We start from the raw sequence: 144,179 nt of genomic DNA, 5'->3' as shown, positions 1-144,179 counted from the left end.
CTCTTATTTAATCTATTGCAAACTTGGAAATGAGAAGACTTATAATTTTTGGAGACATCATTAGTGTGGAACCTCCTCCTTTAAAGAATTATTTCCTTCTTTATTTCGGTTGTACAACTCGACTTGCCTCAAAGTTAACGATGCAGGGTCTTGGTTCAACGATTATTGGGTGTGGGATATTGGTTTAATGAGGTGGGTTTGAGCGGCGATGATTCTTTGTTGTTAGAGGAGTTGTTATTGCTTTTGTATGGGGTGAAGGCTAAGCCTCATGAAGAAGATTTTTTTGTTTGGTGGGACATAAAGATGGATTTTCGGTTAAAGATTGCTATAAGAGGATTTGTGAATCTTGTTTTTTGGTGCCTAATTTGGATCCTCTTAAAGCATAAGCGTAGATTGTTTATGGAAGTCTAAAGTTTCTAGTAAAATCCTTATTTTTGGTTAGAGATTAAAATCTTAACAAGTTGCCTAAAAGGATGGAATTGGTCAAACGGAGATTTATTGAAGGTGCTCACAATGTGATTTGTCCCTTGTGTTTTTTGAAGAGGGAGATATGGAGCATTGTTTTGTTCTTGTTCTATTTCTAATCTCTTATGGAGTAATTTGTGTGGGTGGATTAAAGTTGATGCTCCGTATCTTGGGGATTCTTTGTTGGTTATACTTCAACATCTAAATTTTACCTCTTCTTTTTGGTTTTTTGCGCTTGCCTTTTATTGGTCTATCTGGTCTTGTAGGAACTCGATTATTTGCAAAGATAGTGTTCTTGTAAAGATGGATGTGTTGAGTTTTATTAAGGTTTTATCTTGGGATTGGTTCAATGCCTTTCATAAAAAAGGGAGAAACATTTCTTGGCTCGATTGGTGTAATAATTGCGGGGTTTGTTGGGAATAGTTTTTGTTGTTCTTGGTGGGTGTTTTGGTTTGTGTTTGAAGGTTAGTGTTTTTCTTTTTCTCTTGGTCCCTTGGTTGTATAAGGGTGAACACCCCTAATACATATTTTTAATGCCAAGTTGCCATTTTGCTTTACAACAATGTTTGTCTTTCTTTCATGTGTAATTTTCTATTTTAGTTGAACTTATTTTTATTAACAATATATGAACTATTTGGTGGGGTTTTGATAGTTTGTAATTATACTAGGAGTAGAAACTTCTATTTGACAAATTGTATGCAATGTAACCAAGAGATTGGTAAGTGTGAATGAAATCAAACATTTGACTGAATTCTTTTAAGCATATGCAAGAATTCTCAAACTCACAACACATACTGGATATAAAACCTTAAAAGTTCACTAAACTATTTTTGCAACTTTTAAAATATATAGCAAACACTAAAATCACAACAAGAGCCTTAGTTCCACCTAATCTACATATCTAAACTAACTATGTCAACAACTCATCTTATCTTGCAATATATATTAATCAATATATGAGGAAAGAGACAACAAACATATGATATATATGCATGCATGAAAGTGTGATTAATTGCTGCTACGTTTGGCATGGCTACGTTTTTGAGCCTTATTGCATCTTTAATAATGCCGCGTCACATGCAACCGTGTGATGTGATGTGGTGATCCTTTTTGATTTCAGTGTACGGCACTTAGTTTTCTACAGAGTGATGGGTAGATAGATTCAGATTGCTATATATCAGTGCAACCATGTGAGCTTTTTCAGTGAAATTTCATAAAGTGGACCCAATGCTTTGTGACACCATGCATATATTAATTTTATGATATGATTTGATATCATCCCTTCTGGAAATGTATGGCTTCCCATTCCGTCTCAATCATTACTACCACTAGTGTACATATATAAATACTACAACAACAACAATTCAGTTCCAAAATCATCTTCTCATGGGTATTCGTAATCTTCCATTTATGGTTCTTCATGCAAACAAGATATTCCAAAGTAGAAATCATTCCAATAATGTTCCAAAAGGACATGTAGCTGTCTATGTTGGAGAATCTCAAAAGAAACGATTTGTAGTTCCAATATCTTACTTATACCATCCTTCATTTCTTGACTTGTTAAATACAGCTCAGGAAGAGTTTGGTTACAATCATTCAATGGGTGGTCTAACTATTCCTTGCAATGAAGAAGCATTTCTCAATCTTACATCTCAACTACGCTCATGCCTCTCGAAACATTCTTTTATTCATAGTTAGAGAAAAGAATATTTCCACAAGTATTTACGTATCATCATCCAACTAGCTAGGTCTTAGATTATGATTTATGACTCCATTTTTGAAAAATAATAGGAGTTATTAGTTTCATTATATGTAATTCTGTTAGTGGGAAGCAAAACAGTTTGTCACCACAAAACGTACGTTGTTTCTTATTCATATATGCTCCTAGTGATTCACAACAACACAGTCAATATGTCCGAGTGGTTAAGGAGACAGACTTGAAATCTGTTGGGCTTCGCCCGCGCAGGTTCGAACCCTGCTGTTGACGATTTTTCTTTTTTTTTTTGGTTCTATTTTCTGTTCTTCACACTTCATTAATGAAGACAATTTCAAAACTTTGTACTAAACTGTTAAAATACTTGACACTATTAAAAGCCACATCACTTTAACGTATGCAATTAATCTTTTATCATTTACTTATTTTTTATCTTACGGGTAGATAATAAACTGGGAATGAGAGTTTTTTATAAAAAAATTAGAAGTAGTAATTTTTTAAAGAAAATATTTGTAACTTTATTTCTCTCTTTTTTGTAAAATGTATATTTAAACAACTTTAATCTTTTTTAATTTTATTCTTGATCAACAAACTATATACGATACCGTCGTATTTTAACTTGCACGATTTTATTTTTGTATATGAAATGTTGTAAGAGTTATTATAATTATAAAACTAATATTCTAACTTTTCTTTTTCTTTTTTTTTTAGCATTACTTTAAAAACAATTGTAAAATGATCATTAATATTGTATTAGTTTGCTATTTTTTTATCCGATTTATTTTGTAAATTAATTTGTGAGCCAATCATTGAAGCACAATAAAGCACATGTGTTAATATATTATTTTATGTAAATTTATATGTTTGATTTTGATATTATAAATATATATTTAAAACAAATATATGTGTTAAAAATATATTTATTCTTCTCCTTCTTTTTATTCTTCTTATATGTGTTAAAAATATATTTAAAATATGTTAGCACAAAAAGATTAACGTATAATTATCCCTTTTATTTTTATTTTTATTCTTCTTCTTTTATTTTAGTTTTTCTAAGATTTGTTAATATTTAGCACGGTTGGACATCGGTCAGCTTGAATTGAATTCGGGTCTAAGATTCATTCTAAACCACAGTTTCATTTGTGAGGCCTAATTTTGATCATAAGAATTTTGATTTTTATCAGCTTTAGTTAAATCGATTTAACGGGTTGATTGGATGAGTTTGGTTGGTTTAAATTTATTGGTCTAAAATAATTGGCCCATTCTTGAACACAAATTTCAAAAAGCAAACTTTTTTAGGGGAGTTTCTTTGTTAACCACTTAACTTTTTTAGGGGTCTCTGACGAAATTTCAGTTTTACCCTTTGAAGTAAACAAAAACAAGGTGGGGATATGTTTGAGTCATCTCTGATTTGTGGTGTGTTTAAGCAATGGTTTGGAGACCCTGTTTATAGAAGACTTGGAGCAATTTAGTCCCAAGGCATGTTTCGGAGATACACTTCCAAATACACCCTTTTTTAACGAAAACAAGGGGTTTTCGAATATAAATATCCGAAATATGCATTGATGATTTTTTTTATAATTTTTTTGAAATTATATTTCCAAATTATGCAGAAAACAGAATTGATTTAGGCAGAATCATTACCATAGAAACACAAACAGAATTGATTTGAGTCGAAATAATCTCTTTCTCCTCCAGCTTAAGTCGACCTACAATTGGATGACCTTGTAGCTTGGGGTCCAACGCATGATTATGTTTATCAAAAATGACTCTAAACCGCCACGTATCATCTGAAGGAGTGAAAAACACTTAGAAAGGGGGGGTTGAATAAGGATTCTTTCTGAAAAATGGTAGATAAAAATAAATAACACAATTATTTTTATCCTGGTTCGTTGTTAACTAAACTACTCCAGTCCACCCCTGACAAGGTGATTTACCTCAATTGAGAATTTAATCCACTAATCAAACTGATTACAATGGTTTTCCAATTAGATACCCTCTAAGTCTTCTAGAGTCTACAAATCACAACTTGATCACCACCCTAGGAAATCCTTTTACAATCAATGTAAAATAAATGTTACAAGAGATTCAAATGCTTCTTAATAAGCTATAATCACAAAGTGATTTTTCTCTTAAGATTAAGATCTAACTCTCACTAAGATATCACAAAGTTGTGAGGTTGAAGATGAAGTTCTTCTTTGCTTTTGTTTGAATTCAGTTTGACAGTGTTTTGGTTCTTTTGCGCGAGTGTTCTCAAGATGCTTCTGAATCAGAACTTCTATATATAGGTGCTGAGGAAATGTGGTCGTTGGGAGCATTTAATGCTTTGCGTGAATAGTACACTGCTGCATTTAATGTTTCACACTTTTGTCAACTACCTCGAGCCATGCTTTCACTGCTTTTACTGACTTTGCCTTTTGTAGCTTCTAACGTTCCTTTTGTCAGTCAGAGATTTGACGTTATAGCCTTTTCATCTTGTACTTTCTTCTGGACTCAGAATATGTAGAATAAACGTTTGAATACCAGAGTCATCAACTTTGGTGCAGATGTAACTTCTGTCTTCAGACTTTAGAAGTGCTTTGAGCGTGATACCATCAGATCTTCAGAGCTTTACTTCTGAATGCCATCTTCTGATGCTTTCTAGATCATGTTCTGAATCTGCAGGACCATCTTCTGATGTCTGCCAGTCCATGTTCTGATGAAGCACTCCAGAACTTCTGGGTCAGAGCCTCTGAGCGCTGATTTTGTGCATACTCTTTTATACTTTTCCTGAAATGGAAAACGTGAATAATTAGAGTACCACATTCTCTTATACAAAATTCATATATAATGTTATCATCAAAACTAAGAATATTGATCAGAACATTTCTTGTTCTAGCAATCTCCCCCTTTTTGATGATGACAAAAACATACAGAATTGATATGAATTTGTATCCAGAATATCAGATGAAAAAGACAATACACAGATATAGCATAAAGCATATTAATCAGAGTGTGTGAATATGTCTCCTCCTGAGATTAACAATCTCTCCCTAAAATTAATACTAGAAGATTTTATAAATAAAAGACTTCCCTGAGTATTTTTCCATTTCAGTTGAGACTTTCACGTTGAACTTTAAACTTCAGTTCAGAGCTTCACTTAAGAGCTTCCATTGGACAGCTTCAAAGCTTTGAATTTCTCCTTGAGATCACTTTGCTTTATCAGAGCATCAAGAAGACTTGCTTACATCAGAGCTTCATAGCTTCCTGTATCAGAGCATAAAAATGGACATAACTATTAGAGGCGTTATAAATAGAGGTCATACTAGGCAACATACCTGCGATTCATATCTAAAAACTAGTCGTCAGCAGCCTACGGACGTACTATTCAAACTTTTTAAGTCCAAATCAATTTTTTTCCAGATTCAAACTCTTTGAATTATCAAATTTCAGACTAGGTTGAGAACAGACACAACCGTCACAAACTAGTTACACTAGACAACATTCTTATAATTAAGTCTGATACCAACTGTAACACCTCATACATATATTGCCTAGGATATACGTATATGGTATTAAAAATGGTACTCGAATCATAAACATATGCTGCGGAATAAATAATATCATTAGTACAATACAATGCCCAAATAGTTATGGCCAAAATACATGGTTTCATCAAGTACTAATACATATCCATAATACAAGGAAAGGATAGCACAAAAGATCAAGAACTACAAAAGAGTAGATCGCCAAGAAACACCGACTCGAAGCTACGCCATCTTACCCTTCCCACGATCCTGCCTCGAACCACCTGTAAAATAAATAATATGAATGGGATGAGATTATTAAATCTCAGTGAGCCTCCATATCTTAGGAGTTTGCTCGGTTCTACAGGGAACATACAATACAGCGGATTCACCAAGAATCCAGGTTAACTCACGGTTGGGTACAAATACAAATAGGGTACACCATCATTGAAAGTCCCACGACTAACCAATGAGGCTATCAAAACAAACAAAACACTATATGCAGAATCGTACCCATGTACGAAGAATCCAGGAGTAAGTTACAGCCTGCTCAATAGACTACGCAATCCACACCCTCGGTGAGTTACACCGGTACATCCCATCAAGAGACTTGCACATGCACACCGCAAGACTAATCAAATTCTCTTCCTAAGTGGAGTTAATCCGAGATGAGTTACAGCCATGACATTGCCTAAGTGGCGTCCGACCCCATCATTGTCCATACGCCGATGTGTTAACGGCTAGTGCAAATACGCCATCTTGACAGTACGAGCCCACCGGGCGAAAGCCTAGTGATTCGTCTATGTGACTTCACTAGAGGTGAATCGAAGGTAATGTTACCTACGTGGTATTACCTCTCCACCATACCAAGCACGCAGATGTGTTAACAGCTAGTGGAGAAACGCCCTTTAAGACCTCCACATGCACATCGCAATGATAGCTCAGGTGCGTAGAACTTACCGAGAACGCCAATGTGTTAACAGCTAGTGGAGAAACGCCCTTTAAGACCTCCACGTGCACATTGCAACGTAATAAGTGTTCTATGCGGTTTACCCTCTAATAGCCTAGGCCTACTCCGATTCTAGCATATATCACAAGCCATTCTCAAAGAGCCATATCAACAAAACAGAATCCGTATGTTCAACCGGAACAACGGAAAGTAAGCATCAACATTACAACATGTTCATAAAAGTATATTCATATAATCATATACAATTTATTATGCTATTTCATACCATTCAATATAATCGGATCAAGTATAAACATGTGATTAACACTCCATAATATGTCCTATTTTATGCCAATGGATATACCATAACAGTAAGATAAGTAACTGGTTCCTAGCTATAAAACAGCTCTGCTGTCAAGGAAGAAAGATGAAATTCTGCCCAGCAGTCTTCGCTTAGCGGACTCGATCCGCTTAGCGGGTCTGCGATAATTAAAATTTTACAAACAGCATCCGCTAAGCGACCGTGGTCCGCTTAGCGGACTCACGAATTCTGGGAATCCACTAACAGCGTCTGCTAAGCGACCTGAGTCCGCTTAGCGGAACGGCAATTTTCTGCAAAAACACAGCAGTCTAACAGACTTGCGTTTTGGGATCTTTCCACCCCAAATCCCACCTACATGAACCACAACACGGTACAGATGCATAGAGATTATTGCATTAAGCTATTAACACCAAAATCATACATCCAACAAGAATCAAAGGTTATTCAATCAAACTCCCAAAATCCCCAAAGTTTCACAAAACCCTCATTCCCAATGGTCTCTATCTAAAGACTCACCTGATAGTGAAGGATTGCTCCGAATTTTAGAGGCAGAGACGAAGATTGTTGAGGTAGAAGTGCATGCAAGATTGAAAGCTTGAGTGGTCTTCTTTTCCCTCCTCCTCCTTTCACGTTTCTTCCTCCAAACTCACAAAATCTGTTTTGGTTTACAAAGAGTGAGGTAGCCTTAACCAAACATCCCCTTAGGTCTTAAGACCAATTGAAAAGTCCAAAATAACCCCCAACTAAACTCAAAGTGCAATAATGTCATTTAGTTCCAATCCAACCATATAGTTATTAAAAGGAAATAAAAGTAGGATATTACAAACTATAAAGTGAACCTTTTTAATATTTTAAATTAATACATATTAAGTTAATATTCTTAATATTTTATATTAATTATTAAAAATTATAGAAAAGAAAAGATAAATTCAAACATACTAAATTTTTTCAACGATTTAAAATTGTATATTGATTTCAATATTATTTTGGCCCACCGACTTTATGTCATCTAAAGAATTATTATCTCTATTTTACATTTTAAATAGTTTTAGTCTTTTTTCTTACTTTTTCCACTTAAAGTTCATAATTTATCCATTTTTATAATGAAGCATAATTTATACAAATTTAGACCCAACTATCATCTTTCGGGAAAAAAAATCCTTAATTGCCACCCTTTGTAAATATATATTCATTCGATAAGTCATTTTTAATACTTTTTTAAAAATAAAAAATATACCCCTTTAAGATGCCGCCATCCAATATCGAGGCCCTATTTTTATTTTTACTTATTGTCATTTTTAATTTTTTTTAAATTGAAAAATAACAAATCTTAATCAATTACCAATTAATTAAATAATAGATTAAAAACATATAAAAAACTAATTAAAAATTTTGAAAAAGTTTTAATATTAATTGGCAAAGAAAATAAAATTAAAAATTGACATATATTAATTTAATAATCTTTATAGAACATGGATAAAAAGTCGATTTCGAAAAGTAAAAGTCGATCACGGACATAAGCTTAATGAGAAGGTGCAAGAATATCGAAAAGTAAAAGTTGATGCGTGTCGTTGAGGCGAGTGAAAAAATCAGTAAAACGGTTCGGTTTAGGTTAAAATTGCAATTAATAATATGTGGATAAAAAAGCTCTGACTGATCAAAATGTGATCGTGTGCAAAGTTGAAAAAAATAAATGAACATACCAAAATGACCTACACGCACCGTTGTTCAGTGAATTTTTTTTCTGATCTCATGTAAAATGTGCGAACAAAATTTTTAAGTCTTGGATATTACTTGTCTGTTTTGCAAATTTTATACACTGAGCTACGGTGCGCGTAGGTCATATTGGTATGGTCATTTAGTTTTTTCAACTTTGTGCAAGATCGCATTTTGATCAGTCAGAGCTTTTTTATGTTGCTATTTTTAATTGTAATTTTAATCTAAACCGAATAGTTTTACGGAACTTTTCAATCGCCTCAATGACACGCACCAACTTTTACTTTTCGATATTCTTGCAAGAGGAATTAATAATAAATCAGGGAAATTTAATTCTAAGTAAAAACATTTGTTTTTTTTTATTAATTTATATATTTCATAAAAGAGTGATACTTCATTTAGTAAAGAAGAAGTTATATCATCTTGAGAAGAAATTACAGCCCAAAAAAAACCTGTGAATAATAAAAAAAAAATAGAAAAGAAAATAACATGGATAAGCTTTTATAATTATTTATTTTTTATTAGTATGATATATTGTGTTGATTTATTATTCAGTATTACTTTTTTAAATACTATTTATTAGTTTAATTTATTTAGTATATATATTTTTATCATTTCATTTGCATCATTCTTAACTGATCATTCTCATTTTTTTATATTATTCTTTAATATACTATATGTTATATATTATTTATTACCATTTTATATTTTTAGTAAAAAAATTATAATTTGTAATTTGGATGATAAAAAGCTGATTGATAAGTGCCAAAATGTAGATATTTTGAGTATATAATTGTGGCACTTATCGATTCTATTCATTCCATTTTTTTAATAAATTCCCCACTTTTATGTAAATATTAGCATAATTGAGTTTTGATTCATTTTATGTATCATTTAATAGTTTTCCCTTTGTTTTTATAGGTATTCATGCTTATTGGAGCCTTGAGGAATAAAGTGTCAAAGGCACGGCTTCAATTTCGCAATTTTGGTGAAAGCCCGCTTAGCCACCGTCAAGCGGACTTCCAAAGACTCAAAATAAGGATGACCAAAATCATCATTTTGGTTTCCATTCATTCATTATTGGATAGAGCATTGAATAAGCTTTCCAACGCTTCGAACCGGGCGCAATTCGAAGTTACGGTTCTCGAGTTATGGCGAAAACAAAATCTGATTTTTAGCAGACTCCGCTAAGCGGAGGGGGTCCGCTGAGCGGAGCTCCAGCGGAGCAAATCAGCGTCTGGATGCAATTTTGAGTCCGCTGAGCGGAGGGGGTCCGCTAAGCGGACCTGCTAAGACAGCAGCTCGTTAAAAGGGGCCAAAATCACATTTTTAGGTAATGGTTTGGGTATTTTTGAGTCCCAACACCATCAACTTCATTCTTAGAGTAGAATTGGCTTAGAAAACAACTTCGGAGGTTGCATAAGGATGATCGGGGGTGGATTGAGCGTCGAACGGAGCTGACAAACTGGGAGATCTTCGGTTCATTTCTCTTCTTCTTTGTGTATTTCTCTTTGGTTGGGTTTTGTTTGTATATTTACTTGAATCTTATGTATATTTACCGATTATAATGTTATATTTAACTTGCTTTACAAATCTGTGTTGATGTTATCTTGGATTTTTGCTCTATGCTGGGGATTTGGGGTGCTTTAGAGATAAACTTCTTGAATCCTTATCTAGGATGATTATCTGTTGGTTCTGAACTCTAGAGATAGATTTAGAGCTAGCATTCACCGATTGTATCTGTACTTAATGCTTTCGTGTTTGAGCGGCGCGCGAGAGATCGCCGACGCGAGAATACGGATGTTCTCGTGACTTCGCGTTAGAGATAACCTTAGTTATGAGATGATCTCGTTTGTGCTCCAGAGATGGGCGCTTATGTGAGAGATTCGTGATGACATAGATGAATATCGTAGGTTGAGTATAACGGGTTGGTAAGTGTATGTTTGTGAAGAGTGGATATATTTACATTCCTGATAAGTTCTTTCTCTTCTAAGAATGTGTTTGTTATTCTTTTCCTGTCTATATCTTTGTTTACTTTTTGCTCATTCAATCCAAAGTTCGAAACCGTAGAAACTGTTGAATGGCATCTCTCCATCTCTGAGGACGATAATTCCCGGATCAATATTTCCAAATCTTGTTTGTTGCTTGCCCTATACTGCATTCAACATAATGGCGCCGTTGCCGGGGATGGTTGTTGAATTGCATCGCAATAGTTTATATGGTCTCGAGCTTTGTATATATCGTATATATTGTATAGTTTCACTTGTATATATATTTACTTGTATATGTTTACTTGTTTACATTCACCAATTTTCTCTTTGTGTATGTTAATAGTTATATGTATTTCATGGTTGTATTTATGTGTTTGTTCATGTACATATTTGTATACTTGTGTTTTCCTTTATGTTTGTTTAATCATTGTATATATTTGTACCCGTAACGTTTGTTGAGTGGTTGGTTAGGACACTTTCTTAGGCTTGTGCGGTGAGACGTCACCATGGCACGATTGGAGGAAGCTACTTTCCAAACACCAAAACAATAAAGGCGTCGAGCTAACGACGTAAAACAAGCGCTTGTTGGGAGGCACCCCAATGGTTGTAAAGTTTTGTTTATTTTTATGTTTAAGAGGAATTTAGGTGAAGTGGTGTGTGATTGGAACAGCTGGTGCAATTCTGATTTTTCTGAGTTTTGATGTGTCCGCTAAGCGAGATCAGCTCCGCTAAGCGAGCATAGCAGAATTTTGTTTTTCTGCTCTGTACCAGTGGGGTTCCCATTCCACTTGGTTCACTCATTTTTCCCACTTTCACCAAGGCTACTTAATAGTAGATACTAGTTTTATTTTTCTAATTCTTTTATTGGTTGTTTGTACTCGAATTTTGTCGGTGATTCGAAGATTTTTGAGGTAATTTTCCAAAGCTTGTGTTTCAACTTGCGAATGTATGGTAGGGTATTGTTTTTGAAGTTGTATCATCCAAGGTACTCATTTATCGCTTTCTATAGCATAACATGTTTAAGAAACTTTTCATTTGTACAATTATCATACAATTCATTCTTTTGCATTACTTGCTTGTTGATTGAATCACTTTAGTTCCCAAACCATAAATGTGAGGAAGCTTTCCATTGTTTACATATGCTGGAGGCCACAATCTTTGTTTTAACTGGATTTTATTATGCTTAATCTTTTGTTTATGTTGATTTTATGAAAGCATGAAAAGGATCAAGGCATTTTTTTCATTTTGAGCACAACCACCTTAACTAAATAGTCAATTCACCTTGTAAGTGTGTGAACATTTGTTAACCCTTTTGAGCCTTTTTGTCAATATCCATGTTGTTTTTGCTAAATGCTTATCTTTGAGTGTTTAGTTCTCATTTTTGCATGGATGATTGATTCTTTGTTTTCTTGAACCCTCAACCATGATTTTTGGTATGAATTTTTACCTTGCCTTAGAAAGTAGGGAGTATTCATATGATGGTGTGGTTGAATTCAAGTTGGGGAAAAATGATTGCTACTTATGTGGTTGTTGCTATGAGGTTGAAAAGAAAGAAAAAAAAAAGAAAAAAACGTGAAAAGAAAAAGAAAGAAAAAAGTGAAAAAGTTTTGAAAAAGAAAAAGAAAAGAGAAGCGAATAATTGTGCTAATAAGTATTGTGATTGGTTTGAGAAACTTGTGGTTATGGAAGAAGTTTAGTCGAGGTTTTGTTGTTTGAATCTTTGGTGGATTGATCACTCCCTTAGGTTTAGGCAAGTTTTTGTTTCGATTAGCCTTAGGATATATCCCTTGTTTGTTAACCAAGCCACATTACAACCTTGAAAAGTCCTTGTGATTCTTGCTTTTGTATCTTCAATGTGATTTTTAGATGAGTGCATAATTTAATCTTTTGTTTGCAAGATTGTTGGATGAGTGTTAAAAGTCCTTTACCTTTGTGTGTTCTTCATCCATTGATGAATTTTTACTAGGTGTGATTCATGATGTAAGCATGTATTGTGTTAGAATGTTTTGTATGCTTTTTGTGCTTAGGATTCGTTTCGTTTACATGTTGTCGTTGTAGGATAGTGGTAAGTATTTACTTTGTTTATACGTTTTTGTGTTGAGCCATACATTTGTTTTTGATTTTCAAAACTTGTTGATTCACAATTCTTTGGTTTATTACTTTCAATTCTTTGATTTATTTGACATTGTTTGAGGACAAACAAAGTTTCAAGTTGGGGAGAGTTTGATAAGTGCCAAAATGTAGATATTTTGAGTATATAATTGTGGCACTTATCGATTCTATTCATTCCATTTTTGTAATAAATTCCCCACTTTTATGTAAATATTAGCATAATTGAGTTTTGATTCATTTTATGTATCATTTAATAGTTTTCCCTTTATTTTTATAGGTATTCATGCTTATTGGAGCCTTGAGGAATAAAGTGTCAAAGGCACGGCTTCAATTTCGCAATTTTGGTGAAAGCCCGCTTAGCCACCGTCAAGTGGACTTCCAAAGACTCAAAATAAGGATGACCAAAATCATCATTTTGGTTTCCATTCATTCATTATTGGATAGAGCATTGAATAAGCTTTCCAACGCTTCGAACCGGGCGCAATTCGAAGTTACGGTTCTCGAGTTATGGCGAAAACAAAATCTGATTTTTAGCAGACTCCGCTAAGCGGAGGGGGTCCGCTGAGCGGAGCTCCAGCGGAGCAAATCAGCGTCTGGATGCAATTTTGAGTCCGCTGAGCGGAGGGGGTCCGCTAAGCGGACCTGCTAAGACAGCAGCTCGTTAAAAGGGGCCAAAATCACATTTTTAGGTAATGGTTTGGGTATTTTTGAGTCCCAACACCATCAACTTCATTCTTAGAGTAGAATTGGCTTAGAAAACAACTTCGGAGGTTGCATAAGGATGATCGGGGGTGGATTGAGCGTCGAACGGAGCTGACAAACTGGGAGATCTTCGGTTCATTTCTCTTCTTCTTTGTGTATTTCTCTTTGGTTGGGTTTTGTTTGTATATTTACTTGAATCTTATGTATATTTACCGATTATAATGTTATATTTAACTTGCTTTACAAATCTGTGTTGATGTTATCTTGGATTTTTGCTCTATGCTGGGGATTTGGGGTGCTTTAGAGATAAACTTCTTGAATCCTTATCTAGGATGATTATCTGTTGGTTCTGAACTCTAGAGATAGATTTAGAGCTAGCATTCACCGATTGTATCTGTACTTAATGCTTTCGTGTTTGAGCGGCGCGCGAGAGATCGCCGACGCGAGAACACGGATGTTCTCGTGACTTCGCGTTAGAGATAACCTTAGTTGTGAGATGATCTCGTTTGTGCTCCAGAGATGGACGCTTATGTGAGAGATACGTGATGACATAGACGAGTATCGTAGGTTGAATATAATGGGTTGGTAAGTGTATGTTTGTGAAGAGTGAATATATTTACATCCCTGATAAGTTCTTTCTCTTCTAAGAATGTGTTTGTTATTCTTTCCTGTCTATATCTTTGTTTACTTTTTGCTCATTCAAACCCAAGCTCGAAACCGTAGAAACTGTTGAATGGCATCTCTCCATCTCTGAGGACGATAAATCCCGGATCAATATTTCCAAATCTTGTTTGTTGCTTGCCCTATACTGCATTCAACACTGATCCAAATTAATATGTATGAAATTGAATCGAATCAGATTGAATTGTTTCAATAAATCATCTGGAATCAAACCGAACCACAACTAAATTTTTATTTTTATTTTATTTTTCCACGTCCATGATATGCCACATTTTCAAACAATGGATTGATAAACTATAATTATATAAATAGTCACTCATATTTCTCTCTTTCAAATTTTTATCTAACAAAAATTCAATTATAATTAGTTAATATAAAATATTCAATCGCAATAAGTATACAAAAACACTTAAATATCAATTTGAAAAATATCAATGCATAATTTTATTAGATTTATTTTGATATGCTCTTAAATTTAACATTTAATTTTTGAGCATTGAACTAAATTTTTATAGACTTAACATGGATATGTGCAAAAACATATTTTTGCAGGGCCTCCTCCACATCTTCCGAAACCTGAATGAGAAGGTTCAGAGCACCATTCTTCACACTCATCAGGGATACAATTAGGTTTGCTTATGTTACATAATTGGCCAGCTTGACAACTCATTATTACAACTATGAAAAAAAAAAGCATAATTACATTCTTATAATTAAGTTTGACAGAGTTAACACCCAAAAAATAAATATTGCTTATAATATAAAAAAAGACAAAATTTAAATACCTGAGAAAATAATAAAAAAGACAAGAATTGGCATGACAGAAAACTTAGTCATTTTGAATAGCTTCAATTTTAATAGAATGAATGAGATGTTTTCTGAGAGTATGCAAACCTCGAATTTATATACAAATAAAAAATATAAAATAATTGAAAAGTTGAAGAGTGATAAATATCTTTTCAAATTTTGTCCATATAAATTATAAACTGAACCTTTTTAATATTTTAAATTAATACATATTAAGTCAATATTCTTAATATTTTATATTAATTATTAAAAATTATAGAAAAGAAAAGATAAATTCAAACATAATAAATTTTTTTCAACGATTTAAAATTGTATATTGATTTCAATATTATTTTGGTCCACCTACTTTATGTCATTCAAAGAATTATTATCTCTATTTTACATTTTAAATAGTTTTAGTCTTTTTTCTTACTTTTTCCACTTAAAGTTCATAATTTATCCATTTCTATAATGAAGCATAACTTATACAAATTTAGACCCACATATCAACTTTCGGGAAAAAATTCCTTTATTGCTACCCTATGTAAATATATATTCATTCAATATGTCATTTTTTATATTTTTTAAAAATAAAAAATATACCACTTTAAGATGCCGCCATCCAATATCGAGGCCCTATTTTTATTTTTATTTATTGTCATTTTTATTTTTTTTTTAAAATTGAAAAATAATTCAATTAATAATTAATTAAATAATGTATTAAAAACATATAAAAAACTAATTAAAAATTTTGAAAAAGTTTTAATTTTAATTGGCAAAGAAAATAAAAATAAAAATTGACATATATTAATTTAATAATCTTTATAGAACATGGATAAAAAGTCGGTTTCGAAAAGTAAAAGTCAATCACGTACATAAGCTTAATGAGAAGGAACAAGAATATCGAAAAATAAAAGTTGGTGCGTGTCTTTTAGGCGAGTGAAAAATTCACTAAAACGGTTCGGTTAAGTCAAAATAGCAATTAAAAATACATGGATAAAAAAGCTCTAACTGATCAAAATGCTATAGTGTACAAAGTTGAAAAAAATAAATGAACATACCAAAATGACCTACGCGCAACGTTGTTCAGTGAATTTTTTTCTGATCGCTTGTAAAATCTGCGAACAAAATTTTTAAGTCTTGGATATTACTTGTCTGTTTTGCAAATTTTATATACTGAGCTACGGTGCGCGTATATCATATTGGTATGGTCATTTAGTTTTTTCAACTTTGTGCAAAATCGCATTTTGATCAGTCAGAGCTTTTTTATGTTGCTATTTTTAATTGTAATTTTAATCTAAACCGAATAGTTTTACGGAACTTTTCAATCGCCTCAATGACACGCACCAACTTTTACTTTTCGATATTCTTGCAAGAGGAATTAATAATAAATCAGGAAAATTTAATTCTAAGTAAAAACATTTGTTTTTTTGATTAATTTATATATTTCATAAAAGAGTGATACTTCATTTAGTAAAGAAGAAATTATATCATCTTGAGAAGAAATTGCAACCCAAAAAAAACCTGTGAATAATAAAAAAAAATAGAAAAGAAAATAACATGGATAAGCTTTTATAATTATTTATTTTTTATTAGTATGATATATTGTGTTGATTTATTATTCAGTATTACTTTTTTAAATACTATTTATAAGTTTAATTTATTTAGTATATATATTTTTATCATTTCATTTGCATCATTCTTAACTGATCATTCTCATTTGTTTATATTATTCTTTAATATACTATATGTTATATATTATTTATTATCATTTTATATTTTTAGTAAAAAAATTATAATTTCTAATTTGGATGATAAAAAGCTGATCCCATTTAATATGTATGAAATTGAATCGAATCAGATTGAATTGTTTCAATAAATCATCTGGAATCAAACCGAACCACAAATAAATTTATATTTTATTTTATTTTTCCACGTCCATGATATGCCACATTTTCAAACAATGGATTGATAAACTATAATTATATAAATAGTCACTCATATTTTTCTCTTTCAAATTTTTATCTAACAAAAATTCAATTATAATTAGTTAATATAAAATATTCAATCGCAATAAGTATACAAAAACACTTAAATATCAATTTGAAAAATATCAATGCATAATTTTATTAGATTTATTTTGATATGCTCTTACATTTAACATTTAATTTTTGAGCATTGAACTAAATTTTTATAGACTTAACATGGATATGTGCAAAAACATATTTTTGCAGGGCCTCCTCCACATCTTCCGAAACCTGAATGAGAAGGTTCAGAGCACCATTCTTTACACTCATCAGGGATACAATTAGGTTTGCTTATGTTACATAATTGGCCAACTTGACAACTCATGATTACAACTATGAAAAAAGAAGAAGCATAATTACATCTATAACTATATATAAAGGGGATATAGAGTTTTGGGCTGGCCTATTTTTATTCCAATTATACCCTTCAAAAACACTTTAATTACTTAAAACAAAAAATAATAGTTTTAATTTTGGGGTGGTTAATATAAAACACTTAAACCTCAACTTCCACTTCCTTTTTAAAATCCACTTCTTTATCTCTTACGGTTACTTAAATTCACACTCAAGAGCAAACTATCATATCTATTTATTTTTTTCTTAACATCTCTTCCTCTCTTTTCTTTATCTTCTAATCTATATTTCCCTTTTCTTTTTAATTCTCAATTTTCTTTTACAGAAACTTGGTAAAACATGATGAAAAGGTCAGGTTGGAATCAAACATCCAATTAATATTTCTTTTCAATTTTTTCATTCACTCCCTCTCTGAGATCCTTCCAAATTAAGGTTCATATTCAAATTATTTTAATTGGTTTTTTACAAATATATTTTCATTCATTGATTTTGATTGATAAATTTTATTATTGTTAAATTTTGTTTTGTTTTGTTGTTTCCATCTTCCAGTGTTTGTGTAATACCCCGATCCTCCGACATAAGTTAATTATCATTTAATTGGTTAAGTGATGATTAGAAGGCATATTGATATTGGCTTATGTTAATTATTTAGAATTATTATGAGAACAAGTGGACTAGTTAGAATTAAAGGGATTTGGTTGGATATGAACAAAATGACATTGTTGTAGATATGGCCTAGTTGGAAGGTAAATTGGGTATTATTCTTCAATTGCATGGTCATAAAGTGGTAGTAAAGACTATATTCTTTCCAAGTCAGAATTTTTGAAGAAGAGAGAGCATAGGAACATGGAAAGAAAGAAGAACTCATGAGGCAAGCTCCATTTTCGCAACTATTGATACAGCTCCACTAAATCAGGTATATCTCCCAACTCGTAACTCCGATCGTAACGATTCTGGTCCCATTGGAAAGCTAACGAATTTCTCTTCGATTTGCACCTATGGTTCGCGTTCATAGCTTGGTTATTGGTGGAGATAAACACATTTGAAGATTGATGATTGATGCTGAAAGTGAGTACAAGAGTGATTACGGGTTTGATCATATTAGAGGTGAAGTGTTGGTCAAAGAGAGAGTTCAATGGCAGCAAGAGTATTCTCATAACCTCCATTAAATCCATGGTGAGTCCTTAGTTAGAGACTTTGGGGAAAATCATGGGAATTGCATGTTTGGGGTTTAGGGATTGTGAGAAATAATTATAAATCCATGACACTAACATGATAATTGTGCTATTTGTTGGTTGTTAATTGTTATTTGTTGGCTGGATATATCTTCAAATCGTGCATGCAGGTGGATTCACGGGGTTAAAATACCCCAGGACAGAACTGATGAGTTCTGCATTTTTCTGTGTCTGCTATGGTCCGCTAAGCGGGCTAAGGCCGCTAAGCAGATGCTGAGCATTTTTCCAGAAATTCACGGTTCCGCTGAGCGGACCCAGTTTGCCTGCTGAGCGGAGGATGCTTTTGTGAAGAAAAATAGAAATCGCGAGCCCGCTAAGCGGACGTGAGGCCGCTAAGCGGGGAAACAATTGAGGTTCGCCCCTGGAAAGCCCGCTTACAGGCCGCTAAGCGGCCAGTGCTGGGCAGAATTACATTTTTCCTTCCCCTGAGGGCAGTTTCGGATTCTAATCGTAATCGGACCCCTCCTTAATTATTAATATGCATATAAATGTCTGAGGAGTGGTGTTTTATGACACACATTACCGATAATTCCATTCATTTTGTTTATGTGGAATATTATACCTAATGTTGGATAAGTTTATTTCATCAATTCCTTTTCTATTCAATTGTGATTGATTTTGATTACCTTGATGAGATAAGTATGGATCCATGTTGATGTCCAATGTTTTGGTTGAACATTCGGATTGGTTTATGTTATGATATTACACTTGATGCGTGTACGTATGCTTGAATCGAAGTGGCCCGGGGTTAGGTTGGGATATACTTCTTACTATGATGTAAGGTATTATCCTGGATCATGTGGTCCGTGGAATAGTCCGATGTTATGATCAGAGGTCGCGCACCTGAGCTACCGTTGTAGTGTTCTCGTGAGTGCCGTGAGGGGCCTATACTCATTGACGATGACACATTTGCGTGCACGGTATGGTGGGGTTATGTGGCCATGTAGGCTATTACATAATGATTGTAACTCACCTCTAGTAAAGTCATGTAGACTAATACTAGGCTTTCGCCCGGTGGGACCATGCGTCAAGGTGGCGGTTTGTACTCGGTATAACCCACTTGCGTGAAGAAGGTTAATGGGACAATGACGCCATTTAGGCTAATGTCATCTCGCGGCCACTTAGGCTTGTGCGAACCCGTTTAACCATCTTGCAGTGAGCTTGTACAAGTCCCTTGACACTAGGCATGGGTGGACTCATCGAGGGTGCGTTCGTTCCATAATCTAGCCGAGGTTTATTACACTTCTTGATTCCCCGTATATGGATACGGGTTTTGCATACTTGTTTGTGATATACTTGTGTGTTTGTATACGATGAGTCCTATGGTGGACGATTCTTTGTTTTCTCCGTACTTGTACCGGATGTGAGGATAACCCCGAATCAATGGTGGATTCGGTTTGTTGATGCATGTACCCTGTAGAACCGAGTGGACCCATAGGATAGGAGGACTCACTGAGATTTAGTAATCTCACCCCAATCAACTTATATTTTTTCAGGTGCAGTTTAGTAGCGTTTGACAGATAGTAGGTTCGGATTGACGACTTAAAGTGGTGATGGCTCGGAGACCTCGTCAGATCTTATTTCCCGCTGTGCAAATCCATGAAGACACATGTTTTGTAATTATTAATATTATTTCATGTTGTATTTATATGGATCCTCTTGTATCTTTAGCTTTGGTATGTACTCAAATACCGATTTTTAACGTTTCATGCATAATATACTAGTCAATTATGTGTGGGGTGTTACAGTTGGTATCAGAGCAGGTCGATTCTCGGCCGAGCCATGAGACATCACTAGCAATTCCTTTCTTCCTCACATGTGAGCGTTGCTTGCCTGATTTTATTGATATCTCATTGAGTCGTTGAACTTGATCAACCCATCGACTAAGTGTGAGACAGTAGAATTACGGCAGAGCCGCCACGAGGACTCGTAAACCTGTAAGTGTCGTGAACCCAAGTAGCAAGGATTAGTTGGGTGGTGAATTGTATGTGGAAGCTGGATTTATTGGACGACGTAAGTAGAAGGGATATTGGAGTTGTCAGACTTAAGGAGAGCGTTTGACGCGAAATAGTGATACTCGAACTACCAAGTATGGATCGAGACAACTAGAACCCCCAGGAATTAGATTGGACGAAGTGAATTTTTATCCAAGTCTTGGTAATGGCAAACAGGATTGAGTAGGAGCCTTGTAGGTGAGATTCTCCGAAGGTGTTGAGCTGGGAATTAGTAGGATTCAGTACCGATGATGTTGTCGGTGTTAAGTATGACGGGTGAGCTGATAGGACAGAATGACCTTTGGAAATGCGGACAGAAGAGTTAGACCTTTCTGATTGTGCTAGTATGGACAGTGATTGGATGGGCGGAGTATTAGATCCTCATACAACTTGAAGTACCCTAAGCAAGAGTGGTTTCCTAGTGAAAGGTTGCTGGAAGGTGCGGATTGGGTAACTTACGATTGGGTGAATCTTGGATACCTGATTGATGGTATAGGGCATGCATTTCCATTCTTATCATTTTGTGCTTAAGTTCTAGAACTACGCTAGATGGAAGACAAAATGAGGTAGAAGCGTGAAGTGCAGTAACCTAAGTTCTTGTTAGTTATAGTTCGTCTGACCTCGAGTGAAGCCATAGAACTACGCTTGGCGTTGGGCGTTCAGCCGAGTAAGAACTAAGATCTATCTGGAACGTCAATAGGATGATCGTAGTTGTGTTGGTTGTTAGGAACCATAGTATTCCTATCTGGACTGAATTATCCTTGGAATCCTATGCATGCGTGGGACGAGTGGGTACGCGCACTGCATGGTAACCCGAAGTTGAACTTCAATCTTCGTGCTTAGCATTTTGGCTTCCCGAGTAAGTAAACCTTGGTGTGTAGCACTCTCAGGTTTTAGCATCCTGAGGAGTGTGATTCGAAGGACTTGAGGAACGATGAGCCTATTGGAAGCCTATTCAGACACTTGTCGGTCGTGACTATAGGATACGCGTGGGGATCATCATACGCCATTAAGGTAGGTTACCTGGATACATGGCCTCGGAGTTGGACCACCATGTCGGTACTACCAGACGAGTATAATGCCACCGTATCGCTATCGTGCACGAGATGCGTGAGTCATCCTTTTGCCGACATGTGTGGGACAAAGGTGACCTGAAGCTCAAGGTAGAATTCTGATTTGGCACTTGTGAGATACAGATCCGGACTCTCATAAGGTACGTGGGATAAGGATCCATATGTCGCGCTCGATAGCAGAGGGATAACTGAGAGGCGATGGTGTGATGGATCAAGATCTGATACTATGCTTATGGAGACTCTGAGTGATCGTACTCGCGTGAGTTAGAGTCAGATTGTACCTTGGGGACGTTCTCGTTTCATGAAGTGTTAGGTTGACAATTTTACGTGAGTGTCTAGAGTGGGACTCGTATGCGGTCATGATATCCTGGTCAGCATGGTGAGTGGCTATCATGTACCATTGGCGACCGGTGATGGAATATGCAAGTTGTATCTTGGATTGGCTTGATGTGTGATGTGTCTGGTAAGGTATTGCTAGATACTCTGAGTGGAGAAGTGTTAATCTTTGTAAAGCAGGGACATTTTGGTCTGAGAACTTCTGAGGAGTTTATAAGAGAGATGTTCGAAATGCAAAGTGCAAAGTGCAATTTCTTGTATTGTGGCTACACTCAGACTGTTGGAAGCACTACAATGAAGGATGCAGCCGTCGAGGAAGTCAGTTTAGTGTCTGATTCAGCGGTGGAACAGACATTAGATGACTGTGTGAATGGAGTGTGGCTATGGGAGAATTGTTATATCAGTAAGTCACACGAGTTATCAGAGGCGATACTACGCTAAGAGAATGAAGCCGTTTGATTGGGGAGAAGCGATGTGGAACTGACAGAGTTGTGGTAAGCTGCAGTACGTTATGAAGGATTAGTTATACCATCTAAGCAACAAGGCTTGTTGGAATGATGGACATAGCAGTTATACGCTTATACGTTGCGGAAATCAGTAACGAAGGACGATTTTTAAGTCAATGGGTGTTTGGTTTTCAATGTCCTGAAACCGAAGCTTGTGCCTAAGTTGTGATAGATGGATCTAACCTGAAATGATAGAGTAGGTGGAGACTTGGTTCTGGGGATTACGCAACTACAAGGAGTAGTAGTCAACAATGAACGCATATGGAGTTCTGGCACGTGTTGTAATTGGACAACTGTAGATAAGGAATTATTGTGTATTTATGGAAACTAAGTGAATTATGGATATAACGTGACTCTGAGGATTTAAAGGTGTGTGACTTGTTGGAATCAGAGTAGCGCAACGGATCAAGGAAGAATCAGATAAGTCTGAGGGGGAAATGAGCGGATTATTTGTGGGATCTTATGTTGGGATGAAAATATTTTCTTGAGGGAAATTGCCGTAGCAGCATTTTGTTCATTCCAATCTCTCGAAGATCCACCATAAGCTCGTGAGGTGTCGTCAATGGGCCAGCCCGGGAATACTTTTTGTGGATGGTGTGCGGACCGATGTTCGTAAGTCATCAGTTTAGCTTGTAAGTTGCAGGGGTCGGACATAGTATCGTGACCGCCGGAATGCTGAAGACTAGTGGGGATTTTAAGTTGGCGCAAGTTATTGTGGTTATGTCTTGTGTACTGTGATCGTACAGGAAGACTGGTACAATGGTTACAGGTCAGTTGTTAAATTTCACCTCTCATCAGTAGAATCATGTGCGAAGTTGTCGAATGTCAAGGCTATAGTTGCAAGATGATTACACTTTCGCGGTTTACAGTGACAGTTGTTATGTCTAACTGGAGTAAGGATTAAAGTAAGGAGATTCAGTTGTATAAGTAAAGATAAATTTGGGACAATCATCCTAAGACTTTGGGAACCAGAGGTTAAGACCAAGGAATTTGGAGACCACCTAATGACATTGTATGAACTCGAGTGGAGAATAACTTGAAGTGTTATCCCAGAAGCGACGTTGTGGCAGTAATCCTCAAACGGGAAGTAATTCAAAGAGCTGAGTGGATTATTAGAGTTTTTGAAGTTATGGAAATCCAGTGCAGAGCAGTGGAGGTCGAGGACCTTGGAAAGGTCTTATACCATATATGTCAAGACGAAGTATCTGCAGAGATGGGCTGCGCGAGGATTAGAGTTTCTAATCGTGAATAGTGGGACGCAAGTATTTTGGCGGATTATGTTTCTTCGTATGGGATGACCATCAGACAGAGTAGTGGGATTATCTAAAGAGGAATGTGAGTAACATTCTTTCTCTTGGTTGGATAGATATGAAGAGTTGGTTTTCTTGGTGAGCGGAAGGAATTCGAGGACGGATTCTATTTAAGGGGGGGAGAATGTAATACCCCGATCCTCCGACATAAGTTAATTATCATTTAATTGGTTAAGTGATGATTAGAAGGCATATTGATATTGGCTTATGTTAATTATTTAGAATTATTATGAGAACAAGTGGACTAGTTAGAATTAAAGGGATTTGGTTGGATATGAACAAAATGACATTGTTGTAGATATGGCCTAGTTGGAAGGTAAATTGGGTATTATTCTTCAATTGCATGGTCATAAAGTGGTAGTAAAGACTATATTCCTTCCAAGTCAGAATTTTTGAAGAAGAGAGAGCATAGGAACATGGAAAGAAAGAAGAACTCATGAGGCAAGCTCCATTTTCGCAACTATTGATACAGCTCCACTAAATCAGGTATATCTCCCAACTCGTAACTCCGATCGTAACGATTCTGGTCCCATTGGAAAGCTAACGAATTTCTCTTCGATTTGCACCTATGGTTCGCGTTCATAGCTTGGTTATTGGTGGAGATAAACACATTTGAAGATTGATGATTGATGCTGAAAGTGAGTACAAGAGTGATTACGGGTTTGATCATATTAGAGGTGAAGTGTTGGTCAAAGAGAGAGTTCAATGGCAGCAAGAGTATTCTCATAACCTCCATTAAATCCATGGTGAGTCCTTAGTTAGAGACTTTGGGGAAAATCATGGGAATTGCATGTTTGGGGTTTAGGGATTGTGAGAAATAATTATAAATCCATGACACTAACATGATAATTGTGCTATTTGTTGGTTGTTAATTGTTATTTGTTGGCTGGATATATCTTCAAATCGTGCATGCAGGTGGATTCACGGGGTTAAAATACCCCAGGACAGAACTGATGAGTTCTGCATTTTTCTGTGTCTGCTATGGTCCGCTAAGCGGATGCTGAGCATTTTTCCAGAAATTTGCGGTACCGCTGAGCGGACCCAGTTTGCCCGCTGAGCGGAGGATGCTGTTGTGAAGAAAAATAGAAATCGCGAGCCCGCTAAGCGAACGTGAGGCCGCTAAGCGGGGAAACAATTGAGGTTCGCCCCTGGAAAGCCGGCTTACAGGCCGCTAAGCGGCCAGTGCTGGGCAGAATTACATTTTTCCTTCCCCTGAGGGCAGTTTCGGATTCTAATCGTAATCGGACCCCTCCTTAATTATTAATATGCATATGAATGTCTGAGGAGTGGTGTTTTATGACACACATTACCGATAATTCCATTCATTTTGTTTATGTGGAATATTATACCTAATGTTGGATAAGTTTATTTCATCAATTCCTTGTCTATTCAATTGTGATTGATTTTGATTACCTTGATGAGATAAGTATGGATCCATGTTGATGTCCAATGTTTTGGTTGAACATTCGGATTGGTTTGTGTTATGATATTACACTTGATGCGTGTACGTATGCTTGAATCGAAGTGGTCGGGGGTTAGGTTGGGATATACTTCTTACTATGATGTAAGGTATTATCCTGGATCATGTGGTCCGTGGAATAGTCCGATGTTATGATCAGAGGTCGCGCACCTGAGCTACCGTTGTAGTGTTCTCGTGAGTGCCGTGAGGGGCCTATACTCATTGACGATGACACATTTGCGTGCACGGTATGGTGGGGTGGGTTATGTGGCCATGTAGGCTATTACATAATGATTGTAACTCACCTCTAGTAAAGTCATGTAGACTAATACTAGGCTTTCGCCCGGTGGGACCATGCGTCAAGGTGGCAGTTTGTACTCGGTATAACCCACTTGCGTGAAGAAGGTTAATGGGACAATGACGCCATTTAGGATAATGTCATCTCGCGGCCACTTAGGCTTGTGCGAACCCGTTTAACCATCTTGCAGTGAGCTTGTACAAGTCCCTTGACACTAGGCATGGGTGGACTCATCGAGGGTGCGTTCGTTCCATAATCTAGCCGAGGTTTATTACACTTCTTGATTCCCCGTATATGGATACGGGTTTTGCATACTTGTTTGTGATATACTTGTGTGTTTGTATACGATGAGTCCTATGGTGGACGATTCCTTGTTTTCTCCGTACTTGTACCGGATGTGAGGATAACCCCGAATCAATGGTGGATTCGGTTTGTTGATGCATGTACCCTGTAGAACCGAGTGGACCCATAGGATAGGAGGACTCACTGAGATTTAGTAATCTCACCCCAATCAACTTATATTTTTTCAGGTGCAGTTTAGTAGCGTTTGACAGATAGTAGGTTCGGATTGACGACTTAAAGTGGTGATGGCTCGGAGACCTCGTCAGATCTTATTTCCCGCTGTGCAGATCCATGAAGACACATGTTTTGTAATTATTAATATTATTTCATGTTGTATTTATATGGATCCTCTTGTATCTTTAGCTTTGGTATGTACTCAAATACCGATTTTTAATGTTTTATGCATAATATACTAGTCAATTATGTGTGGGGTGTTACAGTTTGATTATGGGTGAATAGTGTTGCTGATATTTGTTTGGGGTAATTATCAAAACAAAGTATAATACCTAAATAGTTTAGGGGATAAACAATTTATGTGAGAATTCATTCTTAAAATGTAAACAATTAATCCCATAATATATGCATGTTATTTTACCGAATATGTGTTATAGTAGATTTCATATTGCAAGTTAAATAAAAATATATACAATGAAAAACATTTATAACCTTTTAATCTTATGGATATCGATATCTTCTTAATCTTTATATGATTTTATCACCAATTATTAATTTTGTGGTTTCTTTTTACTACTAAGTTATATTGTTAATACCATATTAATTAATTATACTTTTTAATCATAATTTGATAGTTACAAAAATAAATAATATATATCTCACCTATTTTCTCTTCTTATAGTCATGGCCACACTATAATGGCAATTTTTTTCAAGTAAAAAAATACACATCAGTAACAGTAAGTCACGCTCTCTAGATCAATCTATATCTCTTTTGTTTCGTTTTTGTTTTTTTTCAATTTTTGTTGTATTTTTTTATTTGTATGTGTTTTTATTTACAGTGTAAAGAGATCATATGCATCAATGGAAAGTCAATAAATCAGTATTTATCTATTACTATATATATAAAAGGGATAGAAGATTTTTTGTTGTATTTTTTTATTTGTATGTGTTTTTATTTAAAATGTAAAGAGATCATATGCATCAATGTAAAATCAATGAATCAATATTTATCTACTTGAGCTGACCTATTTTCATTTTCATTTTCATTTTAATCTTTCAAATATAATTTACTCAATTTAAAAAATAAATTATTAATAAAATGGTGCATTTTTTTATTATTAAGTGAACTGTAATTAGTTATATATTGTGGTTGTGGTAACTGCATAACTTCCAGAGTTGGTTTTTTCACAAAACTATAAATTGGTACAAGTTCATTCAATATAAGTTGGTGGCTATTTAAAAACATCCATACACAGTTCATTCATGTTCATTTGTCTTTTAGTCACCAAAACGCAATTCTCACACTCAGTGATTAATAGATAGTTACGTATAAAAACAATAAATTTGTTTACTTCATTTTTATTAATTTTTTTTTATTTGTTCTGACTTTTTGCAACCTTTATCAATCTTTTGCTTCGTTTTTATGTTTCTTTTTGACAGGTATCATTGATTAAAATGGAAGAAATGAATTGATTTCTCCATTTAAGATGTATCTATGTGTACTCTTTTTTCCCTTATTATATGTGTGGTTGTGAGTACTAATATCTTAGTTTGTGAGATATTACATGGAACTATATTCTCCGGTGCATATAAAGAATTTGGTTTCTTTCATTAAGTTAATAGTGCACAAATATGTGTAATATATATTGGTTTAAAATTTTGATGATTTAATAAATTTTATAAGGAGTTGTGTTTTGGAAAATATATCAACATTTATAAAGTATATTATTAGAATTTTTATGAATGATTGATTCATCATAATTATCGAGAAATATTTGTCATGATATATATACTGATTTGTTAATTCAATGTTAAATGAATAAAATATGGTAATTATGAGGATTATTTGCATATTTTAGCTAATTTGTTAAAATAGAAAATCTTCATTATTGTACCTGTGATTTGATTAAAATCTTCGTAATTTTTTATTTGTTTGTGTTAATTTTTAATATTTATTCTATCATGTTTGGTGATATAAACTTTTAAATGATGATGACATATAATTATATATTTTATATTTATATATCATTTTGTGTTTGACACGTTTAAATTTACTTAAGGCAATTTACCTAAGGCACAACTTGATGATGGTGAGATAAACCGTGATTAAATTGTAAAGATAAATATATTACTCTCATATATTTTTTTTCTTATTTGTTTGTGTTACTTTGTTAGTATTTATTTTATCATGTTTTGTGATATAAACTTTTAAATGATGGTGACATATGATTATGTTTTATATATTGTTTTGTGTTTGACACGTTTAAATTTACTTAAAGCACAATAAGTATAACTTAAAATTAGGCTTAAATAGTGTTTTGATCTCTGTAAGTTGGTGAACTTTTGATTTTTTTTTCCTGCATCTTTTTTTCTTGGATAAAATCCATTTTCCTGTAAATTTTAACTTTATGGACTCAAACCAAAAGAATTTTAACACTAAGGGATCATTTCCAAGAAAAATGAGATAGATAAAAACACGCCAACTTACAGGAACCAAAAGACTATTTAAGCCTTAAAATTATTTGTTTCTATTTTTAGTTTCTATCTTTGACATTTATTTTAAGATTCACTTTTTTTCTTACAACCTATATAAATATTTGAGACAATTTGTTAAAATCGTGCAAATAAATTTTTTGGTGGAAGTACTGTATTTTGAGAGAGAGAGAGAGAGAGAGAGGGGGGGGGGGGGGGATTATTTGAAATGGTGCAAATGAAAATTCCTGAGCCCTGTTTTTTTAGAGAGAGAGACTTTGTTTAACATTTAATTTTTTAAAATTGTTAAATTGGTCTCAAGAACACTTTTTTAGTGATGATTACTCCGGCTTCATTAATAAATTATGAAAACATATTTAAAGTGAATATTTTAACATTTTATTTAATTTTTGAATAATTGTAGTCAAATAAAATCCTTTTAAAGGGACATATGCGAAAAACACCATAAAAGATGTGTTCTCTCAATAGAACTTTATTTCTCAATAGAACTTTATTACTTTAATATCAAATAATAATAAAATTATTATATATAGGAAATTTACTAAAACACTTTTAGAATATATATTTATCATCTTGATTTTAATTCTGCTAATTGCGTCTAAAAAATAATTATTTTTAAGGCGACGTAAAATAAAAACCTAATAAAAATATATACACACATTTATTTTTCGCTGCTGTGCGCATTAAAAAAAGCGGACAAACGGGCACGGGAGTGTCCGTTTGAACGCTAGTTCTTATAATTAAGTTTGACAGAGTTAACACCCAAAAAATAAACATTGCTTATAATATAAAAAAGACAAAATTTAAATACCTGAGAAAATAATAAAAAAGACAAGAATTGGCATGACAGAAAACTTAGTCATTTTGAATAGCTTTAATTTTAATAGAATGAATGAGATGTTTTCTGAGAGTATGCAAACCTCGAATTTATATACAAATAAAAAATATAAAATAATTGAAAAGTTGAAGAGTGATAAATATCTTTTCAAATTTTGTCCATATAAATTATAAAGTGAACCTTTTTAATATTTTAAATTAATACATATTAAGTCAATATTCTTAATATTTTATATTAATTATTAAAAATTATAGAAAAGAAAAGTTAAATTCAAACATACTAAATTTTTTTCAACGATTTAAAATTGTATATTGATTTCAATATTATTTTGGTCCACCTACTTTATGTCATTCAAAGAATTATTATCTCTATTTTACATTTTAAATAGTTTTAGTTTTTTTCTTACTTTTTCCACTTAAAGTTCATAATTTATCCATTTTTATAATGAAACATAACTTATACTCTCTCCGTTCCTTTATAATTGTCACTTTTGTGGAAAAAATTTGTTTCTTTTGAAGTGTCACGTTTCAAAGTTCAAGAAAGTATATTTGTTGTTTTGTCAAAATTACCCCTAACTATTATGATAGAGAGAGAAAAAGTTAAATAAAATATTACTCCCTCCGTTTCTTTATAATTGTCACTTTTTAAGTTTTTTCACATACCAAGACAACCAATGATTATTGTTACTTTTTAAGTAATGATTATTCTTTTTCTAATAATACCCTAAACTTTTTAATATTTTATTTAACTTTTTCTCTCTCTATCATAATAGTTAGGGGTAATTTTGACAAAACAACAAATATACTTTCTTGAACTTTGAAACGTGACACTTAAAAAGAAACAAATTTTTTCCACAACAAATTTTTTCCACAAAAGTGACAATTATAAAGGAATTGAGGGAGTAAAAAGTTTAGGGTATTATTAGAAAAAGAATAATCATTACTTAAAAAGTAACAATAATCATTGGTTGTCTTGGTATGTGAAAAAACTTAAAAAGTGACAATTATAAAGAAACGGAGGGAGTACAAATTTAGATCCACATATCATCTTTCAGGAAAAAATTCCTTTATTGCCACCCTCTGTAAATATATATTCATTCAATATGCCATTCTTTATACTTTTTAAAAATAAAAAATATACCCCTTTAAGATGCCGCCATCCAATATCGAGGCCGTATTTTTATTTTTATTTATTGTCATTTTAATTTTTTTTTAAAATTGAAAAATAACAAATCTTAATCAATTAATAATTAATTAAATAATGTATTAAAAACATATAAAAAATTAATTAAAAATTCTGAAAAAGTTTTAATTTTAATTGGCAAAGAAAATAAAAAAAATTGACATATATTAATTTAATAATCTTTATAGAACATGGATAAAAAGTCAATTTCGAAAAGTAAAAGTCGATCACGGACATAAGCTTATTGAGAAGGTGCAAGAATATCGAAAAGTAAAAGTTGGTGCGTGTCGTTGAGGAGAGTGAAATATTCAGTAAAACAGTTCGGTTTAGGTCAAAATTGCAATTAAAAATACGTGGATAAAAAAGCTCTGACTGATCAAAATGAGATTGTGTGCAAAGTTGAAAAAAATAAATGAACATACCAAAATGACCTACGCGCACTGTTGTTCAGTGAATTTTTTTCTGACCGCGTGTAAAATCTGCGAACAAAATTTTTAAGTCTTGGGTATTGCTTGTCTGTTTTGCAAATTTTATACACTGAGCTACGGTGCGCGTAGGTCATTTTGATAAGGTCATTTAGGTTTTTTCAACTTTGTGCAAGATCGCATTTTGATCAGACAGAGCTTTTTTATGTTGCTATTTTTAGTTGTAATTTTAATCTAAATCGAATAGTTTTACGAAACTTTTCAATCGCCTCAATGACACGCACCAACTTTTACTTTTCGATATTCTTGCACAGTGTTTTAAAAACCGGACCGGACCGGCCGGTCGGACCGGTCGAACCGGGAACCGGCCAGCTAACCGATCTGGTTCAATAGTCAGATCGGGTATGCCATCAAACCGGTGGGAACCAGTGAAAACCGGAAAAACCGGGAAAACCGGCGGTTTAATTGCTTTTTCTTTTTAATTTTTTTTTTAAACTTTTTTTAAAAATTTTTTTTAAACTTTTTTTTTTAACATTTCTTTTAAACTTTTTTTTTAACTTTTTTTTAATATATTTAGTAGTGTATTACTTAAATAGCATTCTCAAATAGTTTTTCGTTAGTGACAAATTAAAAACTTTATTGTCTATTTGTTATCTTTGCTAATAAATTTTCTTAAATAGCATAAACATATTGAATTTTATTTGATTTTCTTTTTAGGAGGATCCTATTTTGAATTAAATTTGACACATTGGAGTTATTTTGTTATAAACTATTCAATTAGATTATGTTGTAATTAGACTTTGTTTAGATTATGTTGTAATTAGACTTTGTTTACAATTAGACTTTGTAATTTTTTACTATTTTGTTATGTGTGATACCTTTGTTTAAAATTTGAATTTAAGTTATGAAATTGTGAATTTATGATATGATATTTTTAAAAAATTTAAAAGCTAGTTATATTTTTTTAGAGACTGAATCATCCGGTTCGACCGGTTTTATACCTATATAATGACAGGTCTATTCAATCGAGTTATCCGGTTTAATCCGGTTTGGTCGTGCGGTTCGACCAATGACCCAGTGGTTCGACCGATAAACCAGTGACCCAGTACCCTCACCGGTTCGATGACCGGTCCGGTTTTTAAAACACTGTTCTAGCAAGAAGAATTAATAATAAATTAGGGAAATTTAATTCTAAGTAAAAACATTTGTTTTTTGATTAATTTATATATTTCATAAAAGAGTGATACTTTATTTAGTAAAGAAGAAATTATATCATCTTGAGAAGATATTGCAGCCCAAAAAAAACTGTTGAATAATAAAAAATAAAAAAGAAAATAACATGGATAAGCTTTTATAATTATTTATTTTTTATTAGTATGATATATTGTGTTGATTTATTATTCAGTATTACTTTTTTAAATACTATTTATTAGTTTAATTTATTTAGTATATATATTTTTATCATTTCATTTGCATCATCCTTAATTGACCATTCTCATTTTTTTATATTTTTTTAATCAATAAAAATTGGATTAATTTAAAAACAAATAATACAAAAGTGATCACAAAGGATCCAACCTAGCAAAGCTCTATAACATGAGTTTAGCTATGCTTCTCTATATTTTCTATTGTACCAACCCCTATGAATAATGTTTTCTTTGATATTATTTACAACTATATCTCTATCATAAGTATTCCCAAAGCATGTATCATTAGCATTTCGTGCTGCTAACGCCGCGTTCGACGTTGATTGATACCCTGGCATTAAGGAATACGACATTCCATAAAGAGGTTTTGTAGTACCAAAACGAGGAAAGCTTGGCCTGAATGGTATATTTGTCGTCACTCTCGATCTAGGGCCTCCTAATGGAGGCATAGGGATATCTGCTACCACTGCTGTCGTGGTTGCGTTTGTCAACGGAGGAAAGGCTCAACTTGGGTAAGAATAACGTTCGATGAATCTAAAGACCCCGAGGGTACTTCATCCACATTGTTTGGGCTAGGAGGATTGGACATTTCGTGTGCGTGCCTCCTGACATATTTGTTATACTTTTTGGTGTATTTTCCACTTCTCAATTTCATACACTCAGCGATTTTTAAAGATACTTAGCACATTAGTCCCACTGCGCGTGCCATTTTGTTTACTGTGGAAATTGGTAAACAACCGATGGTCCTCCCAAAGTCCTAAAACTAAGGGTTACTTGCAAGATCGACCAGTTGATCTTAGGATAAGTGCTAAGATTTTTTGTGGTTGTATTGGTTCTGTTAATGGTAGTGGCCTAAGAAACGGTTTTCTAAGGCTGGAACAAGTACAACGATTTTCCATACAATATGTTAGGTTCGACCGCCAGGTGACTCGTGACCGACGGGGAAAAACCTACGTTTGACAACCAAGACGAATCTGGACATTAAGATCCTGACTTACTGTGGTGACTCGTGACCGACAGGAAGTGTTGAATCCAGACTTTGTTCTAAACGAAATAAAGAGCAAATGACTCTTTTGTAAATGTGAGAATATAAAATGAACGGTGATCAATAGGTAAAGCATAAGTAAAAACTTCAAGATAAATAACTGAAATGTAAAATTTTTGCATTGAAATAATGGTGGTGATTAACGCACATCAAGCACTCAGCAACTGTTTCTTTACTAAGGTCGGAAATTGGGCAGAGTATCAGTGAGCGATTTGAGTATACCAGCAAACACCACGAATTTTACATAAAAATGACTTATTTATAGTAATACATAAAATAACTGCCTAAGATGATCTACGGTTGTAAGTGAGGCTGAATGATAACTGCTTCATGAGATTTCTCCATGTATTTAGCGCCTATAAAGCACGATTTCGTGGAATAACTACCTTCAATCTTTTGAATTTGAAACTTCCCGTCCTCGCTTCTCCAAGGATCAACCGCTCTTGGTCTCGACGCTGTCGTTCGTCAAGGACGTAGATGGAGAAAGTTTCCTAAGTCCAAGGAGTCTCTATGGTCGACTTGCGCGTTTCGACTCGACTTGCACGCTCTTTCGACATGCCTTGTCTTTGACTTTCTTCTACGCATTTCCTCGTGTGTGCTTCAACTTCTTGAAGTGCCCTTTTATTTGTAAGCTTCTTCCCTTAACATCTAAGGTTGTTCGCTGGGTATGCCCTCTATTTCTTGCTCGTGAAAATCTTGGGGTAACAACAAGTAATTAGGTGGTAGCTACCCTAAATTTGTAAGGTCTGACTTGTTCTTTAAGTCTTTACTTAGGCGATAGTACTATCCATACCATTTGTGGGTAGGTAGTCATATACATTGGATATGTTCGGGATATCGAAGGGTCATCGAATCGTCATAGGGGCTATCCATATCATAAAGAGGGTAGGAAGTCCTATGCATAGGATGTGAATAGTCATAAAGGCAACAAGTAAGGATACCTTAGCATTCGAAGGGACTATCATCATTTAATCGAGGGACAAAATCATTTATATCGTAGAAAAATCGAAAGGACTATGATCTTTATGATGATTTTGAATCAAAGGCAACACGCTAAGGTATCCCTACATTCGAGGGACTTGACTATTTAATCGAAAGGCAGCATAAGAGAGATTACCTTAAAGGTGAGTGTGCGAGCAAAAAGTGATTGTTTAATCTTGAAAATTAGGGTTATTCAAGGTTTCTTTTAGTCTTGCCATACAATCCTATTAATTTCCAACAGTTATATCAGCAGAAAAATAAAGGCAGAAAAATAAAACCTACAACTATTACAAGGCTTCGGGGAGGGGAAATTACATAATCAAAAAACCGGGGGAATGCGGAAAAGAAAAGTCCTAAGCCATTACATGGCTTTGAGAGAATTACATAATAAATGCCTAATTACTATTACAATCTTTAGCAATTATATAATAATAATAATAATAAAATCGGGAGATCGAGAAGAAGATAGTAAATAAAAAATTAACATTAAAATCAAGACTAAAAGATTAGGGTTAGAAATTATTTGAACCTAATTACTAAATTAATCATAATTATCTAATCATTAACTTAATTAAATAATTACCAACATAAAAAAAACAAAATCAAATTCTAATCATTATTTAATTAAAAAAAATCAAAATTTTACTAAATTATTTAATCTAAAAACTAATTAAATTATTAAAACAAAATTTAAGTTTTTATTTTATACAAAAAAAAAATTAAGTGAGTTTTTTTTTTAAAAAGAGAAAAAGAAAGAAAAAAAATTAATTTTAGTTTAGTTAAAAGAAAACAAAAAATTATAATCAAATTAAAAAAAAGAAAAATAAAAAATTTAAAAAAACTTAGTGTAAAAAATTCAGTGTGGTGAGGTCTGGAGAGTCTAAGGTAGACTTGCGCTTCCAGAACGTTGGATTGGAAGATGAGATGATCCAACGACCACTAGGTTAAGGGTAAACTGCACGCTCGTGGACGACACGCAACGAGAACACGCGCCAACCAGCAATCTGAATGGACCAATGAGGCAACGCCACGCCCTCATCTCCCTCGTCCGAACCTGCAACTTTTAGACATCAAAAACATCTTCGCTTTTGCTACGATTTTGCGGCCAAAATTTCGTTGTAAACCCCACGATCATGGTACCTGCAAGAAAACAAACCAAAAACGAAAAACAACAACCCAGATCGATTACAAATGGCCTCACGAACCCAATGGAGTACTTAATTCATCCCGAAATCGCCCCTATCTAAGAACCCCCAATTTGAAGAATATGAACCCTAATAATGGCAAGTTACGGTCCCTGCATCAAAACTCAAATCAAAGCATCCAGAAAGCTTGCAAACATGATTATGAACATGAATATACAATCAAAACGTAATTATAGTCGTAAATCATAGGAATCAATTCTTGAAAAAGAGGTGCAAACCGTGACGGGTAGAGGACGATTTTGGACGTGTTGATTGGTTGTGATGATCTGGACTCACCCTGGAAGCCACGAGGAAGCGATTGGAAGCCTTGAATTCACTTGAATTGCTTGAAATCCTTGTCTCACAGTTTCTTGAATGCCACAGTATTCTGAGCTCTTGCTAGGGTTCTTCAGCCATAAATTTTTGTGTCTTTGCATCTGAATAAGTTATGTACTTATAATGGATGAATTTAGGTCAACAAAATTGAATCAAATATCATTGAATCATAAGATTGCAATTTGATAAAAATTTGATTTCAATCTTTCTAAAATTGGCCAATTTTATTCCTTCTCTCACCAATCTTATTTTCCACGAAATTAGATCAAATATTTGGCATTTAGGTGATTGAAATTGATTGGAAAATAAAACCAAAACAAATCTTTGATATTTTCTCTTAATTACTTTATTTAAATATTATTTTAAATGAATAAAATTCAATATAAAATTAAATAAACATCACAAATTCATGGACTTGGACTTGGAGCTTTTTGATGACTTGAGAAACAAGTTTGGTTCATAAAAGATTGGGCCCTTTTGCAAGAAAATTCATTTTGGCCCTTATTTGTATCTTGCATTTTATCAACAATTGGCCAACTTTGACAAAGCATATCTCCCTCAATTTTTATGGTATGGAAGTGTTCTAGGACTTATTGGAAAGCCCAATATGCCCTCTACAAGCCACTTTGGAGCCTTTTTTTGCATATGGAGATTTTATCTTGATGATATTGGCTTTGACACAAAAAAGCTTTTTGTTGACTTTTAAAAGGACTTGTAATGTTCTGGCTCATATCTCTCAAATGGTGCATTTCTTGAACTTGGGCCCAACATCAAAGTTGTAGAGAATTGAATTTAATTGAGAAAAGGCTTGGTTGGACAATTTTTGATAAACCATGTGATAGTTATGGCCAATCAAAGTTCAGTTGACTTTCTCCTTAAAAACCCTAATTTAGAAACTATGAGTTTTGTTGATTTCTGAACTTTTCTTGCTGAATCATGATCAACCCTTGATCAAATGATGAACATTACTTCAAAATGTTGATGCTGACAAAAAATCAGGAGTTTTGACTGTAAGTTGACCACAGTTGACTTTTAGGTCAAACTAGTCTACTGTTGATCCTTTGAGCCATTGACTAAGCAATCTTGTGAATCAGAGCTTGAAACTTGGTGTGAGGATTCTTTGAGGCACATGAGAAGCCATGAAATCCATTTGAGACCTTGAGACATCCATGTCCTTTTAGAAAACCAAAACCCTAGTTTGAGGATCCTTGATTAGGAGGAGGGGTGCATAACCAATCCTTGAGATATCTTGAACTATTGATAGTTAGCCAAACTTGAGTCTTGAAATATGGAGGGCAAATTTTAGGGTATGAGAACAGCCAATATAATTCCAATTCTTAATCACATTGTAAGGTCCATCATTAATTACAATGTCAATTGTATATCCACCATTGTGAGATTATGGTCTTCTGTTCACATCTCAACATTGTGCACACATCCTGTGATGTCACCTGACAGCTTCCATCACCAATGCATGCAACCACACACTTATCAGGAACAGCTTGTGCATAACCAAGAGTTGCACCAACAGACCATCCAATTAATCCCTGTTGCATTTGAAACTCATACCCACATCCTGCTAGCAATTTCAACTTTCGGAAGTTAAACCGAGAATATCCAGTCTCAGCAATAACAACAGTTCCTCTAGACAACATATTTTGAATATGTTGAAAAAAAATTAACCCTCAAAAGTTCTCTAGGTTCATATTTCAGAGGCATGCCTTCAGGAACAAATAGTCTATGATAATTTTCATAAGCAGTATTATTCCTATTAATACGCTTCACGAGTGCACTAAGGAAATCCTTCACCAAAATACACACAAATGCAAGACCATTTCCGATCACTAAATCTGGAGCAGGTGGATTAACAATTGTTATGTTCGTCATATTCATAGTGAATGTGCTTAAAGCAACACTAAAAAAATGGAAAGGCTGTTTACAGATTTGTATCGAGAAATTGGAAGAATAGTGTCATACCCCAAAATTTGCCCATACTATTTCTCCTATCCAAATTTAAAGTCAAGACATTATAGTTAACAAAAGTCATCTTTTTCAAAAAGCTTTGAATTGAGACGAAACTAGAGAGATCTTGTAGAGGACATCCTGAGATTTCTATAAAAGTCCAAGAGCACAGTCATTTGAGTTTAAATTGAGGAAATTAGGGATGACGCAAGTCGGCTAAAATTTGAAAAAAATACATAAGTGTCAATTTGAAGAACTTAGAAATTTTGACTAATGGGCCTATTATGTGAATTATAAATATGACCATGACCTCATGGGAAGCCCATAAACCCATCTTTACCTATTTTATGATTTTTATTTTTGTTTTAATTTTGGTATTTATTCATTTAAATGCCAAATTAAATGAAATAATCATAAGATAGTAATTAAAGGACATATATTTGACTTCAACCAATTCAAATCACCTGAAACGTGAAAAGAGGGTATGGAAAATAGAATGGGATCAATTTGGAAAAATCTGATAACCAATTTCAATCAAATCTCATTATTGGAATTATTTGATTGTTTCTCCAACTTCAGTGACCTAATCTATCTCCATATATACAACAAAACCTGATCAGACAAGGGAGAATTTTTGGCAGCTACCTAGTCCCAAACAAACTCAAAAAAAATCAAAGAAAAGGCCAATTCGGATTCCATACTTCAAGGGGATTAAGGCCAAACACAAGACCTCAATCGCTCCCTGGAAGTCGCCTGGAGGTTTTGCAATAATCAACATCGGCTAAGGCACTCAGAAACACCATCAATACACCTCACGGTTTGCTCATATGATTTCGATTTCAATTACGTAAATATGTGCATTTTAAACGATTTTTGAATCTATCTTTGCGTTCATATTGATGATTTCGTGATGTCTGGACGTTTAATTTGATTTTGGTTGAGGATTGAAGGACTCACCATGGCTAGGGTTCATGTTCTTGATTTTGGGGATATTTAGTTAGAACCGATTTCAGACCAAATTCATGGCCCCATTAGACTCGCGAGGTCACGTACTATCTATCTGGGTTGTTTTCTTGTGTTTGTCGATGATTATTTGCAGATTCAATGGAAGAAAATCTAAGGCCACGCAAAGAAACCGTGGCCTAAAGTGCTGTGTGTTGCAGAAACTTCACGGAGAAGATGACTGCCCAGGCGCGGAAGAATTTTAAATCCAAAGTCTCGGTTTGTTTTATTTAATATTCATGTTATTTGTACCATTAACAGCTAATTGAAAGTGGTGTAGCGGAAGGGAGGTAAGGCCAACAGGTTATCGCAGGGGCGTGGGCTCGATTCCCGCTCACTGCATGTGTTTTGTTTTATTTTCCTTTAACAACCCTTGATTGCAGATCCAGTATGGCAAGGATGCTTGTGCGCAGGGTACACCATCAATCATCAACCATACGATCTGACCAGCGAGCAGATCTAACACTCCTCATCCTGCAGCTCCACGGTGAACCATCATAAATCAACCACACCCAATCACAGCTAAGTCACTTTTGATTTTTATTTTATTTATTTCAAATTACATAATTTTTACTTTTGTTTTCCTCTTTTTTCCTTTTTTTAATATTTTCCAAATCCTTTTTAGTATTTAATAAAATTAATATTTTTATGTGATTATTTATTTTATTTAGTTTAATCGAAAATTCGATTTTTTTATAATTATTATTAATAATTGTTTTTAAACCCTAAAAATTATTATTTTTGCATGTGTTTTTAATCAATTTGTTAGGTTTGTTAACCTCAATTTATTTATAAACCGGTGTTATCCACTAAGCCTTGTAGACCTTTTGGGTCACAATAAATTTTCTTAGTAACCCTTTAGGGTTTATTAACTTTTAGGGTTTGTTCAATCCCATTTATTTATTCTATTAGGATTTGTACCCATAACTAACGAATCTTAAATGCACTAACGCTTCTCTTCTTTGTGTTTAACTTTTCAGGGTTTACTCAAAAAACACTCCGACTATGCTCCACGTCAAGCCAAAAGCTAAGTTCTACTTCGTATTTATTTTAAATAATCATTTTATTTTATTTTGTTCTTTTTATTAAATTAGGGTTGAATTTAATTGCCATTGAATTAGCCATACACTCACTGCTTCTTGTTATTTTTCTGTCAATTCTCCGAGGGTCAGAGTCAATGCTTCAGGCAACCCCGACTATCAACCTTCGTCAATTGAAGCTAAGTATTTAATTTATTTTAAAGTCTATTTTGTTTCCTTTTATTTTTAGGGGTTTACCCTTTTAACCCTTTTTGAACTGTGCATACATTCACCTATTATCTGCCTTTGTCATTTTTTAGGTTTAGTCTCAAGGCATCCTCCGTCCTCCAACCATGTCAGATCAAATTCGAAGCTAAGTGCCCATTTGCTTTATTTATTTTAAATTTCTTTATTCTTTATTTTTAGGGTTAATTCTGTTTGTCTCCGAACTGATAATGCACTCACCCTTCTGTTTATTTCTTTCTTTTCCAATTTTCAGGGTTTGTCTATTGCCAAAACCACGAGTATTGGTAACCCTAAACCTTAACCCTGATATTTTCTGTCTTTTATTATTACTTATGTCAAACCCTATTAAGGGATCCGCTGGTTACAATCTCCCTCCCCCATATTTGTTAATTATTTCTGTTAAACTGCGTGGTTAGTAATCTAGGGAGTGTAACCTCGAATCGAACATAGAATCACTAATTTTACAAGATAATATACTTGAATATAATCACGTGATTGGTGCACACACGCACACTCTTGGGTAACCTCTTTGTTGCCTGTTGCCTTGTTGCCTTTGCCTGTTGCCTTGTTGCCTTGTATTTTGTGCAGAATAGCCAGTCCCTCGAATACGAGGATACCTCAGCCATGTTGCCTCGATTAAAGGTCATGGTCCCTAATGATGCTGCCTTCGATACACTAACATGACCTCGACCCTCGGAAGTTGCCTACGGAAAAGGCTGAGGTATCTTCTGGTTGCCTACAAACAAAGGCTATTCTGATCATTCCCTTAGACTACCTGCCTCTCTATGGCATGGGTCAGTCTTTGAGCGAATGATAATTCGATGACCCTTCTACCTCCAAACGAAAGGCTTCCTGCCCTCTTATGGCAAGGATTGACCCTTTCATTCCGAAAGGCTAAAAAGAGACCTATCATCTGAGTTTAAGGTAATTGCCCCTAATTGCCTTGCCATGCTCTATTTTCTATATTCTTTCTCAAAATTCTTCAAAAGCTGGCTATGCTCATTTACGAGCTAAAGTCCATTTTTTTCCTCTTTCATCTACATTTTCTGAAAACGAGCAAGCAAAGCAATTAAGAGCCCATGGAAAACCATGGATGCAAAGGGTGCCTTACACCTCCCCTTTGCATAAATTACCCCCCGAACTCAGATTTCTTTAAAAGGTTTTTTTCTGTTTCTTTTAGCCTTTCTGAATTTGTTTGGATAAAATAAAAGTCAGTGGCGACTCATGCTTAACCGCGACATTTCGATCGATAAAAAAGTCAGTTCACCGTATTACAGAACTGGCGACTCTGCTGGGGATTTTTCGATAAAAGAGGGGTTACCTTAAAAGTTTAGGAATCACTTAAATGTTTTCTATTGTTTGCTTTGCTTGTTTTATTTTTCAGGGCTGTTTTGGGAAAATTGAAGGACGAATCCTATTCCCGGATTCAAGAACACTTAAGATTAGGAGTGGCATAGTCATGGCGACCTCTTTCACATATGTGGGAGATGAGTCAATATGAAGTTCACACTTGAGTTAGGACTCCATAGCATATGCACACCTTTCTCAAATGAGGGAGGTCTATGTATGTGTCTGTGGGTGCGCCGGAGCTCAAGGACCTTTAGTTACCCTTAACCCATCCTGGCCTTTAGGAACGTAGTGGGGGGACTAATCTTGACAAATGTTGAGAACTAGTCGCTACCCGATGCTACAATTCAGATAGGTCCTTCCTCAAAGTATCATTGCATGGTGCAAATACATCATGTTCGAGGGTACTTTAGAAGGGCTGACAATTCTGGATAACTTGTAGAACCCGTTGCTGAAATCTTCTTATCAATAGAAATACCCTTGGAAAGGACACCTGATCAGACCCCATGCAAGCCTTAAGCCAAAAATTGTGTGACTTGTGTGACTTGCGTGACTTGCCTGTGTTTGCTACTAACCTTCGTTTCCTTGCAGGTTTTGTTAAAATGTCTTGTTTGTCCTTACTATCTCACACTATGCCTAATGCACTGCATTCACATGACATCATGACATCATAAGCATAACATGATTTAACTAACCCTTTCAAGGATTTTAGGAATTTAGGGCGCACAATTTCAGGTGCTCTTATCAAGGACTTAATTCCTATCTAGGGGCAAGAGGATTTATTTTCCTCTGGCCACGTACCTTCCAATTCAAAGACATCGCACCTATCAAGGGGCAAAAGGATTTTATTTTCCTTTGGCCTTATGCCTTCCAATTCAAAGGCTCAGTACCTATCAAGGAGCAAGAGGATTTATTTTCCTCTAGCCATGTACCTTCAAATTCAGAGAATTTCTGAATCAGAGGCGATGACCCACTCGATATGGTGAGCTTGATTCACAAAGAAAGACGTTCAAAGACAAAGTTCAGAATTCTTCAGACAAAGACACGACCAAATCACTTTTTAATGTTGCTAACTAAATTCCTAAAGATCCTTGAAAAGATTGCATTTGCATTCATAACATCACATTGAACTAACTTTTCCTTTCAGGTCGACCAACTGGTCAGACAAATACCATCAACAAATCAATCTCTATCAGATGAACATTCTGGAAGCTTGACCCCCAAACTTCTGAAACATTCCAATCAGATATACATTCCGGAAGCTCGAACCCCGGACATTCTGAAAGTTCCAATCAGATGAACATTCTGGAAGCTTGACCCCCAGACTTCTGAAACATTCCAATCAGATATACATTCTGGAAGCTCGAGCCCCGGACATTCTAAAAGTTCCAATCAGATGAACATTCTGGAAGCTTGACCCCCAGACTTCTGAAACATTCCAATCAGATATACATTCCGGAAGCTCGAACCCCGGACATTCTGAAACATTCTTATCAGATACACATTCCGGAAGCTCGAACCTCGGATACTCTGAATCTCTACACCAGTTCCACAATAACGACGCAAGCCAGATGCACCTAAGCGTCAATTCACCAAAATCAAATGTCGTCGGCTCAGGCATTACAACATCTGTTGAAGATCAAATTGATTACTCTGAGGGATGCTCCTAAGAATTCTAACGCCTCCACTCCTGGATATAAACTCAATGTGAGGTGCACGTACCATTCCAACAATTCTGGACATTACGCAAACGATTGCTGGACACTGAAGAATAAGATCCAAGGTCTGATCAATGACGGAGAAATCAAATTCAACCCTCCTGAAAACTCCTGTGGTGATCACCGATCCCATGCCCAGTCATGACAAGACTAATTGACGTCTAGACGGACGAACTTTTGGATCATTAGATCTACTTTCATTTGCAAGTTCTTTCCTGTTTGTTTAAACATTTGACTCATGATAGACATTATCTGTTTTAATAATCATCATCAGTGCATTGCATATATTTCTCTTGAATAAATTATTTCGCTATCACTCATTTTAAATCATGTCTCTACTTTGCATATGTTTTGTGTTTGTTCAACTCTTGCTAAGCTGTAAGCCTTTTGAGGGAGGATGACGAAAACGATACCGCAATCTCATACAATATGCTTTCGTACAGACTATGCTGATGATGTACAGGCATTGTTTCAATTCCTAAACAATGGAGATATAAGGATGTTAATCCCTAGTTAAACCCCTTTGAGCCTAAGAAGTAGAAGTTTCTTTCTTGTACTAATTAAAACCCTGGATCATAACCTGGGGCAGGGTAGTTCTCAGTTAATTTGGCTGTGCATTCTATTTTAAGAGAATCATTCAGTACATCTTTCAACAAAGGTTTCAATCACAAGCGTTCATCCACACACATCAAAGAAGTGTTGGAGATGTCAATCAAAAGCCAATGGTTCGTCAATCATTAAGCGAGGCAGTCAACATCTATCAAAAAAAATGAAAAACATATATACAAGGAAAAGCCTGCTAAGTCAAAAATCAAAAAAAAAGAAGACTTAGGCAAAAATCAAGGCATCCCGCTGACTGTAAACTCGAAATAGACAGTTCAGGCAAAAGTTAGGGATATCAAAAAATGAAAAAAAGAAAACAATAAATTCCTGAATAACACAATGTTGTGACTACCAAAAGGAAGAAGTGACTGCCATCTCAAAAGCTCTCTTTGCTTGTGAACCATCATCATTATCAAAGGTGCAAATCCAAAAGTCTCTCGAAACCTGAATGCATAAGTTGAATTAACTGAGCTTAGGACTGAAGATCATCGCGAAGAGGGGTGGGTACAATCAAATTTTGAGCCTTTATCATTTGTTTCTTAAAACCGTAAACCAAGCCACGTTACAACCCTTGAAAGTCCTAATTGAAGCATGGTTAGTTCGAAAGCATACTGTCACCAAAAAGGTATCCCGACTCCTTAAGGTTTACTAAAATGCTGAGTCGATATTTCGCTTCTACAAAAATAGCATGTTTTTACAAATATCACGCTTTTACATCTCTGATTTTAAATGTTTTTTCAAAAACTCAAGACAAACGTATGCATTGCATCTCATGAATTCATTATTAAACATATTCTGCTACATAATTTTAAATGTTAGCATCAGAAAGGACTTGCACAGGGTACAACTAATGACTAAAAGTTATCCCGACAGACAAGATTACTCCGAGAAGCAATGTCCCCTACGTATACAAGGGGCATGGCACGCTTTGCTCAATCAATCTGGGGCAATCTAGTCAAGATTCCAAGAATCTCTCAAAAGCCAAACAGTCAGGGGCATCATCCTGAGCCTATGATCACTAGGGGCATGTCGCCCATAGTGCACATCTCATAAAGTCCTCGCGAGGCGAATCTTTCCAAAGTTCCTACTAACTGGGGCAAACCTACGCAAATCCAGTTTGACATCTTTATCAAATATTCAATGGCGTGTCCTAATCAAATCCAGGAATGGTAGTTACTATAATACTGGGGGCAACTTTCACACCCCCACAGAGTAATCATCTTCAAATACTCTCGTCCCGACAAAGACATGGCTCCCCAACAGAGTTTACATCTTCAACACTACCGGTTCTCCAACACGTTGCTCTTCTCCAACATGGTGTATTAATATCTCTAATCCCCAATCAGGGTACATCAAGTTACTGATCATCCCCCAAGCGAAGATCAAAAATCCCCAACTGGATATCATCGAACGAAAGACAGGAATTCTCTTGTCATTATCTCCCACAGCATACAGGGATTTATCTTCTCAACCAGCGGTTGCTATACAAAAGTTAACAATATGCTTCGGCTATATAGTCCATCCCTGCATCATTCATAAATACATTCATAACATACATTACTCTCGTTTATTTCGAGAATCTCAATACATGCATCCTGACATTGCATAAAATTAATCTTTCCTTTTCAGGTCATTTCATAATCAAAAGAATATTCTCACCCAAGTACGGTGCAAATACAATCGTATCGGCGATTCGATCTCAACAGTCATTCAAGACAAATACAACTCTGATACTTCCTTTCGGGTCTTTCTTTAAAGATAATTCAAAAACAATCAAAGAACCTCTCATCCTTTCTAGGAACCTTTATAGGTAATCTTTTCTAAGACGTTTATCATCCTTTCTAGGAACCTTTCTAGGTAATCTTTTCTAAGATAACTCATATCCTTTCTAGGAGCCTTTCTAGGTAATCTTTTCTAAGACGTTTATAATCCTGTCTAGGAACCTTTCTAGGTAATCTTTTCTAAGATAACTCATATCCTTTCTAGGAGCCTGTCTAGGTAGTCTTCTCTAAGACGTTTATAAACCTTTCTAGGTAATCTTTTCTAAGATAATTCATATCCTTTCTAGGAGCCTTTCTAGGTTAGTCCTGTTTAAGACATATCTCAACCTCTTTAGGTAATCTCCCTTTAAAATATTTATCCAATATTTTCTAAGACATCTACTGCCCTTTCAAGGAGCCTCTCCGTTAATCTTCTACAAAGACACTTTTTCCCGAGCTTTGTTTAAAGCCTAATCTCTTTTACGTCAGTCAATGATCCATCTATTTAGGAACATTTCCAAGTAGTCCTCTGTAAAACATTACTTCATTTTAATGAATCTCCTTCAGATACAATCAATGCATATGATACAGTCTGAAAAACATATGCTTTAGACAAACAACTCTTCAAACATATGATGGCATCTTCAAGCCCATCTCCGACAAAAGTCCCTACTTCAGCTAGGGCAAATTTCTTGGTATTCTAGTGTTCAATCATCTTCCACCTTCAGATACCGACTGGCCTACAAACCATTCTACATCTTCAGGTTTAAGATAATTGAACAGGGGCAGCTGTCATACCCCAAAATTTGCCCATACTATTTCTCCTATCCAAATTTAAAGTCAAGACATTATAGTTAACAAAAGTCATCTTTTTCAAAAAGCTTTGAATTGAGACGAAACTAGAGAGATCTTGTAGAGGACATCCTGAGATTTCTATAAAAGTCCAAGAGCACAGTCATTTGAGTTTAAATTGAGGAAATTAGGGATGACGCAAGTCGGCTAAATTTTGAAAAAAAATACATAAGTGTCAATTTGAAGAACTTAGAAATTTTGACTAATGGGCCTATTATGTGAATTATAAATATGACCATGACCTCATGGGAAGCCCATAAACCCATCTTTACCTATTTTATGATTTTTATTTTTGTTTTAATTTTGGTATTTATTCATTTAAATGCCAAATTAAATGAAATAATCATAAGATAGTAATTAAAGGACATATATTTGACTTCAACCAATTCAAATCACCTGAAACGTGAAAAGAGGGTATGGAAAATAGAATGGGATCAATTTGGAAAAATCTGATAACCAATTTCAATCAAATCTCATTATTGGAATTATTTGATTGTTTCTCCAACTTCAGTGACCTAATCTATCTCCATATATACAACAAAACCTGATCAGACAAGGGAGAATTTTCGGCAGCTACCTAGTCCCAAACAAACTCAAAAAAATCAAAGAAAAGGCCAATTCGGATTCCATACTTCAAGGGGATTAAGGCCAAACACAAGACCTCAATCGCTCCCTGGAAGTCGCCTGGAGGTTTTGCAATAATCAACATCGGCTAAGGCACTCAGAAACACCATCAATACACCTCACGGTTTGCTCATATGATTTCGATTTCAATTACGTAAATATGTGCATTTTAAACGATTTTTGAATCTATCTTTGCGTTCATATTGATGATTTCGTGATGTCTGGACGTTTAATTTGATTTTGGTTGAGGATTGAAGGACTCACCATGGCTAGGGTTCATGTTCTTGATTTTGGGGATATTTAGTTAGAACCGATTTCAGACCAAATTCATGGCCCCATTAGACTCGCGAGGTCACGTACTATCTATCTGGGTTGTTTTCTTGTGTTTGTCGATGATTATTTGCAGATTCAATGGAAGAAAATCTAAGGCCACGCAAAGAAACCGTGGCCTAAAGTGCTGTGTGTTGCAGAAACTTCACGGAGAAGATGACTGCCCAGGCGCGGAAGAATTTTAAATCCAAAGTCTCGGTTTGTTTTATTTAATATTCATGTTATTTGTACCATTAACAGCTAATTGAAAGTGGTGTAGCGGAAGGGAGGTAAGGCCAACAGGTTATCGCAGGGGCGTGGGCTCGATTCCCGCTCACTGCATGTGTTTTGTTTTATTTTCCTTTAACAACCCTTGATTGCAGATCCAGTATGGCAAGGATGCTTGTGCGCAGGGTACACCATCAATCATCAACCATACGATCTGACCAGCGAGCAGATCTAACACTCCTCATCCTGCAGCTCCACGGTGAACCATCATAAATCAACCACACCCAATCACAGCTAAGTCACTTTTGATTTTTATTTTATTTATTTCAAATTACATAATTTTTACTTTTGTTTTCCTCTTTTTTCCTTTTTTTAATATTTTCCAAATCCTTTTTAGTATTTAATAAAATTAATATTTTTATGTGATTATTTATTTTATTTAGTTTAATCGAAAATTCGATTTTTTTATAATTATTATTAATAATTGTTTTTAAACCCTAAAAATTATTATTTTTGCATGTGTTTTTAATCAATTTGTTAGGTTTGTTAACCTCAATTTATTTATAAACCGGTGTTATCCACTAAGCCTTGTAGACCTTTTGGGTCACAATAAATTTTCTTAGTAACCCTTTAGGGTTTATTAACTTTTAGGGTTTGTTCAATCCCATTTATTTATTCTAATAGGATTTGTACCCATAACTAACGAATCTTAAATGCACTAACGCTTCTCTTCTTTGTGTTTAACTTTTCAGGGTTTACTCAAAAAACACTCCGACTATGCGTCACGTCAAGCCAAAAGCTAAGTTCTACTTAGTATTTATTTTAAATAATCATTTTATTTTATTTTGTTCTTTTTATTAAATTAGGGTTGAATTTAATTGCCATTGAATTAGCCATACACTCACTGCTTCTTGTTATTTTTCTGTCAATTCTCCGAGGGTCAGAGTCAATGCTTCAGGCAACCCCGACTATCAACCTTCGTCAATTGAAGCTAAGTATTTAATTTATTTTAAAGTCTATTTTGTTTCCTTTTATTTTTAGGGGTTTACCCTTTTAACCCTTTTTGAACTGTGCATACATTCACCTATTATCTGCCTTTGTCATTTTTTAGGTTTAGTCTCAAGGCATCCTCCGTCCTCCAACCATGTCAGATCAAATTCGAAGCTAAGTGCCCATTTGCTTTATTTATTTTAAATTTCTTTATTCTTTATTTTTAGGGTTAATTCTGTTTGTCTCCGAACTGATAATGCACTCACCCTTCTGTTTATTTCTTTCTTTTCCAATTTTCAGGGTTTGTCTATTGCCAAAACCACGAGTATTGGTAACCCTAAACCTTAACCCTGATATTTTCTGTCTTTTATTATTACTTATGTCAAACCCTATTAAGGGATCCGCTGGTTACAATCTCCCTCCCCCATATTTGTTAATTATTTCTGTTAAACTGCGTGGTTAGTAATCTAGGGAGTGTAACCTCGAATCGAACATAGAATCACTAATTTTACAAGATAATATACTTGAATATAATCACGTGATTGGTGCACACACGCACACTCTTGGGTAACCTCTTTGTTGCCTGTTGCCTTGTTGCCTTTGCCTGTTGCCTTGTTGCCTTGTATTTTGTGCAGAATAGCCAGTCCCTCGAATACGAGGATACCTCAGCCATGTTGCCTCGATTAAAGGTCATGGTCCCTAATGATGCTGCCTTCGATACACTAACATGACCTCGACCCTCGGAAGTTGCCTACGGAAAAGGCTGAGGTATCTTCTGGTTGCCTACAAACAAAGGCTATTCTGATCATTCCCTTAGACTACCTGCCTCTCTATGGCATGGGTCAGTCTTTGAGCGAATGATAATTCGATGACCCTTCTACCTCCAAACGAAAGGCTTCCTGCCCTCTTATGGCAAGGATTGACCCTTTCATTCCGAAAGGCTAAAAAGAGACCTATCATCTGAGTTTAAGGTAATTGCCCCTAATTGCCTTGCCATGCTCTATTTTCTATATTCTTTCTCAAAATTCTTCAAAAGCTGGCTACGCTCATTTACGAGCTAAAGTCCATTTTTTTCCTCTTTCATCTACATTTTCTGAAAACGAGCAAGCAAAGCAATTAAGAGCCCATGGAAAACCATGGATGCAAAGGGTGCCTTACACCTTCCCTTTGCATAAATTACCCCCCGAACTCAGATTTCTTTAAAAGGTTTTTTTCTGTTTCTTTTAGCCTTTCTGAATTTGTTTGGATAAAATAAAAGTCGGTGGCGACTCATGCTTAACCGCGACATTTCGATCGATAAAAAAGTCAGTTCACCGTATTACAAATAGGATGTGGCGTCATAGACCATAAATTTGAAGGAATTGGAATTATGATCAATGGTGGAATCAAAATCATTATGAGAGTTTTGTTCTTGGTCAATTTTATCCTCAAAAAGCATTTTGATATTGTCATTGTCAACTTCTGTTGTCTCCCTTTCACATGGAAAAGGCAGAACCTCGCGATGCTCACGTTCAAAACGCCATAGAAATGCAACAATAAACATTTCCCAATCCGCCTTTGGGTGAAGGTGGTACCAACAAATCCACCATTGATGAGCACATCCACGTAAGGTTGTTACTGCTTTCATCAACTTCTCTGCCTCGGGTGTACCACTTGCAGTGAAATATCTATCATTACAAAGTACCCACCACTAGGCATCTTTTCCACCGTCAAACATAAAAATATCATCTTTCCCAGCCTCATGTTGATATTGTTGTGAAGAATGGAATATGACATTGGAAGTGATGGAGGGATTGTTTGTCGGTTGATGAGGAGGAAATGGTGTGTGTGTGTGTGAAAACCGCCATAGATCTAGTGTGTGGTGGTGAGGATAAAGCTGAGGAGTGGCACATGATAAAAAGGTAGCAGGGATGACGTTGGGAGTTACGGAACTTGAATGCTGATAGGCTTGTGGTTTCAATAGTGCCTGAGCATTGATGATAGTAATGAGGGAGATTCATGCCACCATTTGTTATGAACATATTTTTGCGGCTAACAGAAATAGAGAGAAACTACACTAAAAAGATGCTAACAACTCTAAAACTAATTTTTTCATTCATTTCGTTAATAATAATTACATTCACCAAGCACCTATTTATAACATTCAAATCAACTCATTATTCCATATATATTCTAAAGGGTAGTGATTCACCACTATTAATCCTAATGTACTTATATAACTTGGTTTTGGTTGATTACAAGCATAGGTTGGAAAACAGACCAACAACAACAACAATGTCATAACTCGGACTAATAAACATAACAACAACAACAACAAAGATATACATGAAGCATTAAGCTTCTCTAAAACAAAGCACATAGAAAAACCAATGCCATGGTTACCTAAGTGGAAAAAGGTTGATTACGAAAGGAGATGAAGAAGTCCGACGAGCATAGGCGAGAGGTATACCTAAGTGGAAACACTTTCTGTATTTTGCATCTATATATGTTTGGTTCTCATTTTGTAGGTTCATATTGAAATTATATGGGTGAGAAGCCAATGCCAGAATGAATCAGAGCTAATTGAAGACTCCCACTAGGACATGCTATCATGTATTCTTCGAAGGTTTCACTTTATATTTCTGTTCCTTTTCACGTTTCTGTTTGTATTCACATGAAGTTAATATATTTGGAATTGACTTGTTTTTTTAACCGAAAAAGGGCTGCTATGAAGAGGCGCCGTCATTGACATCATAGACACTGATAACACATCTCTATAATAACTATAAGAAAGTGTCTGATAAGAACTACAGTCATAAAGTGTGATTGTCTGATAACTATAGGAAATTTATTGATGCATATAGGTATATTAAAGTATACGTAGCTGAATTCAATAAGCTAATTATGTGCGACGGGGTAGAGTACTTATCTTTGCAAGACATGTCTGGCCATGGAAACCAAACATATAATGTAATGGTTAATGGTTCTTCAAACTATTGCTAAAGGATCAGCAAGAATATATTTCCTCTGACTGACAAAAATATAATTGTTTACGGTTCATCAAACTATTGCATTGCAACCTGACATTGCTGCTTCCGTGGTTAATATTATGGCTTCCTGGTCACCTGCTTCTTATTCCGCCTAAGATGAGTTATATATTATTAACTTCAAAATTGAATCTGCATAAGAAAGGACACATACTTTAAGTTGAAAACAGATTTATTATTGTTTATAAAATATTTAAAGTTTTGTATCTGTTTGTATCTGCATAAGCAACTACACTATGTCTTGTATCTGTTTTGCTGGTTTGTATGTTTACAAAGGTGCAATGAAGATTAAGGCAAGTTTGAGTGCTACTCAGAAATGTGAGGCTGATAAGAAGCCGTTGCCAACATTAAAGTCTAACATGCATTGAAAAATATTACAAATATTTTTATTTTAAAATATTTAAAGGAGTTTTATAATTAAGCACACAGATACTAACTTATTCTTATAGATAACATTTAGAACAAGAACTCTTGAAAGAAGTAAAACTAAGCATAGATTGCATCTTCAAAGTTCCATTCTATCTTATTTTATTTTTGTCTCCACCTTAAATTCTTCACCAATAAGCTGTTTCAAATTTGTAACTTCCACAGTAACAAACTCAAATGACCTCTCATTCTTTGGTATCCCCAAGAAAGTAACCTTTTCAATGATCCATTTTTGGTCCAATGCAAATTTTCCATTTGTAACATTTGATCTAACAGAAACACTATTGTTATGCAATGCACCATAAAATCTCACAACTGTCCATTGCTCTTTCTCTTGTATATCAACAGCTTCACCATCATCCAAATAAACATGTCCATAACTATTTCCATTTCCATTCAAAACAATCACAAGTTCAAATGCGGTGTTCCGAGCCACTTTCGTTGTCATTGCTTCACCTTGTAAGGCCAAAATGTTACCTTCTCCAACATGCACATTTATGTGATCACATGGTGCATCAAGTGTGACATGTTTACCTGATTCCGCATTCACCGAGTTTGAGAAATTAAAAAGATCAAACCAATTTCCTTTAGGAAAGTATGCATCAACGGTCACTGCACCGGATTGTAGCACAGGTGAGACTAGAACTCCTTTGCCTAGTAGAAACTGTGAGTTTATTTCATATGTTGCACTATCCTCAGGGAATGAAAAGAATAGCGGCCTCGCTATAGGTGTCCCTTTTGTGTTTGATTCATACATTAGTGTGTAGAAATAAGGAAGAAGGCGATAACGAAGGCCAAGCACTTTTCGAGCTGATGCTGCAACTGAATCCCAAATGTAAAGCTCTTGACTGCTGCTCTTGTTATCTGAATGATCTCTTGCAAACGGGTAAAAGGCTCCTAACTATACATCAAAGAAAATAAAAAGTACGTATTAGATATGCATAAATCATAATACAATTTTGAGGAGGAGTTAATGATTGTTACCTGGATCCAGCGACGACAAAGCTCTTCACTAGTGTCATCTATGAAGCCGCATATGTCTGCGCCAACCATTGGCATTCCAAAGATTCCAGAGTTCAATATTGATGGAATTGAGTATGCTAATTGCTAAATCATTCCATGTAGCAGCATTATCTCCTGTCCAATGAGCCGCATACTTTCCCGAGCTTACGAAAGTTGATCTACTCAAAATGAATGGCCTTTTACCAGTTATACTCGCCAAAGCCTTGTTAGTTGCTTTAGATTCAAGTAATCCATTCAAATTATGTGAATCATACTCAGTGATGTTACCATAATGTAAGGATGTTGCTGGAACCGTTTTGTTGCTAATCGACCGTCGAACTCCATTACTGTTAATTTTGTAGGGAGGGTTGTCAAGATTAGAATGTGGAGTGGCATCAGAATATATGAAATTTGCGAACTCATTCATGTCAAGCCAAAGACCATCAAAAGGAACAAGTTCCCTAAACAATTTGATTTCATCACCCCAAAATTCTTGACTACGAGGGTTAAGAAAATCAGGATAGTAAACTGGTCCAGGCCAAACTTCTCCTTGATAGTTGATTCCATTTCTCTTTATGTAAATATCAGCTTGTAAACCTCTAACATAGGTTGCATATGTATTATTCACATTGATACCTGTGTGCAAAATTTGCCTCAAATCAATGAAATATGTATAAATTCCAAAAATACGCTATGGTGTTAGAAGAATTAGGTACCTGGATCCAAGATAGGTACATATTTCTGACCATTTTTGTGAAGTGTATCGACAAAATTTCTCATCTTTTCTACCGGAAAATGAACAGGATCGAGTGTGAAATCTTTAAATGCATCCATGTAATCGATATCTGTCCACATAACTTCAAGAGGAATCCCAGCTTTCGCATAGTTGGTTACCACACCTTGCAGATCACTTACATTCTTGTAGCCCCATCGACATTGATGAAAACCTTCACAACGAGTTAACGATTAGCAAAAGAATTCGAGCATGAATAGAAGGATAAAAAATGGGTGTTGAACTTACCAAAAGACCAATAAGGCACAGAAGCAGGTCTACCAATGAGTTGAGTGTACTGATCCAAAACCAATTCAGGAGAAGAGCCAGCAAAGAAATAGAAATCAAAAACACCACCAATAGCCTTATAAGTAATACGATCACCGCTATAAACAACATCCATTCCATTACTGTTAAGCAGCAAAACACCGTGTGTGGTTCCACTTTTCACTCTTCCATCAGATGAACCCTTTCTCACATCTAAGTAAAAAGGGTGAGAGCCATAAAGGTTCACATCAATATGTAAACTAGCCCTATCTTCATTCCAAAGAGTGAATGTTTGGTTTGGTTGTAACTTGAAGGAACTCTTTGTGTGCTCTCCCAAACCATACAGAGAAGCTCTTTTTGATGGTAGAGAGGATGAAAGTTGCAAGTATTGGTCTTTGAATACTAGAAACGTTTCGGGGTTTAAAGGGTTTTGCGGTAAAGTATTAAAGATTATATCTTTGTTGGATTTGCGTGAGATGGTGAAACTAAAGGGGGTTGTGTTGTGGAGTGTGAAGATAAGGTCTGAATTTGGATGTGTGAGTATGTATTTTGAGTTTTGAGGATTCTGGAAGAGAAAAGAGTGAGATAGAGATGATGAGTCTCTAGGAATCTATTCTTGTGGAATTTCCCATCTTTGATTATTTGAATCAGTGATTCTAACTCTTAATCTATCCTTGGTCTCAAAACTGCATTTCATAATTGGAAGAAAAAAAAGTTAATAATATAAACATATGATTATGTTTGTTGAGACAAGAAAATAACAATAAACTATGATTATGTTTGTTGAGACAAGAAAATAAGAGTAAACATAATCACCTAGTAGTGAGCTTGAGGAATGGAATGTCTGTTCCAAAAACAAAAGAGGATTTGATGAGTTTAAGGTTAGCAATCAAAGAGTTTGATGTGCGGTTATTTGTTACTGTTGTGATTGTGTAGCCATAACCAACCTGTGTATCTCCCGCACTTTGAGATATGAGTATGAAAATAATGAAAGACAATATTATGAAATTTGTAACCATTTTCATTTAAGTTTATGAGAAGTTTTATGTTGATGAGAAATATAGAGCTCTATATATAATGAAAATATCATACAACATTGGAATATTTTATTAAGATTCCCAGAATTCCATCACTTTAAAACACTGTCTATTTAAAGTTGGTAACCGTATCACAATAAAAATACAAGATAATAGGAAGAGATTATGAGAAATACGTCTTATATAAAAAATAGTAGGGCTGTTTTCTTCTCATGATGTAATTAAGATTCCTTACTATTAATTAAGGGGACAATAGATAAAACTACTACATTGTAGTATTCTCATTTTCACATTCAAAGACAATTAATTTAAGCGTCTTGAAATTATGAAAGCTTTGATTTATTCCAAAAAGATGAAATTATGAAAGCTATAATCAGAAGCATTTATTATATGAGGTTTGAGTCCACACTCCACACTCCACATCACTACATTACACAGCAGCTAAGTAATAAATAAAGAAGCCAAAATTTAACTGAAAATGACAATGCTGCTATAAAAAGCAAGAAGGAATCATTTTCCTAAAATAGAAAAAATGACCACATGTCAAAGAGAAGAAAGAGACGCCAACAAAATTAAAGAATAGATTTATCAAACAAACAAAATTTAGAATAGATTTATCAAACAAGGGTTTTTTTTAGTTTCTTACCTTTAAATATTTTCCTTTAAATTTTAAGAAAAACTCCTGCAACATTTGCTGATGCAAGATCTCTTGGTCCATTATTGAAAGTATGATTGTACCAATTTGTGACACCATGCATATATTAATTATCAAATAACTATACTATAGTCTATTATATTAATTTTATGATAAGATTTGATATCATCCCTTCTGGAAATGTATGGCTTCTGTTAGAAAAATCAATTTAAACCGAATGAAATCGAGGCTATATTGTCTTGGAGTTTGCGCAATAATTCAGCCTTCTCGAGTTTGCGCAAGACCGGCGAAAACTCGAATGTAGCGAAGAATGCTCTGGAATTATTCTAGAAGATTTGCATTTTTTTTTGTGTTATATATTCTGAATCCAAAATTATGCTTTTTATAGGCCATGCTGATATTGTTTCACAAGGTAGCGACCCTTGGTGAAACAATTTCTTTTCCAAGAGTTATGACTTTTGGCCCACAGCATGGTTCACCAACAGTTGCATCATTTCATGAAGAGTTGCCACTCTCCGAATTCAAAATTTAAATCATAGCATATTTTCCTTGTCATTTTGGAACACACTCATATTATTAATTATAATTAATAATTTGCAACAGCTTCTCAGGAAGAGTTTGGATACAATCATTCAATGGGTTGTCTCACCATTCCTTGCAAAGAAGAAGCATTTATCGATCTTACATCTCAACTACGCTCATGCCTCTCGAAACATTCTTTTATTCATAGTTAGAGAAAACCTCAAAGCTAAAAGAATATTTTCACAAGTATTTACGTATCATATATCCAACTAGCGAGGTCTTAGATTATGATTTATGACTCCATTTTTGAAAAATAATAGGAGTTATTAGTTTCATTATATGTAATTGTGTTAGTGGGAAGCAAAACAGTTTGTCACCACAATATGTAATTCGGCATCTGTAATCAACTTCCATACTTAGGTTTTGAGTCTAGATAATTAGACAAGAATATTTTTTTGGTGAGAAAATAAAAATGTATGGATTATTTATATTTATTAAAGTAAAGTTTACTTGGCATGTAGTAATTTTATAGGAGATAACACTGAACTGAACCTTCAAACCACAAAACAAAATATAAGGAGGTTAAGTAAAGAACACAGCAGTATCAGTGACTTTACATAATATCAACAGTTTGTATTTTTTTTCCCTATTAATATAATCTTATAGTGAACAACATCAACACAGTCAATATGTCCGAGTGGTTAAGGAGACAGACTTGAAATCTGTTGGGCTTCGCCCGCGCAGGTTCGAACCCTGCTGTTGACGATTTTTCTTTTTTTTGGTTCTATTTTCTGTTCTTCACACTTCATTAATGAAGACATATTTTGTACTAAACTGTTAAAATACTTAACACTATTAAAAGCCACATCACTTTAACGTATGCAATTAATCTTTATCATTTAATTTACTTATTTTTTTTTTATCTTACTTTATTTCTCTCTTTTTGTAAAATGTATATTTAAACAACTTTAATCTTTTTTAATTTTACTCTTGATCAACAAACTATACAATTTTAACTTGCACGATTTTATTTTTGTATATGAAATGTTGTAAGAGTTATTATAATTTTAAAACTAATATATTCTAACTTTTTTTTTCCATTTTTTTAGCATTACTTTAAAAACAATTGTAAAATAATCATTATTATTGTATTAGTTTGCTATTTTTTATCCGATTTATTTTGTAAATTAATTTGTGAGCCAATCATTGAAGCACAATAAAGCACATGTGTTAATATATTATTTTATGTAAATTTGTATGTTTGATTTTGATATTATAAATATATATTTAAAATAAATATATGTGTTAAAAATATATTTATTCTTCTTCTTTTTATTCTTCTTATATGTGTTAAAAATATATTTAAAATATGTTAACACAAAAAGATTAACGTAAATTATCCTTTTTATTTTTATTTTTATCTTCTTCTTTTATTTTAGTTTTTCTAAGATTTGTTAATATTTAATAGGGTTGGACATCGGTCAACTTGAATTGAATTCAGGTCTAAGATTCATTCCAAACCACAGTTTTATTTGTAAGGCCTAATTTCGATCATAAGAATTTTGATTTTTATCAGTTTTGGTTAAATCGATTTAACGGGTTGATTGGATGAGTTTGGTTGGTTTAAATTTATTGGTCTTAAATAATTGGCCCATTCTTGAACACAAATTTCAAAAAGCAAATTTTTTTAGGGGAATTTCTTTGTACACCACTTAATTTTTTTAGGGGTCTCTGGCGAAATTTCAGTTTTACCCTTTGAAGTAAACAAAAACAAGATGGGGATATGTTTGAGTCATCTCTAATTTGTGGTGTGTTGAAGAAATGGTTTGGAGACCCTATTTATAGAAGATTTGGAGCAATTTGGTCCCAAGATTTCTTATCCTGCGTCAAGGCATGTTTCGGAGATACACTTCCAAATACATCATTTTTTTTAACGAAAACAGTGGGTTTTCGAATATAAATATCCGAAATATGCACTGATGATTTTTTTTATAAATTTTTTGAAATTATATTTTCAAATTATGCAGAAAACGGAATTGATTTAGGCAGAATCATTACCATAGAAACCCAAACAGAATTGATTTAAGTCGAAATAATCTCTTTCTCCTCCAGCTTAAGTCGACCTACAACTGGATGACCTTGTAGCTTGGGGTCCAACGCATGATTATGTTTATCAAAAATGACTCTAAACTGCCACGTATCATCCACCCTACATTATCCACGCAATTTAAACGGGCACTCACATTTTCTCGTTCTTGTGTCATCATATTTTAACTTTCAAATTTTTGAAACAAATTTTCCACCTCTCTCGCATCTCATAGTTACAAATGCTTGTCTTCTACTAGTGTCATTGTCGGACCTTCCAATCACAACCCCAAACCCGTGTTTGCTAGCTTCTATTCAGGGACATTCAAGCATATGTTGACGAGCATTAAAAACTTGATCATTTGTAAATTATTTCCGAACATCTATCTCGACAACAATCGTTTTAACATCGTCCTTCACCTCATCTGACTTAGCATAATCATTCACCTTGTATGAAATAGCTTTGGAAAACATGTCTGGGTGCACCATATCTAAAATGGGAAAAAAAACAGAAAATCTGTTAAGAATTATGTTTCTGTAACAGATAGTTTTGGAAATGTACTTCCGAAATAATTTAGGTGGATTTCAGAAATAAGAGATGAAATGCGGAAAATTGACCTTAAATTACAGTTTCTTATGCTCTCTTTGACATGATAAAACACTTGAAACTTGGTTTGAAGACGAAAAATCGATTGAGAATGGATGAAGTTTTTTGGAGGGTTTTAGTTATGGGATAAAATGAGGTGAATGAAATAGTTCATGCTGAAGGATGGTATAAAAAAAGTATTTTCGGAAATGCATCTCCAAAAATATCACTGAGTGTTTAAATTTAACGTTCATGTGTAAACCGAATGTTTTCGGATATGCATTTCATAAACACCTAAAAATTTGATTCGGGGTGCGTTCGGTGATACATCTCCGGAGGGTATTTTGGATTTTTTTAGGGTTTTTTTTTTGCCCTTACAAGGTGTACAAAGACATTTCCATTTTTTAGTTCAACTTTCACAACTTAAACTAAGGGTTATGTCTACCGTATGAGACCGTGATAGGTCTCTCACGTGAAATCTAACGTGTTTTGTTTTACTATTCAACCATTTTATAGGAGATAACATTGAACCTTCAAATCACAAAACAAAATATGCGGAGGTTAAGTAAAGAACACAACAATATCAGTGACTTTACATAACAACAACAATTTGTGTGCATTAAATTCCTTCATCGCTCTACATATGTCAGTTAAAATTAAACTTGAATAAAAATTATTCAATTCTAAAGTTAAATATGAGTATTGAAAATAATATCACTTACCCATTTAAAGAGTTAATCACAACTCTGGGTTGTCTAGAGTGCAAGGAGCAAAACACAACTATAGTATTTTTCTTGGGATATATGACTAGTTGTTGCCAATATTGTCTTCATAAATATTTAGAATAATTAATAATATGAATAAAATCGATTTATAAATGAAAACACAAATTAATATATACTTACTCGCGGTAAAACGCCGCCAAATAACAATCTTTGATGTTCCCTTTCCCCATTAATTTGTTTTGTAAGTAATTTTTATTTCGTGTCCTGGCGAATCACAAAGAAGAGCAATCTTCGCAGCATCAAAGATACAATACTCGTTTAGAAGCTTCTTTTTAGCACATAACTCATGGATGTGGCTGCAATGGCAAATCTTTATGTTAAAGTACAAGAAAGTATGAATATAAATAGAAATAAACGTAAAAATTATACTTATGAGCACTAAAATTGTAATACAGAATTGTCTAGTCACTCACCCCCCCTTCAAAAATTCATGTATAGAGAGCTTAAAAGTATGAATAACTGCCCTGGATCATGACTTAATAGAATACTCAAGATTGGATCTTTATTAATACTCGCCATCATTATCTCTAGTCTTTGAAGGCTATTTTGTTATGAGTGGAGGGTTCAACACTGTCCGGGTTGGCAGAAATACTATGTGTCGCATTTGTACCACTTGTAACTTTCTCAAGCACATTCTCTTGAATTTCCAACTGATTATAATTTGTGTGGTTGAATATACCTAACGAACTCAATTTTCTCTCTAGATGATTGAGAGCGTCCAAAATGTACCTAGAAGCCAACACCTCTAACAAGACCACGGACACGCCTAGGACGATCCTCTATTCAATCGGTTCTACCAAGATGTCATAACGACCTTGTGAAATGAAGAGGTCGATCTTGGTTTGTTCAACAAGATCATCTTGCAACACATGAAATTTTATCTTTACCAAATTGATTTAACTAAAATAAATATTGTACCTACTTGCTTTTATTGTGGTATTGTTGGTCATACACCTAATGCTTGCCATGTTAGAAACTTTAGTGTGGCAAGTGGTCATTATGTGTGGGTTAAGAAAGGAACTAACTATGATGGACCCAAAGCACATTGGGTACCAAATCAAACTTGATTTGTTTTGTAGGTTTGCTTATGGACCACTTTAAATCTATGATGTTTTGATAAGTGGTGGTTCTAAGCATTTGATGGGAGATATAAACTAACTTTCAAATCTAGTTCTAAAGTCCAAGGATTATTTCATACGGGGAATACCTTAAAGAAAGAATTCTTGACATTGACAAAGTTGGAGTACTAACTTTCACATACATTTGAAGATGTACTTGATGTTGAAAGACTAAAGAAAAATCTTCTAAGCAAAAGCCAACTTTGTGACAAAGACTTCAAAACAAATATTCACCAACAATGAATGTTTGATGAAGTCATTCATGAATCATGAGGTAAATATCATAGGTAAAGAAGTAATATTTTTCATGATTTATTTAGATAATTTATCTTTTTCCCATCCTTTTTGCTAATGACAAAGGGGGAGAAGATAAATGTGTATGTGTATGCTTATCTCTAACTTTTGCAGTCATAAAGAAGTCAAATTATCTATGAATCAAGGGAGGTCTTTGATCAAGGGGGGGTTATCAAAGATAGGGGGAGCATTCACATACAGGACTCACATTCACATAAGAGATTCAAGCATTCCAACTTTCAATTGTTTGTCATCATCAAAAAGGGGGAGAATGTGAAGTCAAGACTCTCAATCCAATGTGTTTTGATGAAGACAAAATGAATGTCAAATAATCATATCAAAAAGTATGGAAAAAGGCTTCAAGAACAATGTATCAATTCAAGTGTTCAAGACTCATCATGTGTGAAAGCTAGCAACAAATATATCAAGAATTATATTTTTAAGACTAACATTGATTTTGATTTATTGAGGTATAAGCATGCAATTTAAGTTGATAACTTAGTGCTCAATACTTTCCATAATTCATTTGCATGCATAAGTCATTTATGTTAAAGTTCTCAAATTATCATGCATCAAAATATTTGACTCAAATGCATAAAATGCTTATTTTTTTTATCATGTATTATATATTATTTTTCATGTTTGAACCATGATAAATTACTTTAAAATATAATATATTTAATTGGATAAATCAATAGATAATTGCTTAAGGTTGGTTCAAATATTTAGACAATTCTTTAAATATTTTTTATTTTTTCAAACATGCAGATTTTGGTAAATTATGGCGTTTTCAGCCGCCGTAATAGCACTAATAACCACCATAATTTACACCGGTCTGAAACAATGTTTTATTTGAATTTTGAAATTTGCTGCCAACTTTTTAAGTCAGGTAACCGTTGGAACCGACTTAAAAAGTACTGTACAAATTTAATAAAAAACAACAACTTTTTAACACATTTTTATGCACTCTTCATGAAACCTTTTCATTTTAAATTGACATTTTTTCATGATATTTTTTCATGACTTCACCATGGTTCATAAAGGTGTTATGCTCTTATAAATACATGAAATTTCAAATTTAAAATCACCTCTTCCATTGCAATTAACATCATTATATTCATTCATTTTCAAAATCAAGTGTTTTGATACTTCAACTTTTATTGAGAATTTTTCTACATGTGTTCTTCATATTATTAGAAAAATTTCTCTCTCATTTATAAACACTTGAGCACTAATATATCTTTATAAATTTCTTGTTTGGAAGGGAAGATCAATCTTAGTGATTGATACATATTCATCAATTTTATTACTCAAATTATTTCCAAATTTTGATTATTATTGACTTGCTATCCAGGATTGTTGGAAGCAAGGGTTTTTGATTAGTGAGAGGATTTTTCTCATTATCAAGTTAGTAAATCCAAGAGGATTGCTCTTGGTGGTTGAAATCTTGTTGTTCAGGATTGTTGGAAACAAGTGAGTCATTAATGGAGGATTGTTCTCTTAGTGTGAAAATCCAAGAGGATTGTTCTTGGTGTTTGTGTGGGTCTTGTACAAGTCATAAACAATAGTAAAATCTCTTTCATGTTGAAAGGGGACTGGAGTACTCTCGGATTGTGAGGGGAACCAGTATACATCATTGTGTTCTTTACTTTTCCGCATTTACCGCTTTCGCAAATCATAACCAGAAAAAAAGTAACACATTTCTAAACTCTTGCACCAAACCAGAAAAATAAGAACAACAAGTATTCAAAAATCGGATAAATCTTCAAAGTCCTAATTCACCCCCCCTCTTAGGCATACTCAATAAACTTACACAAGTATCATTTCTTGGATGTCGTTTGATGTTTGTTGTTATTCATCAAGAATAGAGTTTGCATTATACTCAAAAGAAGACTTTGGCAAGAAGTAGTATCAATTGTCCATAGTCTGCTCACAAGCTAAGAGAAACTAAATAGGAACTATGTAGTATGCTGCAATATATGGTTGTTTTAGAGCTGAATATTAATATGTTGTTGGAACAAGATGATTAGAACTGAATGGGAATTAGGAGGAGTGTAACATGCTGCATTCTTGGATCAATTTTAGAAACACAGTGGAGGAAGCAAGCAATGGATGGGAGAGTTTTACACAAATTCTACTTCAAAAAAATAGGAACAACTATGTTTTGTTTGTAATATCAGGTGATTTCAATTCAATTATAGGTGTTCATGAGCATAGATGTGCTCACTCACCTACCAAATTTCCAATTGAGGACTTCCTACACTAGACAGATTCCAACAATCTTATCCATATTTCCACCGGAGGAAGCAAAGCTCATTTGGTCTAATGGTAGGAAAAGTAACTATCACACATAAAAAAAGATTAGATATAACCATCTGCAATCAAATGTGGCTCTCTATCTGTTGCACTTTATCGTCTTCCACTCTAACCAAACCATGGTCTAATCATTTTCTAACCCTTATTGACTTCCAAACTCAACAAGACATGTATCCTTCTAACTTCAAATTTTTGAAAATATGGTCTAACCACAATGACAAAGGCAAAGATTAAATGGCACATCGAAGGAGATAGGAACGCTATCTTCTTTCTAGGACTGCAAAGATAAAACAGTCATATAAGAAAATTGTATCTCTCGTATCTCCATCGATACTACTCACATTGCAGGCCATATGGTTAAACAATTTTCGATCTTTCTCCAATTCAAACATTGTGTTTGATAGCGGTTTGATTCAGGATATATGCCTTAACCTTCTTAATGATAGTATCAATAACATGCTCACCCATATGGCTTCATTTTCTGAAATTGAAAATGTTGTGTTTGCCCGTAATAAGAACAACTTCTCTGGGCGTGATGGTTTTGGTGGCCATTTTTATCAAACTTATTTGTCTATAATCAAGAATAATGATCGCAAAGTTGTTCAAGGATTTTTCTCTACAATAGGATATTACCAAATTTTAACTCCAACATTGTGATGCTAATCCCAAAATCTTTAGAAGCAGATACACTTTCTCAATTCAGGCTATTTACAATGACCAATTTCAAAATCAAAATCGTTTCTAAGATATTAGCAAATAGAATGTCTCAAATTCTTCCAACCATCAATTTCAAAAGAGCAACAGACTTCATTCAAAATAGGCAAATCAAAGATTGTATCTATCTCACTTTAGAGGCCATCAATATGTTACATAACAAGTCCTTTCATGGGAATCTAGTTATCAATGTTGATATAGCAAAGACTTTTGACACAATGGATCGGAACTTCATTATCAACGTTCTTAAAGCCTTTCGTTTTTGCTCAAAATTTTGTGAATGAATCTAAACAATTCTCAAATCAACTAAGCTTTCAATCTCTACTAATGGTAAGTAGAGGGGCTTCTTTACTTGTTCTAGAGGAGTTAGATAAGCAGATTCATTGTCTCCTCTTCTTTTCTGTTTTGTTGAAGAATTTAAGTAGAGGAATTTTCAAGTTGGTCGAATCAAACATACTTGAGCCTATCAAAGGATCTCCTTTAATTACACAAAAACAACTTTAGAATGAAACTAAATCAAATATGATAAATTTTAGACAAGTGTTCTAAAATGATTTTGTGATAACCTTTATCAGCAGTTCAAAAACTTTCGTTTAGGTAAACTTGACTCAGATTTACTAAAAATATTAACAGTTAAGGGAAACTTTCATGTACCAAGAAAACTTCTTTGAGATGAATAGGAAGTGATTTCATAAATGTTGAAAGTAGAAGTAGAAAAATGAGTCTCGTTAAGTTAGCACAGTGTAGCTACGCAGAGACATCCAATGTAAGGATGCGGGTTTTAACCCGCGACATCCCACTTGTTCACCTTTAAAGGGCAAATTCCAGCCACTAGACTATTTGACAACAAAAAAAAAGTAGAAATAATGAAATAGTAAAATAATTTTAAAAAAACAAAAGGAGTACAATTGGCATACGGGATTCTATCCTCTTTTTTAAGTCCCCAACAATTGACCATAGACATCGTTCTCTATGTCTGCTAAATTAATTTATAAAATACACTAATAGAGTTTAAAAATTAGAGAATGACAGGTTAAAAAAACCTCTCGAAATTATTTGTTCAAGGAAATTAGAGATGTTTTAAGTTTGTCTGAAACATGATGATAATAATGATCATTATATGTGCGTAGCACTTTCATGTTGACACAGCTTCTATAATGTGGGACATACATTTAATTACTTTCTCAAACACCTCTAGACACCATCATGTGATCTCTAGTGAACCATCTAAGAACTAAGTCAAGAACAATAAATTGCACAACTCATAGTGTTTTAATTTATGACTGATATTTCTCACAATTCTTCCGGTAAGATATCAACATTGTGTGATCAATGTGAAGAGAACAACATGTGCCGTGTCTAATGCTTGTCTAATAAGAAATGAGTAGGAATTGTACAAGTATTGAGTTTAACATGAGCCTTTCATTCACAAAGTGGGGTTTGCACTCTTATTGAGACTTGACAAAGGCATCTAGGACAACACCATGTGATCTCTCATCTCGCGGCCCCATCAATTAAAAAGTCATTTCTCTAGCAAAGGGATTTCAAGAAACTCTTGGAAACTATAAATATAGTGTACTCCTTCACAACAATCACAAATCACTCAAGCAATCATACTTAGAAACATTTTTCTTACATCTGAAAATTCAGCTTGTTCTTCAAAACATTTGAAATGGGTTTCCGTTTACCTGCAGCTATTAGACGGGCTTCATTTAGCAATAGCCAAACATCATCCAAAGTGACACATGTGCCAAAGGGCTACCTTGCAGTGTACGTTGGTGAGGAAATGAAGAGGTTTGTGATCCCCACATCATACTTGAACCAACCTTCATTCCAAAATTTGTTGAGTCAAGCAAAGGAAGAGTTCGGATATGATCATCCAATGGGTGGCCTCACAATTCCTTGCACAGAAGATGTTTTCTTGCATATTACTTCTCGCTTCAACAGGCTATAGATCCTACAATGAAGGATACTGACATAGATTAGCAGACATTTTGTATAATAGTCATCAATTTTACTTGTAAAGAATTTTTTTCCCTTTCCTACCTTTGGAATGGGTTAGAACCGTCTATGTCTATCTGAATGACAAATTCAGGAAGAGATTATTTGGTATTAGTTTTCTAATCATAGTGACACAATATATTCAACAACTCAAAAGTTTTCTCTGTGCTTCTATTTATAAATTATAAATTACAATGTTGGCAATTAGGTGCAAATTTCTCTGACGTAACAAAACATTAAGCCAAACTCTAATAGTTGATAAGATATCTTGAATCTAAGCTTACAAATTTCTTACATAACTTACCCTTCTATCAGTTGTGTCATCTAGGCAGAGCAATTAAGCTGTGATAAATTTAAAAAAAAAAAAAAAATATCCTTCAATTATTCCAACTCCCGTGAGATTCAATCATCAACTACATGAACTCCTTTAAAGCATGTGATGATTATAAAGAATAAATCACCATCTATACTCATTATTTTGGTCTATTTCTTTTTAACTTTTGCTACAAGGATGGTGCAAAAGAACTGTATAATCACTCTAGGGGAGATTTTCTTACTTTTAACAAGCAACAAAATTCATTTTTGCACTGAAGCATGATAATTCTAGTTATCACTTTTTTCATCCACTATTTTGAAAAGAGACTAACTAGACAAAAAAAATTGCAGATCACATGTTTCAGGGGCTGAATTGCATGACTAAACAGGGAATGTATTAATATTATAGAAGCTAATCCCATCAAATAATAGAATTCAGTTCCCTGGGTCCAATAGGGATGTCAACTTGCCTCCGTTGGTGGGGATCCCTGTGGGGATTCCCCATTTGGGGCCCCAAAGACGGGGAATTTTCTCCCCACTGGGACGGAGATGGGGAACAAAGTCTCCCCGAAGGCACTTCGGGGACGGGGGTAGCGTAAATATCCCCCGCCCCGTGGGGTCCCCGCCCCGCCTAAAATAGCATAATGTCCTTAATTTATGTATAATTTTAAATTATTATGTAAGTTTATTTTTCACTTCATATAATTAATCTTATACAAAAATTTAAAATATATATGTATTGTTAGTAAATGAGTGAGATCTAAATTATTATTTAAATATCTTTTTAGTTTGAAATTTTTGTGGTCATGACATTCAATATTATAGATTAAATATTGTTAAAACAATATATTTATCATAAAGGAATAATTTTTAAATTTTTTGTGGTTAGTTTTTAAAGCTTTTACTATTAATTTGATTTAAAATAATAAATAAAAAACCATGTTTATGGATCTCCACATGAACCTTGGGGATCCGTGGGGACCCGCGGGGATCCGCGGGGACGAGGATGGGGGAGAAAATTCCCCCGTAGCGGGGACCCGAAGCGGGGATGGGGAATAAATCCGAGGGCGGGGATTGTGATGGGAATGTATCCCCCGTCCCCGCCCCGCCCCATTGACATCCCTAGGGTCCAACCATAATCTACAAATCGAATAGATATAAAACATGAATTTCGAATATCAAATAATCAAATCTCAATTGGAAATTTAATTGATGACTAAATATCTTATCTCTTACTAAGTTTATTTATGGCTATGATAATGGAGTTTGAAAAAACATTGGGCCTTGTCCTGAGTTTAATTATTAAGCACTGTCCGTACAGAAAGTTTTGCATTATCAGCAAACCTCAACCATTCAAAAATCTGATTTTGTTAATAGTTATGATTAAAATCCAATATATTTAATCATCTCGCTGTTATAATTGATTGACACTGTAAAAATATCTTTGCACTGATAGTGTATTCAATCATCAAACTAGTTTAGTCAGTACGGCCCATTTGTATCTACTTATTAAGAAACAGCAGATACCAATCTTGAATCTCTGACCAAAACAAAACTTTTTCTTACCTCTTTTACAAGTCCCTTACAAATGACCATAGACACTGCTATCTATGACAGCTAAATTAATTTGTAGAGAAACTTAAAGAGTTTAAGAATTAGAATGTCCATTCAGAAAATGCCAGGGTATGTAACCACCAGAATTAATTGTGGAAGTGGAAGTAAACTTTAGACATTTTAAGCCTCTCAAAAATTAGTAGGTTTTCTTACCTCTCACCCAATTATGAAAAGTCCCCGACCAACAGATCTCGGGGTCCAGCCATAATCTACAAAAAGAATATTAGTAAAAAATGAATTTAACAGATCTCGGGGTCCAGCCATAGTCTACAAAAAGAATAGTAGTAAAACATGAATTTCAAGTATCAAATAATACCATCTCAATTGGAAATTTGAAATTTCCTAAATGCAAGAAACACATTTCGGTTGATACAAAGGTCAACAACTCAGATAGTTTGGCACTTATTCATGGCTTTGATACTTGAGTTAGAAAAAACATAGGTCAACAACTCAGATAGTTTGGCACTTATTCATGGCTTTGATACTTGAGTTAGAAAAAACATTGGGCCTTATCGTACTAGCTAACTAGTCTTAGCAACAGAGTTTCATGAATAAAGGTTTTACTAGCTAATTATTCTTAGATGCAGAAAACAAATCATAGAGCAGTCTTTATCAGCAGAAGTTAATGTTTTGAGCTATAGTCCAGTTTATAAATCTTGGCAGAGCATTTGCTGCTAGGCATATTCGAAAGACTGCAGATATATAATAGGACTGTTGACTTGAAATTCAATTGAATACTCAGAATAGCAATATTTTTGTTACTGGTAGTTGTTTGTGGGTCCAAAGATATACTTATATCTTTGGAAGAGTTGTTCAATTGCTATCTATCTTCTCTTCTGGTCAGCATGACTAATGACCGACCAAGCCCTCTATATGTGTTCCTTCCTTGTAGCCTCCTAATATTAATGATTTGGAGCCAACTAACATTGATGATACACGATAAGAAGAGAATTATTGGTGGCTGGCTACATATTGGTATTGAACCGCGTTATGGATATGAAAAATATGAGTAGTCATTTGACCTCCAAGTGGTTAATCTGCTAGCCTTTTGTTGAGAAGGTGGGGTGTATATATGCACTCTAATTGAACTTGATGGAGAGACATTCAAAGACAACACCATGTGGATCTCATCTCAGGGACCCCATTCTTTAACAATAATTAATTTATAAAATACACTAATAGAGTTTAAAAATTAACCAAAGACAATTGAGATTCTATCCTCTTTTTTAAGTCCCCAACAATTGACCATAGAGATCTTTCTCTATGTCTGCTAAATTCATTTATAAAATACACTAATAGAGTTTAAAAATTAGAAACTGCCAGGATAAAAAAAACCTATCAAAATTATTTGTTCAAGAAAATTACAGATGTTTTAAGTCTGTCTGAAACATGATCATAATAATGCCATTGCAAAGGCTTGAAATGTAGTAGGTATTCTTTATATGTGCATAGCACTTTCATATTAGCACAGCTTCTATAATGTGCGACATACATTTAATTACTTTCTCAAAGACTTCTAGACACTATCATGTGATCTCTTGTGAACCATCTTAAGAGCTAAGTCAAGAACAATAAATTGCACAACTCATAAATAGTGTTTTAATTTATGACTGATATTTCTCATAATTCTTCCGGTAAGATATCAACATTGTATGATCAATGTGAAGAGAGCATCATGTGCCATGTCTGATGCATGTCTAAAAAGAAATGAGTAGGAATGGTACAAGTATTGAGTTTAACATGAGAGCCTTTCATTCACAAACTGGGGTTTGCACTTTTATTGAGACTTGACAAAGGCATCTAGGACAACACCATGTGATCTCTCATCTCATGGACCCCATTCTTTAAAAAATCATTTCTCTAGCAAAGGGATTTAAAGAAACTCTTGGAAACTATAAATATAGTGTACTCCTTCACAGCAATCACAAATCACTCAAGCAATCATACTTAGAAACATTTTTCTTACATCTGAAAATTCAGCTTGTTCTTCAAAATATTTAAAATGGGTTTCCGACTACCTGCAGCTATTAGACGGACTTCATTTAGCAGTAGCCAAACATCCTCGAAAACATCGAATGTGCCAAAGGGCTATCTTGCAATGTACGTTGGAGAACAAATGAAGCGGTTTGTAATCCCCATGTCATACCTGAACCAATCTTCATTTCAAAGTTTGTTGAGTCAAGCAGAGGAAGAATTCGGATATGATCATCCAATGGGTGGCCTCACAATTCCTTGCACGGAAGATGTTTTCTTGCATATTACATCTTGCTTCAACAGGCAATAGATCCTACAATGAAGGATACTGACATAGATTAGCAGATATTTTGTACAATAGTCATCGTTTTTACTTGTAAAGATTTTTTTCCCTTTCCTACCTTTGGAATGGGTTAGAACTGTCCATCCGAATGACAAATTCAGGAAGAGATTATTTGTTATTAGTTTTCTAATCATAATGACACAATATATTCAACAACTCAGTGTTCTTCTATATATATGCTTCTATTTATAAATTATAAATTACAGAACTGGTTACTCCTTGCAAATTTCTCTCACCTAGTAAAACATTCAGCCAAAAAACACTCCAAAAAACATGTTTCAGGGGCTGAATTGCATGAATATTATAGACGTGCAATTAATTAAATTCTAAAACAGAAGCTAATCCCATAAAATAATAGAGTTCAGACTTACCACTTCTTAACCCAATTATGGAAAATCTCCCACTGCCAGTTCTCTGGTTCCAGCCATAATATACAGATAGAATAGATGAAAAACACGAATTTCAAGTAACAAATAATCTATTTTCAATTGGAAATTTAAAAGTCCTTAAATCTAAAAACTTATCTCAATTGGTCTTTTATTCATGACTGTATATCTTATTGTTTACTATGCCTATTCATGGCTCTAATAATTGAGTTTGAAAAAAACACCGGGCCTTATCCTACTAGCTAATTATTTTGAGTTTAATTACTATGCATTGTTAGTGTAAAAAGTTTTGCATTATCAGCAAACCTCAACCGTTCAAATATCTGACTTTCAAAATAGTTAAGATTAACATCAAATATTTTTAATCATATCACAGTTATAATTGATTGACACGGTAAAATAATCTTTACACTGACAGTGTATATAACTTAAATCTTTATTCTTATTTGCAGAAAACAAATCATTGAACAACTTTTATTAGCACAAGTTAAAGTTTTGAGGTGTAGTCCACCTTATAACCTTGGCAGAGCAGTTGTTGTTACCAAAAAGCTTGGCTGTGCTGAATGAATTATATGAGAGCTTCATCCCTTCTCTGTATCCAGATAACTGGACTTGCATCCTGATTATTAATTTAGTACAAATGTTAATACGTTTTGCACGGAAAATAATCAAAAGTCATAAGGTATTTGGTAGGAAATGTAAATCTAATCAATTAGGTTTCCATGATACAGATGAGTGGGGACACCTTACCTCAAACTAGTTTAGGCAGTGTGGCCCATTTTATCCCCTTAGCCAGTGTATGGCTGATATTTTTCTCATAATTCTACAAGTCATATATCAATATTAAGCTTTGTTGTCGATATGAAGAGAACATGTGCCATGTCGGAAGCATGTCTTAAGAGAAAAGAGTAGACAATGTATAACTATTGAGTTTAACACAAGCCTTTCATTCAGAAGGAGTAGTTGGCACTCTTATCGAACTAATTGATCTTTGACAAAGGTATCAAAGACAACACCATGTGATCTCTCATCTCATGGTCCCATCATTAAAAAAATCATTTCTCTAGCAAAGGGATTTCAAGAAACTCTTGGAAACTATAAATACAGTGTCCTCCTTCACAACCATCACAAATCACTCAAGCAATCAAACTCAAACATTTTACTTACATCTGAGAAATTCAGTTTGTTCGTTAAAACATTTGAAATGGGTTTCCGTTTACCTGCAGCTATTAGACGGCCATCACCTAGCAGTATCCAAACATCTTCAAAAGTATCGAATGTGGCAAAGGGCTATCTTGCGGTGTACGTCGGAGAGGAAAGGAAGCGGTTCGTTATCCCTACGTCATATTTGAACCAATCTTCATTTCAAAACTTGTTGAGACAAGCCGAGGAAGAATTTGGATATGATCATCCAATGGGTGGCCTTACAATTCCTTGCACTGAAGATGTTTTCTTGAATATTACTTCTCAGTTCAATAGTCTATAAATCTTATACTAAAGGAGACTAACATAGATCAGCAAAGAAATTTTGTAGAATAGCCATCATCTAGATTCGTAAAGTTTTTTTTTTCCTTTTCCTACCACTGGAATGGGTTAGAACTGTCCATCTGAATGACAAATTCAGGAAGAGATTATTTGTTATTATTTATTCCTAATTTATTCCTAATCATAATGACAATATATATTCCACAACTTAATGGGCTGCTATATTCTTCTATTTATAAATTACAAAACTGGTCCTTGATAAGAAAAAAAAATAGGAAACCGTATGTAGTTTTCCTGGTTTTATTATAATGAAGACATAAGGATACATGCTGTAAGAAAATTTTATAGCTCGAATGTGCCGGCAAATTTCTGACTTGAAAAATATTGACCCAAACTCTAATAGTTGATGCGCTATCATGCATCTAAGCTCACAATTGTTACATGTCTTGTGTTTTATCAAAAGTTTCTTCATCTAGAAAGAGAAATAATTAAGCTATGATAAATAAGCAAGCCAGTAGAAACGAAATGACAATGAAGAAACATACCAATAACATAATATGTTGCATTTTTATTTTGATGTTTAAAAAGAGTGGTAGAAACTACAATAACAATGACCCGTGCTCTTCACATGGATTGGTTGTCGAAACTCAAAAATGTTGTCAGAAAGTGTATATTAAGAATTTGCGGCAAGTCAGCAACCCTTTACTTTAAGTTGCTAGCAGCCTTCACCATTCATAAAAGTGTATATTAAGAATTTTCTTAATCAAAAGATTATCATGAACTACCTGCATTTGGTATTCTTAAATTGCAAAATAAGACAAAACTATTGCAGCTCACATGTTTCAGGGGCTGAACTGCATGACTAAACAGAGTCTGCACAGAGCATGTATTGATATCGTAGACACACAAGTTAGATTTTAAACCAGAAGCTAATCCCATCAAATAATAGAATTCAAGTTTACCGCTTCTTGACCCAATTTGAAAAGTCTTCCACTAACAGTTCTCTAGGTCAAGCCATAATCTACGAAAGAATAGCAGTAAAACATGAATTTCAAGTATTGAATAATTTCATCTAATTTGTAAACTTGAAAGTTCCTAAAAGCTAGAAACACATCCAATCTAGGCAATGATCTCTTTATTAGCCTGCTGATTCCTGTGGGCCTTTTGTTAAAGATTGTATAGCTTATCGCTTTTAAATCGAGAACTTGACATAGTCTGATATTTGAAAGCAGCAGTAAGCAATCAACTGTATGATAATTTGGCACTTATCCATGGCTCCTGATACTTGAGTAGGAAAATAAACACCAGACTTTATCCTACTAGCTAATTATTCTAAATGGTTCTACTAGCCAATTATTCTTATATGCAAAAAAACAAATCATTTGAACAACCTTTATCAGCACAACAAGTTAAAGTTTTGAATTTTAGTCCACCTTATATAATCAGGTGTTGCTAGACTTTCTTTTGAACAAAATAAATAGGAGTGATAACTTCAAACTCGATATTCAGTATAGCATATTTTTGTTACTAGTTGTTTGTGGGTCCAAACATATACTTATCTCTTTTGAAGAGTTGTTCAATTGCTATCTATCTTCTCTTCTGGTCAGCATGACTAGTGACCGACCAAGACCTCTATATGTGTTCCTTGTAGCCTCCTAATATTAATGATTTGTAGCCAACTAACAATTATGATACACGCTAAGAAGAGAATTATTGGTGGCTGGCTATATATCGGTATTGAACCGCGTTATGGATATGAAGAGAACATGTGAGATGTCTACAAAAATATGAGTAGCAATTTGACTTCCAAGTGGTTAATCTGCTAGCCTAACATTTGAGAGGGTGGGGTATATGATGGAGAGACATTCAAAGAAAATACCATGTGGATCTCTCATCTCATGGACCCCATTCTTTAACAATAATTAATTTCTCAACAAAAAGGATTTGAAGAAATTCTAGAAAGAAGACTATAAAAATACACTACTATGTTTCACAGCCATCACAAATCACTCACTTACCTTTTTATCCCTTAAGTTTTGAGAACTTTAGCTTGTCCTTCAAAACATTTGAAATGGGTTTCCGTTTACCTTCAGCTATTAGACGGGCTTCATTTAGCAATAGCCAAACATCATCCAAAGTGACAAATATGCCAAAGGGCTATCTTGCAGTGTACATTGGTGAGGAAATGAAGAGGTTTGTGATCCCCACAACATACTTGAACCAACCTTCATTCCAAAACTTGTTGAGTCAGGCAAAGGAAGAATTCAGATATGATCATCCAATGGGTGGCCTCACAATTCCTTGCACAGAAGATGTTTTTTTGCATACTACTTCTCGCTTCAACAGACAATAAATCCTACAATGAAGGATATTGACATAGATTAGCATACATTTTGTATAATAGTCATCAATTTTACTTGTAAAGATTTTGTCCCTTTCCTACCTTTGGAATGGGTTAGAACTGTCTATGTCTATTTGAATGACAAATTCAGGGAGATTATTTGGTATTAGTTTTCTTATCATAATGACACAATTTATTCAACAACTCATTGTTCTTCTATATATATGCTTCTATTTATAAATTATAAATTACAATGTTGGCGATTCGTTGCAAATTTCTCTGACGTAACAAAAACATTAAGCCAAACTCTAATAGTTGATAAGCTATCTTGAATCTAAGCTTACAAATTTCTTACATAACTTATCCGTCTATCAGTTGTGTCATCTAGGCAGAGCAATTAAGCTGTGATAAATTAAAAATAAATTAAAAATTAAATAAAGCTCCTTCAATTATTCCAACTCCCGTTAGATTCAATCATCAACTTACATGAACTCCTTTTGCTACAAGGATGGTGCAAAATAACTGTATAATCACTCTGGGGAAGACTTTTTATACTTTTAACAACCAACATAATTCATTTCTGCACTGAAGAATGATAATTCAAGTTATCACTTTTTTCTTCTGCCACTTTGAAAAAAGACTAACTAGACAAAAAAATTGCAGATCACATGTTTCAGGGGCTGAATTGCATGACTAAACAGGGAATGTATTAATAGTTTAGAAGAGAGGTTAATTAGATTCTAAAACAGAAGCTAATCCCATCAAATAATAGAATTCAGATTTACCACTTCTTAACCCAATTGTGGAAAGTCTCCCACTGCCAGTTCCCTGGGTCCAACCATAATCTACAAATAGAATAGATGTAAAAGTAAAACAGGAACTTCAAATATCAAATAATCAAATCTCAATTGGAAATTTAATTGATGACTAAATATCTTATCTCTTACTAAGTTTATTTATGGCTAATTGGCTATGATCCTCGAGTTTGAAAAAACATAGGGCCTTGTCCGTACAGAAAATTTTGCATTATCAGCAAGCCTCAACCATTCAAATATCTGACTTTGAAAATAGTTATGATTAAAATTCAATATATTAAAATTGCTTAAAAATCAGTATGATTTCTTACTGTGCATATCACTTTCGATTTCTGAATGGATATAATATTGACACAGCTTTGTAGTGTGGGACATAACTTTAATTCTCTGTCAAGTCTTAAGAAAGACCTCTAGACAGTTACATGCGATCTCTTGTGAACAAAACAATATGCACAACTCATACATTGCGTGTTACTGTTAGTGTATGACTGATATTTTTCTCATAATTCTACAAGTCAAATATCAACATTAAGCTATGTTGTCAATATGAAGAAAACATGTGCCATGTCTGATGCATGTCTAAGAAGAAAGGACTGGGCACTGTACAAGTATTGAGTTATGAGCCTTGAAAAAGGGATCTACGACAACACCATGTGATCTCTCATCTCATGGACCCCATAATTTTACTTACAATTTCTTTAGCCAAGGGATTTGGAGAAACTCTTGGAAACTATAAATATAGTGTCCTCCTTCACAACCATCACAAACCACTCAAGCAATCAAACTCACATTTGAAAAATTCAGCTTATTCATCAAAACATTTAAGATGGGTTTCCGTTTACCTGCATCTATTAGACGGTCATCCCCTAGCAATATCCAAACATCGTCAAAAGTATCAAATGTGGCCAAGGGATATCTTGCGGTGTACGTCGGAGAGGAGAATAAGCGGTTTGTTATCCCCATGTCATACTTGAACCAACCTTTATTTCAAAACTTGTTGAGTCAAGCAGAGGAAGAATTTGGATATAATCATCTGATGGGTGGCCTCACAATTCCTTGCACTGAAGATGTTTTCTTGCATATTACTTCTCAGTTCATTAGCCTCTAAATCTTACACTAAAGGAGACTGACACAGATTAGCATAGAAATTTTGTACAATAGTCATCATTTAGATTTGTATAGATTTTTTGCCTTTTCCTATCCTTGGATTGGAACGGGTTAGAACTGTCCATCTGAATGACAAATTCAGGAAGAGATTATTTGTTATTACTTATTCCTAATCATAATGACACAATATATTCCACAACTCAATGGGCTCATATACGCTTCTATTTATAAGTTACAAAACTGGTTCTTGATAAAAAAAAATGAAACAATATCCAATTTTCCTTGGTATATTATAATGATGGCATAAGGGTGTGCTACAGGCTGTAAGCAAAATCTAGCTCGAATATTCCTGCAAATTTCTCTAACATAATAAAGCATTCATCCAAACACTAATAGTTGATAATCTATCTTGTATCTAAGCTCGCAACATGTTTACATGTCTTGAGCTTTCTTCAACTAGGCAGAGCAATATTTACGCTATGATAAATAAGAAAGCTCCTCCAACTATTCCAACTTCCACGAAATCCAATCTTCAATTTGTTTAGCAAAGGTCAGTAGAAGTGAAATGAAAATGAAATGAAAAAAAAAAACGTACCAACAACTTTGAATGAAGCATTTTTCCTTTGATGTTTAACGAAGGTGGTAGAGTAGAGACGACAATCGCGAGGACTTTCTTTCCAGTGCACTCAATTAGCGCCGCGGCAACCCTTTACTTTAAGCTCCTAGCAGTCTCCACTATTCAAACAAGTGTATACTATAATGTATTTTCCTAATCAAAAGATTATTATGAATTGCCTGCCCTTGGTATATTCTCTTAAATTAAAAAATATGCTTTTAGTAAACATATTAACTAGACAATAAAAATTCCAGCTCGCATGTTACAGGGGCTTAACTGCATGACTAAACAGAGTGTGCGCAGACACGGCGTGTATTAATATCATAGACACGCAATTAGTTAAATTTTAAAACAGAAGCCAATCCCATCAAACAATAGAGTTCAAATTATGAAAAGTCCCCGACTAACAGATCTTGGGTCCAGCCATATTCTACAAAAAGAATTGTAGTAAAACATGAATTTCAAGTATATTATGAAAAGTCTCCCACTAACAGATATCGGGGTCCAGCCATAATCTACAAAAAGAATAGTAGTAAAACATAATTGTCATGTCTCAAATATTTCCTAAACGCAAGAAACTCATCTCAGCTGATACAAAAGTCAACAACTCAGATAGTTTGGCACTTATTCATGGCTTTGATACTTGAGTTAGAAAAAACATTGGGCATTATCGTACTAGCTAATAAGTCTTAGCAACAGAGTTTCATGAAATGAGGTTCTACTAGCTAATTATTCTTATATGTAGAAAACAAACCATTGGACAGAGCAGTTGCTGCCAGACATATTCAAAAGACTGCAAATATATAATAGGACTGTTGACTTGAAATTCAATAGAATATTCAGAATAGCAATATTTTTGTTACTGGCAGTTGTTTGTGGGTCCAGACATATACTTATCTCTTTTGAAGAGAGTTGTACAATTGTTATCTATCTTCTCTTCTGGTCAGCAGGACTAATGACCGACCAAGCCCTCTATATGTGTTCCTTCCTTGTAGCCTCCTAATATTAATGATTTGGAGCCAACTAACAATTATGATACACGCTAAGAAGAGAATTATTGGTGGCTGGCTATATATTGTGATATTGAACCGCGTTATGGATATGAAGAGAACATGTGAGATGTCTACAAAAATATGAGTAGCAATTCGACTTCCAAGTGATTAATCTGCTAGCCTAACATTTGAGAAGGTGGGGTATATATGCACTCTAATTGAACTTGATGGATAGACATTCAAAGACAACACCATGTGGATCTCTCATCTCATGGACCCCATTCTTTAACAATAATTAATTTCTCAACAAAGTGGATTTGAAGAAACTCTTGAATGAAGACTATAAAAACACACTACTTTGCTTTACACCCATCACAAATCACTCGCTTACTCAGGCATCAACAAAAGATAGATACTTTTTTTTTCCCTTAAATTTTGAGATTTGTTGTTGTTAAAAAAAACATTTGAAATGGGTTTCCGTTTACCTGCAGCTATAAGACGTGGTTCATTAAGTAGCAATGGGCAAACATCATCAAAAGTGGCAAAGGGCTATCTTGCGGTGTACGTAGGAGAGGAGAATAAGCGGTTTGTGATTCCCACGTCATACTTGAACAAACCTTCATATCAAAACTTGTTGAGTGAAGCAGAGGAAGAATTTGGATATGATCATCGAATGGGCGGTCTCACAATTCCATGCACGGAAGACGTTTTCTTGAATGTTACTTGTTGCTTGAATGGTCTATAAATCTGTAACTGAAAGAGACTAACATAGATTAGTATTGAGATTTTGTAGAATATAGGCAGACATGTTGTAAATATTTTCGTTTTCCCTTTGAATGGGAAAATGGGTGAAAATTTTGTATATGAATGAATGAATGAGATACAAACACAATTTTGGAAATCTATCATTTGATGTTTTCTGTGTGACAGAACTGAATTGAAAGCTATGATGTTATGTATATGGTGAATTTGATATTTTCACAATCACAAAATTCAATTCGATGCTATCCATTTGATTAGACAGAAGAGTGAAATGAAAATACACATAAGAATGATGAAATAATAACCAAACCAGAAAAAGAATTTAATGCGACCAGAAAATCCCAATTTCAAAATCGTGATGAACAACCCATAATTAGCAGGAACCAGACTGCCTTCATACCAGGTGTCATACCCCAAAATTTTCCCATCACATTTTAAAATATTTTGGCTCAAGCACTGAGAAATAAGCTTAACTATCTCTCTCCTAAGCAATCAACTCACAACTAGGGTTTTGGTTTCTCTCAAAGTAAAATCAGGTCCTGACACCTCAAGTGGACCTCATGGCCTCTCATATGCCTCAAAATATCTTCATGCAAAGTTTCAAGCTCTGATTCACAAGTTTAATCAATCAACTGCTCAGATGGTCAACAATCGACTAATTTGACCTAAAAGTCAACTATGGTCAACATACAGTCAAAACTCCTGATTTTTTGTCAACATCAATATTTTGAAGTAACATTCATCATTTGATCAAGGGTTGATCATGATTCATCAAGGAAAGATCATAAATCCACAAAACTCATGGTTTCTAAATTAAGGTTTTGTATGAGAAAGTCAACAGAACTTTGACTGGCCATAAGTCTCTCATACTTCATCAAAAATTCCCCAACCAAAGCTCATTCTCAAGGAAATTCAATTCTATATAACTTTGATGTTTGGCCCAAGTTAAAGAAATGCACCATTTAAGATATATCAGCCAGAATATTACATGAACATGGTAGACTCAATTGAGATGAAACAAAAAGGGTCATTTAGAGGACACTCTAATCTTTCTAAAATGATCAAGAACACCTTCATAGGGTTAAAATTGAGAGAGATACGCAAGGTCGAAGTTGAGCAATTTTGGAGAAAAGTGCATGAAGCCAACATTGAGTAATCTTGATTTTTCTTCCAATGGGCCTCAATGTTTAAACTTCCCTAGTGATATTAAGCCCAAAAGGAGTCCATTGGCCATATAAATTTTATTTCATGATTTTTATTTTATTTACATTTGATTTTATTTAGTTAAATTCAAATTAAATCAAATCAAATCAAATGTTAATGAAATAAATTTTATTAAATCACTCACCAAATATTTAATCAATTCAATATCAATAATGGGAGCCAAGGAATCATGGGAAGATATTGAAAGAATAAAACCAAATAGAAATATTTTGTTGATATTTTTTTAATCAAATTTATCCATCCAAATCAAGTGATTCTTTTCTAAACTATTAACCCTAATTCTCCCATATATAAGCACAACAAACTCAGCATAGGGCGGAAAAAAATATGGCACAAGGAGGCTAGGGTTCAAGAGTGCAAAAAGTTCAAAGAAAGTTTGAAATTTGTGTTACAAGTTCAGGCTACTTTCAATCCATTCCAAGCATTCTATTCTCCTCCTAAGGTGTCAAAGGATAGGTATGGATCATGAGGTGTGATTAAAACACCCTAAAATGTATGCTTCTCCTTCTTCATGTTCATAAGCATTTAATTTTCGTTTTCCATGTTCCATCGTATGTTGACCTAAACTAATGATTTCATTGAGTTCATAACATGTTTTAGGGTAGGTTTGACGCAATACATGGAAGCTCTAAGCCCTAAACTGATACTTACCATTGTTAGGGTTTACAAGAAGTGAACCTTCATTTTCAAGTATTGAGTTTTGAGTGGTGAGTATTGAATATTGAGTAATAACAATTGATGTTTAGAATTTGATCTAATGATTCAAGGGTCCATAATAATCTATGCACGGTGCATAGATTTTTATCTATGCACGGTAACTGCACCCTTTTAAACCCCCTCTAAATAACGTAAAAAACCACAATAACAACATTTCCATGCTACGACATATCCTAATTATCTCTTCCTATATTAGCAAACATTTTTATTTATGTTAAGATATGCAAAAACTAATGTCCAGTTATGGAAGAGATACTCAATAATTAAATTACATTTAAGATTTATCATCCCAATCCTTCTCTGCAGAAAATCAATAGAAATATTATGAGTCTGAGAAACCAACATAACCTTAATCCTTAAATCAAACCAATTCACGCATACACAAGTGAGGAAAAAAGAGCGAGACAATAACAAAAAATTACAATCAAGAATAGGAATTTGATGTCATCCCAATCTTTGTCTTTGGTTTGTATTCGGGTCTTGCATCTCTCATGGATTTTGTAATTTCCTAAATCGTTTAGGACCTATTGTATGCATTAACACACATCTGTAACAAGCAAATCACTCTACCTGACCTCACTTCTTATCACTTGCAGTTTGATTTGGGTAAGGAGTTTCAAGGAATTTCAGAGCAAGCTAAGCATACCATTACATTTCTCTAGGTGTAAGGAAGCTAAGGGAATCGTTTTTCACTACTGAAAGTACTCAGAACAAGGTATCGATTCACTCCGGCAAGGTACATTTACTCATACTTTGAACTCACCCTTCCGGGCATTGTTTTGATTCCGTCTTGAGCCATTCATATCCGCTTTAACATAAGGAATGTAAGCCCTAAGGTTCTGGACATTGATTGTTCATGTATGCTTTGAATTGTTGATTTCATTTTTTAGGGTTCTTCAGGTCTTTCGTTGATTTTATGATGTTCTTAATGATTCAATAAAATTAAACAATATGGTTGGATTCCTTGTCAAAAATTGAGTAAAATCCTATATCCACATTCCATTTTTTATGCACAAAAGCCATATCCATGGTGATGGCTGAACTAGCTGTGCGAGGTAGAAGAAGAACCTGCGCGCATTTTTTTTTAAATTCAAAAATTTGGCTTTCATATTTATTGTTACCATGTGAGTGTTGGTTTGACTAAAGCGTGCTGGTGTAGTGACTAAATCCAGTCATCTATTAATTGTATTTACTTTCTTACATTTGTTATTTTGATTTAGAAAATAAAGTGAAGAAGACATTTCTTATATAAAAAGGAAATAGACTATTAATAGATGATTTTGTAAATTATTTGGAAGGATAATGAATGGAGAAAGATAAAATTTATCTTATCGGAGTAAAAGGTGAAACGAATATTTGAGTACTATATATCACATTTGTATTTAGATCAAATTTTCAAAATAAGAAGATTAAAAAAAAATTATGGTTCTTTTTACTGTTCTTTATATGTTATTGTGTTTTTAAGATATTTTAAGGGGGTTTAAAACCCCCGCAATATGTCACTTTTTCTTTAGAGTTCACCTGAACTGACGTGGCATGACACCTGGCATGCCATGTAAGCCTCCGTTAGTGGAATTTAACGGTAGGGACCAAAAACAGAGACGGAAAATATTATGAGGACCATTGTTTGAAGAAAAATTTTGTAGGGATTAAAATTGAAAGTTGCAATATTTATAGAGACCCCTAACATATTTAACCCTATATTTTATTATAAAAGATTATTATTATAATAAATACAACATATTAAAATACAAAAAAAAAATATAACTCTAGAAAAATATTAATAGTCCTATATTTTAACTTTTATTCTACATTTAATATTACTTTAATTTTAATTGTATATTTTGGTGGAAAATATTATTATCTATAATAATCTCTTTTATATTCCATAACCAACCATCACTTTTTGGTTTTTTCATCTCTTTAACTCTTCATTAGGGGTGGGAATAGGCTGGGCCGAGCTAGACTTTGCCAAGCCTGAGTCTGACCTGCTATAATATTCAAACCCTAAGCCTGGCCTGTAGCCTATCATAGGCTTATTTTTTTGGCCTGGCTTTTTTGAAGGCCTGATTGGCCTATTAGCCTACTTAAAAGCCTATTTCATTTGAACGTTTATAAATAAGTCATTCAACTCGTCTTTATATAGACTAACAAATTAAAAGATCAATGAGATTAAATGTTTATCTGCATTAGTTTATCTGAGTTTACCTAGTAGCATAAATTTTGTGATATTATTTGTTTGAGAGAACTTATCGAAACAACTTATGACATTGTTCATAAGATTCTTTTCATCTTATTTTCATAATTTCTTCAAGATAACTAAAATTTATTTTTATATTTTTAATTCAAAGTAAAAAATATAATATAATAATAATAAAATTATTCATATGTATTTAAATAGGTCGGCCTCTTGGGCTTAAAAGACTTTTTATGTGGCCTGTGACCTAGCCTTTTTAGCTAAATAGACTTATAAAAAAGCCTAGGCCTTTTCTATTTATCTAAAAGGCCTGGCCTGACCTAGGCCTATGTAGTGTAACACCTCATACATAACTGACTAGTATATTATGCATGAAACGTTAAAATTGATATTGAGTACATACACAAGTCAAGGTATAATATTTGATCCATATAAAATACAACACGAAATTCTACTAAGTAGCACAATACATGAGTCTTCAATGGATCTTGCACAGCGGAATGTCAAAATCAACGAGGTCTTCGAGCCGACACCACTTTAAGCCATCAATCCGAACCGGCTATCTATCAAAAGCTACTAAACTGCACCTGAAAAAAATATAAGTTGATTGGGGTGAGATTACTAAATCTCAGTGAGCCTCCCTATCTTAAGGGTTTGCTCGGTTCTACAAGGTACATGCATCATAAAAAGATTCACCTAGAATCCGGGGTTATGCCTCACGTTTAGGTGCAAATACAAACAAGGGTATAATCACAATTGGAAGTCCCTTAACTATCCAATGAGGCGTTCAATAAAACAATAATTCACAATATGCAAACTCACATCCTTATGTGAGGAATCAAGGAGTTATACCCATCTGACTAGGCTACCTCTGCCACGTACCCTCGGTGAGTATCCAAGTACATATATGTCGAAAGACTTACACAAGCACACCGCACGATGAATTCGGGTCATTCCTATATGGAATTCCACCCGAGATGAGTTAAGTTGTACCATTACCTACGTGGCATTTACAACCTCATCACCAAGCACGCCAGTGAGTTACCAAGTGGGAAACGCCATTAAAGACCCCGGTCTTGCTTCCACTGCAATGGTATTCATCCTCTGTACGCAGGTGAGTAAACAGGTGCAATACATTCTCTTCGACGTACAAGCCCACCGGGAGAAAGCCTAGTAACACTGTCTAATTGACGTTACTAGAGGCAAGTAATTCAGTGATTGCCTACGTGGCATCACCCACTTACCATACTAATCACGCAGGTGAGTTACCAAGTGGGAAACGCCATTAAAGACCCTCACTTGCTTCCACCGCAATAGTAGCTCAGGTAACGCAAAATATACGGATATAGACACGTATATACAACAGGCATAAAGCCAAATCATCCATGGTATATAATACATAACACAAACGCCACATGGGCTACCAATGGGCATCCACATAGTGGGTAAACAGGATTTACTATCCTAGTAGTACGGTTATACTTCGATTCACGCATATTCAACCAAGGCAAGTTCACAAAAATCAAGCATCTGAACGTCCAACCGGAACGACGGGAAAACAATTTACATTGTATTATATGCACATAATATTAGACAAAATCCATCGTATAAATATCATGTCATTTGTACATACTCGTCACATGTGAGTTAAATATGTTTCGATCATGGAATATATTAAACATAATCAAACCATATAATTATTTAGAACGTACATGGACACACATTAGTCTCATAACAAAGAGGCTTCCGGTTCCCGACATGGAACGGAACTGCACTCTGGGGAATTAAACATACCATTCTTTATTCTATAAATGTTAATCCGATATCATGTAACTAAACATCCATTTTCCATAAATTTTAAATCAACTAAAAGCTTTATATCTAAGCATATTCATAAAGATCATTAAAAGACCTTTCCAACGCTTCCGACCGGGCTTCATTTCAAGTTACGAAACTCAAGTTATGATCAAAACAATAAAAGTTGTTTTCCTGTCAGTAAGCAATCGATTTGCATCTTACTGCAATCGATTTACACCTGTAGCAGAGCCCAAAAATGACATTTTCAGGAAGGAAAATCGATTTACAACCCATGCAAATCGATTTGCTACTGAAGCAAAGTCAAAAAAACGTATTTTCCTGCATAAAACCAGTTCCAAAACATCCTAAAACATTTCTAAGGTTCCCTAATGATCCGAATTCGAGCTCCATCATGTATCATCATTCTACGACATATAATCACATCAAATAACACATACTTTATTCATTAAACAAACATGCAATGATTTTTTTTATCACACAAATCCCCAATTTTCCCCAAATTCCAATTTCCCCACAAAACCCCAAGTCTCTAACTAGAGACTCACCTTGGATTAATAGAGGTTTAGATGGTGTTAATGCAGCCTTTGAACTCTTATCTTACTCAAACTTCCATCTCCATTAGCAAGAAATTCGTAGCTCTCCATAACACACATTCAGCATAACTGACACAACTTCAAGGTCAGTTTTCTCCTCCAATACAGAAGCTATGAACGTGAACCATAGGTGCAAATCGAAGAGAAATTCGTTAGCTTTCCAATGGGATCAGAATCGTTACGATCGGAGTTACGAGTTGAGAGTTATACCTGATTTAGTGGAGCTGCACCATGGAATACGAAAATGGGGAAGATGATGATGAATAAAAGTTTCTCTTTCTTTCTTTCTCTCAAATCCACTCATAAAGTGTGATTTGTAATACATTCCACCAAACATGGCCTTAGGCCCACATGCAATTGAAGACTAATGACCAAAATGCCCTTCAACTAAATGAGATTTACCACTATGCCATTTGGTTAGGTTCTAACTAATCCACTCACTTCTCTTAACTCATAGTTTCTCCTTAGCACTTCACAATTTATGTATAATCATGCTTAGACCAATACGGGGTATTACATTCTCCCCCCCTTAAATTGAATTCGTCCTCGAATTCTTTCTGATCACCACGGAAACAACGTGTCCAAATCTATACCAACGAGGGGATGAAATGTTCCTTACATTTCTCTTCAGATAATCTCACTAATCTGTCTGAGGGTCATTCCATATGAAGAAACATAATCTGCCAAAACACCTGCGTCCCACTATGCATGGTTAGAGCCTTGACTCTCAAGCAACACGTCTATCCAGATACTTCGTCTTGACATATCTGGGGAAAGATCCTTCCAGGGTCCTTGACCTTCACGGCTCTGCACTGAATCCCCAGAACTTCAGAAACCCTAGTAATCCACTCACTTGGATATTTGCTGTTCAAACTCTATTGTGTTCACCCTTGTCCAACACACTTATTGATTCACTCAGGCTCCTTGAATTACTTCCCATCCAAGCATTCTTGTCATAATATTCTGTTCTATGATGACGCTTCAAATTATTCTCTACCAAAGTCCATACAATGACATTAGGCGTTAGCCAAATATCTTGGTTCTAACTTCTGGTTTCCAAAATGTTAGGATGTTTGTCTCAAGTTTACCTTTACTTTATACAATTGATTCTTCTTACTTTAACCCTTACTCCAGTTTAGACATAACAACTGTCACCGTAAACCACGAAGGGGAAATCATCTTGCAACTATAGCCTTGACATCCGACAACTTCACACAAGATTCTACTGATGAGAGGTGAAATTCCACAGCTGACCTGTAACCATTGTCCAAGTCTTCCTGCACGATCATAGTGCACAAGGCTTAACCACAAAGAACTTGTGGCCGCTGAATGTCCTCACTAGCCTTCAGTATTCCGACGGTCACGATACTATATCGAACCCTTGTTGCTTACAAGCTCAACTGACGATCTACTAACATTGGACCATATGCCATCCCCAAAGTATATTCCCAAGCCGACCTAATGACAATACCTCATGAGTTTATGGTGGATCCTCGAGAGACTGGAATGAACAAACCATTGCTTCGACAATTTCCCTCAGGAAAATATTCCATCCCAACATGAGATCCTATGAATAGTCCGTTCATTCCCCCCCTCAGACTTATCTGATTCTTCCTTGATCTGTTGCGCTACTCTGATTCCAACAAGTCACACACCCTGAAATCCTATGAGTCACGTTATATCCATAATTCACTTAGTTTCCATTACTTTACCAAGCTTACCCAATCCTTAAATAACAAAGGTTCCTTCTCGGAATTTCGTGCCACCAAGATACGTGTTAGAACCTTAGACACCCTCAACAAGGATTACATCTCGAGTATGAGAAATTTCCAAAATCAGGTCACTAATTATTCCCTCAATCCGGACCAGGTCCACTGTACGCAAGTTGGTTCCACGTTTTGGTTCCATAACATTGAAAGCCAAACACTCACTGACTTAGAAATTCGTCTACCGCCATCGATTCCCACAATGCATAAATATTATGTCTTCCCGTCCAACAAGTCTTGTTACTTAACTAATACAACGAACCCTTCATAACGTATTGCAACTCACGACATCCCTAACAGTTTCACATTGCTTCTTCCCAACTATACAACTTCGTTCTCTTGGTGTGATAACACCTCTGATGAGTCAAATTAATTAACTGATACAACAACCTTCTCACGGACACTCTTCATTCATACATTCATCTAATGCCTTTATCACTTCTGAATCGGATACTAAACTGACTTCCGCGGCGGCCGCATCCTTCATTGCAGTGCTTCCAACGGTCGGAGTGTAGCCACAATGCAAGAAATTGCACTTTGTATTTCGAACATCTCTCTTATAGACTCCTTAGCAGTTCTCAAACCAAAATGTGTATGCTTTACCAACATTGTCATTTCTTCACTCAGAGTATCTACAGACACTCTACCAGATACGTCACACATCATACTAGTCCAAGATACAATTCGCATATTCCATCACCGGTCGCCAATGGTACATGATAGCCACTCACCATGCTGATCAGGATATCGTGATCGCACATGAGTCCCACTCTAGACACTCGTGCAAAATTGCCAACTTAACACTTCACAAAACAAGAACGTCCCCAAGGTACAATCTGATACTAACTCACGCGATCACGATCACTCAGAGTCTCCATAAGTATAGTATTGGATCTTTATCCATCTCACCATCGCCTGTCTAGTTAGTCCCCTACTATCGAGCGCGACGTATGGATCCTTATCCCACATGCCTTATGAGATTCTGAATATGTGTCTCACGAGTTCCAAATCAGAATTCTACCTTGAGCTCCAAGTCATCTTTGCCCCCACACTTGTCGGAAAAGGATGACTAATGCATCTTGGGCACGACAGCGATACTGTGGCATTATACCCATCTGGTAGTACTAACATGGTGGTCTAACTCCGAGACCATGTATCCAAGTAACCTACCTCAGTGGCGTATAATGATCCTCACGCGTATCCTATAGTCGCAACCGACAAATGTCTGAATAGGCTTCCAATAGGCTCATCGTTCCTCAAGTCCTTTAAAACACACTCCTCAGGATGCTAAATCCTGAGGGTGCTGCACCTCAAGGTTTACTTACTCAGAAGGCAATAAGCCAAACACAAATAGTTAAGATCCCAACTTGGATTATTATGCTATGCATGCACTCACTTGTCTCACGCATGCATGAAAGATAATAAGGATAATCCAGTTCGAATGGGAATAATATAGTTCCTAGCAACCAACACAACTGCGATCATCCTACTGAAGTTCCAGATAGATCTTAGTTCTTACTCGCCTGAACGCCCAACGCCAAGCGTAGTTCTATGGCTTCACTCAGGGTCAGACGAACAACAACTAACAAGAACTTAGGTTACTGCATTTCACGCTTCTACATCATTTCATATTCCATCTAGCGTAGTTCTAGAACTTAAATATAAAATGATAAGAATAGAAATACATATTCTCTTCTATCGACCGAGCATTCAAACCTCGCCCCATCGTAAGTTACCACACTCGTACATTCCACCAACCTTCACTAGGAAACTACTCTCGCTTAGGGTACTTCAAGTTGAATCAGGATCTAATACTTCATATATCCACTATTGTCCGTAACAGTGCAATTCGAAAGGTCTAACTCTTCTGTCCGCATTTCCAGAGGCCATTCTGTCCTATCAGCTCATCAGTCGCACTTAATACCGACAACATCATCAGTACTGAATCCTACTAATTCACCGCTCAACACCTTCGGAGAATCCCACTTATAAGGCTCATACACAATCCCATTTGGATTTCCCTTGCTATTGCCAAGACTTATATAAAGCTTCACTTCGTTCAGTCAAAATCTTGGGGGTTCTAGTTGTCTCGATCCATACTTGGCAGTTCGAGTATCACTATTTCGCGTCAAACGCTCTCCTTAAGCTTGACGAATCCAATATTATCCACTTACGTTTTCCAACAATCCATTACCCATTCAACTCTTACTGCTTGGGTTTACAACACTCAAAGGTTTACGAGTCCTCGTGGCGGCTCTGTCGTAATTCTACTGTCTCGCACTTAGTCGATGAGTTGATCAAGTTCAACGACTCAATGAGATATCAGTAAAATCAGGCTAGCAACGCACACATGTGAGGAAGAAAGGAATTGCTAGTGATGTCCCATGGCTCGGCCGAGAATCGACCTGCTCTGATACCAACTGTAACACCCCATACATAACTGACTAGTATATTATGCATGAAACGTTAAAATTGATATTGAGTACATACACAAGTCAAGGTATAATATTTGATCCATATAAAATACAACACGAAATTCTACTAAGTAGCACAATACATGAGTCTTTAATGGATCTTGCACAGCGGAATGTCAAAATCAACGAGGTCTTCGAGCCGACACCACTTTAAGCCATCAATCCGAACCGGCTATCTATCAAAAGCTACTAAACTGCACCTGAAAAAAAATAAGTTGATTGGGGTGAGATTACTAAATCTCAGTGAGCCTCCCTGTCATACCCCAAAATTTGCCCGTCACATTTTCATACTCAGGCTCATTTGGATATCAAAGTCTCAATACCTGACTGAATAGACATCCCTCATAAACGAACGCCTATGAACTAGGGTTTTGATTTTCTCCAAAGAGAAATCAACTTCTGGTACTTCAAGTGGACTCCATGGTCTCTCATGTGATTTAAAGAACCTCTATGCCAAGTTTCAAGCTCTGCTTCATAAGATTGCTCACTCAATGGCCCGAACGATCAATAATCGACTAGTTGACCTAAAAGTCAAACTATGATCAAACCCCAGTCAAACTTCTGATCTTTGGTCAACATGCTCATTGTGAAGTGTCATTCATCATTTGATCAAGTATTGATCATGATTCATCAAGAAAAACTCCAGAATCATCAAGAACCTGAGTTTCTAAATTAGGGTTCTTAAAGGAAAAGTCAACTGAACTTTGACCGGCCATAACTTTCACATGGAACATCAAAAATTGCCCATCCAAAGCTCATTTTGAAGGAAATTGAAGTCTCTACAACTTTGCCTCTCACATGCCAGGTCTAAAAATGCTTCATCTAAGATATAGGAGCCAATACATTACAGGTCCTCCGAAAAGGTCAACGAAAACACATTTTGGGTCAAAGCTCATAACTTGAGCATGGAATATTTAATCGAGACGAAACCAAAAGCATCCTTTAGAGGACACTCTAAGATTTCTAGAAAGCTCAAGAACACTTCCATACAATAAAAAATGAAGGAGTTATAATTGGCGCAAGTTGGTCGATTTTCAAGAAAAAAACACCAAACCCTAATTGCCTAAATTTGAACTTTTGGACTAATGGGCCTAAGATTTTGATTTCAAACACACCCATGACCTAAATAAGGACCTATAAATGAACTCCCATATTTTTGTGATCTTTATTTATATTTATTTGAGTTTTATGCAATTAAAAATCAAATAAATTAAGTAAAATTACAAAATAAATAGAATAAAATGCGTGGCTTTGGTTTTAATTACTTGAAGGCCCAAATAATCATAAGAGAGAGCCCAAGTTCGTGGAACATGCCATGGAAAAGACATTATGCAAAGTATAGAAAGAATCATAGAATTTTCATCCAAATATTTTTCTCTCCTAAAAACCTATTATCCAAGCCCACAAAATTAACCTAAGGCTTCTAGTATATATGCACATTAACCCTAATGATAGAGGGGACGAATTTTGGCCAAGCAAAGTAGGGTTTCAAAGGTGCAAAAAAATATCAAGAACTAGGGCACAAGCAAAAGTGGTGATTCCACGAATTCCAAAAACTCCCATTCATACCATTCAATTCCTGAAGAGTCATAGAGTAAGTCCAGGTATTTTATAACACGTGATTGCACCTAAAATCCGGATATCATAATCACCAAAATCCATCATGTTTCTGATTGTTGTATTTCGCGTGTTGCTGTGTTTTAATGTGAATGGATGATACTAATGTGTTCCCTAGGTCATTTAGAACAGGACTGGACGTGTACATGAGGGTCTAAACGCATTGTTACATAAATGCCATTGTTAGGGCAAGCTTCATGTTGTTCTTCGAACCCTTACGGGAAGGCCGTTTCAATCCTTAACGAGGTCATCATTGAGTCCAGAGACGTCGATTTAGGAGATCTGGGCACGTTTATGTGAGTTTGAACCATGTTTTGTATGAGTTTCAAAAATCGCAGGTGCAAAGATGAAGAACCCGTGGATAAATCCGCAGGTAATGTCGCGGGAGTTTTCGCAGGTAATTCTGCATGGAGGATGAAGAAGACAATGAATAGTTGCGTTTGAAAGGTTGACCGTTACGTGGCCACTCTCCATTTGTGAGTCAATATTTCCAATCCCTCTCTCCGTTTGCAATTGGATAGTTAGCAGAGTGGTAGGCCCCAGGTTTTGACTATTTTTTTTTAATTTTGCATTTAGCCAATTGTTTGATTATCTATACTCTTTCACGTGTGCAAATGACATGAATGGTGTATGGTTCAAGTGGCAAAGAGCGAGAAAGAACCCTTATGCGTGGGTTCGATCCCTGGGGGCCTCACGCCTTTCAGTTTCTTTATTTTTTTACTTCCCAGTTGAGGTGTTGGTGTTCACAGAATCCAGCGTGATGAGGCTCCGCGCGTGCATGGTGTGCCAATCAATATCAACCATCAGAATGTCACGGAGATTAATCCAGCGGTCCAGAAAGCGCAATTCCACCGTGGACCCTCACAGGTCCTCCACACAGAATTATTATCGCCCAGGTTTTTGTTTCTTTTTATTATTTGATTATTTTATTTCTTTTTTTTGGTTATTGTTTAGTTCTTTTTATTCAACCAATTAAAATTAAAATTAGGTTTAGTTCTAATTAGTTGGTATATTATTAGGATTTAAATTAGATATTAGGTTTTAGTCAATTTAACATTTCTACATAATTAGGATTTAATTAAGATTAATAATTAAATGATTAATTTAGGGTTAATTAATTTAAGTTAGATCAATTTTAGGTTAATCAAATTAGGGTTTCCAGGGCAAGTTTAGGCTAATATTATTAGGGTTTAATAATTAGTAATTTTAGGTTTACAATTTAATCATAGTCAGGTTTCAGCCTTTTATCAGAGTCATATCAACAATGTAAGGGTTGTCTATCAAACTGTAGGCTAGGTTTTTTTAGCCATAAGGTTTTTAACCCTGGTTTTTCTTAACTATATTTTATGCGCGAATTTCTCTTCTCATCTCCCACTCCATTGTATGTCGCATGTTTTAAATTATTTATTTAATTTTTGCATTTATTTAAATTTCTGCCTTTAATTTTAATTATTTATTTACTTTTCTGCCTTTATTTTAATCTATTTAAATTCTAGAAAATGTGTATAGCATGCAAGGTTTTTGTAATAGTTATAGGTTTTATTTCTTGCCTTTATTTTTCCCACTCGCAGGTGTTTATTGTAATAGCGTAGGACTTTATGTTTTTTTGCATTTTAATTTTCGCACAATATTAACTGCGTGGTTAGTAAATTAGGGAGTGCAAGATTATCAATCAAACGTTAGATCACTAACCATACAAGATTAAATATCTGAATTCAATCACGTGATTGTTGCACCCACACACCTTTAGGGTAACCCCTCTTGTTGCCTGTTGCCTTGTTAATTGGTTGCCTTACTCTTGTTGCCTTTAATTGTACTAAATAGTCAAAGTCCATTGATTCCGAGGATACCTAAAGCAAAACAAATGTTGCCCTAAGTTCATTATCATCATCAGTTTTGTCCCTCGAAGGTGCCTCAGTAAAAACATGATGTTTGTCCCCATTACTAAGGTATCCTCGCATAATGCCTAAAAGATTAATGACTATTCTATCCTTCCCCTATACTACCTGCCCTCTTTATGGCATGGGACAGTCTTATGGCGAACGATACGTTTCTCGATGACCCGCACATCCAATTGAAAGACTTCCTACCCTTTATGGTATGGATAGATCCTTCCGCCTAAAAAGCTAAAAGAACGTTTTTTTAAACTTAGGGTAAGTTGCTATTAATTGCTTGCTCAATTCAAAATTCAAATTCAAACTCCTTTTCCCGCTAATTCTCATATACTTTTCAAAAGACTACGCTTATTTACAAGCTAAAGTTCTTCTTCAAAGTTTTTACTTTTCACACCTCTTTTCCAAATACTTTCAAAACAAGGCTACGCTTATTTACAAGCTAAAGTCCTTAAACGAAATCTTTTTACTATTCACACACGACACTTCAAACTTTTCAAACAAACAAGTGAGCTAAGCAATTAAGAGCCCATGGATAACCATGGATGCAAAGGGTGCCTTACACCTTCCCTTTGTATAACCTACCCCCCGAACTCAAAATCTTTTAAAGGTCTTTTTCGGTTCTTTTAGCCTTTCCTAAAATTGGATAAAATAAAAGTCGGTGGCGACTCATGCTTAACCGCAACATTTCGATTAATAAAAGTCAGTTCACCGTGTTACAGAACTGGCGACTCTGCTGGGGATGCTTTCGATTAAAAGAGGGGTTACCTTAGAGTTTAGGATTCACTTTAATTGTTTGATTTGTCTGCTTTATATTTCAAAGGTTGTTTTGGGTATTTACTTGTGTGAAAGATCCTAACCCGGATCTGAGAACCTTAGGTAAATGGCATGAGACCAAGGAGACTGCACAGCGTATACTGATGTGGTTGATCTGGTGGCCATCGTTAGTGTGACACATTTGTTTGTCCTGGTGTTCCTTGGGATCCGACTTAAGGAAACACTTGGCTGCTGCGTGGTGTCATTAAGCACTAATTCGCCCTAGAACCCTAGTTGAACTTGACTTTGGCCTATTAGCAAGTAGCGAGATAGCTGGCTTTGGTTCCGACCGAAGTTGGTTGATACTCGAAGCTACACTCATATGGACGGGACTTTCAGGACCTTCTTGGTTGGTGATTCGATTGTCGAACTGAGATAAGCGCCTTCGAGAAAGGTCAGTGATATGAGCTCCCTAGAACCCGATCTTTATATAGGACAGGTTAAACCAACTTAACTTCAGTGGGGGGGGGTACTTACCTACCAACTTCATGCAAGCCTTTAAACCTAAGGACTCTTGTGTGACCTGTTTGTTATCTAACTTTTTATTTCCTTGCAGGATTGCTTGTAGGACATTTCGTCCTCATTACCTTATGCTCTAACTTTCTATTTCCTTGCAGGATTGCTTGTAGGACATTTCGTCCTCATTACCTTATGCGCTAACTTTCTATTTCCTTGCAGGATTGCTTGTAGAACATTTCGTCCTCATTACCTTACGCTTTAACTTTCTACTTTCTTGCAGGATTTGCCTGTAGGACAATTTGACCTTATGCTTTACTTAATGCATTGCATCTACATGACATCATGAGCATAACATGATTTAACTAACCCTTTCAAGGATCTTAGGAATTCAGGGCTGTCATACCCCAAAATTTGCCCTCCAGATTCTTTTTAAGCGTGTGCTTTGCATATCATCTACAAATTAACTTGATTTTGCATTTTTTTTCGAAAATATGTATTACACGTACATCTTTGCGTATTTTGGTCGTTTTTACGATTTAACAATATTTTCAGTTCACTAACCCTTTTTAGGATTACAATTATATTTTTTAATTCAATTTAAATTTAAGTTGAATTTTAATTAAAATTAGTGAATCATTTTATTATATTTACATATCATTCTATTTTCTTTTTGGTCTTTAGGTGCAAATAGAAATAAAGTCCAAGCCCATGACTTTAAGAGAAATCTCTAATTCCACATTTTTTTATTTTTTTATGGATTTATTAATATTTATTTGAGTTTTTTATTCATTTAAAATATTAAATAAAATCATAAAAAATTATGGAATAATTGGATTAGATTAAGTCAGATTTTGATTTTTTTTAGAAGCCAAAATTCTGAATTATTGGAATCATGGGAAATTGATTTCTGATTTTTTGGAATCATGTAAGATTGGATTGAGTAGAATCTGATTGAAGACTAAAAAGGAAGGATTCAATATCTATTCAAAACCAAATTACAATCATCCAAAATATGAGGGATTTGATTCAAGTTCTTAAACCTAAAATCACTTGTATATATACTGAGAACAGAAATCAAAAAAAGGGGATTCGGTGGACAAGGATTTTGCAGGCATAGGAACACGTTCAAGATCCCAAATATCCAAGAAATTATTGAATTCGGTTTCTGAGTTTGGAAGAGATTCAGAGACTTTTGAGGATTCAAATATATTCTTGAAGCACTGTTAGGAGTAAATTAATGGTAAATTCATGTGTTAATATAAGTGATTTCTTCTCTAAACTAATGCAAATTGTGATGGATCCATAGGTTTTTAGTGAGAATTGAATTGAAAAGGTTCAGTTCATGTGTAAAGCAAATCGAATCACTTGTGGGTATTATTGATGCAGGTTTAGAGTTGAACTGGAACTTTAGGAAAACATGAAGAGGAAAGAAAGCTGGAAGTCTCAAAGGCAAAGCAAAAAAGATGAAGTTTGGCAAGGGCGCGCCGCGGGAGTTCTAGCCAGCGCCGCGCCAAAGTCTCTGTTTGTGATCGCGCCGCGCACATCCGTTGCCGCGCCGCAGCCTCGGCGTTAAAAGCCCAAAACTTCTATTTAAAAGCCCTAGCTTCCAAGAGAAGAGAGAACTTGGTAGAGAACTTTGTAGAGAGCGAAATTAGGAGAGCAATCTGAAGGTGCAGCCACAATCATCAATAGAAGACCAATTCTCTATCAAGCGAAGACATTCCTTTGATGAAGATGAATTCCTCCATTAATTCTTGTGTGTTCTTCATGTCTATGGAGAGCTAAATTCCTCTTGTTGAGTCTAAGGTAGTAGTTAACCTATGAATATACAATACCATTGATTAATTCTTGTGAACAATTATTTGAATTCATTATCAATAAGGAACCTTGTTTTTATTCTTAAATTATCGTTGAATCTTTGATCGAAAGAAAGGATTTAACTTTTGCCCTAGGTTACTATATTGATTCAATTGCAATTTGCAGAGATGGAATTGTAATTGGGTTTTCATAATTATCGTTCTTAATTACTATTATCGTTATTGATATTTGGAGAGATCGAATCTCATACCGGTAAAAGTTATCTAATTTGATTTGCAGACATGGAATCTTATTTGAGGATAAGTGAAGATAATGATTCAAAGGATTGTTCCATTGTGAATTAATTAATAATTGTATAGGATTAGGTTGATGAACCCTAAAGGCTCAACATCTTTCTTTAATTGTTAACACAAAGTCCTTTACTTGCTTTTATTTTATTATTTGCTTTTGATATTAGAAGTATAAAACAAACCAAACTCAATTTTCCTAACTCAAAATAAACAACTATAGAACGGCAGTGATATTAACCAATCCCTGTGGATACGATATATTACCGAAAATATTTACCCAAAAATACTTTCAACAAATTGGCGCCGTTGCCGGGGATTGGTGTCAATATTGCACGCATTGCAATAGTCTTTTATTTTGAGTTATTTCCTTATTTTTAGTTATATTATTTGTAGTTATTTACTTATTTTTAGATTTTTTGTTTAGTTACTTATTTTTAGATTTTTTGTTTAATTACTTAATTTTAGATTTTTTTTGTTTAGTTCCTTAATTTTAGATTTTTAGTTTAGTTCCTTTATTTTAGAATTTTTGTTTAGTTCCTAAATTTTAGATTTTTAGTTTAGTTCCCTTATTTTAGATTTTTAGTTAATTACCTTATTTTAGATTTTGTTATTGCAATAGTCTTTTAATTTTGATTTTTGTATAATTTTTTTTATCTTGTTATTTCACTTGTTTGCTAGTCTTGTAGATGTTTGTTTCTCAGAATGTTTGACCCACATATAAATGACGCGATTCATGCTCAAAACGAGATCCTTTTTCAACAAATGGAGTATCTCCTTCAAAGTGTGTCACAGTTCACACCTCAAGTTAATGAGTTTTATGATAGCGGATGGGGCACACCGGAAGATACGATGGAGTATCATATGGCTAACCATGATTATCATCAAACAGGATTCTGTCCACCAGTGCAAGAAGAAGAAGTGAATTACATGAATAATAACCAAGGACAAAGGCCGTATCAATATCAAAATCAGCCATACCAACAAGGCTATCCGCCAAGATATAACAATCAAGGGTACCAACAAAGGCCACCGAATCAAGGGTATCAACAACAAGCCTTTCAACCTTACACTCAATCATCGCCACAACAACAAGGAGGGCAATCTAAGTTGGAAGAGATCATGAATCAGTACATACAAATGTCAATGACAAATCAACAACAAGGGCTTTCACAGTATAATCAAGGTTATCAAAGTGGACCCTCTGAGTTAGAGGAAACCATGAATCAATTCATGCAACTCTCTTCAACCATTCAACAGAACCGGGAAATTCGAGATGCTCAACTTACCAAATTCTTAACCGAGCAAAACGTAAGTCAAGTCTCAACTTTTCAAAACCATGCGACTTATGTAGAAACTTGCAATGCTACTTCTGTAAGGAGTGTAAAAGTGATTGGTGAGGATGATGGAAAGAAGAGATTGGAGGAGGAAGTTGATGACAAAGAAGATGTTGTTGAAAAGGATAACATAGAGTATGGAAACGTCAAGAAAAATATAGAAGTTGAGTATGAGCTCGCAATGAAGCTACCTTATCCAAGACCGCCTAAAAAAGTAGATGATGTGTTAGTCGAAGGAACAAAAAAGGAGGATATAATTAAAGAAGTTGTGAATGAGTTAGAAACTTCAAAAGTTGAAACTTTTTCAAAAGAGAATAGGGTGGACTTAGAGTTGAAGAAGAGTAGTAATGCAAATGAGCATAACCTCTCATTGGAGTTACTTCCTCCACAAGTTCCTAATAAAGAAGGGAAGGAGATTCATTGCTTTCGACCAATGGAAATGTTTAGCCGTTTGCAAATCCCCATCCCATTTTTAGAAGGTTTAAAGTTAAAGCCAACTTTTGTCAAGGATAGGTTCTCACCGACGAAGAAAGTAACGGGTAAGGAGGTTATCTCTCTTGAGGAGAGGAAAAAACAAATGAAGGAAGAGAGATCGCGAGTTGAAGGGGTAAGAATTAAGGATGAAGAAACCAAACAAGCAAACATGAAATACTTTTGGGGCTTCACATTGGTAAGAAAAGTACCAAGGAAAAGAGACATTGGTTGATGATTCAACCATGAACCGTCGAGCCATGCGACGTTAAACGAAGCACTTTGTGGGAGGTAACCCACACTTCTAATGTTTTGTTTTTATTTCAGGAAATAATCAGGGAACCCGTCTGGTGAAAGCTAGGAGGCAGCAATTGATATTGCGTTACTCTCTGTAAGTCACCCTCTCGGATTTGTTACGAAACATTGAGGTCAATGTTTAGTTCAAGTTTGGGGGGTGGACCTATTTATTTTTGAATTGTTCAAAGTTTCTAGTTTCTGTTTTTTTTTAATTATGTACTCCCATTTAGAGTAAGTAGTCCCACAACAGAATGAGAATCTCAAGCAAAGCACCGACAAAGGAGCAACATGCATGAAAGTGGTAGTGAGTGAAATTTTTTTTGAGAAAATTAAATTTTCACTTTCTTTTTCAATAAAATGACAAAGCAGGTATGAATTTTTGAACTCAAACTGCTAATGTGTGCATGAAATTTAGGTTGTTAGTAAATACTTGACAGAAGCTCTTTATGGTACACTATTTTATTGGATCGGTTTAGCCTTAACCATTGTGAGGAAAGCCTTCCATTGTTTACTATATGCAGGAGACCATCAATTATTTTGCCTTGTTCGTATCATGCTAAACCGGTTGTCGCATCGTCTGTGGAAATCTGTGGAAGTGATTTAGGCAATTGTTTGAATTTGAGAGTTCTTTTAGCCTATTCTAACGTAAAACTTATTTTCTTCTGTGAGAGTGTGATCTTTTGCTAACCATTCTTTGAGCCTGAGGTCGAGATAAGCATCATAATATGCACCAAGGAAAATACCTGGTGAGTTTTGATCTCAATAAAGAGTTTTGTTCTGGATCATCAACCATAAAATTTGGTGATGTGTTTTCTCTTTGACCCTTTTTAGAAAGTAGGGGAGCATTCATATAATCTGCATATAGGTTGATCTTCAAGTTGGGGAGAGTCACATTCAAAAGAAGAGTAAGTACATGTGGTAATCTGTGAAGGATAAAAGAAATTCGTAGCTTGAAAAAAAAAAAGAGAGAAAGAAGTAACAACGTTTGAATATAACGGTTGTTGAAAAAAAAAGAGAAAAAAAAAAAGAATCAAGCTACGAATGAATGAAAAAAAAAGATGGACAGGTAAAGGAAGTAGAGTTTTAGAGAAAAAGAAATAAGTTATGAATTGGATGCTTCCCTATATTAGGAACAACCCTTGATTATCTTCTTTTCTTTGAATCTAAACCACATTACAACCATAGAAAGACCTTCTGATTCTCAGATTCTACACGACTTGATGCTAACAATTTGGTGAACGTATGATATGGATCTTTGTTGATTTAATTGTTTGGATGAGTGTTTAACCCCTCTTTTATTCATCATACTTTTTGATGAGAGTGATTAGTGCTGATTCAATTATAATTGTGTAGTGTTTTGAACTTCTGGAGGTAATTTGCTTTCAAAGTTTGTTTCATGTGTATATTCTGAGTTTGCAGGTAGAAGAGGAGTATTTGACTTAGTTACTGTATTGAACCACTTGAGAAAACCTTTTTGAAAAACCTGTTGCATGATTGTCGGTAAACTTTGCTGGAGGTAAGTAATTTTGTTTAGGGACAAACAAAACTCTAAGTTGGGGAGAGTTTGTTAGGAGTAAATTAATGGTAAATTCATGTGTTAATATAAGTGATTTCTTCTCTAAACTAATGCAAATTGTGATGGATCCATAGGTTTTTAGTGAGAATTGAATTGAAAAGGTTCAGTTCATGTGTAAAGCAAATCGAATCACTTGTGGGTATTATTGATGCAGGTTTAGAGTTGAACTGGAACTTTAGGAAAACATGAAGAGGAAAGAAAGCTGGAAGTCTCAAAGGCAAAGCAAAAAAGATGAAGTTTGGCAAGGGCGCGCCGCGGGAGTTCTAGCCAGCGCCGCGCCAAAGTCTCTGTTTGTGATCGCGCCGCGCACATCCGTTGCCGCGCCGCGGCCTCGGCGTTAAAAGCCCAAAACTTCTATTTAAAAGCCCTAGCTTCCAAGAGAAGAGAGAACTTGGTAGAGAACTTTGTAGAGAGCGAAATTAGGAGAGCAATCTGAAGGTGCAGCCACAATCATCAATAGAAGACCAATTCTCTATCAAGCGAAGACATTCCTTTGATGAAGATGAATTCCTCCATTAATTCTTGTGTGTTCTTCATGTCTATGGAGAGCTAAATTCCTCTTGTTGAGTCTAAGGTAGTAGTTAACCTATGAATATACAATACCATTGATTAATTCCTGTGAACAATTATTTGAATTCATTATCAATAAGGAACCTTGTTTTTATTCTTAAATTATCGTTGAATCTTTGATCGAAAGAAAGGATTTAACTTTTGCCCTAGGTTACTATATTGATTCAATTGCAATTTGCAGAGATGGAATTGTAATTGGGTTTTCATAATTATCGTTCTTAATTACTATTATCGTTATTGATATTTGGAGAGATCGAATCTCATACCGGTAAAAGTTATCTAATTTGATTTGCAGACATGGAATCTTATTTGAGGATAAGTGAAGATAATGATTCAAAGGATTGTTCCATTGTGAATTAATTAATAATTGTATAGGATTAGGTTGATGAACCCTAAAGGCTCAACATCTTTCTTTAATTGTTAACACAAAGTCCTTTACTTGCTTTTATTTTATTATTTGCTTTTGATATTAGAAGTATAAAACAAACCAAACTCAATTTTCCTAACTCAAAATAAACAACTATAGAACGGCAGTGATATTAACCAATCCCTGTGGATACGATATATTACCGAAAATATTTACCCAAAAATACTTTCAACAAGCACCCCAGATCATTCCCCAATCAGTCTCGAAGCTTGTGGAGGCCGGAATCACGTCCGCAAAGCATCACGGTTTGCCAACTTTTTTTTATTTTTCGATTACTGCAATTAACGCATCATGCACACGTTTCGATCATATATTTGTGTTTAGAATGATGTTTGAAAGATATCTGTATCATTAGATTTGAGTTCTAGTGCAGGAAGTACAATTCGCCATGGCTAGGTCTCCAAAGCTTCAAATTGGGAGTTTTAGATTTAGGAGAAATTGGTACAAATTAAAGGCACCAATAGATTCAAATTGCCAGATCTTTAGATCCAACGCGCTAGTACCTGCCAGTCCACCATGCACCCTAGTTGCCATGCTACATTGGATCGAAGCTAAGAAACTTTTCACTTTTTATTTTTGCAATTACATAGTTTAGTTTTATTTATAAATTTATGTTTATTCTTTCAAACTTTTTATTAAAATATTTTCTCTTTTAATAAAACTTGTTATAAATTTTTCTTTTTTTCTTAAAAAACATAAAAATAAAAATATTTAACTAAATTATTAATATCATTTTTTGTTTGATTAAATTAATTAATTTAATTTGTTTAAACTATTTAATTGGTTATAAATATTTTTTACACATTAGGATTTGACCGAAATTTTATTAATTAGGTTATAAAACCAATAATTAATTAAATTGTTTTTTTTATTATTTATTTATTTATTCTATTAACCATGGCTAACTTGTGCCCTAAATCAGGGTTTACAAAGATCATGCCTACACTAAAAATATTGCTTTTTTGTGCCTTTGTCTTTCCAGGGTTGGTTTTTCAAGTACACTCCGACTACGCGCCACGCCCTTCACAAAGCTAAGTATTTAATTTATTTTATTTTAAAAGTATGTTTCGTTTCCTTTTGATTTTAGGGTTTGCCCTTATATTTCTGAACTGTGCATACATTCACCTATTATCTGCCTTTGCCATTTTTTAGGATTTACCTCCGAGGTTTCCTCCGACCGCCAACCATATCAGATCAAATCAAGCTAAGTACTTTTGTTTATTTTATTATTTTAAATTCATTATATCCTTATTTTTAGGGTTAACTGTGTTCGCCTTTGAACCGATAAATGCACTCACTCTATTTTTGTTTGTCTGCCTTTTCAGGGTTTGTCGACCGCCAAAGCTACGTTTTTGGTAACCCTAAACTTTATTTTATTTTATGGCTTTTATTATTACTTATGTCAAACCCTATTAAGGGATCCACTGGTTTCATTGTCCCCTCCCCCATATCACTGTTTCTTGCCTTATATACTGCGTGGTTAGTAATTTAGGGAGTGCAAATTTAAACTGGATTAGAGTCACTAATTACAAGATAAAATAACCGAATACGACCACATGATTGTTGCACACACGCACTCTTTTGAGGTAACCTCTCTGTTGCCTTGTTGCCTGTTGCCTTGTTGCCTGTTGCCTTGTTGCCTTGTATTTTGTGCAGAATAGCCAGTCCCTCGAATACGAGGATACCTCAACCATGTTGCCTCGATTAAAGGTCATGGTCCCTAATGATGCTGCCTTCGATACACTAACATGACCTCGACCCTCGGAAGTTGCCTACGGAAAAGGCTGAGGTATCTTCTAGTTGCCTACGAAAGGCTATTCTGATCCTTCCCCTTAGACTACCTGCCTCTTTATGGCATGGGTCAGTCTTTGAGCGAATGATAATTCGATGACCCTTCTACCTCCAAACGAAAGGCTTCCTGCCCTCTTATGGCAAGGATTGACCCTTTCATTCTGAAAGGCTAAAAAGAGACCTATCATCTGAGTTTAAGGTAATTGCCCCTAATTGCCTTGCCATGCTCCATTTTCTATATTCTTTCTCAAAATTCTTCAAAGGCTGGCTATGCTCATTTACGAGCTAAAGTCCATTTTTTCCTCTTTCATCTACATTTTCTGAAAACGAGCAAGCAAAGCAATTAAGAGCCCATGGAAAACCATGGATGCAAAGGGTGCCTTACACCTTCCCTTTGCATAAATTACCCCCCGAACTTAGATTTCTTTAAAAGGGTTTTTTCTGTTTCTTTTAGCCTTTCTGAATTTGTTTGGATAAAATAAAAGTCGGTGGCGACTCATGCTTAACCGCGACATTTCGATCGATAAAAAGTCAGTTCACCGTATTACAGAACTGGCGACTCTGCTGGGGATTTTCGATAAAAGAGGGGTTACCTTAAAAGTTTAGGATTCACTTAATTGTTTTCTATTGTTTGCTTTGCTTGCTTTATTTTTCAGGGTTGTTTTGGGAATTAACTGAAGGACGAATCCTACACCAGGATTCAAGTACACTTAAGATTAGGAGTGGCATAGTCATGGCGACCTCTTTCACATATGTGGGAGATGAGTCAATATGAAGTTCACACTTGAGTTAGGACTCCATAGCATATGCACACCTTTCTCAAATGAGGGGGGTCTATGTATGTGTCTGTGGGTGCGCCGAAGCTCAAGGACCTTTAGTTACCCTTAACCCATCCTGGCCTTTAGGAACGTAGTGGGGGGACTACTCTTGACAAATGTTAAGAACTAGTCGCTACCCGATGCTACAATTCAGATAGGTTCTTTCTCAAAGTATCATTGCATGGTGCAAATGCATCATGTCCGAGGGTGCTTTAGAAGGGCTGACAATTCTGGATAACTTGTAGAACCCGTTGCTGAAATTTCCTTATCCATAGAAATACCCTTGGGAAGGACACCTGATCAGACTCCATGCAAGCCTTAAGCCAAAAATTGTGTGACTTGTTTGTGTTTACTACTAACCTTCATTTCCTCGCAGGTTTTGTTGAAAGGATTTGTTTGTCCTTACCATCTCGCACTAAGTCCAACGAACTGCATTCGCATAACATCATGACATCATGACATCATAAGTATAACATGATTTAACTAACCCTTTCAAGGATCTTAGGGATTTAGGGCGCACAATTTCAGGTTCTCTTATCAAGGACTGAACTCTTATTAAGGGGCAAGAGGATTTACTTTCCTCTTGCCACATACCTTCCAATTCAGAGACGTTGTACCTATCAAGGGGCAAGAGGATTTATTTTCCTCTAGCCATGTACCTTCAAATTCAGATGTTCCCGAGTCAGAGGCGATGACCCACTCGATATGGTGAGCTTGATTCTCAAAGGAGAACATCCAAAAATCAGAGTTCTTCAAACGAAGAGGCGACCAAATCATTTTTTTTGACGTTGCTAACTAAATTTCCATAGATCCTTGAAAATATTGCATCTGCATTCATAACATTGCATCACAGGTTTCCACCACAGGTTTCTCACCTCCTCGCTGTTTATTTCAGCATCATGAATCTCGAGCAATCAGTCAAAGACCTTCAAGCTCAGAATGCCCAGTTTCAAGATCTGATCCTGAACTTATCCAAGGGGAAAGATGAACTGAAAGCACTTCTTACCAAGAAGAAGAAGAAAGGCAAAAAGACTCTAGGGAAAAGACTTAGACCTATCCTGCAACTCAGGGATGCCGAAGCCTCTGAAGACAGTGACGAAGATGAGCAAGATGATGAAGGTAGTATCAAAACTGATGCAAAAAGTAATCATGATTCTGCCAAGCCCGCTGAAGAAGAAGAGGACTATTACCATGAGGATGAAAATCCAGACGACAAATACAAGCTGCTTGAAGAACGTATGAAAGCCATGGAGATTCAGAAGGTACCTGGGTTGGATTTTGAGGAACTAGGACTCGTCTCTGGAGTTGTCATCCCTCCGAAGTTCAAGATTCCGATTTTTGCTAAATATGACGGAGTCTCCTGTCCTAAGCTGCATTTAAGATCATATGTGAGGAAGATTCAACCTCACACCGCCGATAAGAAGCTGTGGATCCACTTCTTCCAGGATAGCTTATCTGGAACTCAACTCGAATGGTATTATCAACTGGAGGGTACTAACATTCGTACCTGGGAAGATTTGGTTGTTGCCTTCTACCAGCAATACCAATACAATGCTGACCTTGCACCAACTCGCATGCAACTACAAAGCATGTCTATGGGACCCGAGGAAAGTTTCAAGGAGTATGCTAAAAAATGGAGAGATCTAGCTGGAAGAGTCAAACCCTCCTTGACTGACAGAGAATTGGTTGATATGTTCATGAATACACTGACTGGTCCTTTCTACAACCATTTACTTGGAAGCTCCTTGTCTGGTTTCACCGATCTCATACTAACTGGAGAACGTGTTGAAAGTGGTATCCGAAGCGGAAAAATTCAGGTGGCTACTTCTTCTGGTACTGTGAAAAAGCCATACAATCAGAAGAATGAATCCAACACTGTTGGGGCAGTCCTGGTCTCTAGTCAGGCTCCAACACAACAACAACAACAAAAAGATCAACGCAAGCAACAAGGTGGCCAACGTACTTGGAAATCAAAACCCAAGAGGTCATTTACCCCACTACACATGCCATTGGCTCAAGCTTTGCAACACTTGCTCGATCGGAGTCTGATAACTCTACTGCCTCCATACTCAGCTCCTGCTAATCCCGTCCCTGGGTATAAGCATCATGCAAGATGTGCTTACCATTCAAATAGTCCTGGTCACGATACAGAAGAGTATGGGCCATTGAAACATAAAATTCAAGACTTGATTGAAGAAGGGATCGTTGAATTTGGGCAACCAGAGAAGCCACACAAAGTCTAAAGGATGGCTATTTAGATCATTAATTTACTCGCATTCGCAATTTCTTTCCTGTTTGTTTAAACATTTGTCTTATGTCAGACTCTATTTATTTTTTCATAATCATTAATGCATTGCATATGTTTGTCTTGATTTATTTCTCTTCCTATTTCTATATTAAACTTTGTTTTTACTTAGTTTTCTTTGTGATATTTAACTCTCGCTAAAGCGGTAAGCCTTTTGAGGGAGGATGACGAAAACGATACCGCAACCTCATACAGTATGCTTTCAAACAGACTATGCTGACGATGTACAGGCATTGTTTCAATTCCTAAACAGTGGAGATATAAGGATGTTAATCCATCGTCAACCCCTTTGAGCCTAAGAAGTAGAAGTTTCTTTCTCATACAGATTAAAACCCTTAATCATAACCTGGGGCAGGGTAGTTACTCAGTTACCTCAATTATACCAGGTGCTTGACATAAGTGACGGATTCCCGTGATTCTCAAGTCAGGCAGTCAATATCCATAAAAAAAAAAAGAAAACTGTTAAGTCAAAACCTATGAAGGAGACTTATCAAAAAATCGAAACATCCCGCTGACTGTAATCTCAAAATAAACAGTTCAGGCAAAAGTTAGGGATAATAAAGTCAAAAAAGAGGTTACTACAAATCCTCGACAAAAGAAAAAATTACAAAAAAATGATGGCTGCCTTTTCAAATAAACTCTCGGTGTTTCAACCATCATCAAATGTCAACATTATGACTTCAAGACCTGCTAGAACTTAAATGCAAAGGTAACTGAGCATAAGATCGGAGAACATCACGAAGATTGGGATGGGTACAAATAAACTTTGAGCCTTTATCCTTTGTTTCTTAAACCGTGAACCAAGCCACGTTACAACCCTTGAAAGTCCTAACTGAAGCATGGTTAGTTCGGAAGCGTACTGTCACAAAAAGGGTATCCTGACTCCTTAAAGTTTACCAAAAATCCTGAGTTGATATCACGTTTTTACAAATATCACTTTCTTACATATTTTGTTTTACTAAAATTGTTTTTAAACTCCAAGACAGACATATGCATTGCATTTTAATGAGTGTCATTATAAAACAATTTTGTCTACGTAATTTCAAATGTTTGGCATCAGGAAGAATCTGCATGGGGCATAATTAATGACTAAAAGTCCTCCCGACAAATAAGTTTGCAGAGACGTCTCGTATGCATGACTCGATCAACTAAAAGCTTGTCTACACAAGGGGCATGGCATATTCATAGAACCTCTCAGAGGCACTGAGCAACCAGAGAAGTTAGTCACATCAGTTACAAATCTCAACAAAAGCTATTTAGCTACTAGCATCAGATGATGTCAGTATCTGTCTCTCCTTTGAAGTTCTAATTCCAAACTCAAGTATCGAGCATATCAGGCTACTGATTCCAGGGGCAGGTATATGCCCGCAAGCGAAAGACCATATATGGTTAAAAGTGTTTTCCAACAGCAAGTACTCAAAGACATGGGGCAATGAAAAGTTGAAATCTCTGGGAATCTTCCCCGCAGAGCAGTTTCCTGATATATCCCCACATAGCAAGTCATCTTCAAGCAATCTCTTCCTAACGGAGACTTGGTTCCCCAATGGATTTTCTATCTCCGGCATAATCTTCTTCTCTGGCATGTTTTATTCAAACTCGCTATTTCTATCAAAGTTTCCACTCAAAAATCTGGTCAGGTACTATACTCATCTCTCTTGTCCCCAGGATACATCAGAATCAGATCCCTCAAATCAATCTTGTCCCCAAACGAAGAACAAAAATCCACAGCTGGATATCATCGAACGAAAGACAGGAATTCTCTTAGAATTATCCAACGGCATACAGGGATTTATTTTCTCAATCAGCCGCTGCTATACAAAAATCATCAATATGCTTCGACTATATAGTCTGTCCCTGCATCATTCATAAACACATGCATAACATACATTACTCTCGTTTATTTCGAGAATCTCAATACATGCATCATGACATTGCATAAGACTAATCTTTCCTTTTTCAGGTCACTTCATAATCAAAAGAACATTATCATCCAGATACTGTGCAAATACAATCATATCAACGATTCAATCTCAACACTCATTCAAGACAAATACAAATCTGATACTTCATTCTAGGTCTTTCTTCAGAGATAATTCAGAAACAATCAAAGAACTTCTCATCCTTTCTAGGAGCCTTTCTAGGTAGTCTTCTCTAAGACATCTATCAACCTTTCTAGGTAATCTTTTATAAGATATTTCATATCCTTTCTAGGAGCCTTTCTAGGTAGTTTTTTCAAAGACGTTTATTATCCTTTCTAGGAACCTTTCTAGGTAATCTTTTCTAAGATGACTCATATCCTTTCTAGGAGCCTTTCTAGGTAATCTTTTCTAAGATGATTCACATCCTTTCTAGGAACCTTTCTAGGTAATCTTTTCTAAGATAGTTCCTATCCTTTATAGGAACCTTTCTAGGTAATCTTTTCTAAGACAATTCATATCCTCTCTAGGAACCTGTCTAAGTAATCTTTTCTAAGATGTTCCAGCCTTTCTAGGTAGTCTCGTTAAAGATGTATCATATCCTTTCTAGGATGTATCATACCTTTCTAGGTTAATCTTGTTTAAGACATATCTCAACCTGTCTAGGTAATATTCCTCAACATATTTATCCAACAGGTTCTAAAGACATCTACTGCCCTTTAAAGGAGTTTCTCAGTTAATCTTATACAAGACACTTCTTCCTGAGCTTTGTGTAAAGCCTATTCTCTTTTACATCAGTCAATGATCTACCCTTTTCAGGAACCTCTTCAGGTAGTCTTCTCTAAGACATTACTTCATTTTAATGAATCTCCTTCAAATACAATCAATGCATATGATCCAGTCTGGAAAACATCTGCTTAGACAAACAACTTTTCAAATATCAGATGGCATCCTTAAAGCCCATCTCCGACAAACGCCTCCCAATACTTAAAGATCGGATATAGTCTAACGTACGACTTATTTTGACTTTCGTATTTATCCATATCAGATGGCATCTTTAAGCCCGTCTCACACATATATTCCAACACTTGGACGACATCTTTAAGCCCGTCTCCGGAAAAAGTCTCTGCTTCAGCTAGGGCAAATTTCTTGGGTATTCTAGTGTTCAATCCTCTTCTACCTTCAGACTCCGACAGGCAGACAGGCCAATCTACATCTTCAGGTTTAAGAAAATTGAACAGGGGCAGCTGTCATACCCCAAAATTTGCCCTCCAGATTCTTTTTAAGCGTGTGCTTTGCATATCATCTACAAATTAACTTGATTTTGCATTTTTTTTCGAAAATATGTATTACACGTACATCTTTGCGTATTTTGGTCGTTTTTACGATTTAACAATATTTTCAGTTCACTAACCCTTTTTAGGATTACAATTATATTTTTTAATTCAATTTAAATTTAAGTTGAATTTTAATTAAAATTAGTGAATCATTTTATTATATTTACATATCATTATATTTTCTTTTTGGTTTTTAGGTGCAAATAGAAATAAAGTCCAAGCCCATGACTTTAAGAGAAATCTCTAATTCCACTTTTTTTTATTTTTTATGGATTTATTAATATTTATTTGAGTTTTTTATTCATTTAAAATATTAAATAAAATCATAAAAAATTATGGAATAATTGGATTAGATTAAGTCAGATTCTGATTTTTTTTAGAAGCCAAAATTCTGAATTATTGGAATCATGGGAAATTGATTTCTGATTTTTTGGAATCATGTAAGATTGGATTGAGTAGAATCTGATTGAAGACTAAAAAGGAAGGATTCAATATCTATTCAAAACCAAATTACAATCATCCAAAATATGAGGGATTTGATTCAAGTTCTTAAACCTAAAATCACTTGTATATATACTGAGAACAGAAATCAAAAAAAGGGGATTCGGTGGACAAGGATTTTGCAGGCATAGGAACACGTTCAAGATCCCAAATATCCAAGAAATTATTGAATTCGGTTTCTGAGTTTGGAAGAGATTCAGAGACTTTTGAGGATTCAAATATATTCTTGAAGCACCCCAGATCATTCCCCAATCAGTCTCGAAGCTTGTGGAGGCCGGAATCACGTCCGCAAAGCATCACGGTTTGCCAACTTTTTTTTATTTTTCGATTACTGCAATTAACGCATCATGCACACGTTTCGATCATATATTTGTGTTTAGAATGATGTTTGAAAGATATCTGTATCATTAGATTTGAGTTCTAGTGCAGGAAGTACAATTCGCCATGGCTAGGTCTCCAAAGCTTCAAATTGGGAGTTTTAGATTTAGGAGAAATTGGTACAAATTAAAGGCACCAATAGATTCAAAAGACGATTTGCAATTGATTCATGTCCTTGGATCTGATTTAATTAATGTGTTTCTCTAGTTTGAATATCGCAGGGTTTAGCTATAGAAGGATTCGTAGCTAAAAGGCCCCTAAATCGTAGTAAAAAACACAGGCACAAGTGGAGAAGATGAACAGTGTCAGCGCCTAATTTAGTTTTGAATATTTTTTACCATTCTGCTTTTTATATATTACTTGCTGAAGGCTAATTTGCAGCGAGCCAAAAGTGGTGTGGTGGCAAAGAGTAGCGTCCTAAGGTCTTCATACGCAAGGGCGGGGGTTCGATCCCTGCCTCTTGCTTTATTTTTGAATATTTCTTGTACACAGCTGCAAGTGGATCAAGCGCGTGCGTCTCCATCATGCATACGGTGAACCCTAGGAGCGTCACCCGTGGATTGCCAGATCTTTAGATCCAACGCGCTAGTACCTGCCAGTCCACCATGCACCCTAGTTGCCATGCTACATTGGATCGAAGCTAAGAAACTTTTCACTTTTTATTTTTGCAATTACATAGTTTAGTTTTATTTATAAATTTATGTTTATTCTTTCAAACTTTTTATTAAAATATTTTCTCTTTTAATAAAACTTGTTATAAAATTTTCTTTTTTTCTTAAAAAACATAAAAATAAAAATATTTAACTAAATTATTAATATCATTTTTTGTTTGATTAAATTAATTAATTTAATTTGTTTAAACTATTTAATTGGTTATAAATATTTTTTACACATTAGGATTTGACCGAAATTTTATTAATTAGGTTATAAAACCAATAATTAATTAAATTGTTTTTTTTATTATTTATTTATTTATTCTATTAACCATGGCTAACTTGTGCCCTAAATCAGGGTTTACAAAGATCATGCCTACACTAAAAATATTGCTTTTTTGTGCCTTTGTCTTTCCAGGGTTGGTTTTTCAAGTACACTCCGACTACGCGCCACGCCCTTCACAAAGCTAAGTATTTAATTTATTTTATTTTAAAAGTATGTTTCGTTTCCTTTTGATTTTAGGGTTTGCCCTTATATTTCTGAACTGTGCATACATTCACCTATTATCTGCCTTTGCCATTTTTTAGGATTTACCTCCGAGGTTTCCTCCGACCGCCAACCATATCAGATCAAATCAAGCTAAGTACTTTTGTTTATTTTATTATTTTAAATTCATTATATCCTTATTTTTAGGGTTAACTGTGTTCGCCTTTGAACCGATAAATGCACTCACTCTATTTTTGTTTGTCTGCCTTTTCAGGGTTTGTCGACCGCCAAAGCTACGTTTTTGGTAACCCTAAACTTTATTTTATTTTATGGCTTTTATTATTACTTATGTCAAACCCTATTAAGGGATCCACTGGTTTCATTGTCCCCTCCCCCATATCACTGTTTCTTGCCTTATATACTGCGTGGTTAGTAATTTAGGGAGTGCAAATTTAAACTGGATTAGAGTCACTAATTACAAGATAAAATAACCGAATACGACCACATGATTGTTGCACACACGCACTCTTTTGAGGTAACCTCTCTGTTGCCTTGTTGCCTGTTGCCTTGTTGCCTGTTGCCTTGTTGCCTTGTATTTTGTGCAGAATAGCCAGTCCCTCGAATACGAGGATACCTCAACCATGTTGCCTCGATTAAAGGTCATGGTCCCTAATGATGCTGCCTTCGATACACTAACATGACCTCGACCCTCGGAAGTTGCCTACGGAAAAGGCTGAGGTATCTTCTAGTTGCCTACGAAAGGCTATTCTGATCCGTCCCCTTAGACTACCTGCCTCTTTATGGCATGGGTCAGTCTTTGAGCGAATGATAATTCGATGACCCTTCTACCTCCAAACGAAAGGCTTCCTGCCCTCTTATGGCAAGGATTGACCCTTTCATTCTGAAAGGCTAAAAAGAGACCTATCATCTGAGTTTAAGGTAATTGCCCCTAATTGCTTTGCCATGCTCCATTTTCTATATTCTTTTTCAAAATTCTTCAAAGGCTGGCTACGCTCATTTACGAGCTAAAGTCCATTTTTTTCTCTTTCATCTACATTTTCTGAAAACGAGCAAGCAAAGCAATTAAGAGCCCATGGAAAACCATGGATGCAAAGGGTGCCTTACACCTTCCCTTTGCATAAATTACCCCCCGAACTTAGATTTCTTTAAAAGGGTTTTTTCTGTTTCTTTTAGCCTTTCTGAATTTGTTTGGATAAAATAAAAGTCGGTGGCGACTCATGCTTAACCGCGACATTTCGATCGATAAAAAGTCAGTTCTCCGTATTACAAGGGCGCACAATTTTAATTTCAGGTGCTCTTATCAAGGACTGAACTCTTATCAAGGGGCAAGAGGATTTACTTTCCTCTCACCATATACCTTCCAATTCAGAGAGGCTATACCTATCAAGGGGTAAGAGGATTTATTTTCCTCTAGCCATACACCTTCAAATTCAAAAGTTCCCGAATCAGAGGCTATGACCCACTGGATATGGTCATTTCAAAGTCGAAAGAATATTATCATCCAAGTGCGGTGCAAATACAATCGTATCAGCGATTCAATCTCAATACTCATTCAAGAAAAATACAATTCTGACACTTCATTACGGGTCTTTCTTCAAAGATAATTCAGAAGTAATCAAAGAACTTCCCATCCTTTCTAGGAACCTTTCTAGGTAATCTTTTCTAAGATGTTTGATATCCTTTCAAGGAACCTTTCTAGGTAGTCTTTTCTAAGACATTTATCCTCCTTTCTAGGTAATCTCCTTTCTAGGAACCTTTTCTAGGTAATCTTTTCTAAGATGATTCATAGGTAATATTTTCTAAGATGATTCATATCCTTTCCAGGAGTGTTTCTAGGCAATCTTTTCTAAGATGTTCCATCCTTTCTAGGAGCCTTTCTAGGTAGTCTTGTTTAAGACGTATCATAATCTTTCTAGGAGCCTTTCTAAGTCATTCTTGTTTAAGACATATCATAACTTTCTAGGCTAATCTTGTTTAAGACACATCTCAACCTTTTTAGGTAATCTTACCTTAAAAACACTTACCCAATCTTTTCTAAGACATCTCTTGCCCTTTCAAGGAGCTTCTCAAGTTAATCTTCTACGAGACAATTCTTCTCGAGATTTGTCTCCTTCAAGCCATGTGCACCTAAGCGTCAATTTGCCAAGATTAATGTGACGTTGTCCCGAGCATTACAACATCTGTCGAAGATCAAGTTGATTACTTTAAGGGACCCTCCTAAGAATCCCAACACCTATACTCCTGGCTACAAACTCAACTTGAGCTGCATGTACCATTCCAACAGTCCTGGACATTACACAAACAATTGTTGGACATATCCCAGATCTGATCGATGACGGGGAAATCAAATTCAACCCTCCTGAAAACTCCTGGGATGATCACTGCTCCTATGCCTAGTCATGACAAAAATGAATAACGTCTAGACGGGCGAACTTTTGGATCACTAGATCTACTTTCATTTGCAGGTTCTTTCCTGTTTGTTTAAACATTTGACTCATGATAGACATTATTTGTTTTAATAATCATCATCAGTGCATTGCATATATTTGTCTTGAATAAATTATTTCGTTATCACTCATTTTAAATTACGTCTTTACTTTGCATATGTTTTATGATACTCAACGCTGGCTAAAGCTGTATACCTTTTGAGGGAGGATGACGAAAACAATACCGCAACCTCATACAGTATGCTGTTGAGCGGACTATGCTGACGATGTACAGGCATTGTTTCAATTCCTAAACAGTGGAGATATAAGGATGTTAATCCCTCGTCAACCCCTTTGAGCCTAAGAAGTAGAAGTTTCTTTCTTGTATTAATTAAAACCCTTGATCATAACCTGGGGCAGGGTAGTTCTCAGTTAATTTGGTTGTGCATTCTAAGAGAATCATTCAGTACACCTTTCAACAAAGGTTTCAATCACAAACGTTCATCCGCACACATCAAAGAAGTGTTGGAGATGTCAATCAAAAGCCAATGATGGTTCATCAATCATTAAGCAAGGCAGTCAGTATCTTTCAAAAAAAATGAAAAAGACATATATACAAAGAAAAGCCTGCTAAGTCAAAAATCGAAAAGAAGACTTAGGCAAGAATCAAGGCATCCCGCTGACTGTAAGCTCAAAATAAACAGTTCAGGCAAAAGTTAGGGATATCAAAAAGATGAAAACAGAGAAGTCAATAAATTCCTGACCAACACAATGTTGTGACTACTAAAAGGAAGAAGTGACTGCCACCTCAAAAAGTTCTCTTTGTTTGTGAACCATCATCATTATCAAAGGTGCAAATCCAAAAGTCTCTTGGAACCTGAATGCATAAGTTGAATTAACTGAGCTTAGGACTGAAGAACATCATGAAGAATGGGATGGGTACAATCAAATTTTGAGCCTTTATCCTTTGTTTCTTAAACCGTGAACCAAGCCACGTTACAACCCTTGAAAGTCCTAACTGAAGCACGGTTAGTTCGAAAGCATACTGTCACCAAAAAGGTATCCCGACTCCTTAAGGTTTACTACAAATGTTGAGTTGATATCTAGTTTTTACAAACATCATGTTTTATAAATATCATGCTTTTACATCTCTTGTTTTAATGTTTTTCAAAAACTCAAGACAAACGTATGCATTGCATCTCATGAATTCATTATTAAACAAATTCTGCTACATAATTTCAAATGTTAGCAACAGAAAGAATTTGCACAGGGTACAACTAATGACTGAAAGTTATCCCAACAGACAATATTACTCCAAGAAGCAATGTCTCCTATGTATACAAGGGGCATGACACGTTTTTCCCAATCAATCTGGGGCAATCCAATCAAGATTCTGAGAATCTCTCAGGATGCCAAAATAATTAGGGGCATCATCCTGAGTTTACGATTACTGGGGGAATGTCGCCTATAGTGCACATCTCATAAAGTCCTCGTGAGGCGAAGCTTTCCAAAGCTCTTACTAGAGGGGGCAAACCCATGCAAGTCCAGTTTGACACTTTGATCAATATTTATTGGTGTGTCCTAATCAATACAAGTCCAGGAATGGTAGGTACTATAATACTGGGGGAAACGTTCAAGACATCCACGTCTTCCCACAAAGCTGATTTCACAAGATCATATCCTCACAGAGCAATCACTAAGAAGATACCTTCAAATACTCTCGTCCCGACAAAGACGTGGCTCCCCAACAGAGTTTACATCTTCAACACTACCATTTCTCCAACACTTCGCTCTTCTCCAACAAAGTTTACTAATATCTTTTATTCCCAATCAGGGTACATCAAGTTACTGATCATCCCCAAGCAAGAATAATAAATTCCCAGCTGAGCATCTCCAAGAAAAGATCAAAACATCAAACTCACAATGACATAGAGATTTATCTTCTCAATCAAGATGCTTCGAGTAACATAAATCATATTCACATATCATATGGCATAAACATATTCATACATTGCATACATTACCTCATAATGAACTCGTACATAACATACAAAGTTTCTCATTTATTTTGAGAGATTCATTACATAATACATGCATCATGACATTGCATAAAGACTAACTATACCTATTGCAGGACACAGGTACCAACGCATGAACAAAATCTCCAACTTTCCAAGATCTAATTCAGCTACTACGAACGGTACTGACACGGTCAACGCCCGAAGATCTAATTCATTTACTACGAACGGTAATGACACGGTCAACGCTCAGAGATCTAATTCTATCATCACGAATGGTGTAGACACGATCAACGGCCAACTAAGTCTAATTCAGATACTACGAACGGTACTGACACGACAAAAGATCTAATTCGGTTACTACGAACGGTACTGACACGGTCAACGCTCAGAGATCTAATTCTATCATCACGAACGGTGTAGACACGATCACTGACCTTCCCAGTCTAATTCAGTTACTACGAATGGTGCTGACACGACAAGAGAATCTAATTCTATCATCACGAACGATGTAGATACGATTATCTTTCCAAGATCTAATTCGGTTACTACGAACGGTGCTGACACGGTCAACTCTCAGAGATCTAATTCTATCATCACGAACGGTGTAGACACGATCACTGACTTTCCCAGTCTAATTCAGCTACTACGAACGGTACTGACACGACAAAAGATCTAATTCGGTTACTACGAACGGTGCCGACACGATCAACCTTTAAAGAGATCTAATTCCATCATCACGAACGATATGGACACGATCAACTATTTCCTAAGTCTAATTCAGTTACTACGAACGGTACTGACACGGTCAAACACTCAAAGATCTAATTCATCTATTACGAACAGTAATGGCACGATCAACACTCAAACAAATACTTCTCAAACACTCCAATGTATGACCTACTGGATGGCATCTTCAAGCCCATCTCTATCATATATCTTCTCCAAAAACCTGGATGGCATCTTCAAGCCCATCTCCGATAAAAGGCCCTACTTCAGCTGGGGCAAATTTCTTGGTATTCTAGTGTTCAATCATCTTCCACCTTCAGATACCGATTGGCATACAGACCACTCTACATCTTCAGGTTTAAGATAATTGAACAGGGGCAGCTGTCATACCCCAAAATTTGCCCGTCACATTTTCATACTCAAGCTCATTTGGATATCAAAGTCTCAATACCTGACTGAATAGACATCCCTCATAAACGAACGCTTATGAACTAGGGTTTTAATTTTCTCCAAAGAGAAATCAACTTCTGGTACTTCAAGTGGACTCCATGGTCTCTCATGTTATTTAAAGAACCTCTATGCCAAGTTTCAAGCTCTGCTTCATAAGATTGCTCACTCAATGGCCCGAACGATCAATAACCGACTAGTTGACCTAAAAGTCAAACTATGATCAAACCCCAGTCAAAACTTCTGATCTTTGGTCAACATGCTCATTGTGAAGTGTCATTCATCATTTGATCAAGTATTGATCATGATTCATCAAGAAAAACTCCAGAATCATCAAGAACCTGAGTTTCTAAATTAGGGTTCTTAAAGGAAAAGTCAACTGAACTTTGACCGGCCATAACTTTCACATGGAACATCAAAAATTGCCCATCCAAAGCTCATTTTGAAGGAAATTGAAGTCTCTACAACTTTGCCTCTCACATGCCAGGTCTAAAAATGCTTCATCTAAGATATAGGAGCCAATACATTACAGGTCCTCCGAAAAGGTCAACGAAAACACATTTTGGGTCAAAGCTCATAACTTGAGCATGGAATATTTAATCGAGACGAAACCAAAAGCATCCTTTAGAGGACACTCTAAGATTTCTAGAAAGCTCAAGAACACTTCCATACAATAAAAAATGAAGGAGTTATAATTGGCGCAAGTTGGTCGATTTTCAAGAAAAAAACACCAAACCCTAATTGCCTAAATTTGAACTTTTGGACTAATGGGCCTAAGATTTTGATTTCAAACACACCCATGACATAAATAAGGACCTATAAATGAACTCTCATATTTTTGTGATCTTTATTTATATTTATTTGAGTTTTATACAATTAAAAATCAAATAAATTAAGTAAAATTACAAAATAAATAGAATAAAATGCGTGGCTTTGGTTTTAATTACTTGAAGGCCCAAATAATCATAAGAGAGAGCCCAAGTTCGTGGAACATGCCATGGAAAAGACATTATGCAAAGTATAGAAAGAATCATAGAATTTTCATCCAAATATTTTTCTCTCCTAAAAACCTATTATCCAAGCCCACAAAATTAACCTAAGGCTTCTAGTATATATGCACATTAACCCTAATGATAGAGGGGACGAATTTTGGCCAAGCAAAGTAGGTTTTCAAAGGTGCAAAAAAATATCAAGAACTAGGGCACAAGCAAAAGTGGTGATTCCACGAATTCCAAAAACTCCCATTCATACCATTCAATTCCTGAAGAGTCATAGAGTAAGTCCAGGTATTTTATAACACGTGATTGCACCTAAAATCCGGATATCATAATCACCAAAATCCATCATGTTTCTGATTGTTGTATTTCGCGTGTTGCTGTGTTTTAATGTGAATGGATGATACTAATGTGTTCCCTAGGTCATTTAGAACAGGACTGGACGTGTACATGAGGGTCTAAACGCATTGTTACATAAATGCCATTGTTAGGGCAAGCTTCATGTTGTTCTTCGAACCCTTACGGGAAGGCCGTTTCAATCCTTAACGAGGTCATCATTGAGTCCAGAGACGTCGATTTAGGAGATCTGGGCACGTTTATGTGAGTTTGAACCATGTTTTGTATGAGTTTCAAAAATCGCAGGTGCAAAGATGAAGAACCCGTGGATAAATCCGCAGGTAATGTCGCGGGAGTTTTCGCAGGTAATTCTGCATGGAGGATGAAGAAGACAATGAATAGTTGCGTTTGAAAGGTTGACCGTTACGTGGCCACTCTCCATTTGTGAGTCAATATTTCCAATCCCTCTCTCCGTTTGCAATTGGATAGTTAGCAGAGTGGTGGGCCCCAGGTTTTGACTATTTTTTTTGAATTTTGCATTTAGCCAATTGTTTGATTATCTATACTCTTTCACGTGTGCAAATGACATGAATGGTGTATGGTTCAAGTGGCAAAGAGCGAGAAAGAACCCTTATGCGTGGGTTCGATCCCTGGGGGCCTCACGCCTTTCAGTTTCTTTATTTTTTTACTTCCCAGTTGAGGTGTTGGTGTTCACAGAATCCAGCGTGATGAGGCTCCGCGCGTGCATGGTGTGCCAATCAATATCAACCATCAGAATGTCACGGAGATTAATCCAGCGGTCCAGAAAGCGCAATTCCACCGTGGACCCTCACAGGTCCTCCACACAGAATTATTATCGCCCAGGTTTTTGTTTCTTTTTATTATTTGATTATTTTATTTCTTTTTTTTGGTTATTGTTTAATTCTTTTTATTCAACCAATTAAAATTAAAATTAGGTTTAGTTCTAATTAGTTGGTATATTATTAGGATTTAAATTAGATATTAGGTTTTAGTCAATTTAACATTTTTACATAATTAGGATTTAATTAAGATTAATAATTAAATGATTAATTTAGGGTTAATTAATTTAAGTTAGATCAATTTTAGGTTAATCAAATTAGGGTTTCCAGGGCAAGTTTAGGCTAATATTATTAGGGTTTAATAATTAGTAATTTTAGGTTTACAATTTAATCATAGTCAGGTTTTAGCCTTTTATCAGAGTCATATCAACAATGTAAGGGTTGTCTATCAAACTGTAGGCTAGGTTTTTTTAGCCATAAGGTTTTTAACCCTGGTTTTTCTTAACTATATTTTATGCGCGAATTTCTCTTCTCATCTCCCACTCCATTGTATGTCGCATGTTTTAAATTATTTATTTAATTTTTGCATTTATTTAAATTTCTGCCTTTAATTTTAATTATTTATTTACTTTTCTGCCTTTATTTTAATCTATTTAAATTCTAGAAAATGTGTATAGGCATGCAAGGTTTTTGTAATAGTTATAGGTTTTATTTCTTGCCTTTATTTTTCCCACCCGCAGGTGTTTATTGTAATAGCGTAGGACTTTATGTTTTTTTGCATTTTAATTTTCGCACAATATTAACTGCGTGGTTAGTAAATTAGGGAGTGCAAGATTATCAATCAAACGTTAGATCACTAACCATACAAGATTAAATATCTGAATTCAATCACGTGATTGTTGCACCCACACACATTTAGGGTAACCCCTCTTGTTGCCTGTTGCCTTGTTAATTGGTTGCCTTACTCTTGTTGCCTTTAATTGTACTAAATAGTCAAAGTCCCTTGATTCTGAGGATATCTAAAGCAAAACAAATGTTGCCCTAAGTTCATTATCATCATCAATTTTGTCCCTCGAAGGTACCTCAGTAAAAACATGATGATTGTCCCCATTGCTAAGGTATCCTCGCATAATGCCTAAAAGATTAATAACTATTCTATCCTTCCCCTATACTACCTGCCCTCTTTATAGCATGGGACAATCTTATGGCGAACGATACGTTTCTCGATGACCCGCACATCCAATTGAAATACTTCCTACCCTTTATGGTATGGATAAATCCTTTCGCCTGAAAAGCTAAAAGAACCTTTTTTTAAACTTAGGGTAAGTTGCTATTAATTGCTTGCTCAATTCAAAATTCAAATTCAAACTCCTTTTCCCGCTAATTCTCAAATACTTTTCAAAAGACTACGCTTATTTACAAGCTAAAGTTCTTCTTCAAAGTTTTTACTTTTCACACCTCTTTTCCAAATACTTTCAAAACAAGGCTACGCTTATTTACAAGCTAAAGTCCTTAAACGAAATCTTTTTACTATTCACACATGACACTTCAAACTTTTCAAACAAACAAGTGAGCTAAGCAATTAAGAGCCCATGGATAACCATGGATGCAAAGGGTGCATTACACCTTCCCTTTGTATAACCTACCCCCCGAACTCAAAATCTTTTAAAGGTCTTTTTCTGTTCTTTTAGCCTTTCCTAAAATTGGATAAAATAAAAGTCGGTGGCGACTCATGCTTAACCGCAACATTTCGATTAATAAAAGTCAGTTCACCGTGTTACACTCCCTATCTTAAGGGTTTGCTCGGTTCTACAAGGTACATGCATCATAAAAAGATTCACCTAGAATCCGGGGTTATGCCTCACGTTTAGGTGCAAATACAAACAAGGGTATAATCACAATTGGAAGTCCCTTAACTATCCAATGAGGCGTTCAATAAAACAACAATTCACAATATGCAAACTCACATCCTTATGTGAGGAATCAAGGAGTTATACCCATCTGACTAGGCTACCTCTGCCACGTACCCTCGGTGAGTATCCAAGTACATATATGTCGAAAGACTTACACAAGCACACCGCACGATGAATTCGGGTCATTCCTATATGAAATTCCACCCGAGATGAGTTAAGTTGTACCATTACCTACGTGGCATTTACAACCTCATCACCAAGCACGCTAGTGAGTTACCAAGTGGGAAACGCCATTAAAGACCCCGGTCTTGCTTCCACTGCAATGGTATTCATCCTCTGTACGCAGGTGAGTAAACAGGTGCAATACATTTTCTTCGACGTACAAGCCCACCGGGAGAAAGCCTAGTAACACTGTCTAATTGACGTTACTAGAGGCAAGTAATTCAGTGATTGCCTACGTGGCATCACCCACTTACCATACTAATCACGCAGGTGAGTTACCAAGTGGGAAACGCCATTAAAGACCCTCACTTGCTTCCACCGTAATAGTAGCTCAGGTAACGCAAAATATACGGATATAGACACGTATATACAACAGGCATAAAGCCAAATCATCCATGGTATATAATACATAACACAAACGCCACATGGGCTACCAATGGGCATCCACATAGTGGGTAAACAGGATTTACTATCCTAGTAGTACGGTTATACTTCGATTCACGCATATTCAACCAAGGCAAGTTCACAAAAATCAAGCATCTGAACGTCCAACCGGAACGACGGGAAAACAATTTACATTGTATTATATGCACATAATATTAGACAAAATCCATCGTATAAATATCATGTCATTTGTACATACTCGTCACATGTGAGTTAAATATGTTTCGATCATGGAATATATTAAACATAATCAAACCATATAATTATTTAGAACGTACATGGACACACATTAGTCTCATAACAAAGAGGCTTCCGGTTCCCGACATGGAACGGAACTGCACTCTAGGGAATTAAACATACCATTCTTTATTCTATAAATGTTAATCCGACATCATGTAACTAAACATCCATTTTCCATAAATTTTAAATCAACTAAAAGCTTTATATCTAAGCATATTCATAAAGATCATTAAAAGACCTTTCCAACACTTCCGACCGGGCTTCATTTCGAGTTACGAAACTCAAGTTATGATCAAAACAATAAAAGTTGTTTTCCTGTCAGTAAGCAATCGATTTGCATCTTACTGCAATCGATTTACACCTGTAGCAGAGCCCAAAAATGACATTTTCAGGAAGGAAAATCGATTTACAACCCATGCAAATCGATTTGCTACTGAAGCAAAGTCAAAAAAACGTATTTTCCTGCATAAAACCAGTTCCAAAACATCCTAAAACATTCCTAAGGTTCCCTAATGATCCGAATTCGAGCTCCATCATGTATCATCATTCTACGACATATAATCACATCAAATAACACATACTTTATTCATTAAACAAACATGCAATGATTTTTTTTATCACACAAATCCCCAATTTTCCCCAAATTCCAATTTCCCCACAAAACCCCAAGTCTCTAACTAGAGACTCACCTTGGATTAATAGAGGTTTAGATGGTGTTAATGCAGCCTTTGAACTCTTATCTTACTCAAACTTCCATCTCCATTAGCAAGAAATTCGTAGCTCTCCATAACACACATTCAGCATAACTGACACAACTTCAAGGTCAGTTTTCTCCTCCAATACAGAAGCTATGAACGTGAACCATAGGTGCAAATCGAAGAGAAATTCGTTAGCTTTCCAATGGGATCAGAATCGTTACGATCGGAGTTACGAGTTGAGAGTTATACCTGATTTAGTGGAGCTGCACCATGGAATACGAAAATGGGGAAGATGATGATGAATAAAAGTTTCTCTTTCTTTCTTTCTCTCAAATCCACTCATAAAGTGTGATTTGTAATACATTCCACCAAACATGGCCTTAGGCCCACATGCAATTGAAGACTAATGACCAAAATGCCCTTCAACTAAATGAGATTTACCACTATGCCATTTGGTTAGGTTCTAACTAATCCACTCACTTCTCTTAACTCATAGTTTCTCATTAGCACTTCACAATTTATGTATAATCATGCTTAGACCAATACGGGGTATTACATGTAGTCTGGGCCGTAGGCCCCTGTTAGTCGGCCTGGCCTATTCCCACCCCTACTCTTCATTAAGAGTATCATAAAAATTTTATTTTAGTGCAATACTTAGATTTGTTTACCCGTTACTATTTTTTTATTATTTGGTAAAATAATTAACAGCTAAAAAATAGAGGTCATAATAATAGTATTAATAATAGAGTCTATGAAAATGGTTATAAAATAATATGTCTTTTTGTATTCTTACACACTTTTATAACCACTCTTAATTCTATCTTCATTATTTATCAATTTCATTTGCTACCATTTTGAATTAAAATACCTATCATATGGAAATATTTTATTTTATAGGATTAAAATAATTATTTGAAATAAATATTTGAATTTGTTTTATTTTTTCATTTATTTTATTTTTTCCTTTCATTTGTTAATTTAGTGGGAAAAGTCTTGCCCTCTCACTATTAATTTTTTTTTAATTAATTTATATTGAAGTTATAATAAACCAAACAACATTATAAGTTTTGTTGATAAGATGGATTACTTATTTATTAATAATAATAATTATAATTGATAATAAGATAAACAAATCATATTACTTATTATAACAAAAATTTAATTATTCTAATAGACAAAAATAAACATCATTAGTAAAAAATAAATATATATTTTATATTTTTATTCACTTTTATATGTGAAAATACAATTTTTTATTGCATCATTCTCCAATTAAATTCTTCAGAAATAATATTTGAAGTAACAATTATAAACATACTTGTGCAACGCACGGGCCATATATCTAGTTAATTTATAAAAATGAAGAGTTATTATAAATAACCCATAAAAGAAAACAATAAAAACTAAGAGTTATAAAAATGAAGTTATTATAAAAATATAATTAATAAAAGTACTTTTTATAATTAATTTATACTTTTTGAATTCTACTGTTACCGTTTTTCAATTCTACTTTTACAGCTCTAATTTATATTACCATTAGAGCTATTAATAGGAGAATTAAAGATTTTATATCAAACTAATTTAGAATTAAATAGGATTTTAAAAGGTGAGAATTTAAAAGAGAATAATTAAAAAATAATTAAAAGAGAATAATTGAAAAATAATTAAAAGAGAATTAGGATTATAAGGTATAATAGTTTTAGTTGAATATAATAGAGTGGGTTAAAAAAATTTGTATTATTATTATTTGATAATTAAATACTTTGTTTGAATAAAAAAAATGAGAATTAAGATAATAAGATGTAATAGAGTTAGTTGAATATATTACTATTATTATTATTATTAATTGTGGTAGTTGGTTATTATATTATATTTTTGTTATTATTATTATTATTATTTTAATATTTTTATTAGTTAAATATTTAATTATTATTATTATTGTTATTATTATTTATAGTGATGTGATGGTTTAGTTTAGTATTATATTATTATTATTTATTTTAATATAAAGTTTGAATAATTAGGATTCGTATTTAGAATTATTACCAAATGATACTACTTTAACCTAGAAGTTGTCATCTAAACCTGAGAAATTACCATCCCACTTCCAATCACCCCAATGATAAAACAGTCACACCCCCTGCGCCCAAAAGGGACTACCAAGAATTGAAGGTTCTTGGTCCTTGTGTTTCTCCCTTCCCCCAGGGCGACCATTAGCTAATGTACACCCACAGACGAGTCATAGTGTCTCTGAAGGCTTGAAAGTCAGACCCTTCATAAGGACATAACCGTTCTTTCTTTAGCCCAAACTTTTCGAAGAGATTGACATACATGATATTGCAGGAACTACCATCATTGATCAGGACTCAGAACACGTCATAATTAGAGTCTATGGAATTGCCATCGTTTATGTCTTCTTGATAGTTGCTTGAGCTAACTTGATACGAGGGTTGAGTTATTATCCATTTGGTTGCCATCATCGGAGAGTCAAGTCCATCACACCCTAAAATATTGGTTTGCATATTTAACCACTTTATGCTTGAGTTTAGTTATTAAGGACTAGTTGTCATCATAGACATTAGTTGTCATCGTCAAAAGTTGTTGTCCTTGTTCAAGGCATATCACCTAGAAGTAACATGCAAAACAAGGTTCCATAGACTTCACTCAAGAGAATTGTCAACATCAAAACCAAAGAGTTTGTTGTAGACGTCTTACTTGCAAGAACATAGATCCACAATTTGTTGTCAGCCGCTGGCAAACGGTGAATTGGGTAGTAAAAGAGTCACACATATCTTTCCACGAGTTTATGCCCCAATCATGGAGGGTTTTGTACCATGTCATAACATATCCATTAAGGGTTAGTGCAACGAGTTTTCACTTTACAGCCCTCTTGGCATGATAGTGGTATGGCCAACTATCCAGGTGCTCAACGTGCTCGTCGGAATTCCCGGTATCGTCGCAGTTAGAAAGCTTCGAAGGCTTCTCCAAGGATCTTGGTACTTTACCGTCAAAGATAAGTGCCGATAACATGTTCCTTTTAAACTTTGGATTATGAGCGTCCCTTTTGATCCTTTCCCTTCTTTGAGGATGGTGAGCATAGGTTGGGATGTGATTCACACTTATTCTTTTGGAATGAACGAAGGAGTCTTGTGTCAGTCGCTCGAGTTTATGTGTGGGAACAGTGGAACTTCTTCATGCAGTGATTGTTTTTGTTATGGTCTGCTCTAGAACGACAATTGGATAAGTGTGTAAGGCTGCCTCTGTATGATGTTGACGGACCATGTTATACATGTTATTTAGGAGATCAACGGTTCCTTGCACGCCTAGACTGACGTGCAAAAGTTGAAGGTTGGGAAAAATATCTTGTCCTGGTGCTAGGGGTTGCAAGGGAGGAGGATTTGATGACTCCTTCGGACTGCTACTTGGAGGAGCCAAATATTGTGGTGTTGGATCAAATGGAGAAGTCACAAAGAATGGATCTTCAACCTTTGAAGGAAGTGGTTGAGCTTAGATAGTTGTGACAACCACATCAAATTTTACAGATCGAGTGTTTTTTTGATGTTGCTATAGTCTTAAAGAGTTTGTTATCGAGCTTTAGCAAATTAGATCAACGTTACAACAATGAGAATTAGAGATATGGATCTATAAGCAAGAGATATTGTTTTTTTGTAGTGGTAAAAATTAATAGAAATTGAGAGTCGATTTTAGAAATTGGTAGTAAGAACATAGTCTTGTAATTTCGAGGATGATTATATTAAAATGAGTCAAGAATTAATCTTAAGGTTGTACATTATAATTAAAATAAAAGTAATTTGTACTAATAAAATCACATGGACAATTCAAATAAAATATATTTTAAAAAAGTCTTGTGGGTATGAGTCTAATATATTTAATAAATGAACGTGACAAAAAAAAAACTTGGTATAAAAGGTTGATAATTCAAGAAACTAATTGAATTAATAATTAAAAACAAACAAATTGAATTAATCTGTAGCTAGCTATGTATTGTATCGTTGTATGGTATGGTAGGAGAGTTTGAGGGAGAGGAAGAAGGTTGTTTGGTATATTTAATCTCTGAAACTCAACTCACTCAGAGGGAGAGAGATGCTTGCTTATTTGTTTCATGTGAAGTGAATGTTGAGAAGTTAGTATTCGCATGCATGTTATTATGTTATGTTACTTGGTTTTAGTCCCACATCGAGTGCTTTGTTTTCTTTTATTGCGTTTATATACCACAGTTACTCACACTTAGTTCGTCCCTTCGGGGACATCCGATAAAATTGGAACGATACAGAGAAGATTAGCATGGCCCCTGCGCAAGGATGACACGCACAAATCGAGAAATGGTCCAAATTTTTTTTTGATTTTCTTCCCTGAAATTATTAGGGTTTATACGTTCCTCTTCTCTCTGATTCGTTTTTTCTTTGATTTTGCGTTTAAGTTTAGGGTTTTGTTCGATCTCTCTTTGATTGTAAGTTGAGGTTTTGTTCGTTTTCTCTTTGATTGTGCGTTTAGGGTTTTGTTTTTCTTTCAATGCAGTTATGGGTTGTTCATCACGATTTTGAAATTGGGATTTTCTGGTCGCATTAAATTCTTTTTCTGGTTTGGTTATTATTTCATCATTCTTATGTGTATTTTCATTTCACTCTTCTGTCTAATCAAATGGATAGCATCGAATTGAATTTTGTGATTGTGAAAATATCAAATTCACCATATACATAACATCATAGCTTTCAATTCAGTTCTGTCACACAGAAAACATCAAATGATAGATTTCCAAAATTGTGTTTGTATCTCATTCATTCATTCATATACAAAATTTTCACCCATTTTCCCATTCAAAGGGAAAACGAAAATATTTACAACATGTCTGCCTATATTCTACAAAATCTCAATACTAATCTATGTTAGTCTCTTTCAGTTACAGATTTATAGACCATTCAAGCAACAAGTAACATTCAAGAAAACGTCTTCCGTGCATGGAATTGTGAGACCGCCCATTCGATGATCATATCCAAATTCTTCCTCTGCTTCACTCAACAAGTTTTGATATGAAGGTTTGTTCAAGTATGACGTGGGAATCACAAACCGCTTATTCTCCTCTCCTACGTACACCGCAAGATAGCCCTTTGCCACTTTTGATGATGTTTGCCCATTGCTACTTAATGAACCACGTCTTATAGCTGCAGGTAAACGGAAACCCATTTCAAATGTTTTTTTTAACAACAACAAATCTCAAAATTTAAGGGAAAAAAAAAGTATCTATCTTTTGTTGATGCCTGAGTAAGCGAGTGATTTGTGATGGGTGTAAAGCAAAGTAGTGTGTTTTTATAGTCTTCATTCAAGAGTTTCTTCAAATCCACTTTGTTGAGAAATTAATTATTGTTAAAGAATGGGGTCCATGAGATGAGAGATCCACATGGTGTTGTCTTTGAATGTCTATCCATCAAGTTCAATTAGAGTGCATATATACCCCACCTTCTCAAATGTTAGGCTAGCAGATTAATCACTTGGAAGTCGAATTGCTACTCATATTTTTGTAGACATCTCACATGTTCTCTTCATATCCATAACGCGGTTCAATATCACAATATATAGCCAGCCACCAATAATTCTCTTCTTAGCGTGTATCATAATTGTTAGTTGGCTCCAAATCATTAATATTAGGAGGCTACAAGGAAGGAACACATATAGAGGGCTTGGTCGGTCATTAGTCCTGCTGACCAGAAGAGAAGATAGATAACAATTGTACAACTCTCTTCAAAAGAGATAAGTATATGTCTGGACCCACAAACAACTGCCAGTAACAAAAATATTGCTATTCTGAATATTCTATTGAATTTCAAGTCAACAGTCCTATTATATATTTGCAGTCTTTTGAATATGTCTGGCAGCAACTGCTCTGTCCAATGGTTTGTTTTCTACATATAAGAATAATTAGCTAGTAGAACCTCATTTCATGAAACTCTGTTGCTAAGACTTATTAGCTAGTACGATAATGCCCAATGTTTTTTCTAACTCAAGTATCAAAGCCATGAATAAGTGCCAAACTATCTGAGTTGTTGACTTTTGTATCAGCTGAGATGAGTTTCTTGCGTTTAGGAAATATTTGAGACATGACAATTATGTTTTACTACTATTCTTTTTGTAGATTATGGCTGGACCCCGATATCTGTTAGTGGGAGACTTTTCATAATATACTTGAAATTCATGTTTTACTACAATTCTTTTTGTAGAATATGGCTGGACCCAAGATCTGTTAGTCGGGGACTTTTCATAATTTGAACTCTATTGTTTGATGGGATTGGCTTCTGTTTTAAAATTTAACTAATTGCGTGTCTATGATATTAATACACGCCGTGTCTGCGCACACTCTGTTTAGTCATGCAGTTAAGCCCCTGTAACATGCGAGCTGGAATTTTTATTGTCTAGTTAATATGTTTACTAAAAGCATATTTTTTAATTTAAGAGAATATACCAAGGGCAGGCAATTCATAATAATCTTTTGATTAGGAAAATACATTATAGTATACACTTGTTTGAATAGTGGAGACTGCTAGGAGCTTAAAGTAAAGGGTTGCCGCGGCGCTAATTGAGTGCACTGGAAAGAAAGTCCTCGCGATTGTCGTCTCTACTCTACCACCTTCGTTAAACATCAAAGGAAAAATGCTTCATTCAAAGTTGTTGGTACGTTTTTTTTTTTCCATTTCATTTTCATTTCACTTCTACTGACCTTTGCTAAACAAATTGAAGATTGGATTTCGTGGAAGTTGGAATAGTTGGAGGAGCTTTCTTATTTATCATAGCGTAAATATTGCTCTGCCTAGTTGAAGAAAGCTCAAGACATGTAAACATGTTGCGAGCTTAGATACAAGATAGATTATCAACTATTAGTGTTTGGATGAATGCTTTATTATGTTAGAGAAATTTGCAGGAATATTCGAGCTAGATTTTGCTTACAGCCTGTAGCACACCCTTATGCCATCATTATAATATACCAAGGAAAATTGGATATTGTTTCATTTTTTTTTATCAAGAACCAGTTTTGTAACTTATAAATAGAAGCGTATATGAGCCCATTGAGTTGTGGAATATATTGTGTCATTATGATATTGATTAGGAATAAGTAATAACAAATAATCTCTTCCTGAATTTGTCATTCAGATGGACAGTTCTAACCCGTTCCAATCCAAGGATAGGAAAAGGCAAAAAATCTATACAAATCTAAATGATGACTATTGTACAAAATTTCTATGCTAATCTGTGTCAGTCTCCTTTAGTGTAAGATTTAGAGGCTAATGAACTGAGAAGTAATATGCAAGAAAACATCTTCAGTGCAAGGAATTGTGAGGCCACCCATCGGATGATTATATCCAAATTCTTCCTCTGCTTGACTCAACAAGTTTTGAAATAAAGGTTGGTTCAAGTATGACATGGGGATAACAAACCGCTTATTCTCCTCTCCGACGTACACCGCAAGATATCCCTTGGCCACATTTGATACTTTTGACGATGTTTGGATATTGCTAGGGGATGACCGTCTAATAGATGCAGGTAAACGGAAACCCATCTTAAATGTTTTGATGAATAAGCTGAATTTTTCAAATGTGAGTTTGATTGCTTGAGTGGTTTGTGATGGTTGTGAAGGAGGACACTATATTTATAGTTTCCAAGAGTTTCTCCAAATCCCTTGGCTAAAGAAATTGTAAGTAAAATTATGGGGTCCATGAGATGAGAGATCACATGGTGTTGTCTTAGATCCCTTTTTCAAGGTTCAATAAGTTTAATAAGAGTCTAAATCCAACCTTTTGAAAGAGAGGCTCATAACTCAATATTGTTAAAGAATGGGGTCCATGAGATGAGAGATCCACATGGTGTTGTCATTGAATGTCTATCCATCAAGTTCAATTAGAGTGCATATATATACCCTACCTTCTCAAATGTTAGGCAAGCAGATTTATCACTTGGAAGTCAAATGGCTACTCATATTTTTGTAGACATCTCACATGTTCTCTTAACATCCATAACGCGGTTCAATACCAATATGTAGCCAGCTACCAATAATTCTCTTCTTAGCATATATCATAATTGTTAGTTGGCTACAAATCATTAATCTTATGAGGCTACAAGGAACACATATAGAGGGCTTGGTCGGTCATTAGTCTTGCTGACCAGAAGAGAAGATAGATAGCAATTGTACAACTCGTCAAAAGAGATAAGTATATGTTTGGACCCACAAACAACTACCAGTAACAAAAATTTTGCTATTCTGAATATTCAATAGAATTTCAAGTCAACAGTCTTATTATATATTTGCAGTCTTTCGAATATGCCTAGCAGCAAATGCTCTGCCAAGATTTATAAGGTGGACTATAGCTCAAAACATTAACTTTTGCTGATAAAGACTGCTCTATGATTTGTTTTCTGCATATAAGATTAGTTAGCTAGTAGAACCTTAATTCATGAAACTCTGTTGCTAAGACTAGTTAGCTAGTACGATAAGGCCCGGTAAGTGCTAAACTATCATAGATTTGTTGACTTTTGTACCAACTCAGATGAGTTTCTAGCTTTTAGGAAATTTCAAATTTCCAATAGATATGAGATTATTTAATACTTGAAATTCGTGTTTTCATGCTAATCTATTTGTAGATTATGCCTGGACCACCAAGGGAACTGTTAGTGGAAGACTTTTCATAATTGGCTTCTTTTTTAAATCTAACTAATTGTGCGTCTATGATTCTATTACATGCTCTGTAATTTTTAGTCATGCAGTTCAGCCCCTAAAACATGTGAGCTGAAATTTTTATTTTCTAGTTGGTCTCTTTAATAAAAGTATATTTTTAATTTAAGAGAATATACCAAATGCAGGTGGTTCATGTCTTCATGATAATCTTTTGATTCGGAAAATACATAATAATACACTTTTTTGAATGGTGGATGATACTAGGAGCTTAAAGTAAAGGATTGCTGCTAATTGAGTGCACAGGAAAGCCCTTGCGATTATCGTCTTTACCACCTTCGTTAAACATCAAAGGAAAATGCAACATACAACAAAGTTATTGGAATGTTACTTTTTTCTTTTTCATTTCACTTCTACTGACCTATCTTCACAGTTCTATCACGTGCTAAACAAGTGGATCTCATTGCATTTGGAATATTTGAAGAAGATTTCTTATTTATTGTAGCAAAAATATTGCTCTGACTAGATGAAGAAAGCTCAAGACATGTAAACACGTTGCGAGCTTAGAAACAAGATAGCTTATCACCTATTAGAGTTTGGGGTGAATGTTTTAATAGGTTAGATTTTGCTTACAGCGTGTAGTACCCTTATGTGATCGATATAATAAACCAAGGAAAACTGGATATTGGTTCATATTTTATTTTAACGACCAGTTTTGAAATTTATAGCTTATAAACAGAAGCAAATAGGAGCCCATTGAGTTGTTGAATATATTGTCTCATTATGATTAGAAATAATTAATAACAAATAATCTCTTCCTGAATTTGTCATTCAGACGGACAATTCTAACCCGTTCCAAGGGTAGGAAAGGGAAAAAAGTCTATACTTAAACCAAATGATGGCTATTGTACAAAAAAAAATTCTATGCTAATCTATGTCAGTCTCCTTTAGTGTAAGATTTATAGGCTATTGAACTGAGAAGTAATATCCAAGAAAACATCTTCTCTACAAGGAATTGTGAGGCCACCCATTGGATGATCATATCCGAATTCTTCCTCTACTTGACTCAACAAGTTTTGAAATAAAGGTTGGTTCAAGTATGAAATGGGGATGACAAACCGCTTCATTTCCTCTCCGACGTACACTGCAATATGGCCCTTGGGCCCATTTGATACTTTTGATGATGTTTTGATACTGCGATGTGAAGACCGTCTAATAGCAACAGGTAAAAGGAAACCCATTTCAAATGTTTTGAAGAGAAAAAGCTGAATATCTTGATGTTAGGATAATGTATCTATGTTTATTTGCTTGAGTAGTTTGTGATGGTTGTGAAGGAGGGCACTATATTTATAGTTTCCAAAATTTTCTTGAAATCCTATTGCTAGAGAAATGATTTTTGAATGATGATGGGGGGCATGAGATGAGAGATCACATGGTGTTGTCTTAGATGCCTCTGTCAAGGATCAATAAGTTCAATAAGAGTGCAAACCCCACCTGAATGAAAGGCTAATTTTGAACTAGCTGCTTGTACTATGCCCACTCATTTTTTTTCTTTAGACATGCATCAGACATGGCACATGTTCTCTTCATATTGGCAATAAAGCTTAATGTTGATATATGGCCCGAAGAATTAGGAGGAAACTATGAGTCATACACTAACAGTAACACACTATATATGAGTTGTGCATATTGTTTTGTTCACAAGAGATCACATGAAACTGTCTAGAGGTCTTTCTTAAGACTTGGCAGAGAGTTAAAGTTATGTCCCACATTACAAAACTGTTTCAACTTTGAAAATGAAAGTGCTATACACAGGTAAGAAAACATACTAATTTTTAAACCATTTACTTTAACAATTAATTCTGATGTTCACATATCCTGGCATTTTCTGAATGGATGTTCTAATTTTTAAACTCAGTTAATTTAGCAGACATAGACAACAGTGTCTATGGTCATTTGTAAGGGACTTGCAAAAGAGGATAGAAAAAGTTTTATTTTAATCACAGATTTAAGATTGGTTTCTGCTGTTTCTTGATAAGGAGATACAAATGGGCCGTACTGACTAAACTAGTTTGAGATTAGGTGTCAACCACTCATCTCTATGATTAGATCTACATTTGCTACTTTTTATTATTTTCCGTGCAGAAGGTATTATCACAGAAGTAACACATCCCTCAACACAGTCGAGATTTTTGGTAACAACAACTACTTTGCCATGTACATAGTAAGGATTTAATTTATATACACTATCAGTGCAAAGATATTTTTACAGTGTCAATCAATTATAACTGTGAGATGATTGAATATGTTGGATTTTAATCATAACTATTTTCAAAGTTAGACTCAGATATTTGAATAGTTGAGGTTTGTTGATAATGCAAAACTTTCTATAATGACAGTGCATAGCAATTAAACTCACAATAAATCCCAATATTTTTTCAAACTTAAGTATCATAGTCATGAATAAACATGGTAAGAGATAAGATATCCAGTCATGAATAAAAGATCAATTGATGAGTTTCTAGCTCTTAAGAACTTTTAAATTTCCAATTGCGATTTATTATTTGATATTTGAAATTCATGTTTTACATCCATTATATTTGTCGATTCTGGCTGGACCCAGGGAGATTCTCCACAATTGGGTTAAGTGATAATTTTGAACTTTATCTTCTGTTTTAGAATCTAATTATTATGTTGTGCGTCTATAATATTAATACATTCTCTGTTTAGTCATGCAAATGATGCAATTCAGCCCCTGAAACTTGTGATCTGCAATTTTTTTGTCTAGTTAATCTCTTTTCAAAGTAGTAGAAGAAAAAAGTAAAAACTTGAGTCGTCATGCTTCAGTGCAAATGAATTGAGTTGCTTGTTGTACAGTTCTTGCTGCAATGTGTTGCCTAGCTTAGTTATTAATTTCAGTGTACTTGTCCTATATTACTCACTGCATTAGAGTTGATTTTCATTTCTTCAGTTAATAACTTGAATTGTTTTTTCAGGTCAGAGAAATTTGCAAGGAATCACCAGCTTTGTAATTTATAATTTATAAATAGAAGCATATATATAGAACATTGAGTTGTTAAATATATTGTGTCATTATGACTAGAAAATTAATAACAAATAATCTCTTCCTGAATGTCATTCAGATGGACAGTTCTAACCTATTCCAAAGGTAGGAAAGGGAAAAAAAATTTACAAGTAAAATTGATGACTATTATACAAAATGTCTGCTAATCTATGTCAGTATCCTTCATTGTAGGATCTATTGCTTGTTGAAGCGAGAAGCAATATGCAAGAAAACATCTTCTGTGCAAGGAATTGTGAGGCCACCCATTGGATGATCATATCCGAACTCTTCCTTTGCTTGACTCAACAAGTTTTGGAATGAAGGTTGGTTCAAGTATGATGTGGGAATCACAAACCTCTTCATTTCCTCACCAACGTACACCGCAAGATAGCCCTTTGGCACTTTTGATGATGTTTGGTTGCTACTTAATGAACCACGTCTTATAGCTGCAGGTAAACGGAAACCCATTTCAAATGTTTTGAAGAACAAATCTCAAAATTTAAGGGGAAAAAAAGGTATCTATCTTTTGATGCTTGAGTAAGTGAGTGATTTGTGAAGGAAAATTGTGTATTTTTATAGTCTTCATTCAAGAGTTTCTTCATATCCATGATTGTTAAAGAATGGGGTCCATGAGATGAGAGATCCACATGGTATTGTCTTTGAATGGCTCTCCATCAAGTTCAATTAGAATGCATATATACCCCATCTTCTCAACGAAAGGCTAGCAGATTAACCACATGGAAGTCAAATATCTTCTCATATTTTTGTAGACATGTCACATGTTCTCTTCATATCCAGAACGCGGTTCAATACCGAAATATAGCCAGCCACCAATAATTTTCTTTGCGTGTATCATAATGGTTTGTTGGCTCCAAATCATTAATATTAGGAGGCTACAAGGAACACATATAGAGGGCTTGGTCGGTCATTAGTCATGCTGACCAAAAGAAAAGATAGATAACAATTGAACACCTCTTCAAATGAGATAAGTATATGTTTGGACCCACAAACAACTACCAGTAACAAAAATATTGCTATTCTGAATATTGAATTGAATTTCAAGTCAACAGTCCTATATATTTGCAGTCTATTGAATATATCTAGCAGCAAATGCTCTGCCGTGGACTCTAGCTCATAACTTTAACGTGCGTATAAAGAGCTGCTCAATGATTTGTTTTCTGCATGACTGCATCTAAGAATAATTAGCTAGTAGAACCTTAATTCAATAAACTCTCTTGTTAAGAATAATTCGCTAGTAGGATAAGGTCCAATGTTTCTACTAACTCAAGAATCAGAGGCAGAGCCATGAATAAGTGCTTAACTATCATAGATTTGTTGACTTTGTATCAACTCAGATGAGTTACTAGCTTATAGGAAATTTCAAATTTCCAATAGAGAAGAGATTATTTAATACTTGAAATTCGTGTTTTATTGCTAAATCTATTTGTAGATTATGCCTGGACCACCAAGGGAACTGTTAGTGGGAGACTTTTCATAATTGGGTCAAGAAGTGGTAAATTTGAACTCTATTGTTTGATGGGATAGACTTCTGTTTTTAAATCTAACTAATTGTGCGTCTATGATACTAATACATGGTCTGTGTCTGTGCAGACTCTGTTTAGTCATGCGGTTAGCCCCTGAAAAAAGTGAGCTGAAATTTTTATTGTCTAAGTAGTCTCTTTACTAATAATATCTTTTTAACTTAAGAGAATAAACCAAATGCAAGCAGTTCATGATAATCTTTTGATTAGGAAGATACATTATAGTATACACTTTTATGAATAGTGGAGGTTGCTAGGAGCTTACAGTAAAGGGTTGCCGCTAATTGTGTGCATAGTAAAGAAAGTCCTTGCGTTTGTCGTCTCTACTCTACCACCTTTGTTAAACATCAAAGGAAAAATGCTTCATACACAGTTATTGGTAAGTTTTTTTTTTTTCATTTTCATTTCACTTCTACAGACCCGCTTCCAATGTTCTATATCACGTGCTATTGTGCTAAACAAATTGATGATTAGATCTCATGGCAGTTGGAATAGTTGGAGGAGCTTTCTTATTTTTCAAAGCATAAATATTGCTCTGCCTAGATGAAGAAAGCTCTAGACATGTAAACACGTTGTGAGCTTAGATATAAGATAGATTATCGGTTATTAGAGTTTGGGTGAATGTCTTATTAGGTTAGAGAAATTTGCATAAATTTTCAAGCTAGATTTTGCTTACAGCGTGTAGTACCCTTATGTTATCATTATAATAAACCAAGGAAAACTGGATATTGTTTCATATTTTTATTTTATCAAGGACTAGTTTTGTAACTTAGAAATAGAAGAATATATGAGCCCATTGAGTTGTGGAATATATTGTGTCATTATGATTAGGAATAAGTAATAACAAATAATCTCTTCCTGAATTTATCATTCAGACGGACAGCTCTAACCCGTTCCAAGGATAGGAAGTAGAAAATAATTCTATACAAATCTAAATGATGACTATTGTACAAAATTTCTATGCTAATCTGTGTCCGTCTCCTTCAGTGTAAGATTTAGAAGCTATTGAACTGAGAAGTAATATGCAAGAAAACATCTTCAGTGCAAGGAATTGTGAGGGCACCCATCAGATGATTATATCCAAATTCTTCCTCTGCTTGACTTAACAAGTTTTGAAATGAGGATTGGTTCAAGTATGACATGGGGATGACAAACCGCTTCTTCTCCTCTCCGACGTACACCGCAAGATATCCCTTTGCCACATTTGATACTTTTGATGATGTTTGGATATTGCTAGGTGCTGACCGTCTAATAGCTGCAGGTAAACGGAAACCCATTTTAAATGTTTTTAAGAATAAGCTGAATTTTGCAAATGAGTTTGATTGCTTGAGTGATTTGTGATGGTTGTGAAGTAATAGAAAGAGAGAATGGTTGAACTTTCATTTCAGTTGTAACTGAATTTCAATTCTGAAAAGTTAGTTACATCAGGTATCACAACTTGTTTATATACTACAAGTTGTGACCTGTAGTAGCCTGTAACTACTGAATACAAACTGCCAGGTGTCAGTAACATACTGACTGGCTCTAATGCTAAAGCTAACACTCTAATACCCCCCCCCACAAACTCATGGGGAGCTAGCAACCCTGAGTTTGTGTCTGAATTCCAGGAACCTTGTTGAAGGAAGAGGTTTAGTGAGAGTATCAGCCACTTGATCAACACCAGGAATGTGAGCAACAGCAATGGTTTTGGCTATGACCTTCTCTCTGACAAAGAAGAGGTCAATCTCCATATGCTTGGTACGAGAATGTAAAATAGGGTTATGAGCAAGCAGAACAGCTGATTGATTGTCACAAAGAACAAGAGGCTGTTGAATAGCAATGCCAAGCTCAGTGAACAGTGTTTGAAGCCAGAGCAGGTCTGCAGTGGCTTGAGCCAAACTCCTATACTCTGCTTCTGTGCTGGATCTTGCCACTACAGGCTGCTTCTTGGACCACCAAGAGATTAGGTTGGGACCAAAGTAGATAGCAGCACCAGAGGTGCTCCTCCTATCATCTGGATCAGATGTCCAGTCAGCATCACAAAACACCTTGACAGGAGGTGGTTGGCTGGAGGTCAGAGGAGACAGATGCAGGCCATGAGACTGTGTACCCTTGAGATAACGAAGAATGCGTTTGACTGCAACCCAATGGGTCTCTAGAGGGTGAGACATAAACTGGCAGACTTTGTTCACAGAGAAAGCAATGTCTGGCCTAGTAATGGTGGCATATTGCAAAGCCCCAACTACTGACCTGTACATGAAAGGGTCAGAGAGGGCAGGAGAGCCAGTCTTGGTGAGTTTGCAAGAGGATTGCATGGGAGAGCTGACAGGACTGCAGTCAGACATTTTGGTCCTGTGCAAAAGATCCCTAATGTACTTGGACTGTGTGAGCAGCATGGAGCCATTAGAGGTAGCCTTAACTTCTATGCCCAAGAAATAATCAAGATCACCAAGATGCTTGAGAGAGAAGGCAGTGTTGAGCTTGGAGATAATCTGTTGCAGCAGCTTTGAGTCACTTCCAGTGATGATTATATCATCAACATACACGAGGAGATAAATCACATGACCATTGGAGGAGTATATAAAAAGTGAGGGATCACATTTGCTAGGAGTGAAATGAAGAAGCACAAGAGCCTGTTGTAATCTCTCAAACCATTGCCTAGGAGCTTGCTTCAGACCATAGAGGGCCTTTTGAAGTTTGCAAACCAGTGAGGGATCAGAAGAAACAAAACCAGGGGGCTGTTCCATGTAAACCTCCTCAGTGAGCAATCCATTAAGGAAAGCATTGTTGACATCCAACTGTTGGATGGACCAATGTCTGGAGAGAGCTATAGTAAGAATAATTCTGATGGTAATAGGCTTAACCACAGGGGAAAAAGTCTCATTGTAATCAAACCCCTGCTGTTGGTGGAAGCCCTTGGCAACAAGCCTGGCCTTGTACCTATTAACAGAGCCATCAGGATTTTCCTTAATACGGAAAACCCATTTGCAGCCAATAGATTATCTGTTAGGAGGGAGAGGAACAAGGGACCAGGTTTGATTCTTGCATAAGGCATCAAACTCAGCTTGCATAGCAGCTTTCCACTTGGCATCTGTAAGAGCCTGCTTAACAGACTTTAGCTCAGAGTGAGCTAGCAGCAAAGAAGGATGTAGTCTAGGATGAGTGAAGCCAGCTTTGGCTCTAGTAGTCATAGAATGATTGTTGATAGGAATGTGAGCAACAGGGATGGCATTGAGAGGTATACTGGGAGAAGAAGAAGTAGAGCTAGGAGAAGTAGAGAGGTTTGGGGAAGCATTAGCAATGAAAGCACTAGGAGTCAATGTAATAGCAGGTCTAGCTTGTGGTGTAGCACTGGCAGTAGGTCTAGTCCAAACATTTGCAGGAATTTGAGCATAAGCAACCTGAGGAGGAGTCCACTGCACAGGTGCAAAAGGAGTGCTAGCATAGGCAACTTGAGGTTGAAACTGTTGATTATATCTATGCCAACAGTTCAAGGCTGTGTGACCAGCTTTGGAACAGACTTGACACTGAACACCAGAATTTCTGCCTCCTCTACCTCTACCACCTCTGCCACCTCTATAGGACCTTCCACCTCTGAAGGAAGCATATTCAGGCTCAAGAGAAGGAGAAGCAGGAACAGAGGGAGTAGATTCAACAACACTAACCGTAGGAGTTTCAGAAGCTGGAGGTTGGGATGAAGCTTGAGTGAGATTCAACGAAGCCAGATCTGGAACAGAGGTTTTCTTGAACTTGTTCAACCTTAGTTCATGAGCAATGAGAAGAATCTCCACTTCATCTAGATCCATATCTCCAAACTTACTCTCTACAACCGACACAACCGAAGCATACTCACTCGGTAATCCTTCAAGGATAACATCAATGTGATGCGTGGACGGAACAGGATCACCAATCGAGGCTAAAGCATCAACAGTTTGACGAATCTGAAGCAGATAATCAGAAATTGATTGCGAATCCAGAGAAGCAGAGCGAAGTTCAACGCGAAGTTGTCTTGCTCGTGCACGAGTTTGCTTTTGGAAGTAGTTGAACAACCGATCCCAAAGTTGATGAGAGTGAACGCATCCAATGACGCGAGACATGATTTCGCTGGAGAGCGTCGATTGCAACCACGACAAGAGTAGCTGATCTTTTTGAAGCCACGAAGAATAGAGAGGATTGACGATACCTTGAAGACGATCGTCATCGGAGAGAAATTTGGGAGGAACACGCGCACAAACCACCAGATCTGTGAGATTGTGTGCATTGATGTAAGGCTCCACTTGCTGACGCCATAGATGGAAGTTTTTGTCGTCGAGTTTGTATGCGATCTTCAGCGCAAACTGAAGACGGCGTGATTCGTCCATCACCGCCGCAGACGGCGCCGCCGGAGACGAAACGTGAGCGGAAGAGGGAGATCCTGGCTGTGAGTCCATGGATCGGAGAAGCTAAACTGATACCATAATAGAAAGAGAGAATGGTTGAACTTTCATTTCAGTTGTAACTGAATTTCAATTCTGAAAAGTTAGTTACATCAGGTATCACAACTTGTTTATATACTACAAGTTGTGACCTGTAGTAGCCTGTAACTACTGAATACAAACTGCCAGGTGTCAGTAACATACTGACTGGCTCTAATGCTAAAGCTAACACTCTAATATGAAGGAGGACACTATATTTATAGTTTCCAAGAGTTTCTTGAGTCCCTTTGCTAGAGAAATGATTTTTTAAATGACGGGGCCATTAGATGAGATGAGAGATCACTTGGTGTTGTCTTAGATACCTTTGTCAAAGATCAATTAGTTTGATAAGAGAGCTAACTACTCCTTCCGAATAAAAGGCTTGTATTAAATTCAATATTTGTACATTGTCTACTCATTTCTTTTCAGTCATGCTTCAGAAATGGCACATGTTCTCTTCATATCGACAACAAAGCTTAATATTGATATGACCTGTAGAATTATGAGAAAAATATCAGTTATACACTGGCTAAGGGGATACTAATTGGCCACACTGCCTAAACTAGTTTGAGGTAAGGTGTCACCACTCATCTGTATCATGGAAACCTAATTGATTAGATCTACATTTTCTACCAAATGCCTTATGACGTTTGATTATTTTCCGTGCAAAACGTATTAACATCTGTACTAATTTAATAATCCGTATACAAAGAAGGAATGAAGCTCTCATATAATTCATTCAGCACAGCCAAGCATTTTGGTAACAACAACTGCTCTGCCAAGGTTATAAGGTGGACCACACCTCAAAACTGTAACTTGTGCTGATAAAAGTTGTTCAATGATTTGTTTTCGGCAAATAAGAATAAAGATATAAGTTATATACACTTTCAGTGTAAAGATTGTTTTACCCTGTCAGTGTAAAGATTGTTTTACCTTGTCAATCAATTATAACTGTGAGAATAATTAAAAATATTTGATGTTAATCTTAACTATTTTTGAAGTCACATATTTGAAAGGTTGAGGTTTGCTGATAATTCAAAACTTTTTACACTAACAATGCATGGTAATTAAACTCAAAATAATTAGCTAGTAGGATAAGGCTTGGTGTTTTTTTCAAACTCAAGTATTAGAGCCATGAATAAGCGCAGTAAACAATAAGATACAGTCATGAATAAAAGACCGATTGAGACAAGTTTTTAGCTTTAAGGACTTTTAAATTTCCAATTGAGAATAGATTATTTGTTACTTGAAATTAATGTTTTTCATCTAGTCTATTTGTATATTATGGCTGGAACCAGAGAACTGGCAGTGGGAGATTTTCCATAATTGGGTTAAGAAGTGGTAAATCTGAACTCTTTTATTTTATGGGATTAGCTTCTGTTTTACAATTTAATTAATTGCACGTCTATAATATATATAGATTCTCTGTTAAGTCATGCAATTCAGCCCCTGAAACTTGTGATCTGGAATGTTTTTTGGCTGAAAGTCTTACTAGATCAGAGAAATTTGCAAGGAGTCACCAGTTCTGTAATTTATAATTTATAAATAGAAGCATATATAGAAGAACATTGAGTTGTTGAATATAGTGTCATTATGATTAGAAAACTAATAACACATAATCTCTTCCTGAATTTATCATTCAGATGGACAGTTCTAACCCATTCCAAAGGTAGGAAAGGGAAAAAAAATCTTTACATGTAAAAACGATGACTATTGTACAAAATGTCTGCTAATCTATGTCAGTATCCTTCATTGTAGGATCTATTGCCCGTTGAAGCGAGATGTAATATGCAAGAATACATCTTCCGTGAATTGTGAGGCCACCCATCGGACGATCATATCCGAACTCTTCCTCTACTTGACTCAACAAGTTTTGAAATGAAGATTGGTTCAAGTATGACATAGGGATAACAAACCGCTTCATTTTCTCTCCAACGTACACCGCAAGATAGCCCTTTGGCACATTCAATGCTTTTGAGGATGTTTGGCTACTGCTAAATGAAGCCCGTCTAATAGCTGCTGGTAAACGGAAACCCATTTCAAATGTTTTGAAGAAAAAATTGAATTTGTGACAAATATAAGAAAAATGTTTGTAAGTATGATTGCTTGAGTGATTTGTGATTGTTGTGAAGGAGGACACTATTTATAGTTTCCAAAAGTTTCTTGATACTCCTTTGGTAGAGAAAAATGATTGTTAAAATGATGGGGCCATGAGATAATAAATCACATGCTATTGTCAAGGATCATTAGGAGTCCAAACCCCACTTTGTGAATGAAAGGCTCATGTTAAACTCAATACTTATACAATTCCTACTATTTTTTTCAGACACGGCACATGATTTTCTCTTCACATTGATCACTCAATGTTGATATTGAAATATCAGTCATAAATTAAAACACTATTTATGAATTGTGCATATTATTGTTCTTGACTTGGTTCTTAAATGGTTCACAAAGAGATCACATGATAGTGTCTAGAGATATTTGAGTGAGAAATTAAATGTACGTCCCACATTATTATGATCATGTTTCGGCCAGACTTGAAACATCTCTAATTTTCTTCAACAATTTTGATATGTTTTATATCCTGGCATTTTCTAATTTTGAAACTATATTAGTTTATTCTATGAATTAATTTAGCAGACATAGATAACAATTATTTATGCAATTGATATATTGATGATTCAGTTATGTGATAGATAACAATTATTTGCAGATATTAATAATACATTCACAATTGACCAAATAATAAGTATCTCTCTTTTCAACACTCTATCAAACATTCATAATTATTTGATATACTGATGACTTCTAATCCGATTTTTTTCTCTATTTTTTTATTTTTAACTTTTTTACATAAATTCTAGAATTTTTGATTTTCGCAGTGCAATCTTCAAAATATATTTTCTTTCTCTTCGTCAACAAAGGTTTTAAGGCACACTTTAATAATCTCACCTTGACTTGAAATCGTGTTGATGTCAATTTAACCATCAACAACCTTGTTGTTCTCTACCATTTTAAAACTCTAATCAATAACATTTTTCAAATTCAAACCCTTGAATCTTGATCTCGCCACTTGCATCCATTGGTTTTCAATTACCCGTTTCTACCTAAGTAATTTAACAAGCTCACAAGTATGACTCTTCAACTATCATTGACTCCACCTGCTTTTGAATGCCTGCCCGAAGGTCTTTCTTTCTAAATTTCCAACCCTTCAGCCACATTCAAAACATAACACTCAATGCTAGCATAACCGTTACTTTGAGATGCTACAATCTCCCTTTAACTTAACATGAGTAAAATGAAAATTAGAGATCTCTGTAATCGTTCTCACGCTACTACTAGTATCCATAGAAGGAAACTCCACCTCAAACTGAGTTTTGTCCGTTATAGTTTTTCACAAGTTTATCTCTTGGTTTTTACTATTCTTTCTCTGAAGAAATTCTCTACCAACCAAGTAAGCTGCTTTGACATCAACCCTTCTCCAAAAACTCAATAACAACTCATAGGTAACATGCATTTTTATCTCTTGTTCTCTGCAAAAATCATTATACTCTTCTGGAACAGCCTCAAGGCATTCATAACGCCTTGACCTAAAATTCCATAGCTCTTTCTTGTCATGAAAGCGTTCAATAGTTAATGATGAATG

General features: G+C 35.1%; 6 long non-coding RNA genes, 3 other non-coding genes and 1 pseudogene across 32 annotated transcripts; 5 read left to right on the top strand and 5 right to left on the bottom strand.

The window, feature by feature from the left end:
• Positions 1-2,370: 2,370 nt before the first annotated feature.
• TRNAS-UGA (transfer RNA serine (anticodon UGA)) lies at positions 2,371-2,452 on the top strand. Its single transcript has one exon. It is a non-coding gene; the product is annotated as a tRNA-Ser (tRNA).
• A 12,126-nt stretch (positions 2,453-14,578) lies between these two features.
• Positions 14,579-15,036, bottom strand: LOC131655010 (uncharacterized). The gene is made up of 2 exons (XR_009299624.1): positions 14,944-15,036; positions 14,579-14,836 (listed from the first exon to the last, which is right to left on the bottom strand). It is a non-coding gene; the product is annotated as an uncharacterized LOC131655010 (long non-coding RNA).
• Positions 15,037-17,046: 2,010 nt separating this feature from the next.
• LOC131660459 (uncharacterized) lies at positions 17,047-29,420 on the bottom strand. The gene is made up of 2 exons (XR_009300895.1): positions 29,359-29,420; positions 17,047-17,304 (listed from the first exon to the last, which is right to left on the bottom strand). It is a non-coding gene; the product is annotated as an uncharacterized LOC131660459 (long non-coding RNA).
• Positions 17,843-24,761, top strand: LOC131660458 (uncharacterized). Of its 2 annotated transcripts, none has more exons than XR_009300893.1 (3): positions 17,843-18,241; positions 18,341-18,501; positions 20,057-24,761. It is a non-coding gene; the product is annotated as an uncharacterized LOC131660458 (long non-coding RNA). The 2 variants fall into 2 exon arrangements; XR_009300894.1 differs by having other exon boundaries at positions 17,843-18,501; positions 20,057-24,265; positions 24,365-24,761.
• A 22,599-nt stretch (positions 29,421-52,019) lies between the features above and the next one.
• LOC131660456 (alpha-glucosidase-like) lies at positions 52,020-55,225 on the bottom strand (annotated as a pseudogene).
• A 1,790-nt stretch (positions 55,226-57,015) lies between these two features.
• On the top strand, positions 57,016-57,097 carry TRNAS-UGA (transfer RNA serine (anticodon UGA)). The gene has a single exon. It is a non-coding gene; the product is annotated as a tRNA-Ser (tRNA).
• Positions 57,098-65,385: 8,288 nt separating this feature from the next.
• Positions 65,386-79,347, bottom strand: LOC131660455 (uncharacterized). Of its 8 annotated transcripts, XR_009300890.1 has the most exons (10): positions 78,705-79,347; positions 75,637-77,380; positions 75,475-75,534; positions 75,176-75,274; positions 72,084-74,704; positions 71,614-71,686; positions 71,375-71,482; positions 70,849-70,891; positions 68,314-70,447; positions 65,386-66,187 (listed from the first exon to the last, which is right to left on the bottom strand). It is a non-coding gene; the product is annotated as an uncharacterized LOC131660455 (long non-coding RNA). The 8 variants fall into 8 exon arrangements; XR_009300891.1 differs by lacking the exon at positions 71,614-71,686; XR_009300888.1 differs by lacking the exon at positions 70,849-70,891 and having other exon boundaries at positions 77,207-77,380.
• A 4,118-nt stretch (positions 79,348-83,465) lies between these two features.
• LOC131660454 (uncharacterized) lies at positions 83,466-93,559 on the bottom strand. 2 transcript variants are annotated; one of them, XR_009300884.1, is made up of 3 exons: positions 85,741-93,559; positions 85,483-85,641; positions 83,466-83,706 (listed from the first exon to the last, which is right to left on the bottom strand). It is a non-coding gene; the product is annotated as an uncharacterized LOC131660454 (long non-coding RNA). The 2 variants fall into 2 exon arrangements; XR_009300883.1 differs by having other exon boundaries at positions 83,466-85,641.
• A 33,239-nt stretch (positions 93,560-126,798) lies between these two features.
• Positions 126,799-143,637, top strand: LOC131660453 (uncharacterized). Of its 15 annotated transcripts, none has more exons than XR_009300881.1 (7): positions 126,799-126,956; positions 127,734-128,001; positions 129,326-129,499; positions 131,681-133,716; positions 134,489-134,661; positions 134,749-137,358; positions 142,289-143,485. It is a non-coding gene; the product is annotated as an uncharacterized LOC131660453 (long non-coding RNA). The 15 variants fall into 15 exon arrangements; XR_009300882.1 differs by lacking the exon at positions 126,799-126,956 and adding an exon at positions 126,970-127,158; XR_009300880.1 differs by lacking the exon at positions 126,799-126,956 and adding an exon at positions 126,970-127,158 and having other exon boundaries at positions 127,740-128,001; positions 142,289-143,484.
• On the top strand, positions 127,068-127,170 carry LOC131593667 (U6 spliceosomal RNA). The gene has a single exon (XR_009281055.1). It is a non-coding gene; the product is annotated as a U6 spliceosomal RNA (small nuclear RNA).
• Positions 143,638-144,179: the final 542 nt, after the last annotated feature.

The sequence above is a fragment of the Vicia villosa genome, linkage group LG3, assembly GCF_029867415.1.
Source record: "Vicia villosa cultivar HV-30 ecotype Madison, WI linkage group LG3, Vvil1.0, whole genome shotgun sequence".
In the NCBI taxonomy this organism is placed as follows: domain Eukaryota; kingdom Viridiplantae; phylum Streptophyta; class Magnoliopsida; order Fabales; family Fabaceae; genus Vicia; species Vicia villosa.
Note: the sequence above shows the minus strand (reverse complement) of the source record. Positions and strands in the feature narration are given on the sequence as shown.